Raw genomic sequence first — 112,633 nt, 5'->3', positions numbered from 1 at the left:
GCACGTAGAGCCATGTGGCGAACACACGTGCGGCAGCGGCGTGAGCTGCCCCGGGCTGCCCCGCCGGCGTGACTCAGCCCTGGCCTGGCTGCACAACGCCGCCGAAACACTAATGGTGATAATGACCTGACGTCGGTGAACTCATCCTCACGGCGCTGGCGGCAGGCAGGCAGGCAGGCAGGCAGGCAGGCAGGCAGGCGAGTCAGGTTTAGCAGCCCACTGCAAAGGACAAAAACAGACACTGCCGGGTGCAGGTGTGACCTGGCTCCCCGGGCCGGGGCTGGACCGCAAAACTCCTTCTGCTGGCAGATGTGGGGGGTAGCAAAGCTGGGGAGAGCCACCATGCTAAACCGCTTCGGTGGCGAGATACAAGCATCCGTCCTTTGCCCCAATGCAGGCGGTGGCCACGCTCCCCTAGATTTGCGCCTGCTCTCAGTTGCGTCCCAAGCTCATGCATACTGTCGTGGGTTTGGGACGTTCGTACTTCCCGTGGTCTCCTGGGCTCTGCGGCTCTCCCAGAACCACTGTGGCGGCCTTGTCTGCGCAAGCAGCTGCCAAGTCAGCTGTGTGAAGACTTTGGGGTGTGTGTGTGGCATATACCGAGTTTATATGTAATTACACAGATTTTTGCACAAGCCTGACTAAATCCATTTTAAAAACACACCTTTCATTAAATAGCTGCAACTACTTATGTAGGCTAGACCCTTGATTTATTCCAGTTTCTCTGAGAGAAGTTAACTGACAGCTAAGAACCCAGTCCTTTCAAAGGGAAACTTGAAAGTCGGTACAGGAGCCCAAGTCCCCCTCCCCATTTGTGGTTTTTCCGTGACGCATTCCTCTCCGCACAGGCAACTGGCATTTGTCTGCGGGCAGGTTATCCAGGCTGCAGATCAGCTGCATCTCGGATGCACAGGCATCCAAGCCAGCTCCGCGCAGAGCCAGCTCGGGTCTGGTCCCGTGCCCAAGATAATAAGGTCTCCGGGAACCAGAGCCCTGAGGAGCACAGTTTTGCAAGTGAGTCAGTTCAGCGAACGTTGCCCTTGAACGTGATGTACCAAGACCACAGAGCAAATTCTGGTGCTAGGGTTAGACGTGAGCTCTCGACCTCTGCGCTACGCTCGGGCATGAGGCCGTGATGCCCCTAGGGTAACCCACCGCCCGATGTCGTCCTTTCCGTCTGGGGTCACCACAGAAACCCGCAGTTCTCCTAGGAGCGGGAATGAAACCAGCATCTCAGTTCATGTGGGGCTTTGCTGCTGTCGGGTCAGTACGGTCTTCAGCCTCCAGCACTGAAACTTAATGATCCAGAAGGGAGGACTTCCTGAGCGCACGTGTTTTTTCACTAACAAAGAGAAATAAGTCTCCCATCCAAATACCTATTTGTTTGGGTTGTTTGAACCCTGGCCTGTCTTTCAAAAAAGTCTGATTGCAGTTAGAGCTGGTGTTGCACAGGATAGTGGGAAGACAGAGCAGTTTCAGAGGCTGTAACGTGCACCGTATATCCGTGAAGTACTTTGCAGCCTGACAGTAGCATGAGGCTGCAGCTGGACTAAAACGTTAGGCTAAAAGTGCCGGTCCCAGCTCCCACTGCCACGTCTGCTTGCGCCTGCTGTGGAGCGCGGCCTGCCTTGTGCTGCAGCAGCTGCTTGCGAGGTTGTGCAGTGAACTGGATCCGCTCCCCGGCCGGGGTCAGCACATGGTCACCGCTAATGTTTGTGCTGGCAGAAGGAATGGGGTGGGAGCAAGGAGCAGCTGGGGCTGGCAGAGCCGGCCTCCCTCCTTCGGCCGCAGGGCCGATTGTGCCAGCTTTTGGGGTCCGTGAGCAGCGCTCCGAGAATGTCAGTCCGTCAGCAAAGTGGCTGATAGTTAATCAGAATTTTCTCCAGGGAAATGTTTCAAAAAGCAGTTTGAAATGATTTGCACTTTGCACACTTCCTTCCATATACAAAGTGAGTGCACAGAGAAATGCCAGTTTTGTTGTATTGTATTTGTTGTATTTTCGGGAACACACTTGTGAATTAAAGTCTGTGTACCATGGAGGTGAGTGCATGAATGATGGGGGAAGAGGAATGGATGCAAATTTTAACTGGAGAATAGTATTTCTCTGAGCTTTGGGGAAGAACTGTCATCACGTTGCACTGGGTAATTCTGTGGAGAAAGGTAAAATTCTATCCCACATGCCTCTGGGGTGGTATTTTTCAGCTACTTAGTGGTTGAGGTAGCTTGAAGAACGTTGGACTAATACAGATTTACAAGATGCCTACTTGGTGGCCTGTGTCTACATTTTGATAGGAGCTATAAATGCCTCATTGAATGAGAATATGCTAAGCCAGCATGAGACGGAAAGGTTTCCTGTGCATAAAAGAACAAGTTGTTTAATTTAAGTTTTTGGGAATGAGACCAAAAATCAAATAGTGTCAGTGAGAAGTTGACTAAACCATGTCCTTGCCAAATAAACAGGATTAAATGAAGCAGTGTCAGCTTACTTCCTTGTAGTTAACAAAATGATTGCAGTGAGGCGATGAGCAAACTAAGCAAGTTCCTTGTTTTTTTGATCCCATTATGCAGGAGGAGTCTGACCTTACTTGCAAACGTGATTCTCACAGCTGCTCTGCACACAGATTATGTGGCCTGTGCACGAAACAGAGTTTGCCTCAAGCGAGGAAGCGTGCTGGAGCCTTCGTTACAGACACCTGGTAGACACTGATCCCCGTTATCACCTTGTCTCCCAGCTGCTCTAGTTGGAAATGAGCCGAAAAAAGACGGAGAGGGGGGTTTCGGCCGCAGCAGTGCCTGCCAAGAGGTTGTTAAACCAACGGCGCTGCTGCGTGCTCCTGGGGTTTCTGTTAGCCCTCATTCCTCCAAGCGACAAGCACTGTTCAGGAGCAGCAGCCTGTGGAGCCCCAGACCTAGAAAAACACAAGGCATAAGGTAAAGCGGATGCATCCTGGCAGTGCAGAACGGGGCCTGGCTCTTGCAGCTCTTGTTTTCCGTTTTGAAACGTTTGCTTTGATGGTGTCCTTTCTGTAGATGTTCTCCTCTAATAACCTCATCCCATGGTTACTAACGAGAGATTTACTGACTGTTTACTGGAAGCATGTTTTGAGTCTGTGATCCAGAGTATCCACGCCGGCCAGCTGTGACTAAGGGTGCAGTGTAGGTGCGAGTCAGGGAGAAAAAAGGTCACACACGCGCACACACACACGCACACACCCCTGCATGAAACTGGCTCCAAGCATGAGAGCTGGGTGGTCATTCACTCACAGAGAGCAGCATGCGGGAAGACTGGGTAAGGGCCTTTGCGAAGCTTAGACTTTGTCCCCAAACATACTAGCCACCTTACTACAGCCACCACCAAAGGTTGTGTCATTAGCTGCTGAAGAAATTACTGCCTCACCCCAATCTGTACACGTACTTGTCCAAAACGAGGGAGAAAAGAGCTGAGGTCGTGCCACAGAGAGTGTGCCGCTGGTCCTGCTCCTTCTGCAGATACCCCGGGGCAAGAGCAAGTAGCTCTTGTCCCAAACTGAGCCCTATGTCATGGCCCAGCTCTTGGAGGTCAGCTCTCTCCTCCGGGGAAGAGCATCGGGGCGAGGGGAGCTATGCACCGTGTTACGGCCATTCTGCACAGAGCTCTGGCAGCAGACAGGCAGGGGAAGATAGTTATTTACTGCGACTTCCAGGTAAATAATCCCAAAGGCCGGGTGAGTATGAGAAAGTCACGACGATTTGCTCACAGCCCAGGGAAGCGATTCCTTATTACTCACCCACATCTGCAGAATATCCACAAAAGCGTACTTCTGCCCGGACTGCTGTCTGCCGTAACCTCACCCACGGTTTGAGGTCACATCTCATGGCAAAGGTCACTTTCAGTTCTTCATTTAGCGACACTTTGTGGAAACTCTAAGCTGACCGTGGCATTGATAGGCTTTTATTAAAGGCAGAACATCCGTCGTTTGAAGGTTGACCCTCCGTCCTACCTGCCTTCTCTCCAGCCCCCTTTTCGCTCAGGTCCTTGGCGATGTGCTCGTTTGGCCGAGGCTTTGTCCGTTCCCTCTGCTGCTTGTCTCGCTGCTTTGCTGCTGCGGAAATCTGTCGCAAACTGCCAGCTGCCGGCTGCGGTAAGGTCTTTAGCCCGCTTCCCTGAGCTCCCGCTTTGTCGTGTTGCTGTTAGGTGAAGGCCCTGGGTTTAGTCTTCTGGTCAACGCGGTAGGAACGTGCCGCCTGCACTGCTTAGCAGCCTCGCTGAGGGGCAAAAACAGCAGAACTCATTTAGAGGAGCTTTGGATTCTAGGTTATCGTTTTGATTCCCCTTTAAATCTGTAAGAAAACAACAGCGGTGATTGCCTCTGCAAAGCAAACGCCAGCTTGCAGATTCCCCTGGGTGGCCGGTTGGTCCTACAGCAGTTTTATTTTCCCAGTGGCACCAGTTCTGCTGTTGCTAAACCAGCGCCCCGGGCAGTGGCTCCCCAGTCAGCACCTGGTGTTGATAACGGTGCCTGACGTGACCTTGGAGGTGCAGGAGCACCAGCTCCAGGGACTGTTTTCGCCGGGCCCCAGCTGGTTACCTGCTGCATCTTTTGCTGCCGCTGGAGCAGAAGGCGCTGTCAGTGTTTCCCTTTCCTCAGCTTGGTCCCTGCAGCCCTTAATGCTTTTTGTTACTTTTTTTTTTTCTTTCAGTCTCACAGAATTGCAAAAATGATAAAGACAAATAGACAAAGGAGGGTTTAGGAAAGACAGTGGGAAAGGCATTTCAAGAGAAACACGAGGTGCAGCTCTTCTGCACCCTCCTCCCCGCAGCTGTGAAGCGGGAGGCAGCGGCAGGCTTGTCGCCAGATCACACCGGCGCCTGCCGAGCGCCTCGTGCGCTGTTGCTTTGCCACGTCGCTCTCCTCGGGGTAGGAGGACACTGGGTTGGAGGGAGGGACGTGGGCACCCAGCGTACCCTGAGGAGGTACCGGGAGCTAAGAAGGCAGCAGGAGATCGCGAGGTCTGTAGACTACCCGGAGAGAGCTCCCTCGCCATCTGCACTAGCTTCTCCTGCCTGGCCTTGGTGCCGGCACGCTCATGATGCCTCCTCAGGGCGCTTCCTGATGACGCCTCTTTACCGAGTCCCCAATGCCACAGCAACCCACAGCCCCGCTCCCGCGCTCTCAGCTCTGTAGGCCTCTGCTCTTTGGTCTGCAGCGCCTGGTGATGGCCTTGGCTGTCCGGCTTCACCTGCAGGAGCTGCGACTCCACGAACGAGAACGTAAAGGTTGTCCCTGTTCTCTCTCCAGCCAGATAACTCCTCTTCCCTGCTACTTCAAGCCTACGTGACCAGGAGCAGGGCAGGACCTGAGACGAGGCCGGGGGAGGCAAAGGCAGCTTGTAGGCAAATGATATGGAGATTGGGATGGGGTTCGGGCTGCAACGGGAGGGTGAGGCCCTTGGCCTTGCTAGTAATACTTCTGGTGCTTCACAGGCCACCCTGACACGAGGAGAGGTGACGCTGCTCTCTGTCACTCCAGGCCAGCAAGTGCTTCTGCAGCCGAGGGAAGGTATGTCCCGCTGCTGCTGCTGCTGCTGCTGCTGCTGCTGCTGCTGCTGCTGCTGCACAAGGGTCCTGTGGGCTTGCTGAGCTCCTGCCCAAGAGCAATGACGCACTGGGTCAGAGACGGAACTGCTGTCTTGGGGATGCTACTTGCCGGTGTCAAAGGTAAAGATAAACCAGATGACCCTTGGCGTTAGGAGAATTGCAGTGCATGGTTAGCTTTGCTTTCCTGCTGTGCCGCTCGGATTAGAAGTAGCCACGGCCAGCTCTAGGTGTGCGTGTCTGTGAGAACTGGTTTTCCCAGAGCCGTGCTAGGTAATTCTGGTGTGATCTGCTGAGGTGGTAGAGCAAGCGCGGGTTCCTTTCCCGGTGATGAGCAGCACATCTCTGGCCAGAGCCGGGAGAGCAAAGCAAGGGCAGAGCTAGGGGACTGCGTGTAATGCGGCCGCAAGCGGACACAAAGCAGCCACGCAGGGTCAGGAAGGAAGAGCTCTTGCACGGCGTGAGTGCTGGGTGTGGCAGAGTCAGCAGCGCCAGCTAACCCGCTGGCAGAGGACCCGCGCCCTGCCAGCACGCCCAGAAGGTGATAAAACCGCAGAAAAAGCAAAAACAGAAGTCAAAAGTTGCAGAAGGCAACAGAGGGCAGGGCTCCTCACCTGGGGCGATGCCCACCTGCTCGCGTGCTGCACTGTGGGGCTCCGCAGGAGCACTTTGCTCTGAGAGAGAGCTCACATCTGGGAGCTGCCTCCTCCTCCTCCTTCTCCTCCTCCTCCTCTTCCTCCTCCTCCTCCCCACAGGGACGGCTCATGTGCACCCCACAGAAACCCCCGTCTCCTCCACACAGGATACTCGTCTGCATCCTGACTCAGGCTGCGGTTAAAGTCTCTATAGTCCTTGGAGGTCCACTTCTGAGCCAGGCACTTCTCCAGGACCCTTTGAAGCATTTCCAAGGGAGTCACGCAGTAAACCACATCCCTTTGTACGTAGCCAGCGAGGAGCTGTTATATGGGAGTCCCTTTCCCCTCAAATCCTAGCCTGCTGTTGCTTCGGTTGTAGAAAGCTGAGGCAAGGTTAGATGCAGAAATCTGACGCAATGCAAGGTATGAGCTTGGCAGATGCGCTAGTAAAAACGGAGTATGAGACCCACGGTCTCCCCAAATGCGTGTGAAGGTTTTTAAGCACAAGGAGTGGGAAGGAGCAAGCAGGGATGGGCAAAGCCCAAGGAGAGGGTGGCACGGATACACGGCAGGCAAGACCTGCCTCAGGTCAGCCAGATGAGAGCTATTCCAAAAATGCTGGATAAATAAGAACTTTGCATTGGGGTTTTATACTGGATCTGTGTTTTGCAAGGTATCTTTTCCACAGCCATAGGTGCTGTAAAGCCGCGTTTGCTCTCAGGCAGGCTCACAGCTAAAACCTGTGTTAGAGGAACCCCATGTCACGTTGCTGGCAGGCCCACGCAGGCATCAACCCAGCACGGGAGCTCCCAGCAGCCTGTCAGGCTGCTTTTAGAGCTGAAGAAGCAAATCCACTGTGTGGCAGCAGTTACAGGCACTTATTCTGTGATGAACCTGACACTTGGATGTGAACCCCCCTCTGCTGGCACACACTTTCTATGCTGGTTGGAGCACAGAGGCGGTTTGTCAGCAGAGGTGCTGGGGCAAAGGCTACGCAGCCTGCCGGCTGCTGAGCTGGAGAGACTTGCAGGAGCCCTCTGAGGCTGTTCAGTCGCTTTACAGCCTTCCTGTGGGTTGCCCGCTGCAGCCTCCCCTAGCAGCACCACGCTGTAACACTTGCTGCGGCGAGAGCAGCCGGAGCCCTGACCGCTGCTTGGGTTTTTATAGGAGTGCATGTGTCTGCAGGAAGCAGCTGTCCTCGCCGGCCAAGGACGCGGGGAATGGACTGCAGGAGAGACAAGCTTTACTCTTTCCCTTACTTCTCCAAGCTTAGGCGCAGGTAAGAAACAGTCTGTGTCTTTCAGTAACAGCCCAGAGAGCAAGGGACCCTGTGAGAACACGGAAAGCAAGATTCAGCCTCAGGGTCCACGCCTGGGAGCCTGGGAGCAGGGCCCCTGGCATCTATCTGCCCGGCAGAGAGAACTGGATTCAACTGCTGGAAGCCACAGAAGTGTGCTCAGGTGGCACTTAACCCCTGCTGAGCTCCTCGGCAAGTCTAGGTACAGCGAAGGCTGCTGTACGTCGAGCCGCACACAAGCATCCCCGCAGGCTCCAGAGCGCTCACCCTCTGCCATGCTGACTCTTCTGCTGCCTCACCCCCAGCCTCTTGGTGCTTTCTTATCCAAAAAATATGTGAGGGGACTTCTGGGTTAATTTCTCAGACAAGGTCTCACTGGAGCTTCCTTTAGAGGGGCCTCCTGGGGGAAATTTGGAGGGGTGAACACCAGGAGGTCTCCTGCAAGCACCCCCAGCCCAGCTCCTGCTCAGGACCAAGGCGAATCAGCCATGCAAAACTCTGGGGAAAGCTGGGGCCAGACTCCCCCCCACCGAGACCCGCTCCCGGCAGCCTGTGCTGTCCCTAGAGGTGTGCGTGAAGAAGCGACAGAGAGAGCTTACGCCCAAGCATTAGCTAACCACCCTTTGGCAGCAAGGTGGGAAGGCAAGGTGATCTCCTGCGGGGAGACTGAGACGTGCTGGGGACGTTGTTTGCCTGAAGCTTCAGGAAGCCGGTAGCGTAACCGTGACTCAGAGCCCAGCAGCTCCTGGCTCCCCGTACTGCTCTCCAAACACTGCTCGAGCCTATTTCCTCTCCTTCCCTAAGCCCCTTGAGCTCCTTTCACATGAGCACTTGGTCCTTCACTGGTGAGCTTGTGCTTTTTGCCTGCGTCCTACGGGGGAAGACATGGTGCTCCCCTCGTCCCTCGGTACGTGAATAACCCTGCGGTACTTTCCGCACGGAAGGAAGAGCTCTCTCCCGGCACCCGCTGCTCTGCAGGGAGAGAGGATGGAGCCCGCTAACAGGCTGCAACCTCTAGGTGCGCAAGTGGGGCTTCTGCAGGGGCTGCCATGAGCTGAGCTGGAGCTAAGGCCCCCACAGACCCCCACCACGAAGCCTGTGTATTCACTGCCTGCAGTTCCTGTTCCCAGTTGGAGGAGTTACCGGAATCTGGAAGGGGTCTTGCCCCTAAGATTTGGAAAATTGGTCTCCTCTGTTTTTCTTTGGAGGAGTTTCTTGATTCCTCCTGAAATTAAAAAACAAAGTTCAGCTGAAGTTGCTCTGCTGCCGGTGCTGAACTGTGGGTGGCTGGTGTTTTGGGTTTTTACTTTGGCCGGGCGTCCTGTGAGCACATAACGCAGCTGGGAAAATGCAGCCGCTGGTTTGTTTAGCTTCAGAGCCATGTGGATGAGCAGGGGCCCGGGCATCTTGCCAGCTGCTTTCCTAAAAGTCTGGGTCACGGCAGCCTACAAGAAAAGCTTGTTTACTGCCCAGTGCTTTGACACCCTGTGAATTCCAATTGCTCACACGTCTCGCTTATTAGCTTTACTCACTGCAGATGCAGAAGAAACATTCAGGAGAGGAAACGCGCTGGTTCCGTTGTCAAAGCGCTGTGGGACTTTCCTCGCCGGTTGGAAATACTGAAGCGCAGATGAATGAGGACCTCCATGCGAGCGCGTTTTGGAAAAGCTGCTGTATCCAAGCTTCTGTCTGCACATACTGGTCCTGCAGTGATTGCTGCCAGTATGATGAACTGCCAGCCAAAGCTGTTGAGCAGCAAGGTTTGTGAAAAGTGCTTCCACTTGCAGAAAAGTATCATTTCTCAAACTGCACAGCAATTTCAGAAGTGACGCTTTGCAAAGTCACAGAGCAAGAACAGGACTTTCTTGGCAGTAGGTGAGTGTCATTTCCTGGCAGGTGCGGGTGAGCGAACTTTCTAACCTAAACAAAATCCGCACTTCCTGGTGCCCTTTCCATGGCTGCCGTGGTTTTGTTTGTGCAGATGTAGGTGGCAAGAAGTAAAGCTGCAACTGCCAGTTAATTATTGGCACTTTCTTAGCCCTAGACCCCTGGGAACAGATTTCCTTGCACTAACCAGCTGCAAGTGGAGAGTTACTAAGGGAGCTCCTGTTCGTGAAATCGTAAATCCTGGCACCAGAGGAGTGAGTGCGAAGGGCTCAGGAAGAAGGAGATGCAGATGATTTTATATTATGCCAGGCAAGTTGGTCTTATTATTTAATGCAGCACTGGACTCTGTTGTGCTTCTGTACACAGAAAACAAACCATTTTACCTTCAGGCTTTTATCTGCACAGATGGAAAACGAGAGCAATGGGAAGGGCTGTGTGAGTGAACACTCTCCATCTTCTCTGTAACAGTCTGCAGCTAACACACATTAGGGAGACCTAAATGAGACGTGTTGTGGTGCACAACCCCTAGATTAGGGATAACATGGGGCTCTTGCCATCTGCACCTCAAGGCAAGCTGCAAACTTGTGAACTGGAGATTAACTTCCCCAAAGGCTGGAGAAGCTGGAATCCAGTGGAGCTTGGTCTGTTGGTAAGCGGATTTTATATCCTACGTGGTCAGAAGGGAACCCCAGCCCTCCCGGCAACGATATGCCTCCGGTCAGCACAGTTCTGCTCTCCTCAGCAGTACCGACGTGTTGCTGAAACGGGAGACAGGACTCACCTGCCTCCTGCCAGTCCAGGGCAGTTTCAGTTTTGGCATCGTGCTGCTCTGCTGAGCGGGTTACGGAAACAGATTTACATGAAATTAGGAAAGAATCCACTTCCTATCAGGGAACGTTTTCATCCGTGGCCAAAAGCAAATGTTGCTTCTGATTCACAGCTCCCCACAACATGTGTCTGAAAAGCCTCTCTGGGGTCCTGCTTTCTGGGCTACCACCCACCTCCGGTGCATTCGGCTGGAGTATCCGATCTGCTCCGCTCCGGGAGAAAACAAACTGTTGCTGAAGTACACGTTGGGAATAGCGAGCAGGCCGGGGAACGGGGTTTTGTCTGGCCTGCTCTGAGCCAGGCAGAAAAAGTGCCTGCTCCTGGTGCTGCCAAGGAGCCTTGTGAAAGCCTGGCCGTGTGCCTCTGCCTTGAAAGTTCAGCAAGCAACGTGCATCTGGCTGGAACTGGGCTGGAGAGGGAACAGCGCATTCCCCACAAGACCTAATTGGTACAAGTGGATCAGACTGGTTTTACGAAAAAAAGCTCTGTAGAATGGCGTTGTGTTCGCTTCGAGCCGGGGGGTTGTGCTTGCCCGTGCCCGTAATTTTGCCGCAGCAGTCTCAATGATATCTAGGCAGCAGCGATGTTCCACAAAAACGCTGCAAATAGGTCATATAAGCAGGAGCCCTGGGAGTGTCTCACAGACATCCCGTCTTACTAAATACATGTTTTTTTCATTTTGTTTTCTTTTGTTTCTCAGCAGAAATAGGCCATACCGGTACCTGTACAGGCTCCGCGTGCCTCTGTTCCCATCAGGGAACAAGGAGTTAAGGTTCTAGCAGGTTTTAGTACTTGTTAATTCAAGGCAGCAGAAACCGGTGCTGCTTAGTGAAACCTGAAACCTGCTAGGAGACTGTTATTTTTGCTTCTTACAGCAATCTTTGCTCTGCCAGCACCTCCCTCTCGTTAGGCAGAGAGGAACACGGGGAAGGCTGCAGGAACCGCCACACCGGCTTAAAAACGAGCAGGGGAAGACCGATGGCCAAAGAAGCGTATCTCTGCGTGCTGCTCGCGTTGTGCAGCTCTAACCTAGGGCCAAGCTGTCGCTGGAGCCAGCACGAGGAGAGCAAAGAGCGCAGAGAAGGTGCCTCTGTGCCGTCCCTGCTTAGTCAGCTCAGGTGGATTCATGTACGTGGGAATCTGCCTTCCCTTTCCACTCACCCCCCTCCAGTGTTCTTCTACTGCAGAGCAGGGGTTTATGTGAGGAGACCTCACTTCTGCAGAAGTTTGATTCTGAAGTTTGGTAGAGGTTAGTTCAAAACCAGAAAATTGTAAAAGTAGAGGCTGTCAACTAGTAGCCATTTATGCATCACTGCTGTTACAGACTATGGTGCTTAGAGCTCTCCAGGAGTCAGACAGGGAGCAGGTCACTAGTTTCCCGTCTGAAAGACAAGACTGCAATCTGCACAGTCACATCAGGGAATAGGTCCTGGCCTGAAGGGTCCACTGAAGCATGCGGGAATCAGCATGGCCCTAAATGTGCTCCTACTTCAGTTTTCCCCCACTTTGTTTTCCGCAGCAGACTCAGTGATTACTGTATTTGGGAATGCAGACGGGCATCATTCAGGCTGCGTGCGTGTTTTTGTCTGAGGATGAAGAGGAAGGGATGTTTCCTATCCCATGTTCATTTGCCTTTGCAGATTCCTTAGCTCCGCTTTCCCACAGCCCCTAATAAAGAACGGGGTATATTTTACAGTCTGGGAAACGAGGAGATGTGAGACGCCTTGGGAGACCGGAGAGAGAAAGTGAGTAATGTGCTGGAGGCTGCTGAGGAAGCCGGGAAGTCGGTGTGTAACATAAGATTCAGCTGTGGGGATTAACGGTGAAGGACACGTCTTTGAGATACTGAAGAAGCATCAGCAGTAAGGGAGGCGTTGGGGAGGACGGTAACGTGAAGGTCCCAGAGGAGGAAAGGACGACCAACGGTGCTCAGAGCCCAGAGGAGCCGGTTCCTGGTGTCTGCTCGGGAAGAGGCTGTTAGTTCGAGGGTGCTTCGTTATGGACAGCTCGGGATCCAGCAAGGGGAAGGGTGCGTGAACCACTTTTATCGAGCACTGGTTATGTCTCCTTTCCTGCCGGCCAAGCGGTTGCTTTGATCAGCTGCGAGAGGTGCCTTGCATCCGGTCCCGCAAGGGTGGGAAAGCCGGGATGCGGGGCGTCTGTGCCCCGTCCCCCCTCCCTGGGCGGCAAGCTGGAAAAGTGGCGCCGTGCTTGTCTTTGGGCATGCGGGGAAAGAGCTTGGTTATTTTTGTCCTCAGTGGGTTTGGCTAAGAGAGTCTTGTTTTTCCACCTTTTGCAGGAGGTGAATACAACTCCTGATATAAAAATTCCTGCAAATTGACAGGGGTCTTTCCGTGTTAGGGGTCCGCAGGGAAGGGGCAGTTAGTGGGAGCCGGCCTTGTGGCTGCAGGTACCGCTGTTGACTGAGGCTAAGCCCTGCAGCGCCTCCCCAAAGGCTAATAATCCATACTTACGTGAGGGAGGCCTGTTCCTGCTTCCCCTGAGCCGAAGCCCCGGCAGCCCCGATCCCGTGGTGCCACGTGCCGACCCCGGGTGAGGCTGGGCTCGTGCAGCGGCGCGCGTCCCGCCGGCGCAGAGCAGGAGCCCCGCGCTCTGCCCCTGCTGACAGCCAGCCCAGATAAGCTTTCGGTAAAAAGCAAGAACAAACTTTGTCCTATGTAATAGCCACATGGAAATGTAAAATAACACAAGAGTGATATTTGCATGAGTAAACAAACTCCTGTTCAGCAGACTTTCTCCACAAGGAAATCGGCTTCAAAAGAAATTGTCCTAGGAACCACCCTGACAATCAAAAGCTCCCTTCTGTTTCTGTGGTCCTATAACAATGTTTTCCAATTTGCTAAATGCTTTTCTTTCCCCTCGGCCTGCAGGAAAGTCCCAGCATGAAAAACTGGAAGGTTGACCATGGCGTGGCAACAGTGAACCTGGCGCTGGGGGCAGTGCAGGAATGCACAGTTAGTCACATGAGAACAGAACACTTTTTCTATTCATCCCTTTTAGTTATAGTAATCTTTACTGTTACCTCCTTGAACAGCAGGTAAGTTATTTTGGGACAGAATATAAGTTTATTTCATTTAATTTCATCTTAAATTTTGTCTAATATATATAAAAAGCATTGAACAGGGAGAGTGTGTAAAAATGAAAGGGGAAGAGACTCTGCAGTGAAGCACTGGGTTTAATGTTCATTGCAGTAACGAACATTGCAGTATATTTAAATGAAGCAGTGACATTTATTTGAAAGCAGATTTAAAAATGCGTATAATGATCAGAAAAATAGGTATCTTGTTTTCAAAGACACTGGCAAAGTTTCCAGGGGCAGTTTTGACCTGTCTTAGAAAAATGGGATCTGACTGAGAAAAAAGCAGTGCCTTATTCTGGCTCCCTGTTAATTTTAACAGACAGGCTCTTGGATTAAGTCCTGAGGACGTTATCCGCAGCGGGACCTGACCCGCTTCTCTCAGTAAGGTGGTCTCTGGCGGAGCGGACGCGAGTGAACGTGGGAAGAGCTGGCGTCCGTCGGTGCGTGAGCGGTTTTGCAGGCTGCCTGGCCCTTGGGGCGAAGGCGCTCAGTACGCTGCAGCAGGGCTTGGAGCCCTGCAGGACTGAAAAGCCCTTCAAACGGTGATGCTGGGTTCTCCAAAAAGCTGTTTGGATGATTAATTCTGCATGTGCTTGCCAAAGAGCTTATTTACATAGTGTCTACATCATAGTTTATCTAGTGCTGGCTCCTTCGCTGGAACTGGCAGAGGTTACAGACATGGGCAGTTGAATCACCATCTCCTGTAACTACAGCAAAGCCTCTGCAAACTCTTTACACTCACTTCCTTCATGCTTTGGGAAAAACAGCTGCCCAGAACCAAAACTGCTGTAATCCTGTTAACTGTACTGAGTTCAGTGGGCCTGTTTTGATGGATACCAACCCAAGAGTTCGTGGCCTGAAGCGTCCTGCTTTTACCCTCTTTCTTGCTTGCATTTTTCGACACTGCTTAAGAGCACTTCACAGTAATTCCCTAGACCCCTGATTCAGCAAACTGCTTAACCAAACGCCTCTCTCTTAGTTTATGAGCAGCCCTGCAGGACTGCTGCCATGGTTAAAGGGAGATACATGCTTGAACACCTTGCTGAATCAGAGCCTATATAGTCTTGCTCGTACGCGAAGAAGAAAAGTTGAGGGCATTGGCCCAGTGCATCGCAATACAGGAATTCGCCTGGCTGCGAGGGGGGGATTTTGCATCCCAGAAGCCTGCTTTGCCTTTGCCTTGCCCGCTGGCTCCTCTCTGCCGCCGGCCCCTTGCAGCTCTGCGGCGTGCTTGCTCCGGGTGCCGGGCAGCAGGCGCTGTACGCGGCGGCGGAGCACTGGCGACCGGCTCCCGCCACTTAGCTGTGCCTGGGCCACATCCACCCCTGCCCTTAAAAGTCAGCCGCAAAAATTGGAGCAAATTCCAGAAGAAAATACTTTTTTCCTTGGAGACGTGCAGAGCTTGGCTGTCACTCAGGCATACCTGTCCTCTTCTGCGAATCCACCAGCAACAGGCAGTGGGCGACTTCTGTTCCCGTCTCCAGAGCTGGCTGCTCCTGGTGAACGGAGCCTGACCCTTTACCTTTGGCTGGTTGCACGTTTTGGTGACATGAAGCTTCAGATGAACTTTGATACATAGAGCAATTCCACTTTCCTCTTGTTTCTGTGGTCAGAGCAACCCGGTACATAATGACCTGGGAAATAAAAGTGTTTCTGCCGCTCTCTGCCATTCGTACAGCACTTGTGCACTGCGTGATGGTCACTAGCTATTTCGGACTTCGGTGCAGACAGACCATAAACCTGATTTTATTGCCTTGTGAGGAGCACTGCAGAGCCTGGGAGGAACACAGAGCACGTCCAAACACCACTGATTTCCCCCAGAACAGCTTCTGCCTCACCTGGGCAGCTGCCACGTAAATGCTCCCTACGTATTTGTAAGCTATGGGGCTAAATGCACCTTCTCCCGCCGGCTGAGCCGTGCCTCCGTCAGCTCTGTGGGGCTCTCCAGGCCCCGGGCGGCGCCGGCGGCAATCTTGAACAGAATGAAAGGCAGGGCTGGAAAAGGGAAAAATGGACGAGTGATTTTTTTTTTTATTTCCACAAAAAGCATGAACCCCCTGGAAATGAAATAGCCCGAAGGGGCTGCCACAAAACGTAGCAACGTGGCCAGCCAAGGGCCCAGAAAGACTTGTGTACGTGCGGGAAGCAGTCAGCGGAAAGGGCTCCGCTGTGTCAGAACGCGTTCAGTTCGGGACATGGAAACGCTGTCTGTCAGTGTCTCGTAAGTCCGTTTCTGTAAAGGTCGGCTTGGGGCATTATTTACCTCTTGTCATACGGGAACGTCACTTTTTCACTGCTTTTGTTGCTTGGCGGGTATTTTTTTTAAATAGCCGTTGCGATTCCTCCCTCGTACTCTTCTAGCTTAGCAGAAATATGTTATTAAACAGTGTGCTTTTAAGCAACGACTGCTGAGGTACGGAGGATACAGTGGCCTCTCCTTTGCACAGCCCTTTGTTTTGAAAACAGGGCTCTGCACAACGACTGTCAAAACGGCAGAGCGAGGTCTGTTCCAGGGGTTTCTCCGTGTTTCCTCACCCGCGTTGTCCCGCTGGTCCTCATCCCACTTCCTGGCAAGCTCAGCCAGGAGCAGGGAAGCTCCTTCTCTCGAGGCGATCGGGTGGTAGCTGCGGGAGCGTCACTAACTCTTGCAAAAACGCTCGCATCCAGGCCGGCTGCGGACCCTTGCCCGGAGCGGGACCCCACGCTGCTGCGAGCCGCAGTGCGGGAGCCGGTGGCGACCCATCCTGTGCGGCTGCCGTGCGGCTTCAAGCGAGCGGGGACTTGCAGCGAGCCAGGTGAGTACAGGGAGGTGACTGCAGCAGAGCCACCCGGAGCGACTGCTCCCGGTGACCGCAGCGGGATCTGGAGGTCAGGACCGGGAGCGAGCTGCTTTGCCTACGTCCGCAGCACCATCTTGTGGCTGTTTGTCCGAGCCTGGCGCAACCCGCTGTATTTTTTAAGCGCGGCACTTCCATGGAATATGAGACTTCTCTGTGCAGAGAAAGGCGAAGTCTCTGGCCTTTGGTTGTCGGAAGCTGCTTGTTACTAGGTTGACTTTAATTTTCCTTGATAAATACTGCCTAGCAGGTTTCCTTCTCTTTCTGCGATCCAGCTCGTTCTGTGCACGTGCACCGCTTCGTGTCAAGGGAAGCTGTTCCCCGCCTGTCTCCGCAGTCACCCCACCGGGTCTGTAGTTACACATCCCGGCGGTTGTCGGCCGTGGAGTAGACGCCACGGACGGGGAAGGAGCTCTGCCAGGATTTTCTCAGACGGCTGGGCACCCTGGGCGCTGCCGCTGTTGGGTGTCGGATGCGCCTTGGGAAGGAGTCAACAACAGGAAGGTGAGTGGTGACGTCTCTTGGAAAATCAGTCCTCAAAGGAAATGGAAAACCCTTAAACCAGTAAAACCTCAGAATGCCTAAATTACGCTCCAGGTGCAGACTGTGTGTGTGGCCACTTGTTTGCTTGTTTACTGCACAGCAGCGCTAAAACGGGATCAATATGGATTTGTCCGATGGCAGCGTTGCCTTGTTGGCTGGTTCCTGTGTCTGTGGGGCCTGTGTGGTCGCTCGGCTGAAGTGCCGCTCACTGTGACGGCTCTGCCGGCGCAGAAACATCTATGGGTTTGCACGGTGCGTAGGAGAGCGTTAACCTTTGCAGTACTTTTAGAAAGGACTCCAATTTGCTTTCCAGTGCAAACTGCGAGTTAAGAACAGCCCTCGCACTCTCAGCAAGAGACAAGGCAATTACGAAGATAAAGTCAAAGCAAGCGGAGGCTCAGCATCCTGGGTGAGATGATCAGGTCCAACCAGTTGTAATTCAACATTGTTAGGATGTTAAGTTTGGTGAACTGGCCGGCCTCCAGCTGCTGAGCATCTGCCAAACGCTTTGGCAACACTAGAAACAGAGTCTCAGCAAATTAAGCTGTGCATCATCTACTTATCTACGGGTGCTTGACCTGCAATTAAAAGGAAAAAAAAAATTAAAGGAGCAGGGAATAGCCAGCCTAGGATAGCAACGCTGAAAGCAGTGGATTGGATGTGGGCTCCAACTGCTTAACATCAAATCCTGTTTGATAGGCCTCTCGGTGTTTTGTAGGGGTCAGAACATGATACTTCTTGAGCCTGCCCATCAGAAAAATGTTTAATTTTAAAAAAGTAATATTGCAATAAGAAAAAAAAAATACCCAAGGTGTAACATGTAGTGACAGAAAAATCTAGCCTGCAATACGTGTCCTGATTACTTCTGATGTCTGGCTTGAGTACTGAATTATACAAATACAAGTCCTGAATCTGCAAGCTACGTAACTATGCTTAAATCCAAGCCGCTGGGTGATCCAGTGGGACAGTTTCTCTGTGCTCAGCTCAACGTACATCTAGTTTTTGCAGCATCAGGGCTATAAACCAGTTCTCACCTCGTTCATCCTGCTGTTGAGCTGTGCTGCCTTTGGGAGAACTGGAATCTGTGATGGCAACTGGGTTCCTGAAGGCAGCTAAACAATCCAGTACAACAGAAATGGAGGAGAAAGGCAGCACTTTTAGTCCGATTTTGGATTTTGGCTGCTTACAGCTTCTCTGCTCCTAACTCCCCCCCAAGAAACTCCCTCTCCTGGCCAGAAAAATGCAGCAATACTGCTGCAAGGGTCACCGCCGATGAGCTCCTTCCTGTCTCGCCTCGTAGAAGAGAAATGCCTCAGCCCCTCTCCTCTTTTCCCCTTTCCCAGCCTGTCTGTGTGTGCTTCCTGAGAAGTTTTCACAGCCTCGGGGGCTCCGTTCTCTCATAATCATCCTGTATTTATGGCCGCTGTGGGACGCAGCATGGAAGAACCTGAAAGGTCTTAAAGGTTTTGCAGATGGCCCTGTGGGAAGCGATCCGCAGCCAAGGCTGCGTCCCAGGCTTTGCATGCTCAGGCTGAGGAGCTTTTCGTTAAAATGACTGCGTGCTGCCACGTGCGATTCCATTTGTTCGGCATGTTTGCCAATCTGGTTTTGTTTACTGCGTGGACCTAATGTGATACTGAAGAAAAGACAAATTATTGCCCTCTGTAATCAGAATGGAAAACACTGGCAGTCAGAGGCAGTGGTTGTTGTTGTTAATAGTTTTTGCATGTAGGATCCTCAGTTATAAATTAAGACACTCTTCTTGTAGCCACGTATCAAGCAGAGGAAAGAGAGAATTTTCAAGCCGCAACTGCGTATGACCTTGGGGGTACCGCACTGAATATAACAGGCTTCTTGTTTTGTTTCAACCTATTTAGAAGCAGATTTACAAAGCAAAGAGACCAGCTACTATTAACAGGACCTCTAAGAATATTTCTTCCAGAATGTGTACATGTTCCGTGAGATTTTTTCCAAATTCGTGAGTAACTGTCAGTGTTCAGAGAATCTGGACACTCATTTCGAAAACAATTTCCCGGATACAGTCTTTACTGCAAACTGATGGCAAATTAGCACTCTTTAACGGAGGTTTAATATTTCTAGCATTTCAGAACTTAAATTTAAATTAACTAGAATATAGGAAGACTTAGAATTTGTTTTTCGCTAGCAAGTTCTCCTCAGTGCCTACAAACTGTTCATTGCAGGATCAGGAATACTGTTCTCATGTAAGAGTAAGGTCTTGCTGGGATCTTTTTAATCGTGACGGACTCGGTGTAGAAGCCGGGCGCAAGGTCGTTTAGGGCTGATTATAACCTCATCCCTGCTGGTGTCATGCCATTTTGCGGATGACATTCCTCCAGACGGCTCAGATCAAAGGAAGAGCGCAGCCTGGCCGGCTGCCTCGGAGGGCGTTGACCATACCCGTCCAGCCTGGTGGAGCATGTTTCCTTGGGGAGCCGTGGTCGTCTGAATCTCGTTTTCTTCCTGCGCTAAGCACGGACAGCGCACGTGCTGGCCCCAAGGCCAGCGGCACGGCGCACCTGAGCGGGTGGGAGACGTGCACGCTTGACCGCGGTGGGGATTTCCTTGGCTCTCCCTGCCGCTGCAGAGATGAGCACGCAGCAGGCGCAGGAAGCAACTTGCAGCCGAAAGCTGGAGGGTGCCGGGCCCTGTGGGCGCGCTCCGGTCTCAGCTGCGAGCGGAGCGGTGAGAGCTTGCTGTGCGACTACATGCTGCAGCCTTTCTTTTTATGACCAAGTTGCCCAAGGTAGATTTTTTTGTGTCGAAAACCAAATTCGGTAAGCGCCTCTCAGCGTTTGCACGTGCCTGTGCGCCCACCGCAGCCGTCGGTGCTTTGCTGGCTGTCCCCAAGCTCGCAGAGACGGCAGGGAGCCGCTCAGGCTGAGTGCGGGAAGCAGCGCGTAGCGGGAAGCTACGAGGTTCTTCACACGGGAATGGCCATGGTTTCTGTTTTTCAGTGTGCAGCACCTAAATATACTCCTCTAGTCAGCAATGTCTTCCCAGTGAATAACGTCTACTGCTCGTTTCCTGCAACATGGTTCCCTGAACCTCCGGTGAGTTACGCGCACACACGCACAAGTCCACTACGTAATTTTCTGCTGAGGTTCCCACCAGCTACATGAAGTGTTAGCTGTCCCGAGCCGCCTTGGTGCGCTTGCGAAGTTGTCCTTGCGCGGTTGGCAGGGGGCGAAGACCTGCGCCGTGTTTGACGTCCCTGGGCAGCCCTGTGCTAGGCCAGGCGCCAGCCCCCCCCGGCCGGCGCACGTCCCATAAATAGCCCGGCCGCGTAAAGGTTAGCGTTTGCGTTTGCGTGCCGGGCCGGCTGCTGCGGTCGGGCTCTGCAGGCGAAGCGGCTTTTGTGTCGGCCGGACGGCATCCGCTGCGCTTCCGAAGCCGACGGTTTGCGTTAGCACCAAATGAGCTGTGCAGGCCGCGTCGCTCTCAGCTCTGAAAACGTGCAGTTGTTTTAAAGTCTCTTGAGCTTAAGACCAACTTGGGGACGAGTTAAGATTTGTAAGGCTGTAGCCCTTAAGTGATTTTCATGCTTTTCCCTCCGGCAATGGGGGCTACGAGTTCCTTGCAGCATCCTTGCGTCCGGAAGCTGGGGCTGTGAGAAAACGTTAAATTGCACAAAACTCTTGTGCGCGGTTATCGAAGCGGGTGTAGCTACCGCTGCAGCCCCGCACCAGCTGCGGAAGAGCGAAAGGCCCTCGCGGCGGGGCCGGGCCGGGCCGTGGTGGGGCCGCGTGCCGGCGCAGGGGACAGTGGCCGCCCGGCAGCACCGTGCAGTGCCCTGCGCTCTTGCGGTGCCACGTGCCACCGGGTCGTGGACCAGCCCGAAACGTGCCGGCTCGCGCCCTCCCTCGGAGCCTCCCCCGCTCCCAGGTTTTGGCTTTGCTGCTCGGGCAGCCCTGCTGCTGGGAGCCGCTTCCCGCGAGGAGCCGGGAGCCGGGAGCGACCCCTTCCCGAGCTGCCAGGCTGCCTGCCCCGGCTTGGGGCATCTGGAGCGCGGGCACCGTTGCGTGCACCGACCCCCGGGGCCGATGCTCATAAACATTATTTGTAAGGCCTCTGCAAGCCTGTATATAAACTTTCAGAGGCTAAAAATTTGGTTAAATCCAGATAGACTTTCATGAGGAGAGTGGAAGACAAAGCCTTCATCCTTTCGTGGTCTGCACGCCAAATTTCACATCTCTGTTCTAACACAGTCCTGCTCCCACCCCAGCAAAAGTGATACAGAGGAAAAAACATTTTTTTCCCTTGCCAAGCTCTTCCCCAGAAACAGCTGAATTAAATGTGATCAAAGTTATTCGTGACTAAAACAGGGCCTGAAGGGTCTGTCTTAGCCAGCCATCACCTTAGCCACCTTCACCTGTAATGGAATTAGAAAGAGTGGAGATTTTCTGTTCCGTAAAATACCAGGAATTCAGCAGGGCTCAAGAGGAGGGTCACCAGCCTCTAGCCAAAGTTACCCCAGGATGTGGAGAATTAAATAGAAAACAGGTGAAGGGATCAGGGGGCTAATTCTTTAACATGAACGTGTAACAAAGGTATTTTTTTTTATTCAGTCTGTAGAATGGTTTAAAATATGCATAATTTTCTAATAAATGATTTTTTTTTTTTTAAGAATATATGTTCCCAAAGAAATCCAGTGTCGCTGCCACAAGGACATGATGCTAGAAGATTCCTTTCTTTCCGAAGTAGTCTTTCAAATGAAACCTGTTCTTCAGTCATTAAGAAAAATAGTGATGCTCATAAAGGTGAGTCGAGCGCGGCAGCAGCAAGCCATGCTGGTTTTATTTTCATGTATTACAGGAGCCGTCAGCACTCTTTAGCAGCTAATTAATTTGATGAATTTTGCCTCTTTTTCTGTTCATGAGCTGTCTCTAAGCAGAGGACAATTTTCTCTGATTGATTTGAAATTAGTCATGTAATAATTATCCTTGTTACATGAGTACACGCAACTAAAGCAATTCCTAGCACTGGTGTTATTGCTTGCACTGTACAACTCGCCCCTCCTCTGCGGTGGGGTTGGGAGCTGTACTAACACTTAGACTTAACGAATAATTTCTCATCGTTTTTTTGGCTGGAGAAGCGGTTGATACAGGATATTTTATACTTCATGGGGCTCTGGAGCAGATGCATTTTCAGCCTGTCCTGATCGGGGTGGGAAACCTGTGGGGATGGGATGGTGGGAGGGAGGTCGGGGGAGCCCCGGATCCCGCTGCACATGTGAATCAGACCTTCGTAACCGGGTTTCCAGGGAAAACCCCAGATCACGCTAATGCAGCATCTGCTTCCTGCAAGTATTTTCCAGCCCTTGCTTAAAGTTTCCAGCTCTCATGAGCATGCCTGCCGGAGCTCCTGCTTGCAGAGGTGCTCATTGCCGCCGCCGCGGAGCCCAGCGGTGCCAGCCCAGCTGCAGGCGGCCACGGGGACGCCTCCGCGCCGTGCACCACGCGGGCAGGAGCGGCACGGGGGGGCGGATTGGAATTCCCCATCCTGGTGTCGCTGCTGGGATACCTCTGCGATCGCAGCCTGAAAGCCCCCGGGCAGGGATAACACCTAATTTCTGTGTCCCAGCCAAACAGTCCCCAACTTCTGCCTCATCTGAGGGATGAGAAACAAAACTGGGAAGAAGCTTTTAAGGATTTGTGTGATGTATACGGTGGCTGTACCGTACTGTGGGAAGAACGAGTGAGAAGGGGGCAAGAAATTGTTTCTGCTGGCGGCACCATCAGAGAAGCCAGATTATCAAACCGCAGCCAAACCCATGCAGATGGTGCATCCAGGCAGAGCCGTCGGGCCCATGGGAAAAGCTGTTTGGATAAAATGCCGTCTCCCTGGACCTGAGACATCTCCAGAGCTAGATGGCTGCTGAAGGGTTTTTACAGGGTCGCAATCCTGGATTTAGGTACCTGTTCTCCATGGAAGTCCTGTTTTGGGTGTCCAAGTCCTGTTTTGGATCTGGCCCTTTTGGTCTTCCATCTGGGTCACAGCAGGATGATGCTGGAGGCTGATACACCCAGCAAGATGACTAACCTAGAGAGGCAGGAGGAAGATGTTTTGGAGATGAACAGGGTCCTCTGGAGAGCTGCTCAGAAGACAGAGAAGTGGCTCATAGCAGAAGAGCTTGGGTTTTAGACCTAAAACAGGCTAAGCTATGAACTGAATGGGTCCTATCTGAGGACTATGACAAAAAAGCGATTCCTTCAAGAAAACCGTTGCATGACCTACTCCATGAGGAGCCCTCGGTGGAAGGGAACCGCGTGTTAAGGAGTGGACAAAGACCTCTTTAGGACAGCAGAGGGACCTGGCTTTGGTTTTTGAGGAAGGAAGTGAGTGCCGGAGGGGTGTCCGGGAGCTCGGCGCAGGGCAGGCGCCGCGTGAGCGCCTTGCAGCGCCTGGGTGCCCCCAGGAGAGCCCACCTGGGGCCGGCGTCCGACGCCGTGGTGGTGCCGTTCCCCACGTAGCAGCTGGAGTTGAGGCAGTCTGTTAACGACGCTTTGTTCCCGGTGTCTTTCATCAGAGGCACTCCGATTTACAAGCAGTAATTTGCGTGTGCAGCCCGCCCACGGTAAACGTTAATGCTACGTCTCCTCCGTTTACGCTCGGGCAGCGAGAGGCCGCCGCTGGTTGCGAAGCGGGACGACGGGGCACACACCTCTCCTGTCCCAGCTCTTGATTTCTGAGACGTGCATGAGTGCTCGATCAAACCAAGATCTCGGCTGTACGGAAAGGGCTCGAGGCTCTTGAGGACTATTTTTAAGCTTGGGTGGCTCTATCTCCTTCTTCATAGCTATGCATGAAAGCCTGGCCCCTCCTTAAAGTCTGTGTAAAGCTTCCACTGTTTTTGGCCCATTTCCACTATGCCTTTTCAACCAGGAAGGTCGTGTCTAAGCCTGATTCTTCCTACAGTCCTCCAAAGTCTATCTTTAGTGACTGTGGTTAACCGGGCAAGCGGGGTGGCCCCATACGATGTTTCCTGCCGTGCAGCAATGGATGTTGCACGGGCAATGGGCCTTCCTCTATCGATGCCACAGGTCTGGAAACCCTGCGCCACCGCTCGCTCTCGCCGCGAACGGGAGCGCCGGGGGTCCCCAGGACGACGCTTCTCGCCGTGTCTTATCTGAGGCAGCAGCTGCTCTGGCTCTCGGCTTGTTTGTCCTTTTATCTAAACCAACGGCAGCTGTGACCTCGAAGCGCACCAGCATCGGGGCGGTCAGTGAGCGATGCAGAGGTTAGAGTGGAAAACGAAGTAGGCTTGGCACCGCCGATTAAAAACGGTGTGTATGGAGAGTGTCGGAGGCCTCCCTGCAGGTCCTGGGCTGAGCGGCAAAAGCCACGGAGAAACCTCCTGAGCGGCCGCAGGAGCCGAGCGCGGGACAGCCCCGGGCCGTGCCTGGGCGTGAGGGCCCTCGCGCAGGTCGGCCGGGTTTGCAGGGCAGAAACCGATGCGGTGCCTGCGGTCGCCCTAATGAGCCGTCGTCCTGCCCATCCGTGACCTGCTTTTAGTGTGCTGGATCCTGCTTTTCTGGTATCTCCCTGCTCGGTAAGCCTGCTACCGCAGCACGTATGATTAAGCCTGTCTTGGCGAGCGCCCGGGACGCGTACGGTTGTGGAAGCAGATGTCCTTTCAGCAACTCACTGGCAACGTCCTGAAGCCGTGTGCGTGCCTGGCTCACCCTCTGGGAATACGTGCCTGAAGAGCGACCGACAGCATCAGCGTTAAGTGGCTCGGGCTGATCACCAGGCCTGACCTCACGCTGAAGGAAGAGGCAAAACCTTCGCAGCGCTTGGTGCGTGAGGTTTTGCTGCGCTGGAGCCGATACCTCTGTGCATCCGCGTCCCGTTCGTAGCGCGCACGGGGAAATGCACTTCTGCGGTTTCCCCTGAGCCCCTGCGGGTGCTTGGGAGGTTTCTCCTCGCCGCCTCTCAGCATCTCCTCTGCCTCCTTGGAAATTATGCTCGTTCACATGCTCCGCGCTCACGCTGATGTGCCCCGGTCATCCCGACCGGCCCCCCAGGCGCTGGGGAGCGCTCCTCTCTGCCGGCAATCCCGGCCCGCGGCTCTCCCCCTGCGAGCACTTCTGTCCTGCCTGCGCCTGGCTCCTGCCTCGGCTGGGAAGGAGGATTTGGCTCGGGCATTAAAGCCTAGCACAGTTCTGCCCCAAATCACTTGTATTTTAAATGCACTCTGCAGGGGCGAACGCCAAGGCGGCCGGCTGGGAGCGCAGCCGAGGCGCTCGGAGACCAGCAGGCAACGGCGAGAAGGGGAGCTGGAGCGCGCGTCCGCGTCCGAGAGGCACCTGCACGTGGAAGCGAGTGCTCACGTCTGGAAAGCAGCCCCGAGCGCCTGTCCTGGGCCTACCCGGCCCAGCCTGCCTGGTCTGTATTAGGGATCACAGCAAGCGGCAGGAAGCGCTGCAGGACGCATGTGCATCAGGACTGGGCTTCGAGTAGCGAGTCTTCCTTAACCCGTTAAGTCGGTGGATGTCTTGGGGGTCGGAGTCCGTAGCAAACGATGCAGCCAGGAATGGGCTAGCTCAGATATCACGAAAGATGCGGCAAGGTAATGATTTTTACACTACCCAGATATGGTAAACCTCCCTTTTTTGATTGTTGCGTTTTTGTGTTAGCCTAGAAATACATTTGCTTATGGAAACATCAGGAGGCTGTGGCCATTCCTGGGATCCGTCCCGGACCTGGGGGGGGAGCATCCTGCACATGTGTTCCCTGCCCTGTATCGTACTCCACGAAACGACTGGGTCCTTTTCACTTGTGCGATGGCTGAAATCTGGCCTCTCCCTGGAGAAGATGTGTGTTGCCATAAAGAGGGAGGGAGAAAAGGCGCTGAGGAAGCGGGGAGGGAAGAAATGGCTGGGAAGAGGAGCAGCGCTTGTGCCAAGTCCTTAGGAGATGGAGCAGTAAATCAGCAGCAAGTGTGTCGGGCCTCCCTCCTGCACATAAAACTCCTCCATAGGCAACAGCCTCTCTCGGAGGAGGAGGTTTCGTATTTAAAGGCAGCCCCTTTCCCGGGCCGGGGAGCAGGCACAGCAGCAGCTGAGCGGGCCCATGGGGCGAGGGGCAAAACCCCCCATGAGCGGCAGCACGGACAGAGCAGGGGCAGGAGGAAACGCTGCTCCTTGACCTGGGTCTAAGAGCGCAGGAACACGTTGCCGCAGACTGAGGTCCTACGTTTGGCTGCAATAGTGGTTTAACGTATTCCTCTCCTAACCCGTCCCCTTCCTGTGCTGGCGCTGCCGCCCGCAGGGCTGCTCCGCGAGCCAAGCCGGAGAGCTGATCCAGCCTGAGGAAAAGCAACGTGGGGAAAAAAGAAAGGTGTGTTTGCTTTTTTCCAGCACGACGGGGGAAGCGGGCCGGTTCCCGAGGCCGCCTGCAGAGAGGAGCCGGCAGCGCGTGGGAGGCGCAGCACCAGCACCAGGCCGGGCAGCCACAGCCGAGCGGAGCAACGCCTGTGCAAGCACGAGGTGAGCCCGAGCCGGCAGGGAGGAGCAGCTTTCTGCCTCGACAGCAACCCGCTGGCCCGGCCGGTTTCGCTTTGGCACCTCCCAGACTGCTCGGTGCTGCCGCACGCGTCCATTGGCCGTTTTGCTAAGGCACCTCGGGTTCCTCCTGCGAATTTCCCCAGTGGTAACGGTGAGAAACGCTGCTGTGGGTGCTGGCGGAGGCCCACGGCCACGGAGCCGCCCCAGCCCCGGCCAGGCCGATGCCAGAGCAGCTCCGGCGAGGGCTCCTCGGCAAGCGCGGGAATGTGCCTCTCCCCAGGAGCAGCGCTGCCCCGGCGGGACGGGGTCGGTCTCTGCGGCGAATTGAGCAAAGCGGGGCACGTGTTACAGGCTGAACTTCTCGGCTCAGCAGTGCTAACTGTCTGCGTTATTTTAATCTGTGGTGGGCATGTGGCGAGGTGACCCGTAGACCTTGTTTGCTTTAGCCCGGCTGCGCGCTGCAGCGTGCGCCCCGAGCCTTGCTCTGTGCGGACAGCCACTTTTTTTTCTCCTCTTTTCCTTCTCTCTCTTTTCAGATTGCGAATGCAGCTGCAACTCCCTTCCTAAGGGCGAGCGGGACCAGAGAAGCTGGTCGAGAGCGCTGGTGAAGGGCGGCTCCTGGGTATCCGGTGCTGCCGCCCAGCCCCTGGCGTGGAGCAGCTGCCGGAGGCTCCTGCACCTCAGGAGCCCTGGCCAAAGGGCAGATGGAGAATTGGTGATAGGAACAAGCCCCACAAAAGTGCTGAAAGTAGTTTGGTCTACCTGACCTTCTGCTTTTTAAAGTATCAGCGAAGCTTTTCTGGACCAAAAGTATCTTTAACCTTGTTTGCCGTTAAGGAAGAACCCTTGCTTTGCAGCTTGTTTGGCATTCAAGGGAGGACAGGCGAGGCTCGATTAGTCTCGCTTAACCTCCAAGCCAAGTTTTGTGTCTGCATGATTTATTTCACTTGTCAGCTGCACATTTTAATGCACAGAGCAGTACTGGGTTTTGTTGCTTTTCCATATGCATACTTAAAAACACTGTTGTTATTCACCTGTTTACAATCCTTATAATAAAACCGCATTTTTTTTCTGCTGTGAAAAAACTCTAGTGCTGTGCTGAAATGAGCAGAATATCTAAGAGGGCAAAGCTGTGTGGTGCAGCTTGCGTATCTCTTCCTGTGCTCTGCCCAACTTGCCCTGGTGGTTCCTGTTAGCCTTCTCCCTGGTGCGCTTTAATTCTGGGACTTATTCTCATAAGAAATCCACATACTATGAACACACTAAATGCAAAAATTAAAGGCAGTACACAAAGAGCTCAGTAACAAGTGCTCTGTTTTCTTGCTGCCCACTTTATGCAGTGCAATGATCAAGGTTTGGCAAGCATCAGGTACCTCTTTGTAAAGGTATGTATTTAGGGAAAAAAAAGCTATTGCAAAAGTTATAGTTTTTGGTAGGTTGCTTGTTATTCATCCACTATTTGCCTGTTATTTCAGACTCCCCAGCACGGTGTGTTCACTGATACTCTCTGCTTAAAAAAAATGTAAGGAACAGGTCATACTGTCACGCTTTATTCTGTCAGCTGTCTCTACTGAAGTCATATTTTGGCTGTAGAGCATCTCATTTTGAATGGTTGTTATCTTCATGCAGCAAACTGAAAATCCAATGAAAACACTTGCCAGAACAAACTGCACAAAAAGCTGCTGAGGTTGCGTTGTGGTATATGATGCGATATATGAAGCGAAGTTGTTCTTGTGTTCTAGGTGAAATCATGGCCATATTTTACCTTATTCAGAAGCAAATGTAATGTTTTCTGCACAAGAACCCACAGTATTTAGTATAGCCTGGGAAAAGATCCATCTCAAAGTCCTTCAGCAGGAAGCTGAGCAACCTCCTCTTCACAGTATATCGTACACTCTGGCAGCAAAGTAACATACGCATCTGGAGAAAATCAGCAGATCAGTTTTATAAAGGTTCTTAAGTTAAAATGTTGGAAAAATTAGATCTCGGGAATGGAACAAGGACCCAAATGAATTCTTCTCCCCCCACCTTGAACTTGCTGCATTTCCTATCCTTGCTTAATAAGCAGACAGCCGACAGCTGTTGGCAAAGCTTGAAAATAGCCTAAGAGTGTAGCATGTCACAAAGCACTCAGCTCCTCTTTTGGTAAGGAGTGCAGGAGCGGTTCCTTAGGTAGGTTATCTATAGGCCAGCGTCAGCCAAGTAACGTCGCCGCATATTGCAGCCATAAATAGCCCCAGCAGCCCATTTCTCTGGGTGGTGGAAACGTTGGTTTTGCTCCAGTGTTAAATGCTAACGGAGAAAACCAGCCTCTGCCATGCAAAAGCGTAGAACTGCATTAATCTATTCGATCCCAAACGCTAGCTCTTGGAGGTCGTCTGTGCGGGTTTGAATTGCTCTCTGGTTGTCTGCTAGTGTCTAATGAGTGCATAAGCAAACAGCGTTAGCAGGATGACCGTCCCGAGAGCAGCGTGTGCTATCTCCGTGATCTGGAAGTCTTGAAATAATAGTTATGTCCTTGATTGGAAGCAGAAGTGCAAAGCTAAAAATCTTTGGCTATTTAATCCCCCGGCAATGATTGTTTGCGGTTCAGATTTTCAGGACTGATTGCAGTCCAGTATCACCGAACACGCATGAATGTTTCTCCAGCAGAAAGTTTTGCCGCAGGGCCGACATTTGGCGAGTAGCAAAGCCCCAGACGGTGCCACCTGCCTCTCTCCGAGCTGACCGTGGGGTGAACTTGCTCCTTGTTTCGTCTAGGGCAGGATGAGAAGCGGTGTGATTCCCCAACGCAGCAGCGGCGCTGGAGAGAAGTCTCTCGCGTTAGCGCAGCTACGCCAGGAGACCTGCGCTCCCGACGGTGGGGTGACTTGCCTGTCCCCGTGCAAGACAGCTTTATCCATGTACCGGTGCTGTGGTCGGGAGGCTCCCTGTTTCCAGCAGTGCTGGACAGCAGAAGTCAACTTTGCTTGTCAGCCCAAACCAAACTGAAAAATGTTTTCTTCACCGAGTGCTTTTTCCTCTAGCTCTTCCTACCTGCGCTTCTATCTACAAATGCATTCCAGCTAGAAGATGCTTTTTGGTTGAGTTTCCTAAGGCAGCAAGACATGTGCAAAGCTTTCAGATGCAGCCGTCCCTCCCTTCAACACACCGTGAACGCATTGGCCAGTATCAAGCAGATTTAACAGAGCAGCAAGGGTCTAAAAATCCTTATCTTCTTGTAAGCCCTGTGAAATTAGACAGCTGGGTACAGGGGAGAGATGTGGCTGATGCCCCTTCAGAAGAAGAAAGCTCCCATGTAAGGGGTGACTCCACAAGATATTGTTGAACCTGTTGGGAACCCACCTGGAGCTACACATCTCTAAGACGCCAAGCTTTTTGGCTGTGTGCTCGTTTGAGTTGAATGTTTTCTTCTATTTTTCCCCAGAGAGAGCCTGCCTGTTTTGCCACGGATGTCGCCAGCCCTCTTGTGCACACAGTCTCGTTTCCTGCCTACTTTTCCCATAGACGAGCGCTCGCTTGCCGGCAAGCTGCCAAAAGCCTTAGTGACTGCATTTCGTAGGTGTTCTAGCTCCGGGTTCCTCAGACAGGCACAACGAGAGCCAGGCACGGTCAGACTGTGGACCCAGGGCTTCCCAGGTGCCCCGTTCCCCCGGGGGGGATGGTAAATCAGGTCCTGCTGAGGGATGGGGAGAGGGCTGCGGAAGAGAGAGCTGCCAGGTAAACACGCAGGCTGCGCTTTCCGCAGCACTGCTTGCTGTGCCTGTTAGGTGAGGCTAAAGTCACCAGCTTGAACGTGTTGATTAATGAGTTTGCTTTTCAAATAACACTTAAACCTAGGTAACTTCTCCATCCTGACAGTGCTGTTCTTTCGCGTGACTAAGACGGCTGTTTGCAGGCATGGCGCTAGGACTCTCCCTCTGGGTAAAAGCTCCTTTTTTTTTTTTTCTTTTGGCATTTTAAGAACCTTTCTTAATGTTTTGAATTGAAGTACTGTCTTATGGCCAGAAGTGCCTGGAAACTGTGAATTCTGAAATCTTATGTTCCACAGACAGTACTGTCATTTGGACTTTTGACCTGTGTGGCTAATTGTATGGCATCTTGATTGCAAATGCCAAACACGCAGGCACGCTGTGTGCAGCCAAAGCATGCAGCGGTCCAGAGAGGAGCTGGAGAGCGTCCCGCGTCCTTGACCTGTGATTTCTTGATAGGCAGAGCTCAGTAAGTATAGCTTTCAGTGACCACATACACACGGTAATCAGTTTACTTCTGAGTTGATACTAAAATACTTTGAATCTGTTTTATGTGTGCTTAACTCAAGGTGTGATCCTAGAGTGTAGAGCTCTTTATATATGAAACTCAGAATAGCACAGTGGAATTGGAAGATGCACAATCCTTGCAAAACCAGCACAACAGAGATGCTGTGACCTCCCTTTGAGTGAAAAATCCCAAGTACCAGCAGCAGGCAGGTGACTGAGAAATCCGTTTGTGTAAACAAATGCTTTCTTATAACCAAGGAAGCTGCCCATGCCATTTGGCAAGCAGCACTTCAAGGCTCTGAGTGAGAAATGTTTGTATTTTGTTCCTAAAATATATGTGGAGTGCAATGCAGCCTCGATGTGTAATGGGACAGGAGGCTGACGTGGGGCTAAGGCTTTCCCTGAAAACATCTCTGTATATATAAATATTTTTAATTATGTGTTACTTGGCGACATTTGATCCATCCCAAAAGCAAAGGGCTTGCTTGAGGAAAATATTTTGAGTTCTGAGGATGTAATTTATGGTGATTACTTAACAATATCCTGAGAATAGGGTGAGCTGCTTGTGTGAGAGAGCCAATGCTTCCATCATCCCTTAGCTTTCGTAGGGGTATTCCAGGAGTGGGTCCTCAAAAACCTCCCAAAAGCAGCATTGCTCCAGAAAAGAAGTGGCTGTGATAATGCAGAGAAAGCTGATGAGGAACAATAAATGCAACCAAAGTCTTTTTCAGCTTATCTAGAAGAAACTAAACTGTGAGCTTATTTTTAAAAAAATGGATGGTTTGCGGAGTCCCCCATTTAAAAGCAGTGCACATTAGAGAGCTGAACAAATGTAATTAAACCAAATGTTAAAGTAATTATTTAAAGTGGTCTAACTTCTCTGAGTAGACAAGGCAAATATTAGAAAAATTGTCACTTGTTGAGAATAAGTTTAGTTACACTAATAGCTACTAAAAGGTTCTGACAGTCTATTTAATGATAGAAGCTGTGGACGTAGGAGAGGGTATTTTAGAAGGATGTGTCAGATATGTGCCAATTAAGTATGTTTTAATCTTTAAATACAACTTTCCCCGACTATAAACAGAACTATGGAGACCAATTAACGCCGCAAATACTTTCCACCTTCGGTTGGTCTTGTCTTCTAATTGCGCGTATCTGCTAATTAGATGAATATAAATGTCAGTGGAAGAAGGCATTTGGATTGCGCGTCAAGATAACTCTTAAAGCTTTTGAAACGGTAACTTTTACGGGTTACAGTGACAAATCTCTCAGCACGCCGTTGGGAAGCGGCCTTCCATCGCGCGCACGCCCGCCCATCTCGGCGTCGCCTTTCGGGAAGCGACCCAAGGCCAGGGAAAAGTGTGGGACCCCCGGGTTTTGAATGCAAAAATGCCCCGCTCCGTCGCAGCGTGTCCCGCGGGGCAGCGTGTCCCGGCGTCGGCGTAAAGACCCGTCCAGATGTGCGGCCGGGCCGCGCGTTCGCTTCGGTAGGGTACGGACGTACCCAGTGCCTCAACAGCCGATTACAGGCGTCAACTTCGCTGCGGCCAGGCCCATTAACCCCTTAAAAGAGCCTTCCGCGTGCCCAGGCGGCACTTTAACCGCAGAAGTTCTTTGAAAACGCCTGTGGATTTTTTTAATTTTTTTTTTTTTGGCCGAGATTTTTTTACATAGACTCGTGAAATGGCGCGTTTCTCCCGCAAAACCCCCGTGGGGGCGGGTGCGCGGGACGCGCCCCCTGTCAGAGCGGGGGGCGGGGCACAAAAGGTGCCCCCGAAAAGGGCTAAAAAAGAGCTTGATTCGGCGAATCCGACGCCCCCAGGGCAGCCGGGGGGGGGGGAGGTGGGACGCGATCCCGCCCCGCCCCCCCGCCGGCGCGGGCTGCGCGATGGCGGCGCCCGTCCGCCCTCCCGCCCGCCGTCGCCGCGCACAATGGCGGCGCGATGCACGCCGGGAACTGTAGTCCCCGCAGCGCGGGCGGGCGGGCGGGCGGCGCGCGCGGCCTGCAGCTCCCGGCGTGCCCCGCGCGGGGGTGAGGTGCCCGGATGTGCCTGGCGCCGGAAGAGAAGCGGGTCTCTTTGGGGACGGCCATCTTGTGCGGCGGCGAGCAGGGGTCTGGGGCCCGGGCAGCATCGGAGGCGGATCCGGCCGACAGGGGTCCATCATGCCCGGACACCTGCAGGAAGGCTTCGGCTGCGTCGTTACCAACCGCTTCGACCAGCTCTTTGATGACGAGTCCGACCCCTTCGAGGTGCTGCGGGCGGCCGAGAGCCGGCGGAAAGAGAGCGGCGGCGGCGGCGGCGGGAGCCAGGGGGGCGGCGGCGGCGGGGCCCGCGGCGGCCCGGCGGGGGCCCAGCCCGGCTCCGCCGGCGGCGCCGGCAGCGGCAGCGCGGGCCCGGCGGGGGCCGGCGGCGGCGTCGGCAGCGCGGCCAAGCAGCTGCGCAGGGAGTCGCAGAAGGAGCGCAAGAACCCGCTGCCCCCCTTCGCCGCCGCCGCCGCGGGCGCCGCCGACCGCCGCGAGGAGGGCAGCGGCCAGCCCGGCGCGCCGCTCCGCAAGGAGGGTGAGCGAGGCGCGGTGAGGCGAGGCGCGGCGCGGGGACCGGGGCGGCGGGGAGGGCGCCGCGCTCGCCCCGCCGAGGGGCCGCCCCCGGCCGCGCGGGGGGCCGCGGCGCCGCGCACAAAGGCGGCGGCGGCGGGAAGATGCCGCCCCCCCCCGCCGGCGGCAGCGGACCCCGGCCCGGTGCCCGCCGCCGGGGCAGCGCCGTCCCCGCGGCGGGCGGGCGGGCGGACGGACGGGCGCCCACGTGGGGAAGCGCATGGCGGGCACGGCGGGGCCGCCCGTGCGGGTGTTGGCGCCTCTGCCCCGCCGCGCCGGGCCGGGCCGGGCCGGGTCCTCCCGCCGCAGCGCGGGCTTTGTTGTGCCCGGCTTGTCTGGAGGGGCCGCGGGCGGGAGGAGGCTCGTGCGAGGGAGAGCGCTGCTAACGCCGCACAGTGCAGGGGATCTGCACTCCGTTCCCGATGGTGCGACGTGCTTAGCGTCCTGTGAAACACTCTCTGGGCTCGTTTTTTCCCAAATCCACTTAAACATATATTTTTTTGCATAATTAAAACGGAGTTGATCTAATGTACGCGTTATAATAATGCGTTTTATTAGTTCTCAGCCATCTTTGTGTAAACCCTTAAGACAGCTCAGTAGACTTCACAGGAAACTTTGATTTCCTTTTGTGAGAAAATCATGGAGTGGAGTAAGATTAAATAAGTTCTGGGAAGAGTGAGCAAGGGTACAATTTTACCTGAAAAGTGGTAGATTTCGTATGTATATGTAGTTGTGTGGCAGGCAGTTGTACTGCACATAAGGGAGCTTAAACACATGCCTAATTCGCCAGAACTCTGATTAACTTGGAATTCTTGAAATGCATGTATGCTGAGAGCAATTAGTATTTCCATGAAGAAATACTTACTGATTGCAATATTAACTCTAAATGAGCTTTTTAAAAATGCTCTCTGTTCAGAAGAGTGCAAATTGCTACATGAGCCCATATTAATATTTTTGCTTTTAATGCTGTATGGGTTGCAAAATGATTCTCCACCAGGTTTTATGCTTTTTAAGAAAAAGCAACAAACGTATTTAAAGTTTTTCTAGAAGACCCACGCCAATATATTACTTGAAAATACCTTGAGATATGCAGAAGTCAAGAACTGTTTTACAGTACCTTTTGCTTATGGATCTTTTGTACTTTAAAGTCTGATGCTTGAGGGTTTCCATATGAGGAATGCAGTAATTTGTCCTGAGTGGCAGTTTACTAAGCAAGTGTCCTTTGGAAATACTTAAGTCAGATACAGATTTATGGTATTATTCCTCAAAAAGTAAACCTGGAACACGGGCAGTATCTTTGGCCAGTGCAACAGAATACAGAGGGTTGTTCTGGTAAGACTAGCTATCAGTATGTACATAGCAGTTTTCACATTCATTTCCAAGAGCAAACACTACTTAACTTTGCAAATTACTGTAGTAATGAAACAGAGAAAGTCAAGCCTTCTTTTGTAGCAGTGTGTACAGAGTACTTCAGTAAGAGAAAAGTCACTTTCAATTTTGGAAACTTCCATTTTTGTATGGGACAAAACTAGTTAACATTATAAAGGTGGTTGATGCCATGGTATTAACAGGGTTTGTTTGCTGTGTGAATATGTTACTGGTTAGATTATTGCCTTGGTCTGTAAAGGTGCAGAGTAATTGGCTGATGAATTACCCCTTCAAAGCTATGTGATGCTATGAACAAGAAGTAATTTATATTTTTGGTTAGGCCTCACTAGGAACCATGATTTTCAGGGCGCAGAGTGTTGAACTTGAAATTCAAAGAGCTGGATTGCTCATTTGCACTTCTGTAGCATACCTCCCTGTGTGAGGTTAGGCGGTTCGCTTTCTCCCTGGTTTACCTCTAAAATGGAGTGATCCTTAGTTTGCGAGTTCTTCTCAAAGTCAGCATTAGTGAACTTAAACTCACATGATTCTTTAGGGAGCAGGGATTACTTAGCAAGATATGTATGTCATGCAAACTTAATGTTAAGTACAGCTTGCAAGGTAAGGAAGACATTGTTCATTTGGGTGTGTTGGCTTGGATGTCATTACAACTGTAACTTTTAGCCCCACCCAAATTTGACATTGCTGGTTAGGCAGGAACTTACTTATTTAAAAAGATTAAAATTTGGCAGTTTTTATTTGAAAGAAAATTTGTATTTTTGAGGCAGTCTTTGTGGTTTGTTTAGTGTTTTTTTTTTTCCCCTGAACATTATGGGAAGATAGTAATATAAGGATGGAGTTGCGTGTTCATCCAGATCTTTCTAAAGGGCAGTACACAGGTCTTTCAGAAGATAAATAGTTTCCTTATCCATTCAAGAGCCTTCAAATGTCTTAGTGAAGCAGATAATGCCATAAGAAGTGATTATTTAAAAATTATTGAAAAGGGGGGGAAGATGTATAGAGGGAAGGGGAAAACTGTCTAATTCAGGTGAAATTAAAGGAAAAGAGAGAGGGGGTTAGCTGTCTAATTCACAACAAGGTGAGTTTTCGTCGGTGAGCGCGTATTGGATTGTGAGGATTGGAGTGTGGATTAATGCATCATTTAGTCACTGATCAGAGCCTGTCGCACTAGGCTCCCTGTTCGTTTGGGTGCCAGTAACACCTGTCCGGGTAAGGATAGTCCTTGTAAGAGCATGCCCTGCCCTAGCTGGTAGCTGCTGGCCAGAAAGGTTTTAGTAGGGCACAGTAGAATGAAGCGGGGGATTTTCATCGGGACTTAGCTCCCTGTTAGAGATGCTGAGTTCATTTTAGTGCGCATCCAAATAAAGAACATGTTTTACCTGCAAGAACCTTTTACAGAAAAAATTTCTAGCTTTACTTGATCCTTTCTTTAGAATTGACCCTATCATTTTAACACAGATCATGCATGACTTGTGTACTGGTCATGGGTTTAGTTTGGTACAATACTGTAAGAGTTTACATTTGAGTCAGATTCGGCATAAAAAACATGAACAGTTAAATGATCTACACTGTTTTTTTTTCCAAATATATTGTAAACTCTTAGATTATCTAGTCACTAAAGGTGACTAAAATAAAAACTTCAATTCCAACTTACGCTTGTCTTTGTTTTATGATGTTAACATCAGTATCTCTTCCTGAGCAGCTCCAAATTCCGTTGATGTGATTTGCCTAATGTTGTAGGGATAAGGCGTATTGGCAGGAGGCCTGATCAGCAGCAGCAGCAACAGCAGCAGCAGCAGCAGGGTGAAGGCAAGCCCATCGAGCGGAGACCAGAGCGACGACCTCCTCGTGAGCGCCGATTCGATAAACCTGCTGATGAGAAAGGCGAAGGAGGAGAATTTTCTGTTGATAAGTAAGAATTCTGTCTTGCCAATGTTCTGTAATGTTCTTGTAGAGCGAAGTTGTCCTTTCTTCTGCTACTGGAAAAAAAAAAAAATCCCTGAGCTGATTGAATGAAAATATTGCTACCTTAAGTTTGTTTTAATCACAAAAACATTTGTCATGCAGAATAGAATACTTCTCTTCCTTGTAGCATGGTTTTGTTTATATATTTAAATCAAGTTTTAGACCAGGAATGATTTAACATAGGAACAGTTCCATTTTTTTAACTAAATGTGATTTAAATCAGTAAAACATCCTTCATAGACAATTACTTTTTCTCTAAATCAGGATAGGTGAGGAAAGGAATTCATGGATAGCTCTTCTCTGTAGGATGAAAGTTGCTAGTTGTTGCAGCTGCTGCTTAAATATATACAGCTGACTTCAAGCCTCAAAAGTTTGTCTGTGGAGGTGTTTGCACCTTCTTGACTACAGTGACTTTAAATCTGTGGTGAAACCATCAGCTTTACATCTAGGCAAGGCTTAAATTGCCTAAGTATTGTGTGGATTCCAGAAATTGCGTTCTGCATGTAATATTCAACAATTAAAATCTTAGTAGTGAAAGTTAAAATTCTTTTAGAAGTAAGTCGTGTGAATGCATGTTAAATTGAAACTCTGGCGTGTATCAACTAGTGACATAATACAATACAAACAACACTAAATTTTGAAAAAATAGACAGAGGATGCAAACCAATGATAATCTTCCTGAAGCATTTGTTTGAAGATTCTAAAATCTGGACTCCATTAGGTTATATGTGTTTTTTTAATGTAATAATTTGGCATTGAAATTAGACTCCTGAAATAATTACAAAGTGTAATTATCTATGTAAAAGTAAGTACATAAATAAAATTCTGAAAAGAGGAAAAATAAAAACCTTAAAAGCCATACTATACACTTTTGGAGGTGAAATATTCACGTTTGGCTGTTCCGTGCTAGACCCATTCTTGACCGACCTATGCGTGGACGTGGTGGACTTGGAAGAGGACGTGGACGCGGACGTGGAATGGGCAGAGGAGATGGGTTTGACTCTCGTGGCAAACGTGAATTTGACAGACATAGTGGCAGCGATAGATCGTAAGTCTTTGACTTTTTTCTATTGCTTTTTTGGCTATTCTTCATAATTAATACACATTTTAAATTTTGCTTTTGAATTTCTGTATCTGGACACTATAATGTTAACTCAGTTTTGTTAGTTCTGTTTCACATTCACATTTCAGCGGCCTAAAGCATGAGGACAAGCGTGGTGGCAGTGGATCACACAACTGGGGAACCGTCAAAGACGAGCTAACGTTAGTAATCTGTAATTGCTCAGAAAACTATTAGCAGAATGTTAGTAAATCCTTATTTTTATGGTTAGCGAAACATAAAGATTTAGCTGCCTTCTGGGGTTTTGGTAATTTTTATTACACTACTAAAGAAGCCTTTGACTGCAGAACTTCAAAATTTAGTACAGTATCTTCTTGGTAATGTGGCTTCACTTTTAAAACCAAAATTTGGGGGCAGTTTGGAATGAGGGGCTTATGCTGGTTTTGAACAATTCTTTTAGTAAAAATCTTTTAGTAAAAGTTAAGCAATTTCTAGTTTTAACAATATTGATTGGGTTAAGCATGCCTTTTTTTCAAGTATTGCATTGAAAATAGTACTTTTAATTCCCAAGTTCATTTTCCCTCCCAGGGGACAGAGAGACTTTCAGAATGGGTACTGGTACATGGTGGGGAAAACAGTTAGGAAGATGGAAACCATAGAGTTTAAAAGGAAGGGAAAGCATTACTCTTTGCAAAATTATTTCATTTAAAATTAACTGTATATTTACTATAAAACTTAGTCATTAACTTTAGATGTATTTTTAAACAGTGATGAACTATTTTTTTTTAAAAAGAACCCCAAACACTTTCTAATTGCAGTGAATTGGATCAGTCGGCTGTAACTGAGGAAACGCCAGAAGGAGAAGAACATCCACCTGCTGATTCTGAAAATAAGTGAGTGCTACCCCTTTTAAAATGTCCTTTGATTGCTTCAAAGGTAGTATTAAGTTTTCTTTAATTTCTGATATTCATTCCTACTTCTTTATTACTGCATTCAAATTATATTTCCTTCAGTAGATAGAAGATTACGCACAGTGCTGCTGAAAGACTGTCTGTTTAAACCAGGCCTTCTGCACATTGGTATCTTGAAGCTATTCGTTAGTGTCGTGCAAGCTCTTAGGTCACTTTCAGATTCAGCTATCTAATAGTTAGATCTAATATACTTAGGATCTTTGGATTGCGACTGTGAATACCAAATCCAAAACCAGCCATGCCCATAATGAGGTAGAAAACCAAGCAGAAGGGAGAAACCGCTCTTTTGCCAGTAGAAGGCATTTCTCTTGAAACTTAAAGCTTTTCAAAACAGCTACACTGAGGCTGTGTGACTAGTCTGTAGAGAAAAGTTTGCATCTCTTGTTTTCGTTCTCCAGTTCCTGTGTATGCAACCAATTTTCAAAGAAGCTAACTTGACTGCTTTTTATTCCAGTTAGACACCATTGCAGAAGAAATCGGTGACTCATAGTTGATGAATGAAACTAATTTTAGAATAGCAAGATGAGCAGTAGGGGCACTTAAGGTTGACTGAAAACATGATAGAAATTTTTACAGTAGTTTTGCACAATAAAAATGAGTTTTCGGTGAGGAATGTTCTTTATGGTGGATTCAAAGGAAAATGGCAAACAGATAAGAGGCAGAATTCTGAAAGACTTATTTGTCCAAAATTTTTAATATGGAGTCCTGTATTGCTTGGTTTCCTCACTAATAACTTTGAGATAAGCTGTAAAGAGAGGACAATCATTGAATAGAGAATAAGAAATGAATTTAGGTTAAATAAAAAAAGACTAAATGCTGTTACTTCTCCAAGGTCATGGAGATTCAAGGTTAGGATTATCTTGCAAATAGAACTTTTATTTTAAATAAGAGTATGAGGATTTTTAAGAAATTACAGCTTGAGCATTGGTCAGAAAATGAAAGGTGGCTAACCTTAAAAAATAGGTTACATATAGTGGAAATCTGGATATATGAAGTTTGCTGTGTGTTCAGTATTTCTTGGATCTTTTTAAGATACAGGTCCTGGTATTTGACCAGATACTGACCTATCCATGTGCAGCTCTGTTAGTTACCTGCAAGATCCTGCAGGATATTGTTGTGTGTGTTTGGGTTTTTTTTCCTTCATCTTCCTCAAATTTGCAGAAAATATATAATCTTCTGAGTTTCAAGCTTAAAACTTCTGTTATCCATCACTTATGTTTTTAGAGAAATGAAGCACCTTTACATGGGTTAATTTTGAAGTTGGCTATATTGGTGGAGTTTAATCTAAATGTTTCAGTAGAACTGTAGGATGCTTCACTGTAGTAAAATGTGCAGATCGCCAAGGGGTAATATCTGTGCCCTGAGCAGTACACTTGCTTTTTGAATGTATAGCTTGTCAAAAATGGTTCTGTCCTACAGAATAAGAAAAACTTGCAATTCTGCTTATAATTATTTTGAGGTTAAAAACCTCTGCATTATCATTCCAAAATTAATGGCTACAGAATAAAAACAGTTTCTCTTAGGTTGATGCCCACATGTTTTTTTCACTGCACCTCCATAACACCAGTTTACTACAATGTCATGGCACCCTGTAAATTAGAATTTTACTTGCATAAAGCTAGTGTGTGGAGAATGGCTAGAGGATTGGCTGCCTGCATGGTTGGAACATGATCTATTACAGAACATAGTGGTTGTGTATTTAAGTTAAAAATAGCTCTTTGGTAGAAGCTAGGGACACTAAAGATTTACATTGGAGTGACATAACTTAATCACTAAGGTGTTTGTAGTTACTTTTTCAAGCTAGCTGAAGGTAAAAATATTTTCAGTTAGTCGGGATATTAATGACTGTGTTTGATTCAGTAAAGGAGCAAACTATAAAAAGTGTTTAAAAAGTGTTTTTAAACTAACAAGCTTGAGAATTATGGTAATAACAAGTGCGCTCTCTCTGCTTTAACTTGAAACTTTGGAGGGGAGGGAGGGATCTCAACAACAACAAAAAAAGGGCGGGGGGGAGGGCGCAGGGAGGAAAAGGCCTAGACGAGTCCGTTGCAAAAGGTAGGCTTTTGGATTGGCAGTGAAAATTGCCGTTGATGTGGAGAACAGACATCATGGGTCCATAATAATCTTAAAATTTTACTGCGCTGTGCTCTGTTGTTTAAAGGTATCTGGCTGTGTTTTTTGCCACTGTGGCTAAAGAAGATGAGCTTTCATGTGCGTTTTTTTGAGTGGTGGAATTCAAATGACTTTTTACCTCTAACTGCTCAATTTTTGACAAAAATAGTCTTTTATAATCCAGTGCTGATAAAACTTTTTTTGATTTTGCTATATGTAGAGCGTGAGCTCTAAGTCATGATCATAATATCCATGAATTTACTACAGAGAGAATGAGGTTGAAGAAGTTAAGGAAGAAGGTCCTAAAGAAATGACCCTGGATGAATGGAAAGCTATTCAAAGTAAGGATCGTGCAAAAGTTGAATTCAACATCCGTAAACCAAATGAGGGTGCTGATGGGCAATGGAAAAAAGGATTTGTTCTTCACAAGTCAAAGAGTGAGGAGGTAATGTGGTTTTCAGTATTTGCTTGTGTCCGGATTGTATAGGTTTTTTTATACACCAGCACTTCTTTGAATGGAAGTTTCATTCTTGGAGAGGCTGAGCTGTCACTAAATGTTTATAATGCAGGAATAAGTTTTCTGTTAATAAAATTGCAGTTATGCAGGAGCATAAGTAACAGCTCTTACTATGATTAGTTAGCAGTTAACCTGTCTCCTTAGGTTGGTGTATACTGTGATATAATCTAACCAGTAGAGATTAGACTGTGGGATGCTACTGCACTTCAGCAGGTGACTTTGTAAGGACTTTTTCTGGGTGAGCATTCTAAAAGAAAATATTATTTTGTCAATATGAAATTTCTTTTTTTCTTTTTAAAGAAATCTTATGTTATTGCTGTGCCAAATTCTTATCACACCAGTTCATTGTGCTTGCTAAACACAGTGTAAGACCAAGGAAAACATTGGTCATGCCTTAGACACCATAATGCTTAAACAGCGTATCTTATTTTGTAACACAGGTGTCTTTTTGTTCAATTGTATCATGTAGCTGAGTGTCTTTGAAGTTTTTGAGACACCAGTTGAAATATGTTGTATGGTTCAGTAATATTCACCATAATTGCTATAGAATCACTTCAGTGTTTTAGTTTCTCAAGCACTTCGGTCATTATAAAATCAAATTATTCTGTTTTAAAATAGTGAGAGTTGCAAGGAGACACATTCTTTTCCCTTCCAGAGGGAAGGGAAATGCTGAGAGCTGTTGTCTTCTAATGCACACCTAGCAAGTGGATTCAGTTCCAGAAACTGTCATGAGCTTTTCATCTTTGTTTTTAACACTGTAATATCTTAAATGGTCTGCTGTTAAACAGTGGCCTAAAACTTCATTTAGCAGATGGTTCTAACTTCCTTTGAAACAAATAATTGGTATGTAATATGCTGTTTGGTTTTCTAATGGGTATTTTCTGCATTTCGCCTTTATTTTTTAATTGGAAGCATATAATATAAATGGGATGGCACTTCATTACTCTATCAAAAAGAATTTCATTTCTGGTCTTGCTGAACTTGAGCTTGACTTTAAGCCACAGTCATGGTATTTTCATACCTTACTGTGTAAGATAATACAGTTCTGTAAATGATTGTGTATCTTCTCATTTTCCTTAAGCTGCTCAGTGTTCGAAGTTTTCATTAAATAACTCTTTCTATGGATTGCTGTGGAAAAGGGAGATCTTGAGTGTTGTACATTAGAACAGCAAGTTCAAATAGCAGCATTTATCTATTTTACCAATACTTGCTAAAGTTGTAGTTCTGCAAGCATATCAAGAACCCCCCCCCCCCATACACAGCCCCCATCCTGATCTCTCTGAAGTATTTGGCATCTCCCCAAAGATTTATTTGGCATTTGGTCCCTGAAGAAGGGGTGGGGGGGGGTTGCTTTTTTTCTTTTTTAACCTATCCAAATAGAGAATAGTGATACTTTTGAGAAATTTAGAAGCTGGAAAGCTGCATGCAGTATTTTCCATTCAGAAAATTTACTGGTAATGAACCAAGAAGAAAAAGGAGAGAGAATGAGAATAATCAAATTACTTTCACAGAAGAACTGGCATAATTAGTAGATTGAATACACTTCTGAAATAGAGCAATTAATTTCTCTTTGAAGAATTGAGTCATATAACTTTTTATGTACTGGTATTAAAGATAATTTAATCTCACTTCTCTGCTTAAACAGTAAGGAACTATTATCAAGACTGTCTTTGAATCTAGATTCTTTTAAATTATTTTGTGTTGAGCAAATGTCTGTCCCTATTTTGCTTGTTCATTATTCACTGATCCCCTAGAGAGCAGTGCGTTTTGAGGGGCAATGATAAAAGAAGTGTTCTTTATAATGCAGGCATTGTAAAAGCTTTCACCACAGCTCTCAGCTGACTGGGAAGGTGGAATAATCAGAAGTTATGGACAAAACCTACAGATTACCTGCTCTTCTTGTTCCCATTGTCCTCTTGCTCTTATTTCATGACTCGCAGGATATCCAAGTTTGATGTATGAAATAATTCATACCTAGGCCAAAGGTTTCTGTTCTTGGTGATGACAAGAAGGAAGTTGGTATATGAAGGTGACTTGGTTTATAGGTAAATTTTAGGTTTCAGCTGAAGATCTTCTGTACTGTTAGGGCTGGATAATCTCTATGTGCCCCAGTACTTTTTCTCAGAAATTTGGATTGAAGCATTGTGATGACCATCCTCATTCCTGTAGACACTTGTCTTGAGAGCTGTTGGGCGAATGCCTTAGGAATCTGTGGGAAAAGGGAGTAGGTGAGGATCTAGTGCCGTTCATCTGCCTTAGTCTTGTGAAAGAACTGTCCTCCTCTGCTGCTTGCTTTCTTGACTGTTTTGAGGAGTAAAATGCTTGACTGTATCTTAGGTCTTTTCTTCTTTTTCACCTTTGCTATACAATTACTGGAGAGTGACACTTTTTTTTATAAAATCAGCTCTTAATACTGTCTCAGATTCTTCCTGGCTTAATATAAAATCCACTGTATTTTGGCAGCCCTAGTCTAACGAGACTCTTTCCAGGAGATTGGGTTATGTGATAAAATAGATTGTCTCTTTTTTTCCTCTCTGCAACTGTGGTTTAGTGATTTGAGTATTTTAAGTTCTGCTGATATAGCTGAGCAAAAGAAGAGATCTTAAAAATTGTTTAAATGGTTTGGTGCAAGTCTCCTGGAAAGATTCGTGTATTAGTAAACCAGTTTCTGCTTTATGTATCTGGTGTGCTGTGCCTCCTCCCTTTGCCTTCAAACTTTCTTGCTCGTCTAATCATTTCCTTAGAGAGGAGGTTATGATGGAAGGCTGAGAAATGTGTTCTGGAAAGTAGTAGTTCATCTTGTCAAAATTCTGAGCTGTGGCTCTTGAATTCAGGCTGTGCAGAAACTTTTTCTCATTAACAGTAGTTATTGGAAAAAAACATCTGTATCTGTCTGTACTCTCAGTGTGTGCCCGGCATAGTGAGACGCTAGAGATCGAACTGGGTGCTTGGGCTCTAGTGGAATTAGCAGCAGCTTGTGTTAAACTTCATTAGTTGATCCAGGATTTCTCTTGCCTCCAGACCTGTGGTATAGTCCATTCTCTTTTCTTTCTGGATGCTTGCACAACTGTTGATCTCATTCTTTTGCTGCTCCATGTGCTCAGTGACATCTGTATCCAGCAAGTTCATGTGACCTTATTACCTGTTGTTTCTGTATGTAGTTGAGTCTCATTTCTTCCTTTTGTTTTCTCCCTTTGTTCCTTTTGTCACTTTGGCGTGGACATGCAACTTTCATCAGACAAAGGCGATGACAGAAATGCAGGGGAGTCTGCTGGAGTCAAATGAGGTACTGATCCTTTATATCTACCTGGTGATATCTGTGTTTTGATGTGATCTCCTTCTGAAATCAAGATCTTGATACTAAGAAGTCACAAAAAAAATAGAGAGTATAAGCAGATACAATATGGAGCTCTTCTGTCCATGCCTGTTGTCTAACCATGCACCATATAGGATCTTTCATAATTAGTAGCCTTGCTCCTAATTTATCTGAATTGCAGCCTGCTCATCATAAATGCTTCGATCATGAGTCTTGCACCCTTCCCCCCCATCTCACTGTCTGTTCCAGCCCCCTTTCTGTTAGCGGCTTGTTCTTAACATTTTGACAGCCTTCCCCAAGAGCCATAATGGTAGCAATGCCTACGAGAGGTTATCAGGTATTAGATCAGAGTACTATCGAGAGTTTCTAATACACATAAACTTAAAAAAATACTTTTGAAGATGATGCAGAATAAGCAATTTGGTGTGCCCATGACTGTATGTTACCACCCAACTACAGGAAGAAAATGAGAATGTGCTAAATCTTTTATTACTGTTTTAAACTAGCTTAAGTTATTTTGGGCAAGGAAATTATCTTTGTATGTACAGAATTTGGTATGTTTTGGGTTTAGTGGTTAAACAATGTTAAATTGTAAAAATAGAATGATTTTTGATAGACTGTAGATTCTCTTCCTCCCCCCCCAAAAAAATAATGTAGAGAAGGAAATGCACAGTGTTACTGTACAAGTTATTGCTAGTACCACTCAAAAAAGAACGTAGTATAACTACCAGCAAGTTGAAAATACCATCTCGGTACCCAGAGAGTGATTAAAGCAGCAGATAAAATGTTAGGTAGTAGTAAAGGAATCAAAACCATAACAAAAGACGCTGTTTACTGTTACAAATTGTAGGTGTACTTGCATTTGAATACTGTATGCAGTTCTGCTTGTAGCTTGGCAGGCTGAATGACTTTCCTCTGAAAACTAACTGCTTAGGCTAACCTTCTAGGTTCGAAAAAGCGATCTCCAAGGGAAAGTAGTATAATTCAGATCTATGAAGTCAGGAATGGGATGGGGACCAATTATTATTACGTGAGATACATTCTAGTGAGATATGTTTGAAATAAAACAGCGTGGAGTGCTGTTTCTCACCGTGCCAAATCAAATTGCAGTGCTCTCCACGGCAGGATGTTGTGGAGGCCAAACACAGCTGGGCACAGAAAGGGAGTAGCTTGATGGCGAAGACTCTTTATGGCTCTGGGCGTTATGGTGCCTGTAACTGACCCAAGGAATCCCTGAAAGCAGTTTTCAGCCTTTTGACTGCAGGCCTCTGTGGATCCATTGGCTACCTTTAAAGGATCCACAAAAGGTAATTGAAGGGTGTAGTTGGTATAATTACACAATATGTTGCCTTTGAAAGTCAGTATATTGTGTAATTAGACCACAGGAAAAGTAAGCTGTAGTCAGTAAGGTAAGCTTGGAAAGCATATGGCACTTATGTAGGAAAAGATGAAGAAACCGAAAATTGATGTGCCAGAAGTTCGGGGGTTACAGGAGAGCGATCGCATGTTGTGTGGTTCCAGCCCCACAACGTCAGTGCCTCGGCCTTGTAAAGCAGAGTTCTGGACTAGGTGACCCTTGATCTGGTCCAGTACAGTTGGTTTTACTTTTTGTGTATCGTCACAGGGGTGCCAAAAAGTTGAACTGTATGGGAAAATAATTAGGTGCGTGAAGTGAAAAATACTTGAAAAGGACTTCATTCTTTGTGTTCAGTGTGTAATAACTTGAAATACTTGGTTCTGTGCTGAGTAGTATTTAGAGTGTTAGGTGCAACTTCTCAGTGCACGCTTTGCTCTGGGGCGCGTTTCTCACCTCGGCTGCATTGGGATCGAACTGGTTGTAAGAGATTGTTTTATTGTGGCAAAGATGGTGACGGGTGTTTGTCAGTGCAACTCATGACTGGAGACTGGTTCTCTGTTTTAGCATTAGTGTGTTAGTTACCTTAGTTACGTTGCTTGAAGTGTCTTTTGTTTATGCCTTGTTCATGATCTGTTATGGCTAGTATAATCCAATAATGGATTCTTACTTTCTCCCTTGTTTTAAACATTATACATTTCCTCATTTGCTTAGTCTTGTAAAACAGTCATTGAGCGAGATAAAGGTTGGCTACTGGGTACGTGTTTAGAAAAACGTTAAATGAATTTATAGAACAGGAAGATTTTTAAGCTCAGAAGTGGGAAGAGAAAACTAAAAAATGAGGTTCTGTATGGGCTTGATGCTAGTCAGTTTGGTCTGAAATAACCTAAACTTGTTCCTCTAAAGGAACTGCCAAACCTTCCTGAGTTATCTTGGAAATGCAAAATAACTTCATTAGCTTGAGTGCTTAAATTTAAAGTCATTCCAGTGAATGTTTGTTTACTTTTATGTAGTTAGTGTGTTTTTCTGTTGTCTTTAGAGGTGGTATAACTTGATTCATGAGATTGCCGCTCTGATGTTTATCTTGAAGCAGTACGGTGTGTAGGGGTGCGTTTGGAGGCGAACGCACAGGCGGTGCTGGTGAGAGTGGAGCTGCACACTAAAGCTTTTTTTTTTTTAATGAATGGTGATTTTTCTCACTCATGAAAAATCATTACTTCTAGGCTCATGCTGAAGACTCGGTAATGGATCATCACTTCCGTAAACCAGCAAACGACATCACGTCCCAGTTGGAGATCAACTTTGGAGACCTCGGCCGCCCCGGACGTGGCGGCAGAGGGGGTCGGGGTGGCCGAGGGCGCGGTGGCAGGGCCAGCCGCGGGAGCAGAACTGACAAGGTAAAGAGCCGCAGCTTTCCTCCGCAAAGGGTTTCAGTTGTTACCAAGGCTGTTTTGTCATTCGTGTGGTCATAGGTATCTTCCTTATTTCTGGGGGCAACACTCAGAAGGCAAACACTGCATTTTAAAACCAAGTAAAATGCTTGTTTTACAAGTTTAACCTGGTTTACGGTTAGGACAAAAGGAGAAGTGTTTCAGGGGTGTTTATTACTCACAAAGGGGAGGGTGGGGAATAAGTTGCATTAAAAAAATAGTGTCCATCATTCATCATTGGTCACTGCATTTAAATCCTGAAGACGAATCTTTGCTCTGGACAAATCCAAATGTACTGTCGGACACGTCTGTGCCTGAGCAGAACCGCAAGGGCCGGAGCGGTGGTTTTCAGATACAGTCAGGAGTGTGTCTACTTTGTGACCCTTATGCTGGAGATCACTTGTTTTATGACTACATATTATATCTTGAATTTGAGGAATTCATGGTTTTCATGTGGAAATAGGACTCTTACTATTTTTTTTTTCCTAGTCTGCAGTAATTTTCTTCTTCCTCTGGTCCTAAAGCCCTCAGGAAGCATTTAGGGAAAGTCCTACATTGGGGGGGGATGTGTAAAGCTGAAATAACATAGTATATCTGCACTTAGGATTTGATTTAGTATGAGTCATTTATTCAGCTTAAATGTGTCTTTTCAAATTGTTACTCAATTGAAAATGAGTTTAGTCTATGTGGTGCGACTTTCTTCACATAGGCCAGATTTTTTTTGCTCATTTACATCTCCTGCAGGACACTGACTTTATTTTCTCCTTGTACTGGATTGTCTTAAGTTTTAGGTGGCTTAGTTGGAAAATTCTTCTTATCAACCTAAAATTATAAGGAATTGCAGCTAGAATGGTGGTGGGTTTTGCTCTGAATTGTTCCACTAGGGTGGCATCTTGCTTCTTCAAGAATGCCATCATAAAACAGTTAAATGCTTTGAGATCTGCAGCTGATTTTCTGTTGACTTTGTTTGTTTCGTTCCAGTTGGTTAAGGAGTTTGACGTGATCCACACACCCAACCAGGTTGGTGATCTCTGCTAGCACTTTCGTTACCTGTGAACCAGGCCATCGTGTCGTAGGGACTGTCACCCCCCTCCCACGATGGATCGGCTTTTTTGGCTTGCCTTTTGCTTGCATTGGAGCAGACAACTGGAGATACTGAGACTGTTGGCATAAGACCCTGCTCTTTTAATTCTAGTTCGTGAGCTGGGTACTTCTCCAGTTTCTCAGTGTTGCCTTTAGATGTTGATAAAACTTTTACTGGAGTGGTGTAAATAAATCTCTTCCTCTTGATAAATGCAGATGTTTACAGGAACTTCCACTTCCCTGACTCTTCTGCTCCTCTTCCCTCCCACATCCCTCATGCACAAAGTGAAGGTTATGCTAAAATACTTTCTTTCTGCATTTCATCACTGAACTGGTGTTCAGGTGCAGGATGGAGCCTCTTAAAAGCTGTTAGGGGAAGTAGCAAGTAGACTTTTGAACTTCTCAAGATAGGTTGGCACAAAAAATTCTCCTGATTCACAAACTAGTTGTTAATAAAAAGTTAAGTGGGTGAAACTTAATATTTCCTCTGAACAGGCCTTCTTGTAGCACTTTACAGTTGTGTCCCTTGGTAAGAATTGATGGTTATGTCCTAGGGGAATAGCATCAGCCAGGCATAGGGGGCTTTGTAAGGATGGAAGAAACACGTGCTTGTAAGCTAGTGCTGTAATCATGTGCAAACGTGTTTAATTTGATGTTTCCAATATCTCTTTAGGTAGCTTTAACTTAAAAAGACCTTCAGTAGTACAGAAGACTTTCTAATCCTAGGAATAAAAATTCCTGCTGTTGCTTATTAAAGAAAAGGTTGCTGTTTTGCTAATCTTTGTCCAGTGCCGGACTGCTTAGCTCTGCTGTATTGTGACCAGTATTTGTCAGTGTAGATGCTATCGTTCAATAGGGTCCAGGTTAAAGGAGGTGCAAAAACAAAAAAAAATCCCACCCCGTGCCCAGTCGTTGGGGGTGGAGGAAGCAGCTGCGGCTCCGGCGGCTCCTGCCCGCAGCGGGACGACGTGGTTTGTCCCTGCAGCAGCAGGAGGGAGAGCCTGTCCCGTCCCGTCCTGCCCCGCGCGGGTTGCCGGGCCTCGGCACGCCCTCGCGGCGGCCGTGCTCAGCTGAGCGGCTTCGTGTCGCGCTGCCCCAGCTCTGTCGGTGCCGAGCGCTTAGGTTTCTATCTGGGCAAGAGAAGCAGGTCGGGACGTGCGAAGAGCTAGAAACGCAGTAGGGCTCGATGCCTCTGAAGCTAATAACTTTCTGGTGTTTCTCTTTCAGTCAAGTGCTTCTGCTCCTGATGTAGATGACCCAGAGGCTTTCCCAGCTCTGTCCTAAACTGGATGTCATAAGCCAACCCTGCCCTCACTGGGCCTTCCTCTCCGAGGCTTGCATGCTTAAGGATCCTAAACAACTAAGAAATTTAAAAAGGAGACTGTCATTCATACCATTCACACCTAAAGACTGAATTTTATCTGTTTTGAAAATGAACTTCTCTCGCTACACAGAAGCAACAATATGGTAGTCAGTTTTGTATTTAGAAATGTAATGGTAGCAGGGATGTTTTCATAATTTTTTCAGAGATTATGCATTCTTCATGGATACTTTTTTGTATTGCTGCTTGAAAATATGCGTTTCCAAACTTGAAATATAGGTGTGAACAGTGTGTACCAGTTAAAAGCTTTCACTTCATTTGTGTTTTTAATTCAGGATTTTAGACATTTTCCCCAAATGACAAACTGGTTTTTAATTATTGTACACTATTTCTGTTTCCGTAATACCTATTTAGGAGATTTTTATCAGCCCACGGTCTTTTGGAATATGTAAAATTTAATTTGGCAAACTTAGTACTGTGTGGAATACTAACTCCTGGAAGTACTTTAGTTTTAATACTTAATTTCAAACTTGGAAAAACAGTCATTTTTCATCTATGTTTGGTAGTTTGTTTACACAAAGTCTTTATACAAAATTGATATCAAATACTTGAAAAAGTACTCAAAGCACATTGGTTTATAGTTAAATACCTGTGTATTGATCCAGCAGTGATGTGTGGATTAATTGGTCTAAACAGTTTTTTTAATTATATATTACACCGTTCACTCGCCCTTTTTACCTTTATTCCCTCCTTCTCCCTACAACAAAACTAGATGCTTTGTTGGCCAAAAAAAAAAAAAAAAAAGACTTTAAATTACCTACGCTTTTTCTTTGAGAGGGTGCCCTATAGATTGGAGTGGATTTTCCCGTTGTTTGGAACGGGGAGGTGGTGGGAAAGGTGGTAGCTGTTGCTCAGGAATGTTTGGACTCCGGCGGGGATGTGGATTTAGCAGCGCAGTCTGTTCACACAAAATACGTCAGCATCTGATGTATTTACAAAACTGCTCCGATAGCGGCAGTGCTCCTGCCGGGCCCTGTCTAGGTCGGGAAGGAGGAGTTTTGGGCTCGCTGTTTCAAACAGGGACATTGCAATCTGTAGGGATACAAAAAAATCCAACAGAGAACCCCAGTGCTTACCTTCTGGTCTAAATTTTGTTCTGGGTTTTTGCAACATTCGGGCTCTGATTGCTAGCTGACAAATGAATGTTTTTCAGAGAGCGATTGTAAGAAACCCTTTATAGCCCTATGGAAATTTGTCCTAGGTTTAATTTAACCCCTGTGAACAGGAACATTACCACTTCAGTACACAAAAGGAGTTGAGAGAATGACTAATAAAGAGGGTTTCTTAGAGTTTTTATCTGCAGCATTTGTTAGGAGACTAGAAACAGGATTCTCATTTTATTTAATGTTTTACACTTTGAACAGCTTATAACATATTTGTAGTTTCTTAACTAGGTAGATAGAAAACAAATGGTAACGCCCTATTTTTTTAAAAGCTGTACAGGACAGGCAAAAAGTATTGGAGACCTTTGAATATGAAATATCAGACTCCTTAACTGTGGTGTTTAGCTGGCTTGCTTTATCTGAACTATTTTCTACAAAACTTTTTGTTGTAAACCACTGTTAATATCATTGGATTAGACTTTAGTGCACTCACCTATCAGTTTGAAAGTCCTAGGCTGTGAGAAGGAGGCAAGTTTTCAAACAGTGGATGGCAATATTTCTTGGTTCGGTTCTCCTGACTAAGCAGGTGCTTGGCGTCGGGGGGTTCAGTTCCCAGCGCCGAGTTGTTTTTCTTCCCTCTCCCTTTGATTTGCACATTCCACGTGGCAGAATGTGTTGCAGTTTCAGTGGTAGGGACGCCTTGGATAATATAACTAAACAAATGCTTTGATATTGAGAAACACACTTATGGAAAAGCTTTCTCTGTAATATAAACCTTCCCCCCTTATCCAAACTGTATATTTGCTGTTTCAGTTGTCACTTGGCTTTTTTTTTTTTTTTTCCAGATTACTTCTGGGCCAGCCAGTCACTTGGGGCCCTGCCAGCCTGACTTGGTCAGAAGCTTTCCCTTCTCTTGCTTTAGATTATAGAGCAATTTCCTGAATGGCATGTCACATAAAATATCCAAGATAGCTTGTACTTAAAATTGGTCTGTCTGCTGTTCCGATAGATGTAAATTTGCCTCTTTCAGTCCATTTGTGTCAAGAACTAAAACTGTGAACATATATCTTTAATATTGGTGGGTGTTAACTGAAATAAAGGTTTATTTTCATGCTCTTTTAAAAAATGTCATGAAAACATGTGGACATGAATCCACTTAGATGAATAGCATCTCATCTAGGTTCTGCCCCAAGTGGTGATGGTGCCCAGGCATTTCCATTACCAGCAGTGGACTTTGCTTTGGGAAATTGTCTCCCTCTGTTGAGTAGCTCCAGTATTTACTAGGAATGAGCTTGCTCTTTAGTAACATCTTCTGTCCTCCTGCTTGCTGCTTGTGCTGTCACGCCAAACCCAGAGGACTAGACCTTTTTAAATCCGGACACTAAAAAGATGGTCAGAGCAGAAAAAAGTTGGAGAGAGATGGAGAGAAGCACTTAATGCAAATTGGCTTATGAATGTAATGATTGCAACGTTTGAGCATGAAAGTTCATCTTGCAGATCGAATGCCACTGATACTGGGAGAAAACAAGACTGATAATAAATGCGAGTGGTGTCCTTGTGGGAAAGGACATGAACTCTTCTGAGGAAAATTAAACGTCAGAGGTCGGTGTGAATATATGGTGTTTGCAGTTTCAAAGAGTTGAGACCACTCTTAACTGTAATGACATTTTTTGCCCGTTGAGATTCGTTTGCATAGCCACGCCTCTTGTTTTAATAAACGCAGGACATATGCCTAAAGCTGCTGCTGCCAGCATTTGCTAACCTACTTCTTTTACCAAACCATTAAAAGGACCACGTTACCTTCGTTGCAGAACCGACGCTTTGGTCTGCCTTTGCCAGCCAGGTACCAGCGTCGCTCCCAGGCGCAGGGGTGTTCCAGCGAGTGGTGCGCGCCCCGCTGCCGCGGTCGCCGCCACTGTGACAGGCGCTGCGTTAGAAAAGATGGACATCAGGTTTTTGCTTAGGGGGTGGAACCTGATTTGGGGAGAATGGTTCATTTGTACACCTGGAAGACTTTCAGATAGGAGTAAAGCAGTTTGGTCACTGCTCCTATTGATGGTGCCATGTGTCTTTTCAAGTCTGAGTAGGATTTTCTGGGAAGCTCCACGTGGGAACTTGGACTTAGAGGTTTCATATACTTGAACTCTCCTACCAGAAGGAGAAAAGGTGCTATAGTGTTCTGTTTGAGAGTAATTATTTTCAGAATCAGCTAGCAGTATGTTAAGTGCTGCTATCTATAAAGTTGAAGGTCAGTGCACGGAAACATGGCTGACAAAATAGTGCGGTGTTTTTTAAGGATACCTTTTGTAATAGATATCTAATTTGGTTTTATGCAGCTGACTTTAGGTACTGCTCAGTCTGCGATGTGCAGCCAGAACCCTGTTGCAGGTTGGTTGCCAGATGGAGCATGGAGAGCATGAAAATGGAGCCATTTCGGACCCAAATATGAATGAAGCATTTGCCTTTGAGTAACTTGGAGCCAGAGTCAGCCAGCTGAAAATGTCTGTACACCAGGCTGGGTACTGCTTACCAAAACAAGCTGCTAGACCCAAAAAATGAAATAGGGCTGATCTGTTTTGCAGAAGTCTTACACGCTGTTGATGTAGCTATGAGTGGCCTTTTGTGAAGGTGGAGAGCAGCGCCTTCCTGGCTTGTCCGAGGCCTTTCTGGGTGTAGTTTTGTTTGTTGCCTTTACAATTACTGCTTTCAAAAATGAAATACCTGGTGGTGATCAAAAAAAGGCAGCACAAATGACATGCAGTAACAAAGCTATTTTCACTGTCTGCAGAGTTTTCAGTAACAGTCTTGGGTTCGTTCCTAGCAATAAAATAGCTGTGGTGCCTGGCCCCTGCTTTGTTTGGCTGTGGCTAGCCATGCGGTTGGTGTCCTCAGGCTCATCGCAGCTCCTGTAAGGACTAAAGTTTGCAGGGTTACAGGGGTTAATGCGCTTTTGTCCAAGCTCTGTAGTACGTGCAGAACTGACCATGCTTAGGTCTTCTGAAAGATACGTTAGAGCATGCCGTTGTTTCTGTTTCCTGGAAGATAGAAATCAAGTAGGACCTTCCAGTTTGGGTTTTTTTTCCCCTCATGTTTCATCAGCAATTAAGACTTCAAAATTGGGAAGTGGTTGCATGTGTGAATTTGAGGCTTGCTATATGATTATAATGTGGGTGTGCAGTGCCCAAGAGATTCTCTCAATTCTGCTTTTAATTAGTGTTCAGTGTTAACAGGTAATGTTAAACACATTTCAGTTTCTTGGGTGCTCTGCAGGACAGGAGGTGAGCTGGACCAGCGCTGGTGCTTGTTTGTGGACAGTTAAACACGAGCTAAGGCTGCTTCATTTTGTGTGTCACAGAATCCACTGCGCTAGTATGTGAACTTGCCCATAATTACTGATAAGTGTACTTGAACTGTGTGGCCTTCGCTCGTGAGACATTTCTGCAAAGGTCACCGTAATACCGAGTAAGAGGTGAGGAAGCTTTGCTTGTTTACACATTCTTTAATGGGTGGAACGAAGGTAAATTTGATGTGGGACTGTTTTGAGTGTAATCTTTCAATTCAGAAACTTAAACTAGCATGTGACCAGTATGTTTAGTTGTGTTTGGGGTTTGTACTTAACAGGCCTCAGGATTTTTGTTGCGTAATGTAACGTGTGGAAGACAAGTCAGCCTTGCTTCCGTCATCTTTCTCTTAAGAAAGCAGAGTGAAAGTTGGCTGGCTGCAGCTGGAGCAGCGCTTGGTGGGCGCACGCGCGGGGAGCTGCCGCGTGTCGAGCATGATGCTGGCAGGGCACAAGCACGGCGCAGGAGGGAAGCACGTTGAGGCGAAACGGTCGCTGCTACTTACATGCTTTCTCTTGCAGCGGTTCCTTTTAACGATGGGCCACCGTGCACCTTTGTCAGATTTGGATGAAGACGCTAAAAGGGGCTGCTGTTCCGCAGATCACTTGTGGACCGCTGTTGAAAACCGTTTTTCTGTGGAAGCTTGTCCTCTTCTGTGCTGAGTCCATCCATAAACAACTACCTTTCTGTCCTGTAACCTTGAGCGTAGAGAGGTCCTGGGCCTGTTTGGAGGTGGTAACGAGAAGATCAAGTTCAAATACTTCAAATGCTATTCCAGAATACAGTTCAGATCTAAGCTCCGGTTCCTACCTGAGTAGGGAGTGCGTTGCAGAGCTGCTGTGAAGTTGCACAAGATGTACTGGGAGTCCTACAAATCAGAAAGTCCTGCCAGTTCGCACAGCCGTATTCGAACTGCAGGTGGGAGGGGGAAGCGTACACTGCGTAGGTACCTTGGCGCGGCGGAGGCTGCTGCGTTTTGTGTCCTAATGAAAACGTACCTCTGCCTTAAGCAAGACACTGCTTGGGCTTGTACAGTTATTTGCATATCTGGGACTTTTTTTTAAAGCACAGTTTCTAGCACAAGTGTGTGTTAATGTCAGGTGGACAATAAGGGTAAGTATTCCGTGAGGGACTGCTGAATTACTTGGCAGGAACTAACAAACTTTGTAGCAGCTGTGATGTGAAAATAACCCCTTGTTACAGGTGGAAACGGAGAGGGTAGTGTCCTGCCCACGCTGAGCCTCGGGGCGCGTCCGGAGACTGAGCTCCCTGCAAATGCTGGGACAGCGGAGGCGAGCAGCTGAGTCGTGCCGGCTGCTGGGAAGTGAGCCGTGTGCTCCGAGTGCTGGGAGGCTCCTGCACGTGTTGCAGCAGGAAAGCTGCTTGAAAGCTTTTCAAAAACTGTGTTGCAGAGGCGCCCGAACATTTGCACAATTTCAGCTTGTAACTGATGTGCTCGAGTCTGAGCAGCTTGCCAGTAGCTGTTTATCTAGAGTGTTTTTCCTCCTCATCTCTTCTTGCAGCACTTCCCAGAAGAGCCTTCCCCTTTGCACTTGGAAAACAAGGGAAAACTTTCTGGACAGCAGTTGCATGTAGTCTATATTTGTGTCCCTCGGTTCCTTTCTTAGCTCTGAGAAGTAGCTGTTTCTGGTGGAATGCCGCATTTTGTAGTGCCCCTGATCTTGCTGGCTGGTAATCTCCAGTTACTTGAACAGCATCTCCACTGCACAGTGAGGTCAAGGTTATTTACTTCGGTTTAAGTAGTGTCTGGTGGAAAGCTGATTGACAAGCTGTGTGCTAGATTCCACTTAACTCTTTGCTGCTCAGATACCTGAGCTGTTGCGTCATTAAAAGCAGTGGGTGTCTTTCCTATGGAGGAATACCTGTCGAGTATAGACTAAATCTAATGATAGCTAAATCACTGTTGATGGTTTTATTTTTTCAGTAAACAGAAGCAGAAGACTGGAAAACTAAGGTTTGAGAAGAAACAGGTTACTTGTGATCAATTATTATGCTAATTAAAATGAAATACAGTGGGCATATTGAGCATCCTCCTACATCACAGAGAAATCCAGTAAGAAGTCACTCTACACAAGAGAAGCTGGTGTCAGGACTCGAATTTCACATTCCTAAGACCAAATAATTGGAACCTTAAAACTAACATACACAACTATTTTTATAGACTACCATCTACTATAGAGGCATCTTCACAATACAGGTAGATGTATAAAACTCTAAACTTTATGATAATACTCCTCTACCGTTTTCACACTTGATAGAGGACAGTGTGTTCAATTAAAAAACACAAGATTGTAATGCAGCATCTTTGAACTTGAGAACACAGTGTCAGTTTATGGACCTTTTGTAGATGATAACATAGCTGGAACTGAAATAAAAACTAGAGGAGAACCTTCCTTTTAGTTTTTTTACTTCAAGTCAAATGCAGTGGGAAAAGCTATGGCTTTGAAGTAGCAGTCTTGTGCTACAAGTATTTTTCTGTCACTGCTTTAAAATATATACACAGAATTGCTAAAGATCACTTCCTTAAGAACTTAGATAACAGCTTTTCAGTAGAGTCACTTTGAGATAATAGTATCACAGGTTTTCAGTACTAGCTCTATGCCGCTAACTTACTGGCTTGTGTTACCAGCCTTGGATGGAGAACAGCGATCTGAATCCTGAGTAAAAGGAGGTAAAGAAATATCCAAGGTAAGTTCAAAATCTGAACTACCTCATCTCTAGCAGCAAAGCATACACTTTATTTTTAAAAACATCACTTTTTTTCTGTGTGTAGCTGCAGCTTAGCGCCTGAAACTGACTGGAAAAAACAACAGGAAACAACTTTCAGGTTTCCGAGATTTTATTTTATATATATATATATATATATATACACACACATATATACCAAATAAAACCATTAAATGTGTAACACTTCAAATCTGTAATTAGAATACTTCAATAAATGATTTAAATCCTTCTCACTAGTCCATTTGACTTACTGTGTACATGTGCTGCCTGTTTAGTCTTGGCAAGGATTCCTTCTCCCTAATTTGAGCCATAAAAGCAGGCTCACTTTGAACTTTCCAATCCTGCTGCAAAAATAATGAGGTTATGCATCCTTCAGTGCCCATGTTGGGCAGTAGCACCAGTGTAATTAGGGAAAACAGCAATTACCACACACATTCAGGCTGCATTGAAATGAATACTATCTATTGGGTTTTTGAGTATGTAAGTTTAGCACCAGTTTATGCAGACTTCCAAATACTGCATTTGTGATCTGTTGCGCGCAGCAGGAGTATGGACTACAACCAGGATCCTGCTGGTGGTCAAATGCCAAGGCTTGACCTTAACTGAAATAACTCACTGCTTCTGGGTAAGCAGTGGTTTAAATGATATTTAGCAAGCGTCTGACTCCCAGCGAAGCTCAAGCCAGCGGCGATCCACTGTGTTAGGCAGTGGGACAGTTGCTGAGGCAATCCAGGCTGTACGAAGGCAGCCTGAGAGAGCGAGTAATCCTTCGGAGACAGGTCACTGAGCCCTGGTAATCCCAGATCTTCTGTCTTTAATTCTGCCTACATGATCTGTGGGTAAAGAGCTCCTGTACTGTAAAGTAAGGCACGTGTTGCAATGCTGGAAAGGTTTGTGAGGTTTTGTCACTTAAGTAATAACTTGTAGGTGACACCTTTTTGTATCGGCTGTATTGAAACACACATTGCAATGTTTCACTCAAGTGTGAAAAAATCATGCCAGCTTGTTACATCACCCTGACAACCTACCTTGTGAAGGAAGTGCAGTTTATTTTTACTGCATCTAGGGTAAGTTTCCCTCCATAGGAAAATACTGGTGTCAAAAAAGAAGTTGTTGGGAAAACAGAAATTGGGTTGCAGTCAAGTTCATAGTCTTCATTAGTGTCTGTAATAGGTGATAACACAGCTGAGGGTAGATAAGTTGTAGTTTCAGTAATTGGATTAGCAATGTACTCTGAAGCAGTTTGCATTTGTCCTGTAACCTCCACTACTATCTTCTTGTACAAGTACGGAAGCTGATGCTCATACATGTCTCCATCTGTTGTGCTGGGTAAAGGCTTGTACTCACAGTCCTGTTTCTCAAAGCTGCTTTCCAGTTGCCAGTCATGATTTTCACTGCTGTTAATATTGCTGAGGCTGACTTTGTCCTGGAAAACCAGTAAGTCCTTCTTTATGAAGGCTTCTTCTACTTCTGTTATTTCAGGCTCTTCAAAACTGCTCACATTGTGTAGAAATGGACTGGAAGGTAAACTCAGCTCACCCTGGTGGAGGGGTACACATACAGCAGTGATGAATAATTATGCAGTAAGTGTCTTCTGACCCCCTCAAAATGCAAATATCTTTCAGCGTAACATCTAATACTGCCAAGAATGAAAAATCTCTGTATTGTTCTTGCATTTCATTTGCCCGATATATACTACAATCTCACATGATAAATGCTTGATTAAAAAATTCAGCAGTTATCCACTACCAGAAAATGTTGGATTTGCTACATTAAGGGATTACTGACTTGCATAACTTATATATATATTTTTACTGAAGATGGTGGAATTAGAAGAAAAACAGTACAACTTACCTTCATAGCTGTGTAGTTCCTAGCCCATGTAGCATTAGCTGGGTTGGGAATAGCTTTGCTATACCACTGAGGCACAATGACAGAAAGGAGCGAGTGTAATCTACAAATCGAACATATGTAATTAAAAGCATGAATCCAATATCCAATATCTTGCCAATATCTGCGAGTGTTAGTGAACTGGAATGTTATGTGCATTTAACTACCAAAGAATCCTGTGTGATCATGGCTCCCCTAGTTTGGACCAGCAGAAATCCAGGCTGGGTGGGACTGCAGATCCTGCAGAAGTTAGTGGGGACACATGCTGAAGTTGCTTAGTTTTGGCTTTGACTAGACAATAGAGCTATTGACTTTTTTTAAAATGCTTACGGCCACTAGTCTGCTTTGAGAACATGCACTATTCCACTGCCCAGTTGTTTGTGATCTCCAGGTTTTACTCAGTTCAAACCAAGCCTTTTTGACAGACCTGACTCCAGAAAATCAGTCTTTGAGTCTTTCAAAGCTTGATTAGTATAGAACCTTATGCCTTGATGCCTAGACTAGATGGCACCAGCCGTATCATCCCAGATAGACGGCAGCATTTTTGCAATGGTGATGCTTATATTTGGATGGCTTAAGTCTGTCCTGTTTAGGCCTCGGGCCTCCCACATCAACAGATGCAAATAATGGGCCTAAGTGACAAGTCTGTAATACACAAATGTGAATGAGGTTGCGTTTGTAGAAGCAGCTCTTTTGAGCACTAAAATAAGAGGGTTTCAAATATATGTCTAAGCTTTCAGGACTGGCTGGAGCAGCTCCTAGCTTCCAAGCAGGAACCCCTACTCTTGGTGCAGAACCTGGCACAGGTGCTGCAAGGGAGGCATGTCCTAGCACTGTTCAGGGAGGCCTGCTGCCAGGTCTAACTATACGGATGGCCTGCCAAGGGCTGTGAAACCGGCCTGTGCCTGTTTCCCCTCCCCCCAACAGTGACTTCCAGGCTCCCTCCCTGATCTGTTCTCTGCGAAGGGAGACCCAAGGCCAGTCCATGGGAATTCAGCAGCGACGAGGCTAGGGCAGGCATGCAGCCTGCTCCCCGACCCCCAGCCGGAGCTGGGCTGGGGAGGAGGCTGCTGGCACAGGCATGAAGAGAGACGCTTGGCGCACATGGCTAGCTGGTGAGGAAGTGCCAAGTGGGTACCAGTGGAAGTTTGTTCTAGGTGCTGATACTGCCCATATGGAAAGCCAGGGCAAGGTAACCCTGAGCAACTACTGATTAAGTGGAAACGAATGCTGCATAGCATCCTCTTCCTCCAGCCCTAGTTAAATTTTTTACCTGGTATGACTAACAGCAGTACCTGCAGGCCATGGTCTCGGGACTTAATTTCATCCCCAGGGGAATTACCAAGGATTGTACCACTTCAATTTCATTTAGTGGGAGCGGGATTTAGGGTCTGGATTAAAATTTCCTAATGTATATGAAATATGAACATATTTTAAGCACAATATGTGTTATTATTACCATTCATGTAATTTGAAACCTTTATTCAGAACAATCCTCCCTCTTCCTCAAGATGTTCTAAAATAGGCATTAACATGCCTTCTAACAAAGACTCTACATTGTACTTGGAATTGCAATGTAACAGATAAAGCTACTTACGCTTTCCGTGCAGGAGGTATAGCACACATACTGGCTGAGAATATGAAGAAGCTGCAGGTAAGCACAACAGTAAGCCAGTCTACAGCACCTGAAATCCAGAACACCTATTTTTGATCTGTATTAACAAAGCAAGCTTTTAAATATACTAGTTCAAATTGGCCAACAGCCATGGTTTGGCTAGTGTTTGCACTCAAAAACATACCAAAACTTTTTTTGGTTTAAAACCTGGAATCTGGAGGTAACTAATGATATTTAGGGAAAATGGTATTTTGTAACATCATAATCTCCACCAGTATCTCTTGAGATATTTAGTCCAACCCCCAAAATATGCAATTGCTGATCTCTCTAGTACTGAACTTAACACTGGTAGAGGAAATGGACCTGAGGTGATGCATGCAACAGAATGGTGTTAAGTAGACAAGATCTTACAAAAACAATGAATGTTTAATAGACTGTATCAGTGAGTTAACTTTTTTTTTTTTTTTTCAATGAACATCTTGGCTTTAATGGGCTTGCACTATCTATCTGCTTAACATGTAACTTTCCACAAATCCACATTTTAGACTGGAAATTTTTTTTTTTAATTTTTCCAGACTGTTTTAATTTCATCATGCTCATCTCCCTAGATTCCTTCTGCAGTCCATGAGAAAGGCTTCTCAGAGGGCTATTCAGAGAAGACAGGCTCCATGCTGGGGAGATGAATATCCTAACTTCCACAGCTTGGAGGTTGAAAGACAAATGCTCTTCTCTGTTTGTATGTGGGTCAGCTCAAACCAAAGTTGTTAAAACTATTGACAGCAGTTTTGATTTGCTGTGTTAAATGTTAGTCCATGCCTGCAACAAACTATTCTGCTAGCCTTAACCTACTACTCTTAACTCTACAACTAATGTTTTCTTGGCAGAAAATTGGGAGCTTGAAGACAAAAGAAGAAATGTTACATTTTAAAAGCAGCTGAAACTAGAGTTTGCAGTAATTAAAGAATAGCAGGTAAAGCACTTCCTGTCTGTGGAGAACACTAGGCCACAGGATAGAACTTCTCCTGGCCCCTCACCCCCACCACAGATTCATTACTTTCCAAGCAAACAAGCTCGCTGTTTCCCTGGGGACTTTCTCCAGCAGCAGTAGATGCTGTCATCCACAGGAAATAATTCTCGCCATCTTGTAGATTTGCGATGTAAAATGAATGTTGGGCAGTCACATTATGAATGGCTGAAAGGAAGAGAGGGAGAATCAACATTCTTATTGTGTTTAACTCTAAAGAAGTAGGTTTCCAGAACTTGATGTCAGATCAAGTTACCCTTATTATAAGGATACCCTTATTGTTCTTCAACCCTGTGAGTCTTATTCTCTGGTCTTCTCTCAGCATGTTTTGCTGTATGTTTTGTGCTCTGAACAGCTCCCGTGCGTCCTGTCCTGCTTCCTCTTATGAGGCTCAGGTTATTTTTGAAAAAAAATTAACCCGTGAACCATTGCATTTTCTACCACTAGTCTGAGTAGAACTGTAAGTTTCTCTAAGGCCCGTGGCTTCTTTTTAATCTAGAAGATGCTGCAGACAAATGAAGGGCTTATGACCAACAGTGTTCTGTTCCTTCATACATTGGTCGTGTTTTTGTCAGACTTAACATTTAGCAACTATGTTAATTTAAAAGAATTGCTTCTGCTAGGTTAGTTTTATTAATATTTGGACTATAGTATATGCTATCTAGGCCCATCTAATCAATATGTGCTGTAATTGGAGTGAAGTCCTGTGCACTAAAAGCAGTGCAATGATTTCTGGTCCCAGAGGCTGGCTCTGCTGTTGTCTAGCACACTTTTGCAAAGCCAGGAGACTGATTTGCAAATCAATAACCATACATTGTCTTCCCGAGCCTTGGGAGGAGGGACCAGCTGCTCCAATCCAGTGGAAAATCCACTTTGTTCATGGTATTGGTATCTAGCCAATGCTCATTGAGCATGTAACTCTTCTCTTTCTGTCCTTTTTCTCCCTGAAGAAGACTCTAATCTTGTATTGTCATTAAATTAGCTCCATGTAGCAAAACTATTCCTCAAAACTAATAATATTGATCTAATTTAAGGGCGCATTAGAATATTTTCCCTAAATAACACCTGTCTTCTTATGCTATCCCTAGGGCCTTTCCAGCACCTCAGTTTCTTAATGCAGCCACTCTTGCACCATACCTGGGACCTGGCGAGGCACCGTTATCCTCACTTTGTAATTGAGGTCTGTCAGGAACGAAGCTGTGAACTCTTGTGTCTCCAGTTACAGGCTGCCCCACCCTAACTAGCCAGTTGTGCTTTTTTTTTTTTTTGTACTAACAATACACATCATTGAAATAAAATAAAATAACCTTTTCTTTTTTCCCAGTATATGCATTTATTTCTTGATAGGTGTGTTTTGCTCTTAGTGTAGAAACCAAGCCTGTTTACAATAAAACAAGCCACATCATTATAAGCAATTGTCCATGTGCTCTTTTTACTTTCTTTTCCAGGCTGTATAAAGTCATGACTATCTATCTTATTTAGACGCAAGGGGGATTATTTTGTTGTTGTTTGGTTAGGTTTTGGGGGGGGAGTTGTTTTACGCATGGGAGTGGCTTTCATTTCCTTCCTTTTCCTCCCCTTTTTCCCACCCCCACCTGCATTTTCTGACCCACTTTGGATGGATTAAAAATGTGGACTGGGAATTTTCTTGTTCCATACTAGATGAAGGTATAGTTTCTGATTCTTACTGCAGAGATTTTTTTTTTTTTTTTTAATTCTTTAGCTAAAAACATTTTGTTCCCATTGCTGTAAGCATTAAATGTAAAATGTCTTGGTTTTTTTGGATCCAAAGCTGTAAGTAATATACATAGATACATGTGCTAGCAGATTCTCCATCTAATTTCAGCCTTTTGCTGTCACTAAAGACTAAAACCCAGAAATTCTCTGATGAACCAGAATGTCCTCATGCAGTAAGATCTGACTTTCAATGTTAAAAAGAAAACCTCAAGAAAATACTTTTTCTTGTAGGTAATTTTTTATGCTTAATGAGTACATTATGTATGTGTTTATTGTATATGTCTTTTCAAGAGGTCTCCTGACCTTACCTAATCTATCTAGCTAACATAGATACACACACAGGCACATACATATAGATACACCATGGTGGAGACATCTGTTGTTCACTGTCTTTCTGTAGTGATGTCTAAAGCTCATCTATAGTCACAATCAGTAATAAATTAGATGAAAAAAAAACACACTAAACAGGAATTTAGGGATTTGATTGTTACCTTACAGTATAGGTACTAATTCTGAATGATGGGTGAGAAAGAGGCAATATGTATAAATAAAGAATAGAGGATTCTAAAGAAAAGGAAAAAAAAATACTTTCCCTGCACTGTTTCTATATAAAGGAAAAGATGCTTATTTAGGAAAAAGAACCTTGAGGAACTTGTTGTTCAGAAACCGTGACATAGCACAGAAACAATAACTACCTGGCTGACAAAAGGAGCATGGAACAACATTTATTACTTTAAGTCAATGCTCCTTTGCTGTTAGTGAATCATTAGAAGGGCTATAGAAGACTTTGCACCATTTGGCTTGTTGTGAGACTTAAACCATTGTATGGAATCGAACAGATACTACATAGATGATTGGATATCCTGTCTTTTGACTATGGTTGGTTGGGAAGGTAATGTCCGAGTCTGAAATGAGGTTTGTATGCTGGAACGATGAACCATCCATTAAAAACTGTCATGCAACTACTGAATAAAATTTTGGAAAAAATAATTTCTTGTGTGGAAGTTATATTGATGTTATAAGAGAGGACTTGCATGGTAAAAGCATGCACATACGGGAATGCAGTGCCTACTACCTGACAAATATGTCTCAGAGTATGTCTGCATTTGTTGAATATGGCTTTCAGAAAGTCCGTTACTTTACTGTGCCAATAATTAAAAAGGGCTGCATTGATTATAACTTAAGTAAATAACTAAAAGCAAAAAAAGTGTAGGGAAATCTAATAGAGCATTCTGAATTATTCTTAATATGAAACTAAGTCAAAGCTTTAAAATAATTTAAACACTGACCATCTAGTCCTGTCGATGAACACCCGTAGCAGAGGGAGAACTGAATCTGAACCCTGCTGCTAAAGCTCTTGGTAGTTCAGGTCAAGAGTTGGTCCCTGTGGCTCCTAGACTATACAGAACTTTCTTGAGTTATCTTTCTTTCCCTCCCCTCCACCATCCACCCAACACCATACACATCACATTATTTTTTTTGCCAGATACCTACCATAGACTTCTGGAGCTACCTTACTGTCTTTTTTTTGGAGGTATATATTGTACTCTGTAATGCAGCCCATTTGCTGGTTGGCAGGGATTTCTTCCCATGAAACCAAAATGCCATTTGTCTGTGGTGTTGGATACATCTGGGGCCCAACTGATGGTGCTACAAAACATAAGACCAACTTTTAAAGCCAAACAATTTAAGCCAGCTTAAAAATATTTAAAAGACAATTGCTGTGATTTACCTTTTTCTCTCGAGTATCCCCTAACTGATGCCACTTGCCCAGCTCTGTCCTGATAAAGTGCAGATACAGCAATGTGATAGCACACGTGATCTTTTATGTGCTCTAAATAAAGAGATTAAAAGTGGACAGTTACCCGATTAAAGTATTTACAGTCATGGTTAAACTATTTACATTATCAAGTTAGACCTGAGATGAAGCGTCTGATTTATTACACATCGTTCATAAAGAAGGAAAAAAAAAAAAAAAAAGCTGCATGGTCTCCTATTTAGCAGCTTGGCACAAATTTATTGCTTTTTAAGAAAGTCATGTTAACCCTTCTTAAGGATGGAATCCTTTGTTTGTTCATGAAGCAACAGCTGACAAAAAAGAATGAATTCTCCAAAGAAAATCTTGGATCACTTTTTATGTTCAACCAGAGGAGGAAAGTAGAGTAATAAGCTGTGTAACAGCTAAGATATGATATGCAGCATTTTGCTATGTGGAAGATAACTTAAAAGCCACAAAAGAATGACACCTTAGTTCTTCCTCATAACTTCATATGAACATCCTCTTCCCAAGATCAACCCTGTGGGTTAGGAAAGGCTGACAGTAACCCATTCTTGTCCTTTTCAAAGCACAGTACAAAATGATGGCATGAGTATGCTGGGTTTTTTTGCAGCTTGCTTGAGAGCAGGGATTTAAAAGCCTATGAGGCATAGCAGCAGGACAGAATACAGGAGACTAGCTAGAATAACACTCACTGCATTCTAATCATACCTTTACAGCTATTTGGTATAAAGAACACCAACACTTCAGTACTGGTTTAGATTAATAATCAACAATTGTTAGAACAGAAAAACTCTTTCTTAAGCCTTGATCTCTTGTAATTTTTGAGGTTTATCTAGCTGTTTTGTTTCATTAGGGAAGGACTGTTTTTTTGAGAGAGAGAGAGAGAGAAAGAAAGAAAGAGAGACTTTCTGCTTACCAGATATAAATCTCAGTTGAGACTGACTGCTGAACTGCAGCAATCAAATTTTTCCCCCATAAAAAAAGCTTTAAATGCCATACTTTCTCAGGCTGAACTAACAAAAAATAGGAATCTGACCTGTTCCTTAAAAAGAGCTTTCAAAATAAAAGGCTGCTTCAGTAATATCCTACTTCTAAACTGTAGTTACCTGATATCACTGTAGACAGGTTGGATGCTAGAAGTTTTATCCAGTTCAGATGGGGTTCCAGGCTCTTATTTCTATGTATATCTATCCATTCCACTATGTATCCATTGATGAATGCAGTAGATTTAATGGGAGGTTTCCAAATGACTAAGATGCTGTTATTTCCCATTGCTATAGCAGAGACATTCCGAGGAGGAGGTAAATCTTAAATGGGAGAAAGAACAGCCAAACAAAAAACACCCCATCAGTACAAACGTGCCTTACAGTCCCTTAACTTGAAGTGAGTGTCAGGTGCTATTAGTTGTCTGTATTCAACTTGGTAAGTTTGATATATGTTTTTTACTACATTTCCTCCAGTTTGGTGTTATGCAATGTATCAAAATAAACCACAGTTGAAAGAGAGCCTTTATGCCAAGGTGATCTCTGCCTGTGCTGATAGGAATAGAGCCACATTCTTTTCTTGTCTCACAGTGCAGCAGTTAGAACACGCACAGCTCTGCTTCTTTACCCAAGCCATCCTCAAGCTCTGAGAAGATACTGTTGCTGCCCAACCTTGCTCCTCTATTAGAGCCACAAACCCACATGGTCTCCACAAGACCAAAGCTCTTGCTTTCACAGCTAGGTCCAGGTTACTTTTTCCTGCAGGAGAAACTGCTGCGAAGGTCACCAATTTTCCATCTGTCGTACAAAAGCACTATCATTTTTTATGACCAGTTTTTCTAACAAATACAATTGAACAGTGCCCACAAAGCAGTTCTCATCTTACTCCCTCCAAATAAATAATCATATACCAGTTATATTTCTGCATCAATCCTATCTCCACCTAGGCTGCCTAACAAAAGGACTCATGTAATCAATGCATTCTGCAATCTGAGCTGTGCCATCTGCCTTCAAAGGAGAGAGAGCATCTCAGTGATGTCTGATGCAGCACTGGGTAAGTAATATTTAGCAATGTGTTCTGTAAATGTTTTACTTATGACTTATGTCACAGCAGGACAAGTGCAAATAGCGGAGTCTATCTTTAAACAGAACCATCTGGTTACTGGGAGACTCTTCTGTGGCAGGCTAGGCTATCAGCATAGGAGATATGTGGCCAGATGAGTTCACTTAATGCTCATTAGTTTTGCTGTACAGGTACAACACACAGTGCAATTTCATGAGAGCTGAAGTTTGTGCAGCTGTGCTTTCCCCTCACCACCACCTTGTCTTCAGCCATGCAGTCCCACCCTCTCTCTCTTGCATCAGAAAAACACTCCTCCTCTCTTTCTTTTTTTTGCATGATTTATTTTCTGCCCGGTCAGGTCCCTGGATGGCTTACAGTGCGGTCAAACAAGCACCTTTGTCAGCTGAAGGGGTGGAGGTAAAATTACAGCAGCACTAATTTAGGACGACTTAACTTGTCATGAAACTGCACCTCTGCCCTCAACCACATATGTAACTGGATCTAAACTCCATTCACTGCAGATACCTAAAGATGCATTGAGATTGACCTTAAGGAGCACAAAGTGGTAGGATGGTAGGATCTGAGAGCTTCCATGGTACATAACCTGGAACAGTACAAAAGAGAGCTGATACTATTTCCAGTTGCCAGACCCAGCAAAAGCCCTTACCCTGAATGCCCAGCTCAGTCATAATGGCTGCAGGAGGGGAGCTGCCCTTCGAGTTATCAGCAGTGACTGTTATGTTGTAGTCCATCCTTGGCGTGACTCTGGTGTAACTGGTCTGCACGGTAACATTTGTTTCTATTGCTTTGGGACTCCTGTGGTTTAGTGCTTGAAAGGTCACTGTGTACTGCAGGATTTTTCCTCTCGCTTCTGACTTGCTCAAAGGCTGAAAAGAAAATGTGTTTATTACTCTTTTTTTCCGACAAGATCAAAGACTGGGAGAGAGGAAAAAAAAACATTAACAGTACATTGCAGAAAATTGATTGATTGAACCTAGAGTACCCTGAGAGGCTGCCTGAAAAACTTTCAGATCTGGGGGAAAGAGGCTGGTTCAGCTTCCTGAAAACTCCACATGTGTTGAGACAGCTAGCTGCTCACAGAAGATTTGCTAGCTCTCTGCACGGTGAACACAAAATGGCCTATGCATAGTGCAGCTCAGTACAGAAGTCACACACAGTGAATTTAAAATAAGCAATAAAAGACGTTCTACAGCCACTAACGAAGTGACTGGTTTATTCTGGTAATACAGTAATCATGAACTAAGTATTTCATCTGCTTATAAATTTGCTTACTACCATAAAAGGGATTTTGTGTTACACTTATAAACCCTCCTGAATAAGGCTTTAAAAAGCACACGCTTACTTTAGACTGCAGTTTGTCCATTCAAGGTGTGATTCCCAACCAAATGACAACCATGGAGTCTTTTCCGCATGAGACCATGAACCGAAGCAGGCCCTAATTTCAGAACCTTCTATGAAGGCAGTTGGGAGGCTTGATATTTCCTGGCAATACTGAGTCAACACATTTTAATTCCTTTCCTGGAAAGGATTTAATCCAAATTCACTTTTCATTCTCTCCCAGAAGCTGGTGATCATAATCAGGTCAGAAAGATCACTTGACTTGCTACATGCTCTCTCACCCTACAGCCCTATGGCTTACTACTACCAGCCCTTCAAAAAAAAGAGTTCCCGGATCTGTTTATCTGGACCTCTTCAAGTCTTCTGCTTCAGGGCAGATGATGGGTTCAAAGCATCACCCTAACTCAGATGCTCAAGCTGTCCGATTTAAGTGAACAACTTTCACTTAGAGGTATTTTTTTTTCCTTTCTTTTTTGTTCTAATAATAAAGAAGCTATTTATAGTGACAGCGTTACTTGCTGGAAGATAACATGTACCAACTAATGTTCTTTGGTAATAAATTATCAGGTTTTACATTTTCTCTTCCGAAAGCAGGAGGAAACACAGCAGTGCTATAGTAATTGCTTCCTCATTTCTTGAGACTGCTTTTTCTGAAATATATTATTTGTTTTAAACTAGAAATCAGGTGGCCTGAAGTGCAGCCAATGCATTTTAAAGGTAGTGTAGTTTCCCATCAGTACTCACTGGAGAACATTACTACATAAATGAACAGGTACTTTTATGACTAAAAATATCACCTGCCTTTTTCTGAAGAATCTGACTTCATTAGCTAGTATCTTGGCTGCAGAGTTTCTCCTTTTGCAGACCCTGTTGCCCTGACCTGTGCTTTCCATTTCCAAGCCTGACTGCAGTTCCCTGCCTGTTCCTCTCTTGGGAATCCCTTGGCACCTGGCCACAGTCTTTCCCAACTCTCATGTTTTGGCAGGTCAGCCCATCACCCACTCTTCTCCTTCTCCAGACTGTAACATAATCGCGTGCTACCCAACACGTCACTGCACACACCTCAAGATACTTCCCATTTCATATGTCTAGTGTTTGGCTGCTAAACCTCATTCCCAGGTATCAGTCACGACTCTTACAAAGTGGGACCCTTGCAATCTCTCCCTTGTTAATTTATTAGTGCCTGTATCTATCTATGCAATGCTGGGTATCTTCAGATCTGGTTACCGTTTCTGTTTGCCTTCAAGCAAAACTGTAACTGGAATGAGTTATTTCCCTAATGGCAGTGACAAGAGCACACCTGACCTGAGATACTCTCTTAAGGTTACGTATCTTTCTTAATTCTTATTTATTTTTCCTGTTCAATTCAGTTTAGTGAAGGTCTTCTGTTGCTGAATTGCTCATCTTCCAACCAGCAAAGTAGCTGGTGACAGTGAAACATACCTATTCTTTTCGCCTCAGATTCAAGTCACACTCTTCACAAGAGGCAAAAAGTATTAACTGCACAACTGGATTTGTGAAAATGAGCAAGTTTTGATTCTGGTAAAATCCAAATTTTTAATAAAAACCAAAATGAGATAAGAAACTGTTTAAATTCTACAACTTACAATACGCTTCTCTTTGAAAACTTCTTAATCTACACTGTCACGCATAACACCTACAGCTGTTTTTTCCACTCTGGTTGTATGAAAGCACACTTTGTGCTATCAGTTTCACAGCTTCCTCTACACAGAGAATTTATTTTGTTTGGCTGTTCTTTTTTCAATAATGAAACAAAAAAAAGGAAGAGGGAAAAACACTTTTAAAAATAGGAAAATGTTTGCAGTTTTACAATTACTTTGGCAGCGACTTAGGACAAAAGCAGCACCTGAAATTACTCTGAAAACCTTCTGAAACTATGCTGAAACTAAACTGGCAATAGTTTTTTTTTTTTTGTATTAATGTGAAAATATGAAAACATACAATGGTTGTACATTGTACTAAGTTTGTGTCTTTTGCTTTGTACCTGTTGTAAAAACTATAAAAACAAAGTGTCATAACCATTTTATGAATGACACCACAGGAAGTCTGCTTAGATAAAGAAAGTGTTGTCAACTCTCTATTGCGAGTTTAATATCTTAAAGCCACAACTGGTGGAGTCAAATAATTACATAAGAATTTCTGCTTTCACTTATAGTCTAGTGTTAGTTGTTGTGGAGAAAAGATCTAACTTTAATTGAGAGGTTAACTAGAGACTGAAAACCAGAAGTCAAAGATAATTATTCTTAAAAAACTTACTCATTTTGGAAAACAAAACAAAAGAAAACAAACAGCAAAACAACCCACGATCTGAAGATTCCTCTTAAGGCCTAACCTCTAAGTGCTGGATTGGTAATAATGGAGAAACTCTCCTAGCACCTAGAATGACACTGTCTGTCTGTATCAGTTCCACAGAAAGGATGCGACAAGGAGCCTGAAAAGCAAGATGACACATTTTTACTTATGGCTGGTTGTCTTGCTTCCTTCTGCCATGACTCAAATCTGTCGCTGTGTCACCGCTATACCTGAGTTCAGAATCTGGAGTACAGTGTGGGAGCGGTGTCACTTACAGCTCCTTGCTGTCTAAAGACTTACTTTCATTGTGAAAGTTATAAAAGACAGGGTGTAAACCTTTTCCTCTAAATTGTATAATAATGTGTAATTTTTAATCTACAGGTTAACTGGATTTAAAGCTGAATTCTTTTGAAGCTACTAACCATGTGAGGCACCACCATTTCAATACAAATTCTTCATCATTAGCTTTTGGGAGGCTCTGCTCAGCAGACCCAAACACAACCTGACTGTTTTCCTGCCCCTTTTGTGTACAAATACTTGCTCCAACTTGGTCCAGTTTCAGATCTGCAGCTTTATTATTAGCAAACTCTTTCACATGTGGCTTGCCCACCACCTGTTTCACACCAGTACAGAAAAACAAATTCTTCCTGGTACTGCACTATGACAAGGGATTAAGGGACCATCAATAAAGCAGTAACATGGACAGAACAGTATCAGTTGCCCAAATTGTATGCAGCTATTAAATGTTTTCCAGAGTTTGATCAGTCACCTTTAAGGGCTATTACAATAAATCACTTCTTCTACTCCCCTATTCTTCATCACTCACAGGTCTTCATGTAAGAGCAAAAACGTCTCTGAAAGGAGTTCATATTTCAAAAGCACACTCATAAGCTGTGTGCGCATGGAGAACAGAGGGCATGCTGTGCCCCTTTCCTCCTATATTTTCTATCCTGACAGTGTTTCTGTATGGCGACCAGTGCAAAGAACATAAGAATTACTTGAGCATTTCTGTTTTCACTTAAAGTCTAGTGCTCGTTGTTGTGGAGAAAAGATGTAACTTTAACTGAGAGGTTAACTACAGATTGAAAACCCAGGGAATGAGGAGAGAGAGATATTAATTGGAAAAAAATTTAAAAAACATTGCAAGGCTGTTATCTGTACCTTTACATATATCATCAGGGATGCAGGTCAGGGTGTGGAAAGGGGGAAAGGAATTTGTATTTTTGAGAAAGGTGGTAACTCTGAGTTGCGTTACTTCCACTTTGGCTAACAAATGTAATCCTCTGCTCACTGAAAAGATATGCTGGGAGTGTGTCATACTTCCAGTACGACACAAAGTTTTGGGAACTTTTAAAGGGAAATTCTGGAGAGGAAAGGTTTGATGAATTTAGCACAGTGAGGAAAGTCCTGGGTAAAGGGTTCTTCTATATCACCGGACAAAACAGTGGTAAAAGCCCTGTGCTGTCTTTGGTTTAAGTGCTTTTCTACAAACATAAAATACAGTTCCTCCTCTAAACTTGCTCATTACTACTGCATTTGCTTAGGTTTTACTTAAACCACTTACTTACCTTCCAAAAAAGAGAAATGTTCTGCATTTGAGAGTCCATATCCTGCTTTTTGTACCAGACATCTAAGAGCCGGGCAGGCACTGGTTGGGAAAGAAAAAAGGTGAGCAGAATTAATGACTTTATTTTAAAGCAAATAAACAAAGTATTGAATAGGGTAAAGAGGTAAAAATCCTGAGACAATTAAGATTTAAAATGTCTCTGAAACAGTGTAATGCCCAGTGTAAAGACTTCAGTCTTTACAGTATTTTTTTGTGTTTTAAGTCTATATCTACTATTATGGTTAATTTTCAGCTCAGTGATGACTGCCCCTATAACTGGGTAATCACAAAGAGAACAAAACATAAAAACAAGACACGATTATACTCTGCCATTGACTTTATTCTGCACTCAGTAATCAGTATGATTTCCAAGGAAGCCTATAAACCCAAGTGACAGGATCAACTCCAATCTTTATGTAAAAATCGGAGCTAATTAAGATCCTTGGGGTTGGCCACACCAATCCTGAAGCAACAGAGAGTACCTGACCATTGCTAACAGGTCTAGGCCATAAATAGCTTTAACAGCTATTTGGATAGGACCTTGTCACAGATATTTTAAAAATCCAAGCACTTCTCAAGATTCTCCTTATATTCATGGAGTTAACATTTAGCGCTCAGAAAGCCAACAGTATCAAAGCCTGCTGCCAACTCAAGGAAGATATACTTCCCGAAAAGCTTTAATGTTTAGACTGTTTGAAACTCACTGAATAAACCTTCTAAAATAACATTAAAGTGAACTTCGGACTGCAAAAACTGGTGAACAATGTGCTCAAATAGTTCAGAATCAGATAGAGACATAAAAAGAAAGTCATTGTGACAGAAGATAATAAAGCTTGGTTCCTCTAGGTCCCTGAACAAAATAAACTCACCAAATTCAAATAATAATTGTTACTAATAACCTAAACAGCAGGTAGCTGTTGCCCAGCCCTGACTAGAAAGGGACAAGGGCTGTCTGCTGTTTGCTAAGCTCAAAGACAGAGGAAATCCTCCACACCAGCAACATTAAGAACTTTCTCCTGTATCAACTGCAAATAGTGACTGGAATAGAAAACAAAAAGCAGGACCCACAGAAAAAATAAAACCTAAAGACATTCACTGTGAGGGAGGGAGGAAGGGGCAAGCTCAAAGCAGCCCCCCCCCCCCAAAAAAGCTCGAATTGCATCTGTTGGATTCCAGCCCAGATTTTAGGGTTCATTTCACATGTGAATCACACAAATTAGCTGGGAGGGGAAAAAAAACAACAAAAAAAAAATGCTCATTTTACACCAGTGCTTTCATAGAGCAAGTTTTGTGGTAGGTCAGGCCTACAGAAACATGAAAAGAATTATCTTATTAAAAAGGTATACTCCTGAATTTGCTAAAGGCCAAACTCATGTGTAGAGCTTCAGCTACTTCAAAGAAGATCAACCGTTATGTACTCAGATTTTTTCATATGCAACCTCACCTTGCTCTCACATCACCTGAGGGCAGAAAATACTCCTTGATTAGCTGAAGAGATTCTTTACACCATTGGCTGGTGAAAAGGGGTGATGACCACAAACACCATAGCAACCCAGAGTGCATCAAAAAGGTTAAGAAAACTGTTGAGAGGAAGGTGGGGGAGGGAAGGAAAAGTTCACACCTTCTGCATCAATCAATGCTTCTTACAGAAACTGATGCTGTCAGTAGTGGTAAATAGCATGAGTAATAACAGTAGGAGCCTGCAGATCTTATAGTAATTCACAAAAAAGAGCAATGAAAGCCAAGCACAAGATGAAAGGAAGGGATGCCAACGAAGCCAACACATCTTTGTTGAAACACAAACTTCTGAGAAGCTTTCTTCTTTCACAAGAACTGAAAGTTTTGCAGCATGTGACTTCATACAGCTCAGCGTGAAGTCAAGCAAGCAGAACGCGAGCCTATAGCAAACCTTAGACATCTAATATTAGAACTGGCACAGACTAATACAATTGTCCTCATGTTCATGCTGTGTGTTCCCTGGAATCTGCTCTGCATTCCTGTGAAGTAGAAACGCTACGTGCTCACCTTCTACTCCGAGATGGGATTGGTCTCTGGAATATGTGAGCGGCTTCTGCTCTGTTAAAAGTACACAAATCTCCACTGCTTTGTGGAAGGAGCCATTTGGGAATTCTCTGACTGAAATGTTTTTCTACTTGGAAAAAGATGACTTGCCAAAAACCAAACTGTTTTGTTAAAACTTGTCAACCACAATAGAACTGAGAGAACCCAGGCAATTTTCTGGCCTGTTCATTTGATTTCTCAGCAAATTGTCTGGTGAGCTCAAGAACCCAGAGTGTGTTTCCCCAGCTTGAGGTTCATTAGCAGCAGAGGTTCACAAGGCAGACTTGCATGTGGGATTGCTGCAGTAATTCAGTAAAATGCTTAGATGTGAACCAATACAAAATATTTTTATTTTCCCAGCTAAAATGCACAGGCTTTTCCAGATGCATGGCAATGTGGCAGGCTGCTACAGCTCCAGGCAGTATGGAAAAAATGTCTCCAACTTTTAACAGTGTCAGAAGAATATATTCTTCAGACTTTCCTCAAAGGATTCTTGAAATTCCTGTTTTGTAAGAAACCTGAACATATTTTTTAATCATTAAAAAAGAATTCTGTCACAGAAAGGAAAGTTTACTTCCCTGTTGGCTCTGCTTCTGGGATTTTTAGAAAGTTCTAACCAGGAGGGAAAACCAATTAGCATTCTGAATTCATTAGTTAAGATTTACCCTTCTATGTAAACTTCAGATACAGGCTTAGTGTAACAGATCACATATTTTATTACCTGCTTCTGGAGTCTGGGTTTGAAAAGTTCTCCAGTTACTCCACAGTCCTCTCTCAGGGTGAATTTTACAGCTAACCTGGAATTCGTATTCTGTGTAAGGCTCCAGATCATAAAGACTGCATTTTTCACTATTTAAACTTTCAACCTTTAATGAAGATAAAGGACATATAACGTTAAACTCACAAGAAAATAAAGGTTGAAGGTAGTGATAGTCTGAATTATTAATGCCCATATAAAGCCCAAAATATGAAACTGATAGTTTATTAAAAAAAAAAATGGAAAAAAAACTAACCTAAAACAACTTTAAGAACTCAAACAATGTCACAATGAGTATTAGGTTTGCAGTTCTTCATGAGAAAAATCCCTCGTTTAATTATGTGAAGATAACACATTTTCTGTTCACATATTTTACATAACTTCAAGCAATACATTTATCTTACCCTTTAAAATAAAAACAAAGACCTTAGAGAAGGCACAAGCATGGGGAAACTACACCAGTACTCCTGAACTATAATGAGAAGAAATGATCATATTTCAATAAAGGACTGCTTCAAACATAAGCTCTGATTCCTCAGAGCATCATACAAACATTAGACATAAGGGAAAATATTCATGCACACAGTTCCTTACACGATCAGGGTTTTGCTTTCATTCGGTTTTAGAATAATGGTAGAGTTTTTGACTGATGGTTTTTCTTATATGTGATGCCAGAGAACAGAGAGGCTAATCTGAACAAATTGAATCTAGTAAAAAGATAATGAACTCATATTGGCAGTACTAAAATTTAAGTAACCTCCAAGGATCACAACTTCATTTATTTTTCAAAAAAAAATTATTACCATATTCCACGTGTAACTGTTAAGTGAACGATATCGTAGTCTAAAGTGCTGTGCTTGTGCTTCATCATGCCAAAAAACTGTGCAGTTTGTTGCAGAAGAATTCTCAAATTTCACTAAAAACTTGGGAGGATGTGGTTTCACTGGCAGCAAAAACACAAATAAGAAAACAGCACTTAGATATGCAGCATAATTAGAAACACAGGATTAAATGGAACACTAGAATAACAAGCTTAGACTGGTAGGTACTTTTTCTGTCAGGTTTAAATTAAAATATAGTGCTTAAATGGTTTTCATTTCTTTCTAAATAGCTAGGACTAACTGAAAGGAGGTAAGTAATACATTTACCTATGTCTATTAACATGAACATGAGTGGCTGTGAAAAAGCATTTCCTAGTTCATTGGAGGCAGCAACCACAACTGTGTAAGTGGAGTCAAAATTCAACTTCGTGCTCAGAACCAGCGAGCCAAATTTATTATTCACATTTTCTTCTAAAAAACATAACATATCAGTCCCATTTGATAGCCTAGAATAGAAGGAAAACTCTTGGTTAATACTTTTCCATACATTGTGAAAGATAGATTCCCCAGATGTGCAGGGGCATCTGATAAAACTATGCTTGATTGTATCTGTTGAGACTGTGACTCTTTCAATAACTTGTAGGAAAATTACCTTTCAAGTGAAGGACCATTCTATCGAAAACGAGGTAAAGTAATCTGCCCCTTCAAATTAAGATGAAAGATCTACTTTATCTGCTTAAATACAGTGCTTTCAAGAAAGCTGAGGTACAGTGTTTACAGTAAATACCCCTCTATGCTAAACTGCAGCAAAGGTGTTATACTGCTTTTTTATTTTAACTGCAGACAAAAGAAATACTTCTGGATTTCCACTAAGCTGCAAATACGTGAGTAAGTTCTTTTTAACAGTATAATAGTTAACCTGGTATTTCTTTATAACTGAGCATAGATGTTGGCATCCAAGAATCTGGGGTGGTGATGGGCTTTTTTACATAAGTTAGTCAGTGGTCTAAATATTTAATGTATCTGCAATCTAATGGTCAGATGGCTTGACTTCAGACATGACTTATTTCAGTCTATCATTCATCCCATTGCATTGGATAACTTATTTAGCCTCTCTGTGTACTCCTTCCACTTGAATCAGAGATGATTATATTTGTACCACGTTGCTTCAGGCCGACTTTTTGTATTTTGTAAACTCTGAGACAGAGTGACAAGCTCACATTCTAGGTTTTCTGGTAGAGCTATTGCCAGTCACAGAATAACTCAATAGAGAAGATTCACCACAGGGAAAACAGCAGGTTTTACCATTTCAAGACCAGTTCCAATATTAAACTTCCATTTCCAAAAGGGGAGACATGTCTTGGTATACGCTCTTTAATTGCTTAACCCAGGAATAATTGAATTACTGCTGTGCAGCATACACAAATGTAAACAGAAGTCTTTTTAATAGCTATAATCGACTTTTGTGATCATGGGAGCCTTGGATTGACTTATTCATAAACCTATTGAATCTTTTGTGTGCTTTGATAAAAAGAAAGAGTAAATCTGTAATAAACAGTGCAAAAATAAAAAAACCCTCTAAGATACAATTATAAGTATTAAAGAACCTATATCCATGTGTTACTTACTGTATTACATATGTAGTGTTTATGTATGTAAATCTTCCTTTATTCCAGGTGCAGGTAGGATTACTATCTGTCCCATACTGTATACACGATACATTTTTTGGCTGATCTGGAGGATCTTAAACAGAGATTCTTGTCAGTTTCTTCCTTAAACATGTCAATGGGAGAAATATTAACAAATGCTAGTATATTTTTAAAGAGTTCATAGACAAGTAGGTGCAAAAAACTCAAGCTGACAATTTTTAAGTGCAAAAATAGTTGAGTCTATGATCTCTGCAATCTATTGAGACCTCTAGCCCTTGTGCAAAACCTAAGTCACTTTATAAGGTTGTCAAATGAATACAAGCGCTCAACAGCTGTCACGACTGAGCGTCGCAAGTTTTGCTTGAAGCAACAAACCATTATTTCTTAAAAAGAGAAGCCTGTCTTCCACTGATGTAGAAGGTGACTGCTGGAGCAGCATCAGCTTGTCTATGGCTAGAAGAAAACCTGAGATTCCCTTAGACTCTTTCTTGCAAGTTCCCCGTGGACTAGAAACATGGGTTTCAAGGGTGGAACAGGAGAGAGAGAGTCTTGTATTTGCTCCAACAAGCAGTTTTATTTATCATTTTTCAATTTCTCAGTGACTTGGACTCCTCCTCTCACTTACTACTGTGGAGCAAGTTGGATAACACAAGCATTATCACTGTGTATAAACTAACAGGTTAACTTTTTCAAAGGTTGGATGGTGATACACAGTGGGTGCAGAGGGACAGACACAGGTGTATGCAGAGTCACCCCAAAAGAAGGAAACGATGCAAATATGGTTCGTCCTGACCATCCATATGGGTGGCCGGGAATCAGGGGAGATCCTCTACAGTGTTGCACAGTTTCAGCCTGCAATATCTTATATAAAAAGAGCCAATAAACATAGCACCATTTTTTAAAAAGGCCACCCACTACTAGTTTCAAACGTACGTCTCAGAGGTACCACAAAAAACGGGTAAGAATAAAGAATAATGAAATTGTCCTTACTTCCAGACTCTATATCAATTCCACAGATGAGTTTTTTCTTGTATTCACAAACTACTTTGCAAGTAAACATGAGTTTGCCATATGTACGGACTAGAAATTTGGTGCTTACTGAACTGCCATAATTGCTAGTTAGTTCAGAACTGTTAAAGAAAATAGCTATCTTGCATTGCTCATTCTGTTTTGGTTGTTTTAGCTGGCATGAGAGGGTAATATTCATTCCAGGTTGGACATGAGAAGTAGTGTTAGCAGTCATATTTCCTTTATCGCATATTTCTGCCACACCACGGGGAAGTTTGCTAGCAGTCACGTTTCCTTTACCACATGCTTCTGCAACAAAAAGGGAAAACCAACTTTTAAAAAGAATATATCATTTATCTTGTAAAATATACTACACTCTATGAAGACAGTCTTCCCAAATTTATAATGTAAGAATTCCTGTCTCTGCACTGTTACTCATAATATATTGCTTTGCCACAATCTTCACTGGTTCGACTAACCAGAGATCAGAAACCAAAGTCTAGCTACCAGACATCATATGAAAAAAACGCGACCTAAGGCAAAATCCGACAGAAGAACTCTTACTTTGTTTTTGTTTAAAGACATATCTGCATTTTGGTAAAACAGTGGCAGACATGTCTCTACTGAAGAAACCAGTCAAATTTTCTTTGATTTCACTAGAGATTTCCTCTTGTATGTTTTCTTTCCAAAATGCCACAGCACATAAAAGGCTGTGCAGGCAACACTGAACTCAGTGTACAAGAATACGTGTTTGATGGCAGACTCTGAGACACATGCTGTGGATAAAGCAAAATGATGGAGCACCATTTCTATTTACTTTTGAGTTTTGAAAATCTCTGCGGAAATTAACCATAGACATGTTTTCTCCTGTAACCATCAGCACACTTCTACTTTGAATTAAAAAAAATACCCCCCACCTAACTTATTAGCAGTTATTTGCTATACACTACCTTAAATTCACAAATGGAACTGACTTGCAGGTTGTATGTTTATGCAACGTATAACTGGCAAGAGCTGCCAGTGCCTGAGTGCACTTGTCTCTTCTACTGAAAACCGAGTCAATATTCCTCCTGCACTACAGTCATTTACAGCTGTGCAATGAGGGCATAAAATGCTGTCAAATCAGAACAATATTGTCTACGCTTCCTACCACAAACAGATATAAATAACAAGATACATTGTCATGAACAATGGGAAGTCACTCAACAGCAGCAGTGCATCAATTGGTTCTTGAGAAAATTACAACATAAACCTAATCGAGTATCCAATTTTGCCTTCTCCATTAAGAAAGATGCTTACTTGTGCACCACAGAGAAGCTGAAAGAAAAATTCCTGACCTGAGTGCTTCTTTTAAGTGATAACTTCTATGCAGAAAAAAGAAATCCTTACCTGCTGTGAAGTGCACCAAGAACCAAATTGCTGAAGGCACAATCCATGCAAATAACATTTTGCTCTCTTAGAGAAATGAATGCCTTTTACCAGTCCCTAAAAAGTGGAAAAATCATTTAAAAGTATTTGTACTCTACTATTTTACAACTCCAGAAAATCCAAAATGTTTATTTCATGAATCCTTTCTAATTAACTTTCCCTGCTAACACTGCTAAATTGTGACTCCCAAGACACGGTGCTAAGCAGCAGCTGACTTTCAGGTTGGTTATCCCTCCAGATGGGCACAACAGCTAGAGGAATGTGGGAATTACGGGTACTTTAAAACGATGTGCTTTAAAAACAGACATCACTTGCTCCCTTCCCTCCCAAAGACCCACTGCAAGCCCGGAACTGAAAAGCCTACTGTGAAGAACAAGGACAAACCATGAGTACCTCATGTGCAAAGGAGTAAGATTTTCTGCATTCACTTCTGCTCTTACATCTCTTGCCTTGCACATTTGCACAAAAGTGGTCAGAATCCAAAATTTAAAGGTAAACTCCAGCTCCCTGTAGCTGTGTAACAGCTAAAATTTGGTAGAACTTTTAGCAGAAAGAACACACCACCCAAAGGAAGTCTGAACACTCTATTCTGAACGTAAAAACAGCAATTCTCAAGTTTCTTAATTCTCCCCCCTTTTCTCCCCCCCACCTGGGGAGTCTCACATACATACACACACGTACATGACACCTCCTCACCCTCCACTCCCTGCAGCTTCTCCGGGGATAACAACATGTACTATTTCTCTCCAAGATATGTTTGTGCATCCCAAACTCCAGCACAGCCGCCACGGCATTTGCAGCTCGCCTTGCCCACGTCCCCTGCCTACTCGGAGCTCCCTCGTCTCCTCTGCATGCAGCCGGGCACAGCGCTCGCTGGCGTTTCTGGTCATGCCACAACCAGCCAACCACCTCACACATGGCACGAGTCGTCCCAGCCTGCTTTACAGCCTTTTGTGCCATCTGCTTCCTTCCTTGTCACCTCAAGGCAAATGCTGTAGTCTCCACAGAGCTGTCCAAAATGAGAGCTGTTTCATGGGGGGATGAGAGGGAGGAAGGAAAGGTAAAAGGGAGGGGGAAGAGACTGGGTGGAATTTCCTGGGGCTTCCTAGAGCCCCAAGCCAGGACACTTTCCTCACCCCTTGCAGGGGGACTTCCCCCATCTCCCCAGCGGCAAACTGCTGTGTCACACATTTGCGCCGGACAGCCTAACGCTGGGGGAATACCAGGGAGGGGGAGTTAGGGACAGACCAGCGAATGCTTAGGAGATACTGGGTGGGTCCATCAGGCAAAAAGACCCTAACGTGAATCTAGCGTCAGAGATGATGTCTGCCGCTGCTGACCAGAGGACACAGCCGTCCTGCTTATGTGCCCCACAAGGACCCTTGCACACTCCTCCAAAGGTCTGTGCTCAGAGATTTTATAAGGACCCCCAAATCCAAATGAACTCATTTCATTCCAGAAGACCAACACAGCCTCAAGAGTCCCAGAGCTGCACATGAAATTTTGGATAAGACTTCGGGAACGAGCAATCTTACAGTTTCTTTGGACTACTTTTCAAAATGAAAGCCGTCACACACAGCTTATTTATGAGTATTAGTTAAATTCTACCCTAACAAACAAATCTGCAGACACATGTAATAAGCACATTGTTAACAGCAAAAACAAACAAAACTGGGCTGTAGGAATGTTTTAAGGTCTACAGGATAGTTTAAAAATTCTGTCTAAATGCAAAGCTATACCATGTCTAGACTCACTATATAAAACTAACACGTCAGGACTGGAAGTTTTCAATACAAGTGTTTTATTCAAATTATTCAATACTTCAAGTTCAGCCTGAACTAAGCTTAATATTTTCCAATACATTTCACAACTGGCATTAACAACTATTTCTTTTTCATCCTATTGCTGCAGGACTACAGAAGCAGTGAAGGCATACCAAATATTTTAGAGCAAAATACATGAACCAGCACTGTCTATAGTTTCTGACCTCTTACAAAAATGCATCTATTTTAATAACTTGATGCTATATTTTAAACAACTATTGTAAAGCAAAACTTTAAATCCTGACTGCTTTTTATGCGATTCGGGGAGGCATGTCCATGGGGATGCAAGATGGGATCCATTCCAGGTTTTTAAGAAAGTGAACTAATATCTGATGCGAATGTGAAATACGTAAGATTTTCCAAAATACATATAAACCACACTGCTTTCTATTTATATCCCTAAGTTGTTCAGAGGGAAATTTTAAGGCTTGCTGCAATACCTCAGCTTTACACAAATGTACTTAATGCAGTGAATACTGTAGGTGATTAGTAATTGCAAGGATGAGCAATCACAACAAAGTGCTTCAAGTAAATGCCCTGCCTTCCAATAAACTGAAATTGCCCAGAACTGTAAACATCCTTAAGACAGCTTGCTTTATGACAGCAAAACTATACCCAAAATACTGCTTGAGTCAACATACTAAAACAGCATCTCTTTAAGTAACTGTAGTCGTCAGTTTACTAGTTAAACACTAGACAATCTATAGAGCAACAAATGAAGGCAGCAAAGCATATAAACTGCGATCAGAGCAAAAGATGAGAAAAGAATGAGAAATTACCTTCAGCTTAGGTCAAAGATAAATGGCAAACTTGCTTTTTTAAAAAAAAAAAAAGAAGAAAAAAATGTCCAGATTGTACACCGATAAGGGAGAATCGTGCTGTTGTGCACAGATTAAATAAAACACCAGGGACGGTCTCCTGATGCATGCAAGGCGGGGGAGCATATAGGTGCTCACAGAGCAAGGATGACTGCTGTTTCTAGGTACTGGTCTCCGTGAGAAGCGGGCCGAGAGGACCCCGGCGCCCAGGGAGCCTGGGGCCCAGCGGCGCCTCGCGCTCACGGACTTGGGAATTGCGCAGTTCCTACCGTCCAGCCCCAGGTGAAGCGAGTCTCCAGCCGCAGCGAGTGTAAGCTACTTAACTAAGCCTCATCTCGAAAAAGCAAAAGAGGCGGCGTTCTTTCTCGAAGGTGGCACTTCCATTCAGAACGCCGCAGCCGCAGCGGGGGTGCGGGAGGCTGCTCAAAACGGACCCCCGGGGCCGGGCGGCCGGAGATGGCGCCTCCACCGCCCGGCGCCGCGCCGCTCGCTTTTCCGCACCGAAGAGATGAGCCCGCACCCGCCGAGGCAACGGCCGCGCCAACGGCCGGCGCGCGCAGGTAACGGCCGCGCCAACGGCCGGCGCGCGCGGGTTAACGGCCGCTCCGTCACGCCAACGGCCGGCGCGCGCAGGTAACGGCCGCTCTAACGGCCGCCGCGCGCAGGTAACAGCCGCTCTAACGGCCGCCGCGCGCGGGTTAACGGCCGCTCTAACGGCCGCCGCGCGCGGCGGTCAGTCAGCGCCGCCGTCCCCCGGCGCGTGGCGCCCCCCGCCCCGTTTCGCGCGGCCGCGGCACTCACCGGCGGGCACGGCCGGCGCGGGGCCGCCGCGAGGGCGCCAGGAGCCTCCGGCATGTGCGCGGCGGCGGCGGCACCTGCCCGTGCCGGGCCGCGCTCCCCGCTCCGCCCCGCCCCGCCCCGCCGAGGGGCCGCGCCGGCCGCCCCCGGCCGCGCTGTGGGGGCTGCGGGCTGCGGGCAGCGCCGCGCTCGCACGGACACGTTCACACACCCCTACACGGACACGCTCGCACCCCTACACAGGCATGTGCTCACACACACACACACATACACACACACACAAGCACTCACGTACAGGCATACACCCCCACATATGAACACACACACACACACACACACACATACCCCTACATGGACACACACACGCACATATTTACACCTTCCCCCCCTCCCCCATGGGCTCACACACAAATACACCCACACCCTCACACCCCCACACCCCCATGCATGGACACACGGACACATACACACGCCCCCTCAGCGGGACACACACACACACACACGCACAAACGCACTCACCCCCCCCCCACATGCACACACTTACGCTATACACACAAACACACTACCTGACACCCCCCCACACCCGGGACACCATGACATGAAGACACCCGCCCTGCACACACACACACACACACACACACACGCACACGCACTCCCAGACATACCACCCCCTGACACACAGACACCCCCTGCACACACACACGCACGCACAGCGGCGGGCCCCTCGCCCGGGGGGGGGGGGAGGAGGGCAGGGCTCGGCTGGGCCCCGGGCAGGCGGCCCGCGGCGTGGGGGTGCTGAGCCCCACGCGGGTCCGGGGCCACCAGCCCCGCGCAGCAGGTAGCCAGCGCTCGGCTGCAGGCAGGGAAAAGAGAAAGCAAGCCCGGGGGTGAGAAAAGGCGGCGATTACCAGAAAAAGCCCGTGAAACCCGAGCTGCGAGTCTCGCTGCCTGCCTGCCTGCCGGTACCGGGGAAGGAGCGAGCGGCGCTCGGGCAGGCAGCCGGCCCCGGCACCGCCGCCCTCCCCGTGCAGCGTGCGGCCAGCAGCGGGGGCGGCTCGGCCTGCGCCACGGCCCCTCTGGTTTCTCATCTTCTCTCCCTCTTTTATTTTGATGTGATTTGGTTCTTGCTTTCTCTCATTTTCGGCCATCGCTCCCGCGAACTACCACCGTGCTTAAAAGAGTTTTTAACTAAAAAAGTACTCGTCGCTATCGCTCCTTCTCCTTTTTGGGCACTGATAACATAAACTCAGTTCTCCTTGCAGCATTTTCTTGATGTGATTACCTTTCACTAGCTTGAAGTTTGGAGCGAAGGTATTTTAGAGACAGACATTCAAAAGAACAATTGGAGAAAGCACGAAGTTTGCAAGAAAGTTAGCTTTTGAACCTCCACTCCACTTAAGCTCCCTTCCAAATACCCAGGCAGCATTTGTATTTTTTTTCTAAAGAGAAAAAAGTGCTGACAAAGTTCACAAAAGTATCTTGTGTGAACCATGCTAAGTCTGCACCCTATGAAACCCCAAGTATCACCAGTTTCTTTTTAAGTGTATATCTTTTTCCCCCCTCTGTCTTCTTTTACTTCACGCTACATTTTTCACATTTTCCGGTACTTCTGCCCAGCACAGATGCGCTCAACACGCTGTAAAACCAGGATTCATATCATTTCCGATGGAGTTCATATGGAATCTCCTCTCCGGTCTCTTGTCAAGGCCCTGTTCGTTGTTGCCACTCGCTGGGTATACTTTGCATTTTTGGAAGAATATGGCAACAGCCGTTATATGATGTGCTCAACTGGCATTAGTGAAACTTGAGTAGTATTTTACTCATCGATGATACATTTAAGGGAAGATGCCCATCAGGTGACCAAAGTGATCAGAATTTGGTGTTCCGGTGACAGGAAACTGAACTGAAAAAATCAGTCCATTAACATTCACAAAATGCAATGGCTTTTCTTTTCTTTTCTTTTCTTTTCTTTTCTTTTCTTTTCTTTTCTTTTCTTTTCTTTTCTTTTCTTTTCTTTTCTTTTCTTTTCTTTTCTTTTCTTTTCTTTTCTTTTCTTTTCTGATATTTAACCCCAAAGCCCACTTTTTCATCTGATTCTTTCTTCTCTGAATTGTGTTACATAGTGCATGCATTTCCAAGAGCTGCTCATGGACCAGCCCTTAATATGTCAGATGTTGTATAAGCCCTCTGCTTTTCTATCAGACTGCTAAACAACATATTTGTAAGTATTCATATTATTTCATATGTTTCTGGATTCTACAAACCGATCAGAAAGCTTTGCTATCAGTCCCTTAGGCTAGCGAAGTAGTGTGTGCGCTAAGCTCTGTCTCAGAAACTGAGCCCCAAGCCATTTTTTCGCTGCCTCTCTCCCAAGTCTGAATGAAGGCACAGTGGCACAGTGCTCTGGGAAAACACACACAGCACTTAAGAATCATAAAGAAAGTGGTGTGTTCCCTGCAATCCGATTCTCACCAAAGCCTTCAGCCTGTGCTTGAACGAAATAAAAGAGTCCAAGGACAAGGCCCTGCTGGAAATGAAGCTACTGAGTGCTGGGAGGAAGAATGTTGTGACAACCTGTCTGCGTCATAAGAGCTTCTCAGAACAAAAGATGATGTCAAGGAAAGTACAGAGTCACCAGTTCCCTGGGAGGAGCTGGCGTGTGTGACTCTGAAGATGAAGCTTGGGAAAGCACCAGCAGTAGACAGAAAGTTTGGTGAGCACATGCCAATCTTACGCCAAGTGTTTTTAATGAAGCAGAGGTAGATATAAATTGGTCAGGGAAGTGAGAGAAAGGTACCCCGGCCAAAGAAAGAAGCTATAGCAAAACGCTGTTAATGGTTGTATCGTAATCCCTTACAACTGGAGCAAAGTCGTGCCTTCTAAAATCCTCCCTTGCCTGGTGCAAACAGCAGGCATGCTGTTCCAGTAACGTGAAGCCCGCGTGACCAAATTGCCAATGTCTGTCACAAAACCGAAAACGCAAGATACATTGGAGCTTTTTAGTATGCGCTTCATGCAGTATTAGCTACCTTGGCTGGAGCCTACCTGCGAGGGAGAATTAAAAAGTCTCTCCTGAGAGGTCTTTCCTGCCAGTAACAGTCTAGTGATTACAGAAGCAGGGCAAGGAGTGCTTCTCCCACAGGTGGGCTATGGGAGAAAGGTGTGTGATGTTACCGCGCCTTTTTGTCATGTCTGCAAAGTTTTCGTTGAGACGTATCTGAAAGGAATTTCCATTGGCAGATGCACGCAGTGCGTTGAGCTCAAGATGCTTTCTGCTTCACCCCACTCTCATAACGCAATGAATTCTGGAGTCAGTAAAAACAGTGAGTAAAGACTATGGATTCACCTTATATACAGGGAAAATAAAGTGCATGTAAATGACAATAAAATTTGAATGTACACTATCGTTGCAATTCATGGTCAAGTTCTAGAGGTGAAAGTTGAAATAATTTATCTGGGATAAAAGTGCACATAAAAGGAGACTTCTAAAGCTAAACAAAACAAAGCAGAAGACTAGGAATGGCTTATTCAGCCATTGTCTCTCGTGGCTTAAAGGAAGAAATTTGCTGTCTAAAAATATAAGAAGTTTCAATTGGTGAAAAGCTGCCTCTTTTCCAAATGATAATTTCAATGAGAATCATGAAAAATTAAAGTTGATGATGAAAGAAGACTGGAGCCTGGCTAGAAAATAGCCATGTGCCAATGTTAAAAATATTACTGAGGAAAACAGATTTCAAGCTCAAAAGTGAAATCAACAGATGCAGACCTTACATTCTGTGGTTACGTCAAGTCGTGGATCTGGAAATAACCTTGAGAAGGAGTAATTGTGAAGGAATGGTAGTGAGTCATCAACAGAGAAATGATAAAGGAAGAGTGACAGATCAGTGGTGTTAATTACTGAGTGCTTAAAACATGAAAGAGAATGTGACTATTTCCAAAAATTCTACTGTGGCTGTCTTCAGTGGTCAGTCAGGAAGAAGTAATGATTGTTTCTGTAATGTATTTTCATGGTGGCATTCTGTGAGTTCTTGATTTTACTACATTGTCTAGTGTAGTTGAAGAAAAGCCCTTGCAGTAGTGTTTGCATGCCCATTCTTTGAAAGGTTTCCCACTAAATATTTTTCTTCAGTTTTTGTTCAGCATGATTCCTTTTTGTTATATCTGCACAAATATTTTTTTCTGCCTGCTTGAAGACCTCAGAGGTTCAGACTGCTTCCAGATTGGCCTCTCTTACCCAAAAGGAGGGTCAGTCCTTCCAGTCTGTTCATTCTTCTTTTTTTTTTTTTTTTAATTTCTTTGTCTGTCTCTCAATTTGTTACTCTATTTTTGGTGATGAGATGTCAGAGAGAGAACAGTGTTCTAGATGTGGTTGTTCTGGGAGCTACACAGACAAAGATGTGCAGCAGTCGTGCACTGATAGATCTCTGTCCATGCAGTGAAGACTGTGCCAGTCATACTGTCAAAAATGTGGTCACGTTTCATTGCAAATTCCTATTTAGTCTGTGTTTAAAGATGCTGCCAGCCTCCCTGATTGGTGACTTTGCAGCAGCGCTGCTGGAACACCAACGGATGAGAACATCTCCAGTTCCTCCGTGCGAAGCTTCAACGGCCAAGCTCAGCTGAGCTGTCCGGTTTCACAGGCCGGGAAGCCGGGAAAGGCAACCCTCAATAGCAGGATAGCTGAGCACAGCAACTTCGTGGGCAGAGGGAACTGGATCCATGAGCAGCGCCAACACCCCGCGCAGCTGCAATCCCCCGTCAGCAAAGCCGGGCGCAGTACCAACACCGGCCGTAACTCTGGAGTAGCTCAAAGAAGGCGACGTTAATGCAGTGTTGAATATAGGAATCAACAGAAATGAATCATAGCCCTTGATACTGTTATTTGGAGTTATGATTAGCATAATGGTTTGGGCATATCACGGATTAGAAGAAGTGGAGTTCTCCTTTAGGGTCTCATTTCAGCTAGTTGCATCCATATCCCAGCCTCCGGCCTCTCCTTCCTTCGTTAAGCCTCCTGACCAGCTCTGCTGACTGGCCTCCAAATCTGCATATTAGCAATATGTTTCCTCAGTCCCTTTGTTTAAACGCTTTTATCCAGCAATCTTTTCCCAGATCTTCCTTTCAGGGCACCATTCAGGGAACTATTTTCTGGCAACAGCTCTAGTCTGTGCAGTTCCCACCCGTGTGACTGAGGCTGCTCGCTTCGGTGCTAGGGTCTCACCGCTGTGCTCGCACCAGCCACATGGTGGTTCAGAGCAGGGAACAGACTGGCTGAAAAAGAATCATTATAATTGTTTGTCTTTTGTTGCCAGCTGATATTTTAGCCTGATCACTTCTCTGATCTGATTTACGGTGCAGGGCCGTGACTCATGTCAGCACAGTGGAAGAGGTGGAAGCACTAAATATGGTTGAGGAGACACAACTGCTCAGGCTGGCAAACGCAGCGCTGTGCTGAATGTCAAACCGCGGCCTGAGGTGCACGCAGCCCGGTTTCCAGGAATCGGGCTCGGTCTATTCGTTTCGGCTGCCTTTCCTGCTGCCATTTTCTTTAGCTTGCTGTTTAATGGCTTTCAGCTCTCAGGTGGCCACTTCCAGGGAAGCTGGACAGTGGAGTTCTGGTCCACTGCGCTACAGCAATACATCTAAATACGTAAACATACGTCTAAAGCATTATAAACCTAAGCGCGACAGCAAGAGAGTGGGTAATGATTTATTGCTTGTTTGGGTTTCTTCAATACTCCAGATAGTCTCTGCACTGACTGTGTTAGTTTTGTGTCCCTCGTTTATGCCAGTGATTCTGTTCAATTCGCCTTTATCCAGCAGAACAAAACCAATTACTTAGACCTGTAAATGCAGTTGCTCTGACTTCTCCTGAATCCATAACTGAACTAAGTAAAACTAAATTCATTTTGGGAATATGACTTCACCAGTGCGATTCTAGACAATCATATGAAAGATGTAGGATACGTACTGTCATCCTGCATCTTTTAAGAAGGTAAGAATTGTGTTTTTTTAGTATTCTTGCAGCAAGATTAATTCTTCTTTGTTAAGGAAAGACTCGGCTAGTTTGGTAAATAGCAATCCTGAAATCCAGTTTTTATAGTTTGCTTTATTCTCAATGCCTTTAATGTTTGCTTCAATCTTTTATCTTAATCGCACTTCCATTGTTTTACAAGGGGTCTTTTCATGGGAATTGGCTTTGTGAAGCTAACATTCAGTGAAGCCAGTAAAGGCGCCAAACCACAGCCTGACTTCTCACATCCTCTTCTATGAAACACGAGTTTCGTTTCAGTCTCTGCTGTCGTGCTCAGTCCTTCTACCCTTTGAATAACCACTCATTTTCCCTCTTAAAGAATTAATTCTCCCAAAGGTTAACAAAAATCAGAGGCTATACCAAATAGCATAATTTTTAATGAATATTCATGCTTTCATTGTGCTACCATTTCACCTGCTCTGTCATTTTTCACTTGCTTTGTTCTCAGGCTGACTTTGCTGATCTCAGCATTTGTTTGCTGCTTTGCTTGTATGTGTTGGTCACAACCTGGGCTTTGATGTTATCGTCTTTGCGTTCAGAAATCCCCAGAGTTCTAGTGTTGCTATTTAGCTTTGCAAAACTTTAGTTAAGGTTTTTAATCCAATTTTAGTCACTGCAGCATATTTACCTGTCACTAAATCTATTCCACAATTTGCTGATAATCAAACATTTATAGATCTTGCAACGTAGTCTGGCAAATGTATGTGCAGAATAACACTAAGTAGTACAAGATTGCTTACTCCGTTATCTTCATGTCCTTGTATTGTTCCTATTACTAGATGTTATATGGTGCTTTGGGACTGTAGATCCTAAAGCTCTACCGGAAAAAGTAATTATTAGTATCCTGACTCTGCAGATAGAGAAACTGAGGCAAAGTGACTTGTTGAAGGTTACACAGCCAATTGGTGGCTGAGCTGAAACTAAAACCAAGCTCTCCTGTGCTTTGTACGCTAAAACAGCCTGCCAGCTCCTACAGAAAGCACAGCATGGTGGCTGAGCAGCTGCATAAATGAGGTAGAATTGTAACTAGTGCTGCATATGTAATGCATGAATGTTTAATTAATTTTCAAACAAACTTTTTGAAGGGGAAGAGTAAGCAACAAGTCACAAAGAGATGGTGTCTCTGGCTAATCTTTACTGTGCTGTTCATAGCTCTTCCACCTGAGTTTAGGATTTGCAATGGTGCAAGATCACACCCGATATACTCTATACTTATGTGATGGGGTGGAGATAAGAGCTAGCGCTGAATGACTTTGCTGTTCTCAGAGCCCATCTAAGCTTTGAAGGCACTACTTTCCAATTTCTTGTTATTTTTTAATTTTTTCTCTCTTGGCACTTATATAAAAAGAGTCTTTTTACTGAGACTGTGTTAGATGTGTGAGCAGTAATGAGAAACAGCATCATGGTGCATCTTTGTGGGTCATAAATTACCGTGCTTTGATGTGTAATTATATTACATTTAGATGAGCAGCCAACTGCTATAGCTTGCACTAATATTCCTGTTACTGAGCTCTTTCTCAGGCTGGGGTGTATGAATTCTGTGTGGGCCTCTGACTGCCTCTGGCTCAGGGACACTGGCCCCAAGATCAAGGCACGTGGGGTCACCACCTTTGGGCACCCAAAAAGACAGTGCGCTGGGCAAAGCTCTCCCACGCCCTGCTTTGCAGTGGCTGATTTCTCTGTGTTGCTCATTAGGCATGAAGAGAAAATGTCGTGTCATAAAATAATTACAGATTTCACTGCACGTGATAATGTCCAGAGGAGTTTGGAGTCTCATGCACATTGAGAGATAGTTGCATGAGAGATCAATGCGTCTTGGTGCATGTTGTCTGTGGGTAGAAGCTTTGGTCAGCACATACTTCCTTCTGTACATAAAGCCCCTGTTACAATTAAGCTGAAGAACCCGTGAAACTCGTAGTCAAACTGATAAATAACCTGGGAACTCACTGGCACAAGATGTGGCTACCAACAATAAAACCACATTTAGAAAAAAGTTTAGAAAATGCTAATATCAAGAGTTAGAGAGCAGGAAATATTGAGGGAGGAAGTAAAGTCCGAGATGTTAAAATAAATGTACTAAGAATGACATCGTGGTTTGATTCAAAACAGTGGACTATCTGTATATTCAAGGGTTACTCACACACATGTAGTTCAATTCCCATCACTCGGCATGCTGGGTTAGATCGCTGAGTCCTGCCTGTGATGGAAAGAAGGCAGAGACCTGGTGCAAAGGCTTTCTAAGGTCAAATCGGGCAAAGACCAAGGGCAGGGGCAAAGAGCACATCGAACAAGTAAAAGCTGAAATTGAGGACACAATATGGCATCGTGGGATTGGACTATTGTTAAAAATCTTGCTTTTGTCCTACACCTGCCAATTTACACATCAATCCGCTTCCTTGCCGGGCAGGAGGAGCGTCGCAAGGGTCTTTTCCAGAGCAGAGCTGTCACCTCTTTTAAACCACTGGGAGGTACAAACCCAATCTAAACAGGTTAGAAGGAAGGGAGAGGGGGGCTGTATTGTATGTTTGTGCCCTTCTCCTTCCATTTTCCCCTGGTAACCGGTCCATATTTACCACCTGCATTGATTTACCCATGTAAAGAAGAAAGATTTCATTCCGCCCCAATGAAATCAATGGAAGTTTTGCCATTGATTAAGAAAGGATGCCCTGCGAGAGGGGGAAAAGTTTTAGCCCTGCACTATTGTCACGTAACAGGAAAGAAATTATCCTCCTGTCTGCAAATACGTTTGCAGTTATCCATCCTGGATTGATTGAACATGGCTGGAAATTCAGGCTTCAGCCAGCAGGTGCTTGAAATGTTAGATCATGCTCTCAGTCTTGTCTTTTTGAAAAGTCAGGCATTTCCACGCAGCAATAAACATCCCATATGTTTTGATAGTTCAGGCAAATATAGGCAGCTCAAGTCTCAGGATGTGGACTTCAAAAAAAAATGCCTTCCACCTCTCACATTTTGGCTGCTGATAGTATGTGGCTGTTCTCTTACAATTTCCTTCCTGCACAGCAGCAATCACTAATTTTAGACTAGCTGACATGTAAGAGTAACATCGCAGGCTTGGAAACAGTTTGCTGCTTATAGAGAACAAACGTATCGCATCTTACTGGGTACCATACTGCTCTTTAAAGTTAAGTGACAGATGGCAGATCTCTTGAATTATTAAAAGGAAACAAGTAAAGCACACAACTGTTTTAGTTTGAAGGTATCTCGGAGTAAATGACAAAACTGATCAATTTATGCAACAGCTGTTAGAGAAAAGCATACAGTGCGTAGCAAAATTTGGAAGAAAGATTATAATCTCCAGGTTTATAGGTCCTACTGCAAAAAAATATTGTAGTAATAATAAAGTGGGTAATTCTAGATAGCCAATTACAGATAGCTCATTTACATTAGCTTTGTGGTTTTTAAGTCTTGCAAAAAATTGTTGAGTCTTGCTCCTACTATTGTACAGATTTTGAATTGATAATGTATAGTCAGATGAACCTATTTCCTTTTCATGTGGTGATGATTAATGTCATTGTTACGAGATATGTTCCCTACAACATGCATAGCCAACTCAGTTACACAACTGCATAAAACATACAAACTCCTCGCTGAGCAAAAGCCACACATACGGGTATGGAGTTCAGAGGCTCCTTTGTGCTACGGATTGTAAACGGAGACTCGAACCCATAGACCAGTATGAGCTGTTAATGCAACTCGTCTTTCAGAGCACCCCCTGGACGCACTGGAGCATTCTGTCCTGCGTGTCAGAGCCGACGGGAGTCACGCGCTCGTCGCGGGATGCCGGGCGAGGTAACACGCCGCTCGCGGCAGGCTGCCCGGGGATCTGCAGCTGGGTCGCTAAAGGTGTTCCTCCAGCAGTCGTTCTTCCACGCAGAGTTTCCACGCAGTGCTGCAGACCCCCCCACCACACACACCGACTTTCCACTTCGGGTGGAACAAATACGCGGTTTATTCGTGGCGTTGCTGCGGTGCCTGAGAGTCCGGCTCAGGGGCCAGCGTTGGCGGTGACGAGCCGCGGGAAGGAGGCTCATCACCACCGAAGGGGTGGTGCGGCGAGCTGCCCCGGGGCAGCCGCGCGGTGACGGCTGTGCGGTGCCGCATTCGCGCCCCTTACCTCGTCCTCCCCCAGCTCCAGAGTACAAAAAGCCGGTCTTTGCTCTAACCCACGGGTGGGAAGAAAGGACTGGTAGAACAAACATTATGGAGAACATTCTCCAATAGGACGCTCAGACATTTTACAGAGCATAGTAAACCTCTTCCGTGCTTATATTCCTTAAAAGCATTTTAGGTTGTTTCCTTAAAAAAAAAGTTTGGGTTTGTTAAGTGAAATAAGTGCTAGACACATAATCCAACCTCTCGCATTTCCAGCGAGTTCCTGGTTGCTTCGGGAACACTTGACGAGACCAGCTCTAACGTCCTGGGCAGACTTTTAAACGGTAAGATTTCAAGAGCGCTCGGCAGGAAGGAGACTCCTGTATTTCATTATCTGGGTTTCAAACGAACCCAGGTCCCCGGCATGTGCCTAACAAACACCGTTCCTCTGCGCCATGTCCCACTTCACACAGACCAGCCGAGCTGAAACTCTGACAGGCTGATATGATGTGGGGTGTGAGAAGACGATAAATCTTCAACCCAAAAGGCAGAATCTGTCCTGTGGCAAATTTAGACAGATGTTTTAAGGCAACAAGGTAGGCCAAGATGATGAGGGCTTGTTCTTGTCTGATGTATTTTTTGTTACTGAATGGGAGGGAAAATGAAATTTGGTTGCTCTGTCATACAGAAAAGATTTCTTTCCATGCTCTTGGCATCCACATCTGCTGTATGATATCTAAATCATCTTCAGTGTAGTGTCTGTTCATTGTAAGGGATCCCAAGATATTTTACGCAAATCAGTCAAAATATCTAAGGGATCATTTTATCCACCTCTAAAGGAAATCAGCTCCGGGCATGAAATGTTGCAAATATTTAACATGAGAATGATTTAGAATAATAATTGATGCATAATATATGTTGTAAGAATCACCTGCTGTGTATTTCAGTTCTTATAGGAATCCAAGTTTACATTCTTATGCTCGTGAGAATATAAGCTAAGTTTAAAATTACAGATCATTAATGATTTACTGGCCAAAGTGTTCCACTCACCCAAAATTATTTGGAGTCCATTAAGAAGGCGAATTTCCAATTCTGAGTTTTTTTCCAGTTCTGATGTTGGAAATCTCAAAGGGTGATATGTGCCATGGTCATAAAATAACATTTTTTATCACAATTAAAAAATTTCTTAAAATAATCTTCCAATGCTTTGTGGAAAACAGATCTTTATATCCACAGATTCTTCATTCATTGTTCTCAAGCAAGAGACCAACTCATCCGGGACCAACGTTTGTTCTTGAGCATTTTCACTAGACAGTGTTTTTTCCCATTGGTTTTCCAAAAGGGTATTTTGTTCCTCCTGTGCTGAATCGAATGCATTGTTTTGCCCACTCCTATTGTTGTTTAAAATTAGATTAATCTTTTCCAGCAGAAAAGCATGCTGCTCTGTTCCTTCAGCATTCCACAAGTAAGTAATGGGACTCGTATAATCCCTGAAGAAAACATTTGTCTCTGGTTCTGGAGCCAGTGTGTGGGGCTGTGTTTGGTAAATGTTGGCAGCTACATATCCCAGCGGGTTCCCGTCGGAAAGCTGAGGCTTGTAGTCGCTGACCGGTTCAGTGGCCGCGCTGCCAGCCGGCACGGAGCTCCGCAGGCACGCCACCTTCTCGGGGACCGCTTTGCTGTGTTTCTTTCCGATGTCCACGATCTTGTATTCCTCGTGCACCGACATCTCCTCTATTTCCATAATCGTGGGATCGCTGTTATCCAAGAACGGCTCACTGAAACTGTTACGTGCGAATTCACTCTTTTCCTAGAAAAAAATAATGATTGTAAAAACAAACTGGCAGATTTTGCAAATGTGAGAGGTATCAGTAGAGTATCACAAGGAAGGAATGGGGTGGTGGCAATCCTCACTGACTCCTTGTCTTAGTCCTCCTCTCCTTCTCCCTCATCTAATCCCCTTCTGTAAAACCGGCTCCAGCGAGGCAGAAGAGAGAAGACGGGAGCCATCGTGCATGCCTCCCCGCTTCCGCACGCGGTTCAAGGGCAGCTGGGCGCAGCCGTCGCTACTGCACGATGTTTGCTTTGAGGCAAGGCCTAAAGACCTCAGCTAAGCTCAGCTTATGTGATGCACCTTGCAAAAGCCCAGAAAACGATTCCCCCCCTGGTGAGCGCCTGGTCCCCCAGGGCTGAGCCCTGCTCCCACCCAGCCTGCTTCTGCGCTCGCTCTGGACCCGCAGCGCGATGCCGACTGTCGCTGCCAGAAACCCCTTGGGCGCAGGGAGAATTTTCCCACTTAGAACTGGGCACGTTTGTTGCAGCTCTTGGCATCCTGTTGTTTTTTTTTAATCTACATATAGACAAGTGAAAACAAGCTGGGACATAATGTTGCAATTACCTGGAGCGACTTTATCACATTGCTGTTTTCCACGTGGGGAAAATCTTCAAGCAGCCACTTTGGCATTAGCGACACAATTATTGTGTTAATTCTTTACCAAAAAGAAAGAAAAAAACCCACAATGTTAGTCCATTTTATTAGTCACTTATTTGCTTGTTCTGAGTGAAACAGTCCCCAGACAAGGAGGGAGCGCTGCTCATGGCCTTTGCAGATGGCTTGGAAGCCTCGGTTTTATCCCCTCTTTGGGCAGGTTTCCCCATTCGAGCTTTAACCCACGCCCAGGAGATGCCCGGTGCTTGCAGGAGTGATGTGAACAAGCCTAACTCACCGGCTGCTATCCACATGTGAGCTTCTGTTTGCAAAAGAAGGTTTCTTACTCCCCCGTTTCAGTTAGCCAGGCTAAACCCAGGGGGCAAACTCTAGCTCTTCATCCTCCGATATTATTCCTCCAAGTTTGACCTATGGCGCGGGCTGAGCCTGGCTGCAGCTGGCATAGGGGCAGACTTTGCTCAGTGCAGAGTGCTCACCCTAAATATTACATTACATGGCTGCTGCAGAACAGGTACTGTTCCCCTCATAACAGGATTGGCTTTTGCCACTGCATTACCATCAAAAATCTAAAGCTTCATTTATCACACAGGCCTGGGAGCTAATTACTATGAGTAAAGCCCTTATACATACATGTATGTGAAAATCTTGCTAACCTGGGGAGGTGAACCAAACTAGGTACACAAACAAGAAGATCCATATATTGCCTGAACTGATGAGATCAAAAACACAGCGTTACTGAAGACTGGTTTTTCTACAATCAAAGCTGCTGCAGAAATGAAAAATATTTTTTTGCAAGAAAGTTTAGTTTAGCTAAGCTCTGCTGATGTTATGGTGCACTGCTGAGTTCCTGAGGAAGTACGTGCTCTACGTTCATGCTGAAGTGCTCGTGTTTCACAATTACATCACCAGCAGAAAAATGAGACTGGGGTCCGGAAGCGAAAGAGACATCTTTCACTGATGGTGAGATGCCTCAACATCCTCGACCTCCAGGTCTTCTCCACCCTATTTCTCGTTTTATCAGGAACATCCAACAGACAGCCCCGTGTCACGGAGGTAATCATTTCCTATGGATTCATATCAGCAACAGCAACGGCTGAATCAATATTCCAGTTAAACGGAAAATAAAAACAGAAGGAAGAGTCATTTGTCATGCACACGCCGTTGTTCCGTGAGGTCCAAGGCCTCCAGCGGTGGCGAAGCAGGCAGGTAGGTCCCTGGGGAGGTGGCATCCGTGCGGGACACGTGGCTGGGGACAGCCCTCCTTTGGGCCACCAACAGGAACTGCCGCTGCCTGGGCTGCTGCTGGTGTCGCCCCCCAGGCTAAACCTGGGGACCTGCTCCGGCAGCGAGAAGGTGGGCGACAGCACACCCTGGAGAGAGGGTGCCTCGTGAACTAGGTGTGAGCCAGTCTTTGGGAAAAAAACTATGGTAATCGTCTCCCTTTTTAGTTTTTCTGTTGCACTTCCCAATCTCTGCCTGTCTCTCAGGGTCCAGATGCGAGGGGCTGATCAGCGAACTGCACCAGAGACAGCTTCCTCTCCTGATTCAAAAGTAAGTAAACAAATCCCAGTATGAAAATTACCTAAAGAAGGTTAAGTATTTCCTCTCTTTCCTTTTTACTCCCTGATATCCATATAATAATATATCGCATGTCCCTAAGTCTGGCCTTTACAGAGGAATGATTGTTATGTTTCGTTCTTCAGACCTTATAGAAGATGCCTTTTGATGCAGCAGTGTGATTAATGGGTTAGGTTGCCCTCAATAAGAGCAGGTTGTGCTGAAAAGGACTGGTTTCTGTAATTAGTTTTAGGACATTCTGGAAGAAAGTTATTTGTTGGAAATAAGGAAAAAAAACTGTGAAGAAACCAATACCTTTTTCTAGCTGACTTTTTAAACATCAGAATTACAAAAACAACTGATAATACGATCACACTGACACCCAGTCCCAAAAAAACTCCAATGTCATCATCTGAAAAAGGATAAAAAGGAAAAGGTTAATTAGGCAGCTTTCATTTTGAGAAAGACATTTTTAGGAGGCCAAATCTTCAGTCACAAATGCAAGTAATTTTGCATGCGTGAATGTTCATGCTGAACTCCAAGAGGCTTGTTGCACATCTATTGGTGTTGCTGTACACTTACATTTGTAAACCTAATGCCCTGCTGAACAAGCACTATTTATCTAAAAGTGAAGGCCACGCATGCGCCTGGACCGGGCCCTGGAGGGGGTCTCTGGCTGGCCAGGCGTGCCGAACAGCCCGTAGCGCTGGTGGTGAGCCCTGCTCCACTGGCTTACACGGCCCCGTAGTGACTTACCTAGTCGAGATCTTTGGAAAAACAGCCATTAGTGCTTAATTTGGCCATTTGCTTCACAGTTAACGAAGCAAAGCAATAACAAAAGCAAAACAAAAACTGCTATCCCGTGTATAGTTTGTACTCCGAGCCTTCGTGATGGCGGCAGGTGCCAAGGTCCTGCCTGGTTTTCGGTGTGCTGCCGAAATTTGCCATATTTGCTTCTCTGGCCTGGCTGGACATATTGCCAGATTGACCTTTCAGTCAAGTAATTCTAAGAAGTGTGGTCATTGTGTTTAACCATTTCCTATAGAGTATCAGCTTCCAGAAATGCTTAGGTGTATTCTTAAGTTTACATTGGTTTTGCTTTTAACTACTGAAGCAAATCATAACATTATCTTTACCAGAAGATAGTCAAACCAGCAGCATAACTGAAATTAGAGCTATATGGGAACGTTTAAATGAGTCTCTGGCTCAGACTGCAAGGTCAAAAAAGCTTAGCCAACATAGCTACCTATGTGATCAGAAAACACTATCTTGTATTTTCCTTGGTTTCTTATCTCCTACTTGTTGTAATGTACATTTTATTATACATCTCTTAAGAAATCAAAACTTAAAGGTATAAATTGTGCAGGTTCCATCAACCGTGAGAGTACTGCAGCCTTTCTTGTCCTGTGGCTCGTTTCCCAGTCAAGTGAAACGTTGCTCTTCTGGCTCTGATCTCTCCAAAGTGCTATGGAGAGATCTTCCCCATAATTATATCACCAGACGCTGCAGTCCCTGCTCTGGCTAAAGCTGCTGCTGCTGGTCAGGAAGAAACTCTTGCTTACCAAGTGTGAAATATTGTCTTCTTACCGTGGGTGCTGTCCGGGAACTGTTCCTCTGGAAAGACTTAAGCAGAGAGAGGAAAAAAAATGCCTGTAACTTCATTTAGAGAGCATACAGCAGGTGGAGTAGAAGCTATTATTTATCTTTATTTTGTTAATATTACTTAGAAATAACTAATGGTATAATGAGAAAAATAAAGCCCCCCAAAGTAATTAGTAACTCCAGATATTAGCTAGACTCCATATAACCTCCTATTCTCGGTGATATCATTAAACCAAATGTTGATGAAACCATGAAATAAATTATGAAAAAATCTCCCACGTGCTTCCCTCCCCCAAGTACTTGGAACAAGAATTTAGTTTTCTCGATGAACTGTGGGTCATTTTTTCAAGCACAGCTATGGCTTATTTCCCAAAGTGTCCAAACCCCACAGGACTGAATTTTCCAGTAATGTCCTTTCGTCTGACTGGCTGAGCTGAGCAGGAATATACGCAGCTAAAGTGTCCACCATGGCAAGAAGCCTATTTTTGCTAAAATAAGCAGCAAGCTTTCTTTCCCGGTTATATGAAGCAATTCCCTTAGTGTGCCCCTGCTCTTAGAAAAGGCTCTGGGCCAAGGACGCTCTTTCAGCGAGGCCGGATTTTGCCCTGAACCCATAGAGAGTGAAGACTTTAGTAGAGTCACCCTTGCAAGTATAGCTTATGCTGCTGTAGTAAGCGGTAGCAAGGTAGCAAATTGCTAATACTGGAATATTTGGGAAGGAAAGAGTTGCAAGTGCAACTTTAGAAGTATAATGATCAAAATACTTTCTGAAACCCCGCAACTGCATGCCTGAAAGCTCCTCCATATTCTTCAGTTGGACTGATTGTTTTGGGAAAAATATTGTTTCTTCCCATAAACCCCTCTCTGGTCCCAGTAGCGGGCCTTTGCCAGCAGGCTAGGGGTGAAGAGCGTGGCCCTCGCAGAATGGTGCCATCATGTGGCCCAGACCGTAATATCTGCAGGGAGACATGCACGGCAGCTAACCAAAAACCGCTGTTGCAAGCAGTCGGTCTGCTTGCCTGGGCCTTCCTTGAGGCCACCTCTCCCCTGCTCCCAAGGGAGGCATCTGCTCTGTTCGGTGGTCAAAGGCGGTGGAAAAGCACCGCTCCTGCGGCGTGCCCGGGCACTGCTCACCCTGCGGGACGCGAGAGCCTAACAAGGGCCTACGCTATTGTTTGCTTCGGAGCAGATGACTGAATATTTTTAAGCGGAGAATTGCTATTAATAAGAATAGCAGATAGTGTCATAGTCTACAAACAACCACAGAGCTTAAAGCCGGCTGAGACAACCAGGACTATCCAGCACAATGTCCTTCGCAATGCAGGCTGCCTGATTTCATCCAGTGATCTCTGCAACAGGCGTAATAATCCCTGGGTTTAGGCGGCTTCAGATGGAAATGAGTGAAAAACTTTTGGAATTCACAGGGCTTTAACAAGTATAAGAGCAGCTTTCAAAGCACAGAGCTTAGCTAAATGTGGAAACCCGCCTAGGAACTGAGTGGAACTGAGCACCGTTCCGGTGCTGTTTTGTGCCAGCTTTGTAAGGACCAAAGGAGAATGGCCTTCATTTCTTCATACAGCTATTCACAAGTCACCTTCGTCACCATTTTCAGAGGCCAAATGCAATTTCTTCCTCTCTGAGCTGTTCTGCTTATCCAGTATCGTAGATGTGCCAATGTCAGTCTGTGTCCCAGTGTCAAATTACGTTCCAAGGCACTAGGCTTTGACCTGAACTGACCTGGCTAATGCTACAGCTGCTTTAGCAAAACCTGTAACACAGTTCAGTCACAAAATAAGGGGAAAAAAAGACCACAGACAAGGTGCTGTTTCTGACCCTGTAGATTTGAGGCATGTACTTCTCCTAGCATAGCTCTTAGAGTTCAAGGATTTGAGCTTCCTGAATAGACTTTGTCTAGAGCACGAGCCGGCTCAGCTGGAGCGCTCCGCAGCCCTTACAAAGCACCTCCTGAGTACGCGGGATGGTGGAAGGAAAGTGTTTGAGTAAATTATTCAGTAGTCTTGGGATTAAGCAGTTAGTGCGTGTGTCCGTGCACAAGTATGTATCACCGGCACATTTAACTTGCATAAATTAAAAATTGTAATATAAATACAGTAATGCCCTATTGATGATGAATGGGATTTAATCTGTATAATGAAGATAAAGAAAGAGGTTCAAACTGTGGGGGTTAAGTTGGAGGATTTTATTCTGGGTGTAAGATGTTGGTCGTGCTAGTGCTTTTGAAGCATTTTAAACCCCTTGTCACAGGTATGAGCTTCAATCGTTGCCTTCCATACCAGGCCTACCCTGATCTAGAAACCTAGATCCTACCTAAACCCCGCTGGGACCCAGAAACCAGGCAGAGACCTACCCAGGTCTCTTTGGGGCCTGCTCCTCAGATGTATTTTGGCTAACGGCTAATTGTCAAGGTTATAGGATCCTCTTTTTGACACATCTAGCTCTTCTCCTTTCAGCGCAGAGGGACCTCTGGTGCCGAGATTTAAGCCTTGGATTCCACTTCAGGGCCAGGACTCAAACTAGGCATCCTGTCACCAGAGCTGAAGGTGCCTAAACCCAGATCTGCCCTTAGACTGCCACCCTGAAAGCTGTCCGTTTGTCTTTGAGGAGAACGGCTAACAGCCAGAGCTAACAGATGGCCCTTAACAGCCAAGGATCAACTGACCGGGAACATTTACTGGATGTTGTTTCCATTGCTTGGACAAAATGGAATAACCGCCACGCTCAAAACTAAGAGAGGTCCTAGCCAGAAAGACAGAGACAGTTTGTCGCAGGGAAAGTATGTGAACACCTTCAAATAATAAAATTGTATTCACACCACCGAGACAGCGATTTTGTGGACTAATGACATCCTAAGGTATTAACGTTGCCTGCAGCTACAGTGGGCTCAGGGCAAAAAAAAGGCGCTATAAATTTGTTCCTGGGGAACACGTGCCATCGACATTAACCTCACGTCAGAGGAGCTTCTTTGTTCGTCCGGACGGACAATTGGACTGGGGTTTGGTGGACACCCCGTGCAGAGTCCACACATGCACAGGTTTTCTCTGCAGTGTGGTGTCCATGGAAGAGATATTGTGGTGCTGGGAGGTGGCCTTAGCACTCAGAGGTTTTGAGCTGTGAATGGCTTGTCCTGGTTTACCCAGGCAAGGACCACGAGCAGGACGGAATAGTTCAATAATCTCAGTATGTCCAGCCCTCGAGGACGATAAAAGCCAATGCACACAGTGCCCTGCAAAGAAGTGCAGGACATGCCTTCCAGGTGATCAAGGTAGATGCTGGAGGTGATGCACAGCTCTTATTTTCCTTTATAAATTGGCCCATGCTACATCCTACCTAAAATAGCTTCCAGAACTGAAGCCTGCCTAGTTCCTGCTCTAGATAAGAAAGGAAAAGTTATGGCTTGGCCAGTTGCTCTCTGTAAAAGCTATGTCTTGTTTTCTTATGAGATTTTATTGCCAAATGTGACAAAGAAGAAGCAACCTGATCTTTTTCATCACAGAAAGGGAGATTGATGACTCCATTGGCATATTTTGTAGAGTGAATCTCATGTTCATCAGAGATCTCTGTGCAGGAGCAACAAAGCATATCGACTAGAGAAGGCTTTCATACAGAGGTGTCGATAAAATCTGTATTGACACGTCCTGCAGTCAAGAGGTTTCCTTCTAGAGCCCTGCTTTTCTCTGTGGTCCATGTCAGGCAGGAGAAAATTGGTGGGTTTTACCTCTTTTTTCTAAAACTAAATAACTATACAAAAGTAGAAAACTGTGGGAATATCAAGAATGAAGCAGCAAGCTGAACTTTGCAGCCTCCCCACAGCAAGCAGCAATTTCTCCACACCACTGTGCTTACCTTGGCCAGAGCACGGTTTGCTTACGCCATCTGGGTAGACTGCGTATACCGACACGTTGATACGGCTTCCCGCTGCTGCCTCTTCTGGAAAGAAGCAACATTTGCTTTTAAAATGTATTTGCAAACTGCCGTTAACGCTATAGACTGTCTCAAGCACATCTTCAAGGAGCAGTGGAAGGAGAGGGAAGTCCAGGGGAAGCTGTAGTGGGGCGGGAGAGCTCTCCAGCTCCAGGCGGAGGACGAGCCTGCTGCACTCCTTCCCTCCGTCTGGAAAATCAGCAACGCCGAAGCGGCCACGGGGCTCCCTGCGGGTCACTGTGGTGGGTCTACGTGGGGCACGTTGCACCCACAGAACGGCGCAGGGTGCCGTGGAGGGTGCCGGGACGTGGCCAGGCTTCGCCGTGAGCATTAGTGAGTTCGTGTCTGCTCAGTGCTTTTGAGACAGTAATAAAGAAAACTACAAACCCCAACTCCTGAGCTAGCGCTGATGATGAACGCTATGTCTGCTCAGAGGCTCTGAAGAAAAGCCGTGGTATGGTCTATGGGATGGGAAAATTTAAGTCCTATACCCTTGTGCCAGGTGTAAGGAAACTCCTTTCCGTGCCCGGCCTATTCTGTGGCCAGGACCTGTTCATCAGGACTCGTCGGTGGGTGCTTTACTTCACGGTCGCTGCTAATGTGACACCCATTCAGCAGCCAAACAAATATTTTGTGCCTAGTGCAGATACTGTTTCCTGTTTTAATTTGGCTCCACATCTTCCGTCTGTCAGTAGAGGATCTTCTTGCAAACGGACCCAGCTAAGTCTCACTATGGACTGATTTGGAAGGGAGCTCTACTATGTGCAGTTACCAAAACCATGTGTGGAAGAGCAAAAGCCCGGCCAAGTAACAGCTAGGAAGCACCCGAAAGGCAATAAACACCCGGAATTAATATGTGAGGACGAGGAACTGAACGGGACAAGCTGAGAGCTTTACACTGCTAGACTCAAAAGCTGGGGCAGTAAGGACCACGGCCTTGCATCTCTGGACATTGCGGGGAGAGGAAATGTGCTACGGCAAAGCCTTGCTGCATCGAGTATTCTGCCTGCTCTCTCTCCATCCTCAAATGCACACGTCTCTCTCCTGCGCTCGCCCTCCCATGGGTCCAGCTTGGTTTCACGCCAAACCGCCTCGCTTGTCCTTTCCTTCTCCATCCCTTCTCTCCCGGGGGCTTCCCGTGTGGGACCACGTCCTGCTGATCCTCATGTGTTTTGTATCACGTCCCTCTCTCATGCTCCCTAAGGGCTCTTCCCAGCCCCAGGCTCCAAAACCAAGGGGGCGGGGGCTCAATTTCAAACGAAACTTTGGCTTTACAGTACTTTTTGGCTTTATAATATTTTTGGTCAACCACACCAAACGGCAAAAGGACTCCTGGAATATCTTACCCTGGATGTACGCGAGTGTGTCCTGCTTTGGGACTTTCTTCCAAAAAAACTGGTGCTCCTGGCTGTATGGAGCTGCAGACAGACATTCCAGGATGAACCACTGCAGGGTCTTCGTGCCGCGCCGCGGGCGCTGCCACGTCACGGCCACCCGGCTCCGGTCCTCGCGCCGGACCTCCACGGCGGCAGGGGCCGGGAACTCTGCAAACACAGATCGCGGGAACGCTCTTACTGGGAGCAGAAGACTTGCAAAGGTCGGCTACGCAGGGACAAAACTGAGTCTTTCCTGGAAGCGTTTAAGAACTGAAAAGGGAAAAAGGAATTCTAGAACACGGAGATGCACACACTCACACATTTGTATATATATATATATATATATATATATGCACGCCTCAAAAGCACGTTCAGCTTCGCTGCATTTCTTCTGTCTGAAATGTTTCACCTGTCATTTTTTACAAGAAACACCTATGATTCTGATAAGTACGAAAGATTAGAGAATCTTTTCCACCTTATTTACATTGCGAAGTTTCTTTTTACGCACAGGCACTGTTTGTCTTTAATTTGAGCGGGACTTTCCCCTCCCCTTGCTCAGTAGAAGAGACGTTTTCAAAAATAGGAAAGTGTGGTTGTGGGGAAAACCACAGCCTGTGGCACAGGGCACCCAAGGTAGCCCAGCACCTGGTTCCCTCCCTGTTTCGAGGCGCTCGCTCGACGCTGGCAGGGGCAGCGGGAGCCTTTGCTGCGAGCGCCGAGCACGACGGCGGCGCGCCGCAGCCAACGCGGGCAGCGCACCGCTTATTCCTAAACTCGCTGCCGCAACCTGCAAACACCTGAAATACGCAGCGGCGGACCATCTGCAGGGCGAGGATGCGGCGTTCCCATGGGAAAGGGCGGTGGGCAGAGCTTCACGGGGGCTTTCCCCTTGCTTTACACCGATGCACGCGTGAGATATAATTTCTTTTTTTCTCCCCCAATTCTGATAAAACCTGATCTCTGTCAAGGCCAGAACCGGCGCGTGCAAAATCCCACCTTTGTCCCCGGCGGGGTGGCGGGAGACGGCGACGCTGGCGGGGCCGGAGGCGCCCTTGGAGTTGTGAGCGGTCACGTGCAGAGCGCGGACGCCCGGGGGCACCAGGAGGCGGCAGGCGGTGGCGGAGGTGTTGCAGAGGGGCAGCGCTGCTGCCCGGCCCTGCGCGGACACGGCGTAGCCCAGGATCTTCCCGCGGGCCGCGCGGGGCGGCAGCGGCTGCGGACAGCGGAGAGAAGCACCCCGTGGAGCCGGGGATGGGGCGCTCACGTCCCGCGCGTCCCCCCAGCGCCCCGGCCAGTGTGGGGGCTGCAAAAGCATCGCCGGGACCCTGTTCCCCCCTCCTTGGGAAAAGCGGCTCGGGACGGCTTAAGCGCAGGCGGCATTGCCCTCCGCTTCCTCTTTGCAGCCGCTGGTGGCAGCAGGGCTGGCGCAAGCGAGGACGTCACCGGCGCCGCCAGAGCAGGGCCTTACCTTGATCAAGACCGTCACCTCGTGGCTGCCGTTCGGGAAGACCGGGCCCAGGCGCCGCCACACGTCCGGCACCGCAGCGGGGGCTGTTTTTGGAAAAAGCGCAGGAAATGCGCCTGCGGCTGCCGGCATCCCGCCTGGGACGACTCCGAGCCGCTGGGATGCCTCGGCACAGCCCGCGACCTGCAGCCGCCGCGAACCCGCAACGGCGCAGGCAGCCCCGCGCGGGGCCGGCGACAACCGTCCACCTAACGTGCCGAGTTTGCATTTCTCCCTTTCCGCCGCTGGCTGACGGGGGCGGCGGCGGCGGCGAATTGCCGACGCGCGGTTTTACCGGCGGGAGAGGAAATGCCCCAGACTGCAAACGGCGCTTTTCGTCGCCCAAGAACAACATCAGCAGCCGCGCGGTGGGGACGGGGCAGAGCCGCGCGGGGCTGCGGAGGGGCGCCGTGCCCAGCGGGACACGGGCTGCCGCTCCGCGCCTCGCCTGCCCCTCGCACGCCTCTTGCAGCTCAGTTAATCCAGGGAGAAATCACCCGTTTGGGCCATGCAAAGGGCTGGTTGCACCCAGTCCTGCCCCAGTGCAAAACGGCCCCAGGGCGGCGTTTTCGGGTGCAGACCGGCTCCCCCGGGGGATGCAAGGAGGAAGACGCCGCGCTTACCCGCCTCGGGGGTGGTGTAGAGGAAGGGGCTGCTCCAGGCGCTCCAGGGGCTGCCGGCAGCACGGAGCTGGCACCTCACCTGGAACTCGTAGCCGGTGTCGCTGTCCAGGGCGTAGCGCGTGCGGAGCCCCGGCCCCCCGGCCCATGCGCGCACCTGCAAGGGAAGCACCGCCGCGATGCCGCACCGCGCCGGCAGCCAGCGAGCCCCAGGGGCAGCAGCCAGCCAGTCTTGGTGGGCAGCCGGGCCGTTTTGCCCTGAGCCCCGACGCGCTCGTCGCGCCTTGGCGCGTGGGAGCCGCCGGGGAGAGAGCGCCCGCCGTCCCCCGGGAGGGAGCAGCCGTGGCAACAGCAGCGGGAGCCGAGGGGAGCGGGAGCAGGGCGGACAGGGCCGTCTCACATGCCACGCCGGGGCGCCCGCCGCTCGGTATCGCTCCTCGCAGCGCACGTTCTCCTTCCGCGTCCGCTTCTCCCAGCGGATGAGGGTGGTCGGCGGCGAGGCCTCCGTCGTCTCCACGCCGGTGATGACGGGCAGAGCGGGGATGACTGCGGGAAAGAGCGAGAGCGGTGAGCCTGCTCCTAGCCGGCCCGCCGAAAGCAAGCCGGAACAGGCTGCCGCTCGGCGCCGCTGCAATGCTCCCTCGGTCGGAGCAGAGCCGTTAGCCTGCGCAGACGTGCGCCTGGGCTTCAGAGCTGAAGAAACGTTATCAGCTCAAAAACCACGGTGCAATGCTGCTGCCCGCCGGCAATAACTTGGTCCGAACTGGCTCTACGGCATCGTTGCCGCTCGCCGCAAACGGCACGGGCAAAGCAAAGCCGGGGGGCTCTCCCGGGGCGAACAGGCGCAGCGAGCGCTGGCTGGCCCTGCCCGCGCGCGCGCTGCGGCATTTACGCTTAATTCCGAGAAATAAAGCAAAAGGGCGGCACGTACCTAGCTGCTGCAGGTCGAGGCGGCGCTGGGGCGAGCGGGCCGTGCCCAGCTGGTTGCTGGCCTGCAGCCAGGCGGAGTAGCGGCTGCCGCCGCGCAGGGCGCTCAGCGGCACGGCGAGGGCCGGCGCCGCGGCGAACACCGCCTCCTCCTCCGTCTGCACGCTGCGAGCAAAGCGCCCCGGTGAGAGCGGCCCCGGCAGCCCGGCCCGTGGCCCCTGCCGGCCCTACGTCGGGCACCGTCCCCTCATTATCTAACTCGGCCCTGCGATGGTTTTCGGTGACGCGCGGCGCTTTGGTGTCGCGCCCGTGCCGGGGTGACCGCGCTGCCAAAACGGCTGCTGCGCCGGGTGCAAATCCTGCCCCACGTCCGGCCTGGCAGCGAGCGCTTACCCTGCGAGACTGACACACAGTCATTCCCAAAGCCGGAGTTTTTTACCCTTAAAGCGAACTAGAAAGCTATTTTCTTTGGTTCATGACCTATCTGCATTTTCACTACAGAAAGGGAACTTTCTCAGTTATTTCTGGTTGCAAAATTCAAAATTTGAACGTAGCTCCGCCAACTAAGCTTCTTGGGCATTCGGTTAATCATTTCTTTTCATGAAAACCTACACACTACCGGATTTAATGCGTTCGCTTCGACAGTGAGTCAGATTAATCGTAAAAGTCTTCTGTCACAGGGGCTTTGGCACGCGGCACAGCACGAGCATCCCGGCTGGGACGCGGAGGATACGGGCACACCGAGCGCAGCGCGTACGGGGGCCCGAGGTGGAGGGGTTTGTATCCTGGGACGGAGTTCAGCATTCCTGCCTTGGCTCTGTGCCGAGGAGCGCTTGCTCTCCGGGCCGGCCCGGACGCGTGGCTGGAGCGATGCAGGATCGGGTCGGGCCACCGCGCGGAAATCACCTTCCGGCTTGTGTCCTCGATTCCGCTTTGGTGCAAGGTTTGCTCGGGAAGGGACAGCGCGGAGCCGACGGGACCGCTCCGGCGGACTGCAACGCCAAAGCCGGGCGAAGCGGGGCGAAGCGAGCGCCGGCCCCGCGTGCTCGCTCAGCGCACCCGGCCCGAGACGGGCGTTTCGGAAAGCGCAACTAGGGCACGGGGCCCGTTTCCAGGCACCCGAAGTAGAGCAGCCCCATCCCCGCCTCGGTTTGTGGCTGCCGCTGCCCCGACCACACGTTTCGCCCCGGCTCTTCGGGTTCCCAGGTCCCAGCGCTTGCCCCCAGCCTGACCCAGTTTTGCCTCCCACGCCGCCGCCGCCGCGGGTGCCGCTCACCTCCGCAGGTGGAGGGCGTAGCGGGTGGGCAGGAGGGTGGGCTTGCCCGCGTCCCACGTGCACGCCAGCCGCTCCGAGTGCTCGTGCACGGCGCAGCTGAGGTTGCTCGGGCTCTCCGGCGGGTCTGCGGAGAGAGCAAGGCTGGGGGAAGGAAGGGGCGCCGCGGAGGCTGCCCCGGGCCCCGGGAACGCCGCGCCGGGCCGCGGGACGCATTCGCGAAACCGGGAGGAGGATGAGCTTTGCGCCGCGGCACGACGCGCAAAGCCGCGTGAGCTGTGCGTCGCCAGGCAGGCTGCAAAAACCTCCCCGCAAAGCAACATCCCGCATCCGGAGCCATGAGCGCCGCGGGAGAGCGGCAGCATCCCACCCGTCCCCCGAGGGGCAGGGGCTGCGGAAGGGCCCCGTGCCCGCGCGGCGCCCGCTTACACCCGGCTAAGACTTGCGTGCCGCACACCAGCTCCTTCTTGTCGCTGTTGGGACACCTGGCCACGCAGGTGACGATCCAGTTGGGCACCCGCAGGTCCTGCAGCCGGAGCTGGAAGGTGGTGCTGTTCACGGGGCGCAGGACGCCGGCGGCCGGCGTGTAGTTGAGGAGGATGGTGTAGGCGGCCCGCTGGCAGCGCAGGGTGGAGAGGCAGTTGATGGAGATGTTGCAGCCCATGGGCACCACCGCGGCGGGCTCTATCCACACGTGGCCGGAGCACTTTATGGTGGTGACGCCTGCGCCCACACCGGGAGGTTAAAACCGAGCGGAGAAGGCAATCCCCAAAGGGAAAACGCCGCTTTGCACTGGCTAAATTGCTTTTTTCCCAGGCGCTGCGGGAGCATCCCGCTGCTCCTGCTCGCTCCCGTCTCCGGGTCGATCCGCGAGAGCCGGATGCGGGGCCAGGCGCCGTGGGCACGCGTGGCCGTGCAGGTCGCGCAGCGGCACGGGCACCCGTCCCCCCTCGCTTCCCCCTCCGTGCACGGGTAAATCCCCCCGCGCCGCCGGGAACGGCCCCTGCGCGCGGTGACTCATCCCCGCGGAGAGGAAACATCGAGTTTCACCGATCTGAACTTTTGCTCTGATGCTCAGATGAGCGCGGGGGAAATAACCCGCAGTCTCGAGAGCCGGGGCGCTGCCGTCCCCACGGGCCGCGGAGGCGCGGGCGCCCTTTGCCATCAGATTAGAGCCCGGCGCCCGGCGTATCGGGCTCCATCTGCTCTTCCCGGAAAGGGCGCAGCCGCCTTGGGGCCTCCGTGCAGCAGGCACGCAGCAGCCGGCACGGAGAGCGTTTTTGCAGCTGGTAAAAATCCCGGAGCGGGGTATCGAGCTCCAGGGCCGCCTGCTCCGAGCGCAGGCATCGCCCCGCGCGGACGCCGCGGACGCTTACCCCGGGGCAGAAAGCCGAGCAGGACGTGGAGCACCAGCGCCGCGCCGGGTCCCGCCATGGCCTGGGCTGCGGGCGCCGCCGGCGGGTGGCATAGCCCCTGCGGGAAACGAAAGGGCCGTGAGTCCTTCGCGCGGGAAACAACGCGAGCCGGCGGCTGGCTTCCCAGCACGACGCCACCGAGACGCCCGTGCCGGCGGCCCTGGTGGAGCCCGTCCTGCCCGGCACGGCACGGCACGGCCGTGGCTGGCCTACGGGGCTCCCAGCGTTTTGGGTGAAAAGCACCAGGGCAGGAAGATGCGGGACCTTGCTACCAGCTGCAACCCGGACACTGTCCCTCCGGCACGAGCCGCCTTCGGAAAACCCTTCCTTCGGGAAGAGGAACTCGGAGGGACCAGCCCTCCCGCCCCAGCCTCTCCCGCAGGCACCCCGCGGCCCCGAAAACGCCGTTTGCGGCTCACAAAAGCGCTCCGCGGGCTGAGGCGCCTCCGGATCTCCGGAGCGCGACGCGGAAGAGCCGGCGGCCACGGGAGCCGTTGCTCGAGTCCTTCCTGGGGAAGTCTCGGGCTGGGCACCCACACTCGGTTTTGAGCGCTGTGGGTGTGAATTTTCGCGAGGCGAGCAGCTGCCGGTAGCATCCGCAGCGACCGCAGGTTTCGCAGCCCGTCGCCCCGCGGTTTGGAGAGCTCCGCCGGGCCCCGCGAATGCAGGGAGACCTCTTCCACCTTCTCCTCCCGCTGGTCCTCCTCCAAAGGGTCTAGCGAGGTGGGAAGGGGGCAATCGCGCCTCTGCCGCGGAAGGGAAAAGGGGGTCTATGAGGCCGTGAGGACCACCTTCACGGAGGGTCGCGCAGACACGGGAGGCCAGCACGCCCGCAGAGGGGTGAGCCAAGGCTGGGGTCCGATCATACACCGAAATAAAGTCCGGCCTCACAGATCCTTTTTGCGAGCCCGGGTTGAATTTTTGGGCTTGTCGCAGTTTTCTGATTCTTTGGCACACCTCTAGTTTTCATATCCGTGAAATGTCTCCCGTCCTTTGCTCGTAGGTACATGAAGACTTAGGCTCATGCGGTTTTTGGTAAGCCCACGCATCGCTGTGCCTGCCAAGAGGGGCACGAAGGAGGATTTGGGGAGCTACAGGCCAGACGGCCTCACCTCAGTCCCAGGGAGGGTGAAGGAGCAACGAATCCTGGATACCACTTCCAAACGCACGAAGGACAAGAAGGTGATGGGGAGCAGTCAGCACGGGTTTCCGAAGGGGAAATCGTGCTTAGCCAACCCGACAGCAGTGGATGATGTCTATCTTGACCATAGCACGGCTTTTGAGCCAGGCTCCCAGAACACCCTCCCGGACAAGCTGATGAAGTACGGGCTGGATAGGTGGGCACTGAGGTGGGCTGGGAGCCGGCTCAGCTGCCGGGCTCGAAGGGTTGCGATCAGCCGCCCGCAGTCCAGCTGGAGGCCGCTCGCTGGCGGCGCACCCCAGGGCCAAGCCCGGCTCCGGCGCCGCTCAACCTCTTCGTTATCGCCTGGACGCCGGGGCAGGGTGCACCCTCAGCCAGTCTGCTGACGACACCGAGCCCACAGGAGGGGCTGATACCCCGGGCGGGTGCGCTGCCGGACCTGCCGGAGCGAGTCCAGCAAGGGGCCACGAAGGTGGTGAAGGGGCTGGAGCCTCCGACATACGGAGCCGCCGGCCGTTTTCGCAAAGCCTCCTCCAGCTGCAGGCGTCCTGCCCCTCGCCCAGCCAAGCCACGGCTCCTGCCGGCAGCGCTCGTCTCCGGCGCTGCAGCCCCGGATCCCCGCGCGGCCTCTCCCACTCTTCCCCAGGAGGCTCCCAGGGTCTCACCCGGGTTCTTCCGCACCCGCTTCACCTCCCTCCCCTGCCTGTCCCGCGTCGCCGGCGAGGGGGGAAGCCCTGCCGCTGCCCCGCGACGTTCACCTTAGCTTTACGCCTCGGCTCAACGCACGAGCTTCTGCAGAAGGGTCCCAAAGAGCTGCCTCCGATTTCCCTTAAGCCACTAACAGGAAAAACACCTGCACGCAAAATCTCCTGTGCGAAGAGGCAGGTTTGGGCACGGCGGATGCGCTGCAGAGGCTTCGGGGTAGCGCCGGACACCCCGAGCCGCCACGTGCCGGCTAGCAGCCCGAGCCCGCAGCGCCGCGCTCCTTCCCGCGTTGCCCTCGTCGCGTGCACGGGATGTTTGGGATTTGGGCGAGCTGCCCGGCCGCGAGGCTTCCGCAAGGCAAAGCAAGCAAAGGGAGACGAGCCCCGAAGGGCGGGCGGCCGCCGGTCGCGGGCCGTGCCGAAGCCGCGAGCCGGGCGCAGCGGGGCTCTTCCCGCCGCCGCCGCCGCCGGCACCGCTGCTCCGGGACGTCCTCCGCCGCGAAGCCCGGCGGCGCTTGCAAAGCTCCTGGCTAAATGGACACAAAGCAGGGAAAGAAGCGGGGAAGAGCAAGCGATGCTCCGCGCGGCGGGA

At 47.1% G+C, this 112,633-nt stretch overlaps 3 protein-coding genes and 2 long non-coding RNA genes across 9 annotated transcripts; 3 read left to right on the top strand and 2 right to left on the bottom strand.

Annotated features, from left to right (window-relative positions):
* Positions 1–9,364: 9,364 nt before the first annotated feature.
* On the top strand, positions 9,365–13,805 carry LOC106486513 (uncharacterized). Of its 2 annotated transcripts, none has more exons than XR_001292887.2 (4): positions 9,365–9,382; positions 11,919–12,251; positions 13,114–13,280; positions 13,642–13,805. It is a non-coding gene; the product is annotated as an uncharacterized lncRNA (long non-coding RNA). The 2 variants fall into 2 exon arrangements; XR_001292886.2 differs by lacking the exon at positions 9,365–9,382 and adding an exon at positions 11,320–11,350 and having other exon boundaries at positions 11,863–12,251.
* Positions 13,806–32,547: 18,742 nt separating this feature from the next.
* SERBP1 (SERPINE1 mRNA binding protein 1) lies at positions 32,548–52,499 on the top strand. Of its 4 annotated transcripts, none has more exons than XM_067301384.1 (10): positions 32,548–33,049; positions 36,211–36,382; positions 37,346–37,483; positions 37,627–37,698; positions 38,314–38,388; positions 40,846–41,023; positions 44,334–44,381; positions 46,989–47,162; positions 48,177–48,215; positions 49,506–52,499. In XM_067301384.1, exons 1-10 carry the CDS (start codon positions 32,653–32,655, stop codon positions 49,560–49,562), a joined length of 1,350 nt encoding a protein of 449 aa, XP_067157485.1. In that variant the 5' UTR covers positions 32,548–32,652; the 3' UTR covers positions 49,563–52,499. The 4 variants fall into 4 exon arrangements, with proteins under 4 accessions (XP_067157485.1, XP_067157484.1, XP_067157487.1 ...); XM_067301383.1 differs by having other exon boundaries at positions 37,603–37,698; XM_067301386.1 differs by lacking the exon at positions 44,334–44,381.
* Positions 52,100–79,964, bottom strand: IL12RB2 (interleukin 12 receptor subunit beta 2). Its single transcript, XM_013945120.2, has 15 exons — positions 79,907–79,964; positions 78,500–78,826; positions 77,489–77,603; positions 76,188–76,366; positions 75,843–75,982; positions 75,004–75,148; positions 72,184–72,263; positions 67,611–67,830; positions 66,004–66,204; positions 64,850–64,951; positions 64,612–64,767; positions 61,411–61,548; positions 60,339–60,426; positions 58,706–58,805; positions 52,100–58,391 (listed from the first exon to the last, which is right to left on the bottom strand). Exons 1-15 carry the CDS (start codon positions 79,962–79,964, stop codon positions 57,876–57,878), a joined length of 2,565 nt encoding a protein of 854 aa, XP_013800574.2. The 3' UTR covers positions 52,100–57,875.
* LOC136992575 (uncharacterized) lies at positions 60,419–62,706 on the top strand. The gene is made up of 2 exons (XR_010884935.1): positions 60,419–61,326; positions 62,469–62,706. It is a non-coding gene; the product is annotated as an uncharacterized lncRNA (long non-coding RNA).
* Positions 79,965–92,381: 12,417 nt separating the features above from the next.
* Positions 92,382–110,230, bottom strand: IL23R (interleukin 23 receptor). The gene is made up of 14 exons (XM_067300510.1): positions 110,158–110,230; positions 109,211–109,504; positions 108,785–108,908; positions 107,513–107,673; positions 106,982–107,127; positions 106,585–106,738; positions 105,926–106,008; positions 105,454–105,670; positions 104,428–104,625; positions 103,004–103,087; positions 99,125–99,160; positions 97,853–97,949; positions 95,930–96,020; positions 92,382–95,341 (listed from the first exon to the last, which is right to left on the bottom strand). The coding sequence occupies exons 1-14, from the start codon at positions 110,213–110,215 to the stop codon at positions 94,718–94,720; spliced, it is 2,367 nt and encodes a 788-aa protein (XP_067156611.1). The 5' UTR covers positions 110,216–110,230; the 3' UTR covers positions 92,382–94,717.
* Positions 110,231–112,633: the final 2,403 nt, after the last annotated feature.

Source organism: Apteryx mantelli, chromosome 8, assembly GCF_036417845.1.
Source record: "Apteryx mantelli isolate bAptMan1 chromosome 8, bAptMan1.hap1, whole genome shotgun sequence".
NCBI classification, from domain to species: Eukaryota; Metazoa; Chordata; class Aves; order Apterygiformes; family Apterygidae; genus Apteryx; species Apteryx mantelli.
This window is presented reverse-complemented; position numbering and strand designations above follow the sequence as displayed.

What these genes read in the sequence shown, in the direction of transcription:
- SERBP1 (XM_067301383.1), top strand. Translation starts at nt 32,653, where the DNA reads ATGCCCGGACACCTGCAGGAAGGCTTCGGCTGCGTCGTTACCAACCGC. An exon ending in CGCGCCGCTCCGCAAGGAGG is followed by an intron (nt 33,050 to 36,210) that starts GTGAGCGAGGCG and finishes CTAATGTTGTAG; the next exon opens with GGATAAGGCGTATTGGCAGG. An exon ending in CCTGCTGATTCTGAAAATAA is followed by an intron (nt 38,389 to 40,845) that starts GTGAGTGCTACC and finishes AATTTACTACAG; the next exon opens with AGAGAATGAGGTTGAAGAAG.
- IL12RB2 (XM_013945120.2), bottom strand. Translation starts at nt 79,964, where the DNA reads ATGTTATTTGCATGGATTGTGCCTTCAGCAATTTGGTTCTTGGTGCAC. An exon ending in AACCCAGACTCCAGAAGCAG is followed by an intron (nt 72,264 to 75,003) that starts GTAATAAAATAT and finishes TTTCCCAACCAG; the next exon opens with TGCCTGCCCGGCTCTTAGAT. An exon ending in CCTGTCTACAGTGATATCAG is followed by an intron (nt 64,952 to 66,003) that starts GTAACTACAGTT and finishes CTCTTTATTTAG; the next exon opens with AGCACATAAAAGATCACGTG.
- IL23R (XM_067300510.1), bottom strand. Translation starts at nt 110,215, where the DNA reads ATGGCGGGACCCGGCGCGGCGCTGGTGCTCCACGTCCTGCTCGGCTTT. An exon ending in CTACACCACCCCCGAGGCGG is followed by an intron (nt 106,009 to 106,584) that starts GTAAGCGCGGCG and finishes TTCCAAAAACAG; the next exon opens with CCCCCGCTGCGGTGCCGGAC. An exon ending in CAAACCGTGCTCTGGCCAAG is followed by an intron (nt 99,161 to 103,003) that starts GTAAGCACAGTG and finishes TCTCTGCTTAAG; the next exon opens with TCTTTCCAGAGGAACAGTTC.